General features: G+C 35.5%; 3 protein-coding genes and 1 non-coding gene across 8 annotated transcripts; 2 read left to right on the top strand and 2 right to left on the bottom strand.

Moving 5' to 3' along the window:
- The first annotated feature begins 22,498 nt into the window (after positions 1–22,498).
- On the top strand, positions 22,499–44,514 carry LOC127793978 (coatomer subunit beta'-2). The gene is made up of 26 exons (XM_052324814.1): positions 22,499–22,775; positions 23,035–23,055; positions 23,168–23,229; positions 23,502–23,556; positions 25,283–25,319; positions 25,439–25,764; positions 25,881–26,012; positions 26,108–26,256; positions 29,052–29,120; positions 29,543–29,693; positions 29,793–29,858; positions 37,274–37,462; positions 37,636–37,776; positions 37,859–37,933; positions 38,082–38,258; positions 38,368–38,459; positions 38,545–38,661; positions 38,950–39,064; positions 39,173–39,244; positions 39,651–39,847; positions 39,946–40,039; positions 41,487–41,593; positions 41,871–42,000; positions 42,260–42,456; positions 43,313–43,380; positions 44,296–44,514. Exons 1-24 carry the CDS (start codon positions 22,773–22,775, stop codon positions 42,410–42,412), a joined length of 2,730 nt encoding a protein of 909 aa, XP_052180774.1. The 5' UTR covers positions 22,499–22,772; the 3' UTR covers positions 42,413–42,456; positions 43,313–43,380; positions 44,296–44,514.
- Positions 44,515–46,329: 1,815 nt separating this feature from the next.
- On the top strand, positions 46,330–56,564 carry LOC127794160 (nuclear pore complex protein NUP50A-like). 3 transcript variants are annotated; one of them, XM_052325090.1, is made up of 3 exons: positions 46,337–46,476; positions 47,555–47,648; positions 54,885–56,564. In XM_052325090.1, exon 3 carries the CDS (start codon positions 54,918–54,920, stop codon positions 56,145–56,147), a length of 1,230 nt encoding a protein of 409 aa, XP_052181050.1. In that variant the 5' UTR covers positions 46,337–46,476; positions 47,555–47,648; positions 54,885–54,917; the 3' UTR covers positions 56,148–56,564. The 3 variants fall into 3 exon arrangements, with proteins under 3 accessions (XP_052181048.1, XP_052181050.1, XP_052181049.1); XM_052325088.1 differs by lacking the exon at positions 47,555–47,648 and having other exon boundaries at positions 46,330–46,476; XM_052325089.1 differs by lacking the exons at positions 46,337–46,476; positions 47,555–47,648 and adding an exon at positions 46,507–46,641.
- A 5,832-nt stretch (positions 56,565–62,396) lies between these two features.
- LOC127794531 (uncharacterized) lies at positions 62,397–94,279 on the bottom strand. 3 transcript variants are annotated; one of them, XM_052325704.1, is made up of 6 exons: positions 93,946–94,275; positions 92,532–93,685; positions 91,111–91,555; positions 90,747–90,978; positions 72,128–72,184; positions 62,397–62,881 (listed from the first exon to the last, which is right to left on the bottom strand). In XM_052325704.1, exons 2-6 carry the CDS (start codon positions 93,514–93,516, stop codon positions 62,630–62,632), a joined length of 1,971 nt encoding a protein of 656 aa, XP_052181664.1. In that variant the 5' UTR covers positions 93,517–93,685; positions 93,946–94,275; the 3' UTR covers positions 62,397–62,629. The 3 variants fall into 3 exon arrangements, with proteins under 3 accessions (XP_052181664.1, XP_052181665.1, XP_052181666.1); XM_052325705.1 differs by lacking the exon at positions 72,128–72,184 and having other exon boundaries at positions 93,946–94,277; XM_052325706.1 differs by lacking the exons at positions 62,397–62,881; positions 72,128–72,184 and adding an exon at positions 89,793–90,256 and having other exon boundaries at positions 93,946–94,279.
- Positions 94,280–98,478: 4,199 nt separating this feature from the next.
- On the bottom strand, positions 98,479–98,585 carry LOC127796112 (small nucleolar RNA R71). The gene has a single exon (XR_008021941.1). It is a non-coding gene; the product is annotated as a small nucleolar RNA R71 (small nucleolar RNA).
- Positions 98,586–106,559: the final 7,974 nt, after the last annotated feature.

The raw sequence follows: 106,559 nt of genomic DNA, 5'->3' as shown, positions 1-106,559 counted from the left end.
ACTCTAAGTGTGTATAAACTATGATAATATCTAAATTTACCTGAAAGGCGAATTAAGAGGGAAGGCTACTCTCTCTCAAGACTAGTCAAGAGAAGCTTGGAACATTATTTAAAAAAAAAAAAGTACAAAGTTAGAGACTTAAACTCGGAGCCCTTAACACAATAATATAACATCCATGCAAGATACTATCTAATTATTAAAAATTGTACTATATTGTCTTTTTTATTATATTATTATATAAATGAAAATTCAACACAAAATATGTTTATGTAACACAATAAAATAAATTAATATTATTATTATAAGTATTGTGTTTTAGGTAACAGGATTATAATGCTACAAAACATAATAACAATGGAATAAAAATTGAATTAAAAACTTAAATACATTAAAAAATAATAACAATGAGTCATCATCCAACTATTGTTGGGTACTGATCGCTATTATGGAGGCACCAATTGTGAAAATTGCACTCAAGAGCCCCAATTACACTTTTAGTGGATGTGGGAATCATAAGATGAGATTAAACAACTTATTTGCTCTCCCATTAGCTTCTCAAAAATTATCTCTATTCTATTAAACATGTAAAACATAAAGTCTTGTTAAAATAATTTTTTATTTTTAAAATATTTTTTCTAATATCTTATCTAACAATAAAAAGTAATTATGTTAATAAATTTTTTAAATTTATTACATCTCTAAATTAAAATAAATTTAAAAAATAATTTCATAACTACATCGATACTTATTTTTCCTAAACAAGATAAAAATTAAATTACGAGTCTCAAGCGCCATGAATTTTTATTTAAAATTTTTATTTTATTTTATTTACACGTGTTATGCAGGGTCATTCCCCTGAGTTTTATAATATTTTTATTTCTAAAATACTGTTAAAATTTCTTAAGAATGTGATTTTTTATATACATTAAAAACCCCGCAAGTTATAGTAATTACACTAAGACCGAAAGTAATATTCTTATAATTAAAAGTTTGAACGGACAGGAAGTAGAAAATGTACCTACAATCTGGACCGTCCAAATGATGCTGGCTTTAAGCCAGTCAAAAAGATTCTAAAATTTTTGCTCTAGTGATAAAACTCTCAAATTTTTTTAAAAGTGCCATAATTCAACTTTTAATGGAAATAAAAATATATCATTTGATCGAAATTAACTGCATATCCGCTTAAGAGTGTTTAAGTTTATAACCGTATCTGATTTACCCGAAGGTCGAATCAAGAGAAAAGATTGATCTTTTTTAAGATTAGACAAACAAAACCCGAACACCTAAGTAATTAAAAAAAGAAATTCTAAATTTTAATATTTGCTACTTTATTTAATCTTCTATTTTTCTTCCCCACAGGCGTGGTAACCTCACACCCTCCAGTTTTAGGGCTCTTCAAATTTCACACTCGTACACACAATATATGGACATACATATAGTGTGTATAACATAAAATAATATGTTATTCACATCAAATAATATAATATTTATTTGACAGGAGCAAAATCAGAGAGGAGAAATAGGCCAGGCGTGGGATCAATGGGGGATCTGAGAGTTCTCAAGCTGGCAACAAGTAAATTGCCATTAGCTTTTGGCTTGTCGCACCTTGCCTGCTTATTTGTGGAAAATTGTGTTTAAAATAATTTTTTTATTTATTTACAGAATAAAAATTATTTTTTTTATTTTTTAAAGTTGTACAAAACTTTAGAAAACATCTTAAAATGATCCTTTAAGAAAAATATGTTTTTTTTTTAATTTTGACAACAACAATTTTTTTTCTCCTTTACTTATTTTTTTTTTAATATTTCGTTTGCATCTACTCACCTACTCACCACACACTCTCTTCTTTTTCCTTATCACCCTTTATTATTATGATGGCCAACACAACCGACCTCTTATCTTATCATCCTTGTCGCTGCCACCACAATGACGCTCGATGCCTTCTTTTTTGTCACCCGCTTCCTCTTTTCTTATCGTCTTTATCCATTAACCAATACCACCACGCCTCCTCCTACCACTACGACAATGACAACTCTCATCTTTATCAAATCACACTAACCATTCATCTTTTTTCTTGTTATCGATCTATACATCTCTTTTTCTGTATAATTTTGAACATATTATCTTATTTTCTAAAATTTAAAACTAATTTCATATTTAATAGAAATGAACACATTATCTATTTTTCTTTAATTTTTTTTTTGTAGAAATAGAAACATAAATAAATAACAGAAAACATTCTTAAACATGACCTTAACTTTTGCATATATATGCTATTTTCTCTTTTTCTTACACTTATATTTATATACCAATATATATATATATATATATATATACATTTGACTATTATCTTGGTCAAATAGTACATTATTATCTACTCCAATTTAACTTTACACTTATTCATTAAATTAAATAAATCTAAAAGACCCATTATTTTATGTTCGCTCCTCACAATCGATTAATGATCAAATTATCTCTGTCTCAATTTTTAAAACTTTTTTGAGAAATAATTCTTAGAATTATTTTCCATAAAAAATATGTTTTCTACATTGCACAAGTCCCAAACTTTAAAATAATCACACCAATACCTTAGAATTTTTGAATAATCTTCATTGAAGCTCAATTTTTGACGACTTTTCTTGAGAAATTAATTCTCCAAACATTTCATAAAATTTTGATAACAACCCAATTCAAAAATCATTTTTCACTTACGCCCTCAAATCAAATTGTATACTTTTTTGATAAATTATACTAATGCCTTCTTTTGCTCAACCACGACTCACTAAGGACGTTTACTCAACACGTAATTCACTTTTACCATTTTAAGTCCAATTCAAATGATTTTTTTAGTCTTGAGTTATTTTTTTTTATTTTTTTTCAAAATCAATATTTTCTAAATTTATTTAATTATTTTTAACATAAAAAAATAAAAATATAGGTAATTATATAACTTGAGCCCAAAAATAACTACAAATAACAAACAAACAAAAGTGATCTCTCATAGGGAAAAAGTCACTAAAAGACTAAAAGAGCTTAAAAGCTCAAAATAATTTTTTGCACTAAAATGTGTAATTTTTTTCAATGGGGGATGGTAGGTTCGCACAACATGCAAATTAGATAATTTCGACATCCGAAAATCCCTTCGAAAGTTATTTGAAAATGATAAATATTATTCATAAAGAATTCTAATTCTAATAAGGACTTGAAACATTAAGATAAATGTTATCCATAAAAATCATAATTTTAAAACATTAAAGAACAAAATAAACATTATCCATAAAAAATCTAATTCTAAGGAATTTAGGAAAGTTCTATTCTACTTTATAAATAAAAATACTTTTATTCTAAAAAAGACAAGTCTCTTATTTTGGTTTCAATAAAATCTTCAAGTTTTTATTATTTTCAAAGTATGAGTTAAACATCATAGAGTTTTATGAAAATTTTCATGAACACTTTGATTATTCCTTTTCTTACAAATTTTAGGCAGCTTGATGAAGATGACGTTTTCACTTAATAAATTAATTATTATGATCGAGCCATAATAAAAAAAAAAGACTCAAAACTTTCAATCTATCTCCATACATAATTATATTCTTTGTAAAATGATTATATTATTAGAGCAAGTTAAAATGATTTAAATAATAAAAAAGTAAAAAAAAAAAATAGAAGAGAGATGAAGCAATTGGAAAAAGTAGTAGTATCTAAATTAAGATGGGAAGGGGGGCATCCAAATACGCGGCGAGACGTAGATGATTTTGATGGGTTCTCCGTGACTGTGAATGAAAGTCAAAACAGTATCCACCATTTTGCACGATTCACCCCCCCACCCACAATCAGCGAACCATATTAATTTCTCCTCTCTCCACCCCTAACTTTTTAAATTTTTATTGTATTTAAATTTAAATAATAATGTGACTAAGGTGAAGTATAATTGTGACCAACATATTTTTATTATAAAAAAATAATAGGAATTTACATTCCAGTCCCCCCTCAACTCCTTACATATGGCGCGCCATCACATGGTATGGGTAATGGGGGGCTACTGGCTACTGTGATGAATTTTCGCAGAGTTGTTGATTGGTTATCATACTTGTTCTATTCTATTCCACAATGGGACAGAATCTTATTCCTAATTTGGTTGATGACCAGCTCAAATGTGGGCCCCTTCTAGCTTTTGCCCTTGTTTGGTTTAAAGCGCCTCCCCTTGGTCAAAAAGGCCAAAAATAAATTAATATTCCAATTTAACCTTTGTTAACAAGTGTTTTTGTAGTTTTTTACTAACTTATATGTATATTTTGGGAAATTATACTAACCTCCCTTTATATTATTGATATTGTATAAAATTTATACCAATAAATTTATAAGTCCAAACTCATAACCTAATTTAATTTTCTCTTTATAATTTCTGAGCACTTGAGTTGTTTTACAAGATAGACAAAATAAGATTATTCAGACATTTTCAAAATCTTCTTCTTATACTTAAGACAAATGAATATCAAAGATGAAGAAAAAAAAATTCCTCCAAGTGTTATTTTCTTTAATTATATATATATATATATTTTTAATAAATAAATGACTATTTATGGATCTATCGTTTCAATCTATTTGTATGGAGGTTTAGTTAGTTAAGACGGTGATTTTAGAGTGGACCGCTTGATTACCTTAATCGTCTACTTTTTTTTAAGATTTAATTATATATAAAAATATACGTGGCCATATAATTGCCAACGTTTTATCATAACTGATATCATTTTTGCAGATCTAATGCTACGAAATAATAAATTAATAGTACTTGACAAAATAGTAAATAAATAATACTATCCATAATGCTAATATAAATATTATTATTATGAAAAAATTCAATATCTATCTAAATCAATAAAAGAATTAATAGTTAAAATCAATAAGTAGTCACCCATGACTCAACTTAGTCTGGCCAACAATACTGATCCAATCTACTTAAACGTCTTTAGCGAGAAGTAAATCAATAATTATTATTAAACATCAACACATTAGTAAAACATATACGTAAAATTAAATTAAAAGGTGAAAATAATCCCAAGCTATTTTGTGTATATAAAATGTTGGAAAGTTATGAAAAGAAATAAGTAATTAAGCAAGAAAGGACAGTCAAAGGGTCTTTAAAGTACATAACCTTAATTATGTTCTATTTATTAAGAAGGTATTTTCTTCCTGATTGGCAATCCACCATTCTGCTTCAACTATAGTCGTCTATCGAGATCAAGGCCGTTGCACAGCTTTTGGGTTGATTTTGAACACTTGGTTGAAGTTGTAAGCATATATGTCTCTCTTCGTTGGCTCGATTATCTCTCTCCATCTTCGAATCTATCATCGATCTAGAGAACAATATCAATGGATCTAATACATAAAGCATATGGCATGGCAGGGGAGGCTGGCTGGCTGGCTAGCTAGTAAGCAAGTAGTGCATATTCATATGCATATGGCAGAAAAATTTATTCCACTTCCCCCACTTCTATTGGCAGTAAACCAATCCTTCCTCTTACGGCTCAACATCTTACCCAACAATGCCTACCCATCAATACTCACGGCCTTATTTACCCTAATGTATGATGAATTTTGATTATATTTTAAGTCAACTTTAAGGTCACAATTGCTCGATCCACTCACACTGAGACCAAATAATTTTAAGATTTCAACGCGTGGACGATACAAATATCAAATAATATTAAGTTGACTTATACATCGTAAAAATTACACGAAATCATGTTATCCATCACATACGTCAACTCTTGTACTCTGTCCCCATTGAAGTAAACAATGTAAACTATAATTACAAATCACCATTAAATAAATATTCATCTAAAAGTTTAAGCAATATATATATATATATGTATAAAGTGGAGGAAGTTTATTCTGAGAATATACCATCCCACTGAGAGTTGGTGCTCCTAGCCTTTTAGCCTTTAAAAGCCTTTGTTCCTTCGTGCCTTCATCATGCTTGAATTGACGACTGGGTGTTTCACTGTTTAGTCTTGCGTTGAAGACTCAAGTCAACCTTCTTTCTTCAAGTGCTTGTCCTTCCATCAAAGGTTCGCACGTTTGCGGCGGAACACCAAAGTTAGGTTAATTAGTGCTCGACACACTCAAAACTATAGCACTGTTCCTAGCTAGCACCTATTGAAGTTGTGAGAATAGATTTATTTATTTAAATAGTTTTCTATTTTTTGCAAATAAAATACTTTACTTCAAAATAATTAAGCTTAAAAATAATTTTTTTTATATTTATCAAACTAAAAAAAAAGAAATGCTTTTGTTAAAGAGTAAATTTCACGCCACACAACTGAAATTTAGATAAAACACATCAAGTGTTCGTGTGTTAAAAGACTATTTTACCCCTACCCACGTTTCCTTTTTCCCCTCTCCAACCTTTAATCCATCTCATTCTCATCCACCATTGGTGTGGTCAAACCCACCCCACTCGGTTGGACCATGGCAATGGGCGGGAAATTAATGAGATGGGAGAAAAATTAAAAATTATAAGAAAAATAAATTTAGGCTCATTTATCTTGAATTCAAGATTTAGGTTTATCTTTAACATATCAAAAGGAGAGATAAAAAGAGAGAAGAGAAAGAAGAAAACGAAATTATTATGTAACTTGTATCAAGCAACATAACATTTACCTAATGCAGATAAAATTAGAAGGGGCATGGGCCCCACCTCTCCCACACACAACCCTTTGTATGCCCATGTTAGGTTTGTCCGACACGGGTAGGAGAACATTTCTCAAGAAAAAAAACCCCTTTAACTTAGAGAGATAGAAATATATCCATCGATATCGTAAAGTATAACTAATGTTATAATCTTTCTCTCTTCTTCTCCTAGCGATCGACAATCTTGTCTCCCTATTCGCAATAGGCTTGCTTGTCGGCCATTGTGTCTAAGGAAGAGAGAAAGAGAAAAAAAGTAAGTACTGAGTTTATTTTAAGTATTTACAAAATATTAAAGATAGAAAAAAGTTAAAAGGAAATAAATATTATTTTTAAAAATACAAGAACAATCAATTCAGTTTTACTAAACCTCGCAAGTAGTATTCTAAGAATTGCCTCCAACTAGTTGAACTGAGAATTGGCCAAAAAACCAATTCAATTCATGGCCAAAAATTGCTTATCGAAAAATCGATTAATTTTTCATAGGAACGGCGGTTGGGCTGGTGAACCAGCCAAACTGATCTGGTTGAACTGGTTATATTTTTATTTTTGCATTTTATTTTCAAATGTTAAAAAATATAAAAATAATTTGAGATACTTGAAAGGAGTTAATGTTTATTATTTGGGCTAATCATGAAAATAAATTAATCATTTTTGCGAATTTATAATTTTATCCAATTCTTTTAATTTTGACAATTACGCCTAAATTGATTCAATTAGGTGTAATTTTATTTATCATTATTTAAAAGATGTGTGTTCATACTAACTTGACATACCAAGTGTCACTTAATAACACTATTTGTGGAATCCATATGTACACATGAGTAAAAAAATAAAAAATAAAAAGCAAAGACTGCAACGAGGCAGGGGAAATGGCCAGTGACAAATATAAATGATAGAAGAAAAGGTGTAGGGTAACGATTATGACATAGATGAAGATGATTGTTAGCTATGGCAATGGGCAATTGACAATAAAAAGGCGTCAACCATGGTAGAAGGTGCATGGAGGTCGTCGGCGATAATGGTAAAATGTGCAAAGGCTCTCATTGAAAGTGCAAAGGCCTTCGTTTAGCAATGGTAGAAGATGAAAGAGGCAAACGTGTTGGTGATAAAGGAAGGTGCAAAAGCTATCGATAGGGGAAAACGAGCCAGTCACCTCTCCGTCTTTTGCCATCGTTTGACGCTTTCACCTATTTGCTTGCCGCCATAACCAATGACAGCCTCTTCACCTTCTGCCACTGCTGAGGCCATTTTATCGTCGATTGCCCTTCGTCATAGTTGACAGTTATTTTCATCTTTTGCCATAGTTATCGGCTTACACCTTCTTTTCCATCCTTTGTACTTGTCGCTAACCACTTCTCCTACCTTAGTGTGGCCTCTATTTCTTTTCTTCTTCTTTTTTTTTTTTTCTGTTTTTTACTTATGTAAACATGTGTGTTTCACAAATATTATTATTAAATGACATTTGGCATGCAAAGTCAACATGAACACACTTTCTCTAAATTCATTTTACATATCGGATAAAATTGCACCAAATTGAGTCAATTTAAAACTAATTACCAAAATTAAAATAATTAGATAAAATTACAAATTTGCAAAAAAGATTGGTTTATTTTCATGATTAACCCTTATTATTTAAATACTATCTATGATTTTGATAATATATGGATAATTTTTTTTTTAATTTTGATTCTTAAATTAAATATTTCACCGTGAGTTTTATTTTACTCTTTTCATAAATTTGTATTAACTCTTTTACTGATAAGATAATTAATCTCACTTAATACAGTTTAAATCTATTAAATCTCATGTGATAAATTTTGTTTTATAAAAATAAATCTCAAATTTGATAGCAGTCTAACTACTAATACGGTAAACCTCTCATATTTTAATTTGATACCTAATCCAACTTTCAAAACATTACTCTAAGTGATGCGTGAAATTGATCCTTTTTTATAAATTATAGTTATTGTAATAAAACTTTCGCCTTCTATGGAATTGAGGTCAAAGAGAGCCGACTTAAAACATGTCACTAAGGCCTATACTTAGAGCCTTTAAAAAGGGGCTCATAAAATAATACACTAGGAGAAGGACGAGAGACGTCAGAAAAGATGCTAGAAGAATGAGTCGTCGGCGAGTAAAAGAGACGCTAGAGGAAGGAAACTGTGGATGCTAATGGAAGAAGACGACATACGCTAACGAGAGTTGGGAAATCAAGAGATGTAGTCACCGGTAGAAAGAAGGAGACCAAGAGTAAGAGACAACAGATGCATGATTGTTGGTCAGACAATGATGACGTTATTCAATGCTCGTGTAGGACGACAGAAGAGAAAGAGAGAGAGAGCTACAGTTGATTGTGTTGTTGTTGTCTACCATCAACCGTATAGGGTCTCGCCAACTCTTAAATCGATCCTTAGGTCAAACACAAATACTAATCAGGAACTTAGGAAATCTTAAATTTAGATGAGATGTCAAATTTTAACTGAATTAAATATTAAATATTACCTAGCACATAAATAATAAAATTAAAAACCACTAAATTCCCCATATTTGTCCATCAAATTGACACCATATAAAATGAGACCGGGGGCCTGGCATAGTAGTTGAAGAAGTGACATTGGTGGCGCATTAATTTCCTCTGTACCCTTAAGACATAATGGATACAACTGAATTCAAACACCTTCTTTCTCCTCGTGCGTCCATCTAACTCGTGAAATTCATTGCCTTATCTATCCATTAGGTACATCTTATGACACAGTTCAAGCACCTTCTTTTCCCCCACCCCACGCATTGCCTAAGAAAATAGTAAAATATTCATCTACTGTCAAAAAAAATTTAAGGTTTTGTAATCTACCCAGCGATGGTCCGAGTGCGGATCTTACTTGGAACATGACTTCGAGTATGCTCAAAGGATAGTGTTAAGACTTCGAGTCAACCGATGAGGTCATAATTTTGATGCATGAAAACATCAAAATGATGTAATTTTGACATTTTAAAAACGTTTCCTATCTCGAAATGCTAATAAACATACACAAAAAAAATTGAGTTATTTCTATAATTTTAAAAATGTTTCAAGGTCATTTGATAATATTAAAAACCCATTTTTGATTTGAAAACATATTTTTGTTCTATGACTACGTTTAAGACAAAAATAATTTTGTCTGTACTATCCTAACAACCACATTAGAGATACAAATAACTTATGTTTATATTTACTTGAATAGATAATGAAATTTATGTTTATATTTAATTAATTGATTATTTTTTATAATTTGTATATTAAAAATTATATTTATAAAAAAATTCCTATATTTTTTTATTTACCCTTTTTCTTTTCATTTTCATTTTTTATTTTTTTTAAAAATTATCATTTTTTTCATTTTTATTTCATATCATATTTATTTTTTATCTTTATTTCCGTACAACTTAGAATTATACGACTTAACGACAGAGTCACGAAATCCTGCCGAATAACATAACTGAATGTTTTGCAAATAATCTTTACGACGATCGTCATAATTACGCCATGTGTTGATCTCCCATCGATCAACATGTTCCTTTTAAATTGGTTCTTGTCGTGCTTTAGAATTAATTAATAGGTTGATTAATTACTTACATAAAATTATAACAACAGTGTTTCAATTTTTAATAAAATAAACCCAAAGTATTTCAATTATCAAATAAAAGCACCCTTAAAATGGTTTTTAACTTATTTAATTACAAAATGTCACTTAGTTATAAAAGTTCCTAATTCAAGTTTAATTAAACTAATGGGAAAATATACATTCATGGTGTATAGAATGTCTGTATGTATACACATATCATTAACTCTAAAAAAATCATAAATTTTACACACCATTCAAATTTAATGAAATTACATCGAGTATTTTTGTATTTTTAATAGCCAACCAAGTATGAAGATTGATCATTTCTTTATTCTATTAAACAATATATTCTCTCTTTTTTTATTATCTTTTACTCTTCTTTTTTAATGCCTCAAGTACCTTTTTCATTTCTTTTCGACCAACAAATGATGGGATCGGCCAAAAACTCCATATTAATCAACTATCTTTCTCGTAATAGTCTCACTTATATTGGTGCTAATTGAGACTAAAAATCCATTGCAATGAGGTTGGCAATGGATTAAGTTTGGTTAGCAATCAATTTATATGTCTATTTAATTTCTTTTTATTTTTGTATATAATTACAACGGACAATTTTATGGGTGTATTTTGAGAATTTCAATAAAAATGGTCGATAAGGGATTTAGTGTTATTTTAAAAAATATAAGAGTAGTTTATGCATTTTTACTAAATCTTGTAAGTTGTGTATTGAAATTTGCCCTTACAAAAAATAACAATTTTATATAAAAACATCTCTAAAATATGTTCTATTAAATTCGACCCGCGAAGTCTTTTAATTTTTTTTTAGTCATAAAATACCCTTTAGTATTTTATTTAAAAAGCAAAAAATCAACAGTGTTAACAAAATTTGAATTTATAACCTCCTTAAATTACAATAAATTTTTAAATAATTTTATCACTACACTGAGACTTATTTTATTTAAAATTTTACATAAACAAATAAAAACTAAACTATACAACACCACCCAATTAACCTTCATTTGAATTTTTTTATATTTTTATTTGCATGTTCGTACCATCATCACCCTCTAATAATACAATATTTTATCTTTATCTTTACGACTATAATGATTTTAATGATTAATTTTCTATAGTTAAGTGGGTGCGGTCATGTTTCATGATCACAAAGGGTTGGGAATGGGCATTATGTTCTCCATTCTTTGTCTCAGATGGGATCTTTGAGGGGGCACAAATACAATTACAAACCAAAGTGCAGTTTGCTCCCATTTCTTTTGGAATGTTTTCTCACCTTTATCTTCTAATTATGCGCCAAAGTGCTTCCCACATTCATCTTTCCTCTTGTATTGTCTTCCTTCTTCATCATATAAGATTTGATAGGCTTTGTGCATTTTTCACATATATTTATATATAGAGAGAATGAAAATGAGAGACTTTTGATATCCTAAATAGTGTTATTTAAGCAATATTAACATGTCAACTCAAATATAATAATGTGGAGTCTATCATATTATACTGAAAGAATTAAATAAATGAGTTTTACATAATTATTATATTTAAGTTATCACGTCAACTTAACTTAAAACGTTGTTTAGAAAATAAAAATTATATGTATATATATAATTCATTTTGTAAGATGGTCATAGCTACTTATGCTTTGGATATTTTCATATCTCTTTTATTATATAATTAGCTTTTATTCAGTATAACTTATGGGTTATGGGTGGAGCGTAAGCTTACAAATATTTTTTAATTTTGAAAAGTCTTTAGAATGTTTAGTTTATTAACGTAAAAAGCCAGTTTTTAAAAAGTTTAGAAGTCATAAATTGAATAAAGTGTTATAAAAAATCTAAAACATAAATTGAACTTCTCATAAAAAAAAAAATAAAAAAAAAAACACAACCTTTAATAGTTGGACTAAATACTCGAACTTTTTTTTATGACTACTAGCAATGGAACTAGAAGCAAAATAAAAAGCCCATACCAAACAAAGCCTTAGCAATGTAATTGTTGTAGATAAGGTGAATTTTCTCGAGGAATATACTTGGGTCTCCTTGGAGGGTGAAGTGAGGTAAGTGGTGTGAGTTTGATTATATAGAAATGTCTGATTAATTGATTAAGATGAGCTAGGCTTCACATATAAGTTTATTAATTATTCATGAACAAACTTATTAAATAGGTTTGCTCCATCTCCCACAAACAAGCTTGAATTGGGCTTATTTTAAGTTTAGGATTGAACATCCTATAGGTTCAGTTACTGAATCGATCGTATTACTTAAATCGTGTAGATTAAATATTTTTTAAAAATCGAACAAAACTGATTAAATAGATGTTTAAATCAAAAAAATCAAACTGACAAAAAAAAATAAAAAATAAAAAAAACAAAACCACCAATTTTGATCGACTCGATTTAGTTATTTCAATTTAATTGAAATATTGCTCACCTTTATTTAAGTTAATGGAACAAAACTTAGATATCATAGCATATTAATAAACTAAATTGAACAACCTTTAAAGATCTCAACTCGTGAACAAATTAGCCATTTGAAACACCTTCAAATGTAAATGAGTCAAACTTAGACCCCAACCAATCTTAACCTAGCTCATTTATAACCCTAGCTTAGGCTTAGCCTTGCATGTATAATGCATTGGTAGTGAAACAATATATATATATATATATCAGAATTGATATGTTGCCCACGTGCGCCCCACACTCATTCCTACTACTTGTGTCACCCCACTCTTGCATCGCCCCTCTCTGTGCAACCCCTTCCTTAGGGCTCATGTCAAGAAACATATCAACTCTCATACATATATATATATATATATAAATACATGTGGGGCAAGTGTCTTGTACTCGTCCTTAGTAGATATATTTTCTTTTCATCCACTTTCAGCTTATTGGACTAAACATTATACTCATCAAGAAAGATAAAAATTGACATCTCAATTTGTAAATAAAAAACTCACAAATATCATATGGTGAGTCTAAAGTTATGATTTCAACTCTCAATCTTATTAATACTTGAATGAATGGTTTTACCATTCCCAAATTTAAATAGGAGAATCAATAAATGAGAGTGTGACTAAAGTGCTAGCAAGCAATGTCCAAACTCAAGGGCAAGGCATAACCCCATTTGAAAATGTTATCCAAAGAACAACTTCATAGTCATGGGCCATGGCCCACTCCTCCAAGACCTACTATTCCTAGTTCAATTTTCAAATTGAAATACTCTTGTTATAATTTAATATAAGTAATTACATCAAATTATAACAAGAGTATTTTAATTTTTAATAAAATCGTTAACAAGAATATTTCTGTTTACACATATCATTAACTCCAAGAAAATCATAAATTTTACACACCATTGATATTTAACGAAATTACATTGACTATCTTTATGTTTTTAAAAATGACATATACCCTTTTCTAGCTGACCAAGTATGAAGATTAACCATTCTCATCCTACGCAAGGATTAAAGGCTCAACCTGCAATTTATATTTTTTGGCGTAATAGAGGGCACAAACACCGGGATCAAGCAAGAGCCATCATCCCAAGTATGGAGATTGACAATTTTTCTCTTATATTAAACAATATATTATTTCTCTCTCTATTATCTTTTATTCTTCTTTTTCGGTGACTTAGGTATCTTCTCCATTCTTTCTCTGACCAACAAATGGTACGATTGCCAAAAACTCCATATCAATCAACTATCTTTCTCATAATAGTCTCTCTTATTGGTATTAATTGAGATGAGAAACCCTTTTGCGACGAGGTTGGTGACGGATTGAGTTTGGTCAACAATCGATTTACCTATCTCTTTAATTTTTTCTATTTTTGTGTATAATTACAATGGACAAATTTGTGGGCATATTTTGAGCATTTCAATAAAAAGTAATGGTCTTTATTTAACGGTAAAGAATTTATTGGTAAATGATTTAAAAAGTTATGGGAGATGTCTGTTATTTTTTAAAATATAAGAGTAGTTTATGCATTTTTACTAAATCTTGTTCCCATTTCTGTTATTTTTTAAAATATAATTGTAGTTTATGCATTTTTACTAAATCTTGTAAGTTGTGTATTGAAATTTACCCTTACAAAAAATAAAAATTTTATATAAAAAAATCTCTAAAATATGTTCTATTAAATTCGACGAGCGAAGTCTTTTAATTTTTTTTAGTCATAAAATACCCTTTAATATTTTATTTAAAAAACAAAAAATCAACAATGTTAACAAAATTTGAATTTATAACCTCCTTAAATTACAACAAATTTTTAAATAATTTTATCACTGAGACTTATTTTATTTAAAATTTTACATAAACAAATAAACTATACAACACCACCCAATTAACCTCCATTTGAATTTTTTTATATTTTTTATTTGCATGTTCGTACCATCATCACCCTCTAATAATACAATATTTTATCTTTATCTTTATGACTATAACGATTTTAATGATTATTTTTCTATAGTTAAGTGGGTGCGGTCGTGTTTCATGATCACAAAGGGTTGGGAATGGGCATTATGTTCTCCATTCTTTGTCTCAGTTGGGATCTTTGATAGGGCACAAATACAATTACAAACCAAAGTGCAGTCTGTTCCCATTTCTTTTGGTATGTTTTGTCACCCTTATCTTCTAATTATGCGCCAAAGTGTTTCCCCATTCATCCTTCCTCTTGTATTGTCTTCCTTGTTCATCATAAGATTTGATAGGCTTTGTGTGTTATCCACATATATTTATATACATAGAAAAGAGAAAGTTTTGATCTTTCAAGTAACATTACTTAAGCAATGTTGATGATGTGTCAACTCAAATGTAATAATGTAGAGCTCACCCTATTATGTTGAAAGAATTAAATAGATGAGCTCCACATAATTATTATATTTAAGTTATTACATCAATATAATTAAATAATGTTGTTTAGAATATCAAAACTATATATATATATATATAATTCATTTTGCTAAATGGTCTTAGCTGTTTGTGCTTTCGATATTCCCATATCCCCATTATTATATGATTAGCTTTTGGTCGGTATAATTTATGGTAGAGCGTAAACTTATAAATGTTTTTTATTTTTGAAAAGTCTTTAGAATGTTTGATTTATTAATGTAAAAAGTTATTGTTAGGTTTTGTGTTTTTCAATGAGACCTGAGTTTGTGACGATTTTTTGGGTGGGTTTTATCTTCATAGCCTTCGAGCCAGAATTGAAGAATCCATGTTCATCATTACTTTTAGGTAACCCATTTTAGAAGTCGGGCCACAAGCCCTATCTCCACTTTGGAGGATAAATGAGCTTCGACCTATTTGCTCAAGTAGGGGAAGCCCATTTTTTTTAGCCCATTAACCCTCATATAAAAGGGCACTTTTTGGCCCTCTTTTTGGTGTTTCCTTCTTGTGGCTGAACCCTAGCTTCTCTCTATGTAGTTCATTTTCTTGGTTGATTGCTCACTTTCTCTTTCCTTGTTCATCCGATTGTGATAGGGGTTTTCTTGCCTTCTATAGTTGATCCATCCTTCCATGTGTGCGGCCGTCTTTCCTTGTGTGGAAAGGCGGTCCTTCAATGTCGATTGAAACCTCTACATATCCGAGATTGAGGTCTCATTTTCTGGTAAGTTTTTCTTTTGGTTTTGTGCTTTCTACCCTCGGTCTTTGTGACCGATCTACCTTTTGTGGTAACCTACTGTGTGTGGTTTTGATCATTTGGGCAAGGGAGGGTTTTGTTTGTGTTCGACCGAGAAGTATTGGGGTTTTCTAGGCTTACAATTTGGGGGTTTTGTTGTGGCTTGTGGTTCCTATTCGTTGGAGTTACCAAAAGTGGTGAACAGTTCTTTCAGATCTAAGCCTTGAACGTTCCTTTAACAAGGAGTTTTCTTTCTATTTTTCGTGTTCTTAGTTTTCGGTTAAATCTGTTTCAGTTTGATTGCACTAACCCGTTTGTTTTGTAAGTGATTTTCCGCAACAATTACTTTTTAAAAAGTTTGGAAGTCATAAACTAAATAAAAAGTGTAACGCCCCGTCAATGGCAAATTAATTTAATTTTGGGGTAATTTAAATTAAAAGAAAATTGATTAATTATTTTAGGAATATTCTGGAATAAGAAAAAAATTGAAATAAATTAAATGTGGGATTTTTGGAAGTTCCGGGTGTTAGTGTAATTAATTAAGTGGGTGTTTGTGTGATTTATGAAAGTTTGGGGATGCTGGTGCGAATTGCGGAAAAGGTCCGAAAATCACTTTAAATATAACATAATTTACATATATGTTGAAGAGGCATACAGGCGCGGGCGGCTCGCACGCGAGGCTACCAGATAGCGGGCGAGGGTTCGATTCCGCGGGTGGGCAGGCGCGCGAGGGCTGTTTTTGGGCTGATTGATGAGCCCAAGGACATCGAAACGACGTCGTTTCGAAAGAGGCGGTGGCCTCTCCAGCGCTGCCACGTGGCGCCCCCACTGCTAGTTTTTGGCCGAATTTAAGCCCGATTTCAGGCGTTTCTTTTTCAAATGAACAACAGCAAAAATTTAGGAGAAAACAGCAAGCACACGAGAGAAATTTGAGAGATTTTGGGGCCAAAATTCAGATCAAATCAAGTTTAATTAGCGATTTAATTAGCCAGGTATGTAGCTAAGTTAATAATTAATATTCTGTACGGTCGAAATTTTGTTTATGGTCCAATTTTATTAATTTTAGCAAATAATTGGGATATTGGAGTTTGTATAATTTTACTGTGTTTGGTCAAAACGAGCCTAAGGCTATCTTCGGAAAGGCAAGTTCTTTATACCCTCATCGTCGATTCTTTCGTTGTCAATTTATTTGACCTCCCTTCGTTGGTTTCGGCTGTTAATAAATTATAAAATTTTAAACGGTGTGTTTTAATAATTTAATTTATTAACCTAGTTTCGAGGGTTTTATTCGTTGGTTACCTACGGGGGTTTGTACCACCCCCAAGCCTATGGGAATGATGTCATACTCACTTGGGGCTAGGATCTTAGTTGTTCGGGTATTATTATAGCTTTTGATTGTTTATAGGCCAGATCGGTTGGGTAGTGGGGGCAAGGATTAGTTGTTCGGTGACGGTGTGACTGTTGTACGGTCTATCTTAGGTCGTCGGCTGGTCTCTTCTAGTCACTGACTGTTGATCGGTGCCAGGCACTGCTGACTAGCTCTGCCGTTATGTGATTATAGCATGCCTGGTTATATTTTATTCTTGTTGCATGGTTTGGCATGCACATGGGTACGGACTGCATATTGGAGTTTATTATGATTTGGTTATGCTTGGTCATGAACATTCTAGCTTGATTATGCTGCATCCAGCACGGGCATATGCATCGCGTGTGGTTTACTATATGGGTAGAGCATGGCCTGATGCCTGGATGTATGGGCGTCATGTATCACGTTGATGCTCACTACGCCATTGCATTTTATGTGCATTGCATGGCTACTGGTAGTATATAGTTCTCGGACGGGAGTATCGTTCCGATGGAGCCTATGGCTCAGGTGTCGGGAGTACCGACTCGGGACAGTGCGCACAGGTTTGTTGGAGATCTATGTTGCCTTTCAGGGCAGTGGCAGGTTGGTATGAGACTTGGGTGCCAGGTGTTTTATGTGGGCCCCAAGGACCGATATGTGCTTTTATTACGTGACACTATTGTTTTGTTGCGTCACATGACTTGTATGTACATGTGGGTTTATATTTGGGGTGATCTTCTCTTCTATTCATGTTATATCCTTCCTTATCATATAAACTTGTTGAGTCTTGTGACTCACCTTACTTTCCATCATTCCAAGTAAAAGTAAAGCGAAGGCCGAGGGCGAGGATCGTTCCACCTAGCAGCCATCTATGTCGGTAGGGTGTACATTTCACTTGCCCCCGTTGTCTCTGATGTTTTGTTAGGAGTCTTGACTCTCATTTTTTACTGTGCCAGGTTGTTCCTTGTATCTTTTATTTGTTGGCACAGATGTCTGTATATTTTTATATACTCCTTGACCACTGTTCCAGCGGGGTACTTGTGGGCGTGCATGTATATTGTTTTACTTCCGCTGTTGTATTTTTTGTATGTATGCATGCTAAGGTATTTTTGTCTTATGTCTATTTCTCTTCCCTTATGTAAACGCTTTCGTTCGAATAGACCGGGTGGTTGAGATATCCAGGCGAGGGTGCTTACAAAAAGTGTTACCAAAAATCTAAAAGATAAATTGAACTTCTCATCAAAATAAGCAGCCTTTAAAAGTTGGACTAAATACTCGAACTTTTTTTTTATGACTACTAGCAATGGAACTAGGAGCAAACTAAAAACCCCATGCCAAACAAAGCCTTAGCAATGTAATTGTTGTAGATAAGGTGAATTTTCTCGAGGAATATACTTGGGTCTCGTTGGAGGGTGAAGTGAGGTAAGTGGTGTGAGTTTGATTATATAAAAATGTCTGATTAATTGATTAAGTTGAGCCAGGCTTCACATATAAGTTTATTAATTATTCACAAACTAACTTATTAATTAGGTTTGCTCCATCTCCCACAAACAAGCTTGAATTGGGTTTATTTTAAGTTTAGGATTGAGCATTCTCTAAGTTTAGTTACTGAATCAATTGTGTTACTCAAATTGTATAGATCAATTTCTTTTTAAAAACTGAATCGACGTGATTGAATAGATGTTTGAATTGAACAAATCAAAAAAATTGAAAAAAAAAAACAAACTGACAGGAAAAATTGAAAAAAAAAATAATTAAAAAAATAATATCATTTTTGATATTTCAGTCAGTTCGATTATTTCATTGTTTTTTTAATATAGAGAACGAATCAAATTGAAATAATTGAAACCCTCAAATTTAAAAACTGAACTGAATTGAAATACAGATTGAACCGAACCAAACCACCAATTTCGATCGATTCAATTTAGTTATTTCAATTTAATTGAAATGTTGCCCACTCCTATTTAAGTTAATGGAACTAAACTTAAACATCATAGCAGATTAATAAACTAAGTTAAACAACCTTTAAAGATCTTAACTCATGAACAAGTTAGCCATCAAAACACCTTAAAATGTAAACGAGTCAAACCTAAACCCCGACCAATCTTAACTTAGCTCATTTATAGCCCTAGCTTGGGCTTAGCCTTGCATGTATAATGCATTGGTAGTGAAACAATATATATATATATATATATATCAGAATTGATACATTGCCCCCAACTCCACCCCTCTTACTTGCATTGCCCCACCTCTTCTCTTGAAATCCACGTCGGACAACATATCAACCCTCATGCATATATATATATATATAAATTAATACATGTAGGGTAGGAGTTTTGTACTCGCCCTTACTAGATATATTTTCTTTTCATCCATTTTCACCTTATTGGACTAAACATTATACTTATCAAGGTGGGTAAAAATTGATAATCTCTATTTGTAAATAAAAAATTCACAAATATCATATGGTGAGTCTAAAGTTGTGATTTCAACTCTCAATCTTATTATTAGTTTAATGGTTTTACCATTCCACTATGGATAAAAATTGACATCTCTATTTGTAAACAAAAAATTCACAAATATGGTATGGTGAGTCTAAAGTTGTGATTTCAACTCTCAATTTTATTAATGGTTTTACCATTCCACTATGGATAAAAATTGAAATCTCTATTTGTAATTAAAAAAATTCACAAATATCATATGATGAGTCTAAAGTTGTGATTTCAACTCTTAATCTTAATAATACTTGAATGAATGGTTTTACCATTCCCAAATTTAAATAGGAGAATCAATGAATGACACTGTGACAAAAGTCCTAGCTAGCAAGCAATGTCCAAACTCAAGGGCCAAGGCTTAACCCCATTTGAAAATGTTATCCAAATAACAACTTCGTATCCATGGGCCTCTCCTCCAAGACCTACTATTGGGTTTAATCATGCAGCAAGCCTGCTACCTGAGCCCATGGGCTGCTATAGAAAAAGAAACAAATGCAATTGTTATAACAATTATTGTAGCCCATCTATTTTGCATATACACACACATACATCTATATATATATATATATATGTCGATATGTGTTCATATTAGCCAAAGAATATAAAAGTGAAAAATATAATTTTCATCTGTTTAAAAATGTTTTTTGTATTAGACAATTTACAAAATACGCGTTACCCTACAATTTATTTATGTATGATATATATTAAATTAAATTACTTTTACATTTAATAGTTATAACTGAAGGGTAAATGTGGATTTTTTTTGAGATTTACACTTCACACCTCTACTTCTTCTAGTGAAAATACTAAGACTTTTTTGACATTTGAAAAATAATAAATGTTACTTATAAATTTATAACTCTAATTATTTTTTTTTTATTGTTACTTAGACCATCTCCAACACATCTCTCTATCCTGCTCCTTATTATATTATAAATAAATCACTCTTTATTTTTAACTTGCCTCGAGAAGCGTGTGTGCTCTAATCCATATCCCCTATTATCCTTTCTATTTTATTTATTTATTATAATAAACTTCAATTCTATTTATTTTACTTTATCTATAATTTTTATGCATACACAAAATCAATAATTAAATACATAAATTAATATCCAAATATACAAAATAATCAGATATACACATAAATAAAATTAATAATTAAATATACAAAATAATCAAATATATACCTATACAAAATCAATAATTAAATACACAAATCAATAACTAAATACACAAAAAATTCCCGAATAAGACACTCGTTCTACTTCACCCCTGCCACCAACGCTGCTCGTCATCGACCATTGCTACTACTTGTCGTTGACCATTTTCTCCTTGTTCTAGATCTACAAGTGAGCCATTGGGTGGGGAAAACAACACTGCGGTGAATTTGAAGAGCAATATTTGGATCTCCATCTTTGTGGAGTAATTTGAAGCTCTACAAAAATTTGAAAAGTGACAAGACAAGTAAAGAGCAACGTTGGAGTAGAAATTGCTCTCCAAATTTTGGCTTAGCATTTTATCTCTACATTGGAGATGACGTTATGTATGCTACAATTTTAATATAAAAAAAATATTCATATATTTTTTCTTTTGCTCATTCTCTTTTTCTTTGATGAACTAATTGGAATTCTCTATGATGATAGAATTCCCAACCATGGATAAAGGTTTTTAGCTAGAGTTGTAGTGACAAAATTCTCGTAAAACGTTCTATAATTTATAAATTTCACTTGTTGGGCACGTGGTCTTTTTTAATAATTTGACAGTTAAATTTTTTTTATAATAAATTTAAAAACACTTTCAATTAATATAAAATTATAAGAAGGCGTTTGATACGAGAAAAGTTTTTAAATTTTTGAGATTCATAATTCTTGAGAATATTCTTGGAAATCTTTGATTCCTAAGATATGTGCAATTCTATATTTGGTTAGATTTAAATATTTTTAGAAATGTTGAGTATTATTTTATAGAAATCTTACATTTCTATATTTGGTTTAAATGTAACATTTTTGAAAATTTATGTTTTTTTTTCAAAATTACTCTTATTTGATTTTTTGTTTAAAAATGATTAATTCCTTCTACTATATAAAATATTAGGATCCACAATATCTTTACAAAGTAAAAAAAATGTTACTTTTTATATATTATGTATATATATGCATGTGTGTATATATATAATATATATGTTTGTATTAATATTTACTTTAATATATATAATATTTTATAATAATTAATATAAATATATTATAATATATATGTTTATATTTAATATATAATATGTTTGTATGAAATTATAAAGGGATAAGGGTGTTTTAATATTTTTATTTATTAAAAATATTCCCAAGTTCATAGGAAATTTAGATTTTCAATCCTTCCATGAAAATCTTTTTATGGAAAAATTGCTTAAAAATTATTTTTGAGAATCCTATTTTTTAGAATTCTTTTTTATAAAAAAGTTATATTAAACATGAGAATATAAATTTACAATCTAATATTTTTAAGAATCTTAAAATTTATCCCGTACCAAATGTAGGTAATTATATGTCTTTCTCGTAAAAATAATTCTCATTATAATAAAAAATTCACAATAAACAATGTGAAAATGCAATGGACACAGACGGACGGAGAATCTAAAACTGTAATTTCAGGACAAATCTGATGAAGGAGTGGAATTATCGTAGTAATATCGGGGCAATTTGAAAAAGAAAAAACATATAGCTGATTTTCGCAATTCCGAAGCATTTCTCAATTGCTCCCTACTTCTCTTCTATTCGCATCCTTCGTCTATGGAGGTCGCGCTGCTATAAACCCCCCCTCTCCTTTCAGTCTCTCTCTCTCTCTCTTCAAATTTGTGTCTCTCCGTTTGATCTCGCCGCCCTTCGTTTCTCCTCCGACTTAAGTTGGACATCAATTCGAACAACGGTTCCGTCACTGCGATCTGATCTGGATCTCTAGGGTTCATCAACCGCCGTCCTTCGATTCGGTATCCGGAGATTCCATTTCAGCTCCAAAAATGGTGAGTTTGTCTGTCGTTCTCGTTCTTCAATTTCTCCCTCATTGCGATATCTATTAGATCTAGCGTGAATCTGGTGAAATTTGATCTGTGGATATCTCGCCGGAATCTGGTGAAATGTTCAATCGCGTGAATTCGCGGAATTGTGTTCCATTTTAGTTTATATGTCTAAATGCTAGACTTCGAATCAGTTAAAACTTTGAGTTTATTCGAGATCTAACTTTTGAATGTTTCTTTTGTGTGGGCGATTGGTATGCGGCAGCCTCTCAGACTGGAAATAAAGGTATTATTATTCATTTTGCGTCGAATGATTTTCGCAAATCAGATGTGCATTAGATCTTTTGTTCTTTTATATACAATTTTTGAATTATGTGCTGATAATTGTTGCTGATCAGAGAAAACTAGCTCAAAGATCAGAGAGAGTGAAGTCCGTGGATCTGCACCCAACAGAACCATGGTAATTATAATTTGCCTGTACCTGTATGCTTGATCTCGTTTTGTATTTGAGTCCGTAATGTACCTGTTTTGTTCCTCTCTAATTGCCAGGAGCACAAAATTATGATCCTAATACTCTTGCGTAGGGAAAATACCTTTTCTTAATGAATAGTCGCATTAATTCATTTAAAACTCCCAGTTTGAGCCAGCAAGGTCTTAGGTTATGGCATGTTCATCTTGGTGAACAATGCTTTCTGTTTAACACGTACATGACACAATACTTTTCCCTTGCAGGATATTGGCGAGTTTGTACTCTGGGTCTGTGTGCATCTGGAACTACCAGTCTCAGGTACGTAACAACCATGCTATGCTACTATGGAATCATTAATTACCATCTTATTAGAATCACCTTCTTATGCTTTGCAACGCTCATGCATATTGTGAAAGCCTATTCTTCTTTCTTCTTTTCTCTGCCTTTGGGCGGGGGTGCGTGCGTGGTTGGGTAGGAGTTGTCTTCTGATGTTAGCTCATAGTGGAAACCATGCATGTATGCATTTTTTTTCTTTTCTCATGAACATGAAGTAATAATAAATCTCTCTTTATTGATAGACAAACAGACAAAAGTAAAGACATTTAATTGGATCCTTATCCTTTTAGTTTATTCATCCAGATGATTCAATCTATATGTAGTGTTTGCACCTGTAGGTTCATTGTAAACAGCATCTACATGATCTTATTTTATATGATATCCAAATGTGCTACTATATTCCTGCACTATGATATTTATGCTGTAACATGCAATATATATCTAGAAGGATTTCATTTGTTTTATAGGATTCTAGATAACACAATTCTGGAAAACCTGCTTGGTGTTTCGTTGGAGGAGGATGCATAGAGTAGTTCTTTGGATTCTTTTAAGTTCAACAGCCTATTACTAGCTTTCATGATTACAATTTCCATATTTTATGCCCATGTTTTCAAATTTAATTATAGTTGTGTTAGAAGTTTTGTTCCCCAGCGTGTAGTCATTAAACAATCACCAATCAGAATTCTGTGTGTGTGTGTGTGTGTTTAAGCTAAATTGATGAATGATTATCATGTATATGGTCCTTAGATCAGCTGTGCAGAAGGTCAAAAATTTCTATGAAAGTTAAGATGACACTATCATCTGGAAAGTTCTGGTTCTTGGTGTGTACCCTGACCTCGACTTATGATCTTGATAATAATGTGAATATTGCCACCAAGATAGAAAAACTTCATTAAACTGACTTTTGATATTCTAAACCTTTGTACTTACTGCTACAGTGGCAACGTTGTCCAATTAAACTCAAATCTCTTCTGCCACACAACCTATTCCTTGAGTCGCTGCATGTTATGTTGCCTACAGTAACCACTTATTTCATAATTTTCCTTCTAAAAATAACAGATTATGTGTATCTGCCTATAAATTAAACTTTGCCAACAAATTAACAAGAAAAGGTTAAGAAAAGAGAAAAACCTCCACCTGAATTCAAACAATGTATTTACTAGACTGCAGATCTTCCAAGCTGCAGAAATATGTATCAAGAAGTTGGTAGTGTTTGCCACGGATGCAACAAAATTTCATCAAGAACTTCCTCAAGTTGTCAATAGTCAGTTTATCTTGATATTTAGCCATCCGAACTCTTGCTATGATATTAAGCCAATTGCATTGAAAGTTTGATAACAAATACTTGAAATCAGTTGCATTTTACCGTATTTACATTAGAACAAGTGGACCTACATTATGCAAAGTTAGTTTCTGGTAACATCTTTATTCTTTTCTTTAATAGAACATATAAGAGTTCTTTGCATGTTGAACAGTTTTGAAGTCCCTGATAATTGATGATGACCTGCTTTTATTTGATTCTTCCGAATTACCTGCTATTTCTACCTTTGCCAGATGTCATTGTAAATTTGTAGTATAGAAATATTCTGAAGAATAAGAAATAAAGCTCTTTCAACCCCAAATAAAAAAAATATCATGATTATTTCATTATCCTAATATTATTTCTCAAGCATTTTGCTAACTTAACTTTATTTTCCTAATCTCACAGACTATGGTGAAGTCTTTTGAGGTGACAGAGTTACCAGGTACATAATTGATATTTTACATTTCTATGTGTTAGGCAGTGGGTTGATTTTTCTTGCATTTGTTGTTTACGTTTGGGCTTTGATGTGATCTGATTTTTTTTTTTGGTGTGTCCATGCAGTCAGATCTGCAAAGTTCATTGCACGCAAACAGTGGGTTGTTGCTGGTGCTGATGACATGTTTATTCGAGTATACAACTACAATACAATGGATAAGGTCAAAGTATTTGAGGCACACACAGATTATATTAGGTGTGTGGCTGTTCATCCTACCCTTCCATATGTCCTGTCATCATCTGATGACATGCTTATAAAGCTTTGGGACTGGGAGAAGGGCTGGGTGTGTACTCAGATTTTTGAGGGTCATTCCCATTATGTTATGCAAGTGACATTTAATCCAAAAGACACCAATACGTTTGCTAGTGCATCTCTTGATCGCACAATAAAGGTATGAACTGAGTTATACAATTCTGACCCTATGAGACTCTTATAGATGGATAAGAGTGGCAGTCAAGAACTAGCCATTTGTTGTGATTTTCACTTACCTTTCTTTTGTATTTCCAGATTTGGAATCTTGGCTCGCCTGACCCAAATTTTACATTGGACGCCCATTTGAAGGGGGTAAATTGTGTTGATTATTTCACAGGTGGGGATAAGCCTTATCTGATAACTGGTTCTGATGATCACACTGCAAAGGTTTGCTCCACATTTTACTTAAACGCTGTCCTTGTTGGATAATTGGATTCTTTTAAATGTGTAATATGCAACTATTTTGACTGTATCCTATACAGGTATGGGACTACCAAACCAAAAGTTGTGTGCAGACACTAGAAGGCCATACTCACAATGTTTCAGCTGTTTGTTTTCACCCTGAACTTCCCATCATAATTACTGGTTCTGAGGATGGTACTGTTCGTATATGGCATGCTACAACTTATCGGTAAGTTTTCTGGTAACCATTATATTACTAGTTTTCTAAGATTCCCTGACCTACACTTACCCAAACCTAGTCTCGCACCCACACACAAAAGGAAGAAAGAAAAAATGGAAAACAAAAGAAAAGGAAAGGAAAGGAAATGAAGAGTTGCTGCAACACTTATTTATTGTTTTATAGATGCCCTTGTGAGAAGATTTTTTGGCCATGATGTATTTGGACTCTCCAAACTGTTTGTACTCCATTGTTAGTAAAATTTGAATTTGAATCTCCCTGTGTAATTTTGAAGTTGAAGCACAATTTCAATCTCATGGCATCTGTTTTTCTTAAACGAAAAGGCGGAGGCATTTTCTGGATTTTTTGTGATTGTTCTCTTACTCTTGCCACTTTCTTCATTCTCGATCCTCTACATCATGATCTAGAATGTCGTGGGAGTGTTTTATAACTTTAATTTTCTTTTCTATTAATCTATTTTAAGTTTAAAAACATTGGATATTTTATCCTTGGATGTAGTAATTGACCGTCTCTAACTCACCAAATCTTTGGCAAAACTAGTAAATATTTAACCTGTTACAAATATGAACAATGATTTGTCAACTCAGAAAAGTGGGTTAGTTATTACATCTAAAGATAAATTTTCCAATGTGTTCTGTAACTAAAAAGACAGGTATACACCACATGACAATTCTAGAAGATGAGATAGAGGATTGAGAGTAAAAAAGAGACTTGGAATGGAGAACACAAAAAAATTCCAGAGAATGCCTCCATCATTTTGTTTAAGAAAAATATCATGAGATTATTATTATTCTTCAACCTCAAAATTACATGTTTACATTTTCATTCCATCTAAATTAAAATAGCCAGCAAGTTATTGTTATGGCCCAGTAAGATGAGAGGCAGGGGATGCCATTAACACAGTAACCACCACTTCACTGCAATAGTTCAAATAGGCTAGAAGGAGGGGAGACCATTAACACACTGAACAAAGATGTCTGAGCAGAGAGTGATAAAGAACCACGGCAGAAACAATAAGCACCAGATCCTTATCAAAACTTGTAGAACTTTACATACCTTGTTATAAATGATATGTGATAGTGAGGATTGAGAATAAAAATGAGACTTGCAGTGGAGAACACAAAAAATTTCCAGAGAATGTCTCCGCCATTTCGTTTAAGAAAAATATCATGAGATTAATATTATTCTTCAACCTCAAAATTACATGTGTTCATTTTCATTCCATCTAAATTAAAATAGCCAACAAGTTATTGATATAGTCCAGTAAGGAGAGAGACATTCTCTCACCATTAACGCCATAACCACCACATCATTGTTACATACCATATGTAATAGGATATCTAAAGTGGCCAAATACATATTTTAGCTCCTGTACTTACACGTTTTTTTTCATTTAGACACTCAAACTTTTTGTTGTTTCAAGGACACCCTTGAACTATGCAATTTCGAGTCAATTACATTCCTGAACTTTTTGTTGTTTCAATTATACTCTTGAACTATACAATTTCGAGTTAATTGTAAACAATGAATTCAAAATTCAAATGATAAAAAGTTCAGTGGTACAATTGACTTGAATTTGCAAGTTTAGGGGTGTCTTTGAAACAACAAAAAGTTCGAGTGTCTAAATGAAAAAAAATGTGCTGGTACATGGGTTAAAATATGTATTTTGCTTATCTAAAGTTTTACAAGTTCGGTAAGTTTACATATATAATAAGATATGTAAAGTTTTATAACTTCTGCTAAGGATCTGGTGCTTATTGTTTCTGCCGTGGTTCATTATCATTCTCTGCTCTGACATCCCCTCCTTCTGCCCTATTTGAACTATTGCAGTGACGTAGTGGGGTCCCCTGCCTCTCACTTTACTGGACTATATCAGTAACTTGCTGGCTATTTTAATTTAGTTGGAATGAAAACGTAAACATGTAATTTTGAGGTTGAAGAATAATACTAATCTCTTGATATTTTTCTTAAATGAAAAGGTGGAGGCATTCTCTGGAATTTTTTTATGTTCTTCACTCTAAGTCTTCCTTTAATTCTCAATCCTCTGTCTCATCTTCTAGAATTGTCATGTGGTGTATACTTGTTTTTTGAGTTAAAGAAGGCATTGGAAAATTTGTCTTTGGATGTAATAGTTAACCCACTTTTCTGAGTTGACAAATCATTGTTCATATTTCTAATAGGTTAAATAAATATTTCCTAGTTTTGCCAAGGATTTGATGCTGTTTCTCCTTTTCTGCTTCTTTTTGTGCTCTGACATTCTTATTAAGGCATCCTTCAAGTGATAATGGTCTCCCCTCCCAACTATTGCAGTGACTTGTTGGTTACTTTGTTAATGATCTCCCTCCTTCAGACCTTCTTGGACAATTGCACTGACTTGATGGTTCCTATAATTTAAATCAAATGAAAATGTAAACATTGATAACCAGATCATGCTCAAAACTTGTAAATTTAAAATTCCAAATTCTATTTCAATTTTCAACTTGGTACTGTAATATTTAAAGTTGCTATTTCCTTATCTTTAGAGATGAAAATTGTATAGAAAATTGTCTAATTGGGTTGAATTTTTGGGAGTTAAGCCTTATGATCTGAAAATACATCATAGATTGAGGCAATGCGAACACTTGAACTACTTGTATGTGTACTTTTTTGTTCAGACATTTTCTTTATACCATTTTATTCCACTTGGTGACCTCTAATTTTCATGTTTCACTTTAGTATGCTAGATTGAGTATTTGGAATGTTTGCTGCTGTTTCTAATGTTTCTAAATTGTTTTATTGATTTGCAGCCTTGAGAACACTCTGAATTATGGTCTCGAAAGAGTTTGGGCTATTGGATATATGAGAGGTTCGCGCAGGTGAGCTTCCCTCTCTTTTTCTTTTCCTACCCACATGTGGGGGGGGGGGGGGGGTGGTCATTGTAATTGTGATATGTTGCAAATTTGAAATTTAGTGAAATTGTCTTACTGGTACATCTATGAGCTTGTTTCATTCAGAATCTTCAATTTCCTGTCTTTGGATTTCCCAGTCTGGTATATCAGGCATTAGAGGTCTTGAAGTCATGCTTAAATTATCAGATACTCATTAACTAAACCCTGCAATACCTCTTGGCTCTTAATTGTGTTATTCCTTTTATTGAATAGTATGTTGCAATTTCAAGCAAATAATTAGGATATAAAAGTTTAAGTACTCATACTAAATTTGATGCCCTTATCCTTGAGGGTGTTTAACACTTGTTTGACTGCAGCTTTATTTTCTGTCTGTTGTACTTTCTTGACAGGGTTGTAATTGGCTATGATGAAGGAACCATTATGGTAAAAATTGGTCGAGAAGTACCTGTAGCTAGTATGGACAATAGTGGAAAAATCATATGGGCTAAACATAATGAAATACAAACTGTTAACATTAAGAGTGTTGGAGCAGATTATGAGGTTTGATTCAGTTGCTTCTCATCTATACCTGAATGTAATAAATTACAATAATTTCTGCTTAATGTGACATTGAAATTCATTGTTCCTTTTCCATCACAGGTTACTGATGGAGAGAGATTACCTTTGGCAGTGAAGGAATTGGGGACCTGTGATCTTTACCCACAAGTGAGTTGGTCTTCCCTTGTCCTCTGTGGCAGGGTACTAGATATTATTGTATTTTAATACTAGTGAGCTGGCTATGTTCAAAGAAGTGGAACTGCTACTGTTTTATGGGCTCATGGAGATATATGTGTGTGCGTGCGTGTGTGTAAATGCCATGTAGAGTTTTCTAGTTGTATAACTTTAATAAAGTTCAACATCGAGGTGTCAGAATTTGTGGCACATGCTTTAGGTGTTTGACTGCTTACTTTTCTTCACCTGCATATTTTGGCTCTTGGTGTCTAAATTGTTTAAACTCTAATTCTTAACACTAGAAACATTAGTTATCATCATAAAATTGTTATTCATTATTCATTATTAATTCATAAAGATAAACAAAAAGATTTACGTATGGTATTTACAAGCTTGCAAAAAGATGATGGTAGAGTTTTCAAAGAAGCCTTGTGGAGGGTTTTCGAGAAGAAAAGGCAGTTCATGTTGGTTATTTATAGGTTATTGAGGATATGCATCACAAGGCAAAAATGTGGGCTAGGACTTGTGGAGGAGTTATCAAGATTTTTTCAATTATAATCATATTACATTAAGGATCTGCATCTTTGCTCTGGTGCTCGATGTAGTTGCTAATCACATGAAAAGGTGTATTAGTGTATGCTATTCGCAAATGACATTGTCTTGATGGATAAGACAAGGAAGGTGTGGATACTAAGCTCGCATGATGGAGGGACAACTTAGAACTCAAAATTTTCTAGTTGAGTAGTTTGAAAATCAAATATATGAAATGTAAGTTTGATAAAAATAGATGAAAAGATTATTTGAGTTCAAAAATCATATTGTTCAACTTAGATATTTTCAATTAATTGTTTGAAAAAACAAAAATAATTATTGAGGATGTTACTTGCACAATTAAGGTTGGATATTTAAAGTGGAGAAGTATGTCTATCATTGAGGGAAGGTTTATCAAACAACTTTAAGATCAGGTCTATTATATGGCATGTAATGTTTAGTAGTGAGTCCTAGCATATACAAAATATGTGCCTAGCTTAGTTGAGGATTTTACAATAGATGTATGACCATACAAGAAAAAGCATTATTGGAGGGTGAGCATGGCAGGCTTCGTAGCAATGATAAAGTTGCTCCTATGTGATTGGTGGGACTTGGGTTTGAGTTGTGAAAACAACCTTTTCTAAAGTAAAGCTAAGGTTGCGTATAAAAGTGATCCTCTCTTGACAATTGCAAATAGGGGAGCCTTGTGCATTGGGAAGACCCTTCAAATAAGACATAAAGAACCTAAAACAATGTCCTTAGGATAGTTCTGAAAGGCGCAAGGCGCAGCGAGGTGCAAAAGGTCTTGGAGCCTGAGGCGCGAGGCGCACGAGACGAGGTGCGCCTTTGCGAAGCAAGGCGCACATTTTAGGGAAAAAACTCAAAATCTTGTAAAATCATAAACAACTATCAAATTATCAATAATAACACATTCATATAATTTATTATCTTCAAATTCTATAAACTAACAACATCAAAGTTCAAATTTAAAGTCTCAAACTCAAACAAGTATCAATTATAATGTAAAATTCTAAACAAACACATAAACACTACAAGTCCACAATCAATATAAAGAAGTTTTTTAATCAATCATCATCAAGGAGATTATCAACATCAAGGTCAATATCTTCATCATCCCCTTCAATCACCCCTTCATCTTCTTCTTCATCTCTCAATTCTTCTCCCTCTTCCATGTCTTCATCATCTTCGGTCCCTGCCTCACTTTCCTCCTCTTTAATCTCCTGAGTTACTCGCCGCTTTGAAGTCGAAGCCGAAGTTGATCTCGATTGTGATCGAGTTTGTTTAGTTCTAAATTGATAACTAGGCCCTCCAACTCTTGCAGTCGCATCAACATTACTCCATGTCAACCCATCCCCAACGTCATCTGGAAAAACAGTTTCATCATCTTTATCATTCTTCTCATCAAGTTTTCCAATCAACCATTCATTGCTTTCATCAATGTGGGTCAATATGATAGGGTCAATGGTATCACGTATTTGATACCGACGCCTTAATGCTCTATTGTATTTCACAAACACCAAGTTGTTTAAACGAAGTTGATCAAGCCTGTTTCTTCGTTTAGTATGAAGCTGCAACAATTTATGCAAAAACATACTAAGAATAAGCTACATGAAACAAACCAACTACTAATAAAAATTGTAAGTGTTATATGTACAATGCACTTACATTTTCAAACACACTCCAATTACGTTCACACCCAAATGAACTACAAGTCAAGCTAAGAATTTTAATTGCAAATTTTTGCAACGTAGGTGTTGACATTCCATATGAAGCCCACCATTCAACTGTCCAATAAAATTCATGGGTTAGTTATTATCTATTATCTAGAATGATTATATATATAATGTAATATATATATATGTGTACCTGGTGATTTCTCAGCTTTCTTTCTAATAGCCATATAGTTTCCAAAGAACCCATCTGCATTGTTATACATCAAAAGCTCAGCATCAATTTGGTTTTGAACCTTTACATCTGGATTTAACTTTCTAATGCATTCATATAAGCCAGTCATGATCTCTGGATCTATACGTTCAGCCTTGTAGAAATATTCTGGGTTCAAGTACTAACCAGCTGCGTGCAAGGGGCGATGAAGCTGAACATCCCATCGATTATCAATGATCTGAAAAATGGGTGCATACTTCTTTTCATCCCCATTAAAAGAGTTAGCAATCGCTTCTTTGGCCCTATCCATGGCCTCATATATGTATCCCATAGCAGGCTTCTTCTCACCATCCACTAAGCGCAATACACGCACCAATGGACTAGCCACCTTTAAAGCATATACAACATTGTTCCAAAATGAAGGCATCAAAATCACTTCTACAACCTTTTTAGCCCCCGCTTCTTTTACCCACTTGCTTGTCATCCACTCCTCGGAGGTAAACATCCTTCTAAGGTTGCTTTTTAGACTATGCATCCTGCCCAAAGTGATAAAGGCAGTTGCAAACCGTGTTTTTGCAGGCCTCAACAACTCTTTCTTGTCAGTAAACCTTCTAAGCATGTTTACTAGACTCGAACGAGTATAGATATAGCTATTCACCATAACAGCTCTCTCAAATGTCTTCTTCATATTAGGCAACTTGAAAATATCTTCCAACATTAAATCCAAGCAGTGCGCTGCACATGGTGTCCAAAACAACGTAGAATATTTTGCCTCCAAAAACCTTCCTATTATTATTTAGAGTGAAATTAACAAGATATTAGTAAATAATAAATATCTAATGAATATTCAAACTGTTCTATTTATAAACATAATACAAATTACAAAAATGAATTTCATACCTGCTAAAACATTGTTTGAAGCACTATTGATGACCACTTGCACCACATTTTTTACTTCAATCTTTTCCACACATTTACTTAATAATTGAAAATCTTTTCCCCAGTCTTTGAATAGCTAGAACCATCAACAGACTCCAAAAACATACTTCCTTTAGAAGAATTGACTAAAACGTTAATCAATGTCCTTTCCCTCTTGTCTTTCCAGCCATTTGACAAAATGGAACATCCATATTTGGCCCTCGCCTCTTCATGATCTTTCATCATTTCACGAGTGGCTTCCACCTCTTGTTTGAGAAGGGGAACCCTGACTTCATGGTAAGTAGGCGGCTTCACACCCGGACCATACTGACTAATTGCTTTTATAAATACTTTAAAATTGTCATATGTCACTGCATTGAATGGAATGCCTGCATCATACATCCATCGTGCAAAGCTTCTACAAACTCGAGCTCTTAACTCTTTTTTTTGCAAAATCATGCTCACCCAACCTTGTTTGCTTTCCTTTGCCCTTGCTTTTCAACACATTAACTTCTAGGTCTTTAAGAAAAACATCAAGTGGACCCTTTTGTGTTGGCCCTTTAACACTACCAACACTACCAGTACCGCTTCCACTTCCGGTAGATACATTGGGTCTTTTTCTACTTTGAGGCAGCGGCTCATCATCATCATCATCATCATCATCATCATCATCATCATACCCTTCACCAAATTGAAGATTATCATCTAACAATGCTATATTTCTCTCATCCCTGTTATTTTTTTTCTTTTGCATGTACTCTCCAATCTCTTCTTTTACTGATGGAGGACATTTTGGACAAGCTTTAGTATTCCTAAAACTGCCCACAAGATGTTTCCCCCGAAATATACCACCTTTTGTTATTTTACGACAAAATTTACATGTGGTGGTATTTCTATCATTAGGATTAGCTTCAAAATAATTCCATGTCGAGTCCGTTTTGGAAGTGGTTGATGACATTTATTGGGCTATTGCAACACAGTTCCAACTTCCACAAAATTCTCCTAATGATAGAAATAAACTATAAAGACTTAAAGAGAGATCAGCAACCAGCTGCCAGCAAGAGAAATTAGGCAAGAATGCAAGAAATAAACATATAAAAAACAAGTAAAGAACTTACAAGATAGGAGAAGACCGTGGGCAGCCTTAACAGCTTGAACTTGAAGAGCAGATGAGAAGAGAGGCGAGGAAGAGAGGAGAAGACCGTGGGCAGAGGAGAATAGAGGAAGAGGGCGCAGCTGGAGAGGAAATTAACAAGATAGGAGGTGGGCGTGGCTGGATAGGAGAGGAAGAGAGGAGGCAGGCGCGGCTGGAGAGGAAAGGAAGAGGAAGATCAAGCTGAACTGAAGAGGAGAGGAAGAGAGGAGGGTGTCGCCGCTGGAGAGGAAGAGAGGAGGGGGTCGCGACTGGAGAGGAGAGGAAGAAGAAGATCGGGCCGAGCTGGAGAGGAAGAGAGGAGGGGGTCGCGGTTGGAGAGGAGAGGAAGAAGAAGATCGGGCAAGCTGGAGAGGAGAGGAAGAGATGAGGTAGTCGCGGTTGGGGCTAGAGAGGAAGAGGAAGATCGGGCGAGCAGCGAGTTGGAGAGGAGGCAAGCGCGGCTGGATGCTAGAGTCTGGAGGAGTGAGGAGCGATTGGGCTGCAAGTTTTAATTAAAAGACCTAAGTTTCATTAGGCGTGCCTCACGCCCCAGCGCCTAGGTGCGCAAGGCGAAGGCCTTGCCAAAACCGCCTCGCCTCTGCCCAGGCGAGGCGCCAAACTGGCGCCTTGTGTCTAGGCGCGCCTTTGATAACTATGGTCCTTAGATAAGTCTTTTGGAGAGTTTTAGAAAAGAAAAGAATTTGGATTGCTTATATACAAGTGTTATTAAGGAACAAGAAATTGTATTAGAATTTATGGAGGAGATACTGACACTTCTTCAATTTGATTGGGTGATATCAAAGATATGCGTTAAGCCCTTCCCTGTTCGTTCTTTGTGATGGATGGACTTACAAATCACATAAACAAGTGTTTGATATATATTTTTTGCTGATGATATTGTCTCAATGAGTGAGGCAAAAGAATGCGTGAATAATAAGCTTGAGTTATGGAGGAACATCCTAGAAATACAAAAGTTTCAAGTTGGGCAAGCTGAAAACTGAATATATGAATTGTAAGTTAAGTAAAAATAGAAATGTAGATAATGGCGTGCTGACACTTAATCAAGTGACTCTTAAAAAGGGGAAATTGACCGCACACCTGTTGCACTTAAGAGCTTTTGGCCTAGACATTCTTGAACTTTATATTTCACCAAGTCAATCAATCCCTAAACCTTCTTGAATTAGCCATGCCACCCCTTCCCTTACTAATGGTTTTAAGTAAATTGATTGTACACCTCTTAAACATCAGGTATTTAGCCTAGAGACCCTTAAACTTTATGTTTTTCCAAATTGGTCCCTAAACTTTCCCAAAATGACCGAGACATGTTAATTAAACTAAATAAGTTAAAATTATCCCTAATATCTACTTAATTAAGTTAAATTAAGTCAAATTCAATAAAATAAAAAATAAAATACAAAAATATTTGCTATGGTTTGTTGGAATCTATAGGCGATAGCTGGTCCCCCCAAAGGGGAAAACAATTCCCTTGACGTTTGCGGGAACCCATTCCATGAGTCAGAGATGATGATTGGTTCACTTTATTTTTTGATTTTGTATTAAATTTAACTTAATGAAATAGAGATTAGGGATAATTTTAACTTAAATTAGTTCAATTAATTTTGCTTCTTACATGGGAGGTGTCATGGACTTTTGGGGAAAGTTTAGGGGCTGATTTGACAAAAAATAAAGTTTAGGGGTGTTTGGACATATGCCTAATAAGGCTGTCTCCAACCGCATTCTCTATTATATTATAAACAATTCACTTCATATTATTTTTTTATACACCCTGCTGTGACTAACCGGAAAAAACAAACCACCACCGACTGAAATTGGAAAAAAATTGCAGACACCAAGCAATTCCTCGACGAGGACGTTGCCGTCAGTGACTGTGTGTCTTCTCTAACTGTTTGTCTCCTTGATGAGGACATTGCTGCCACTGCCAACTGTTTGTCTCCTCCTTTGCCGTGATTGTGTCTTCCCTGGCTGTGGACCTCTTCTTCTTTGTCGTGTCCGATCACCTTCAATAGTCGTCTTTGAAGCTGACGGCAAGTCCGTCGCAACATGCTTCATCCTCTTCATCTTCTTCGACGGAGCTTCGTGAATCGACGGTGACAGTTGCAATTGCGGTGACGACGTCTCTGGCGGTGATTGTTGTGGGAAGGGATGGCAAGGGCTGCAGTGGACGACGGGCTCGCCAATAAAGGCGAGGGATTCGGCCTTCGCTATTTGGATGGCGAGTGATTTTGGCGATGGCGAGTTGCGTTGGAGCAGCTTCAATCGACCCCCTCGCAAAAATTTTGGCTTAGCAAAGGGAATTTGGCTGCATTGGAGACAGCCTAACCTCAAAATTCTGTTTAGCTTATCTTAACATATTTTTAATTAATTATCATTGTGTCTTTTAGCATAGCGACCTTTCCTGATTCATGGAGTAATTCGATGTCCAACCACTGCTCCCCAGTAGGGATGCAAAAGAGTCCCCAATGGGTCCCAGTTAACCCCATTTAAAGTGAAGACAAATATAAAAATGAGGTAGAGGTACAAGGCTCATTTGAAATTTTTTTTCAAAACAAGCATGTAAATGTTGTTAATTGGGGGCTCCATTTACATCCCGACTCCCGAGGCATTTATCTGCTCGATCATGCTCTTTATGTGTATTACTATCCATAGTTCTCTTTCATGATACGAGATGAAGATTCTGGAATTTTTGGATGCACCTCTCTGCATAGAATAAGATGAAGGTTGTCCACCTATTATGATAATCTGCTGTTAGTTACCATATAACTTGTTTACATAATATAACATGTGCAGTTGTTTTGTTGGAAATTATTATCAGTAAATGCTAGTTATGATCTATATCAGTGGCAACACATTCTGTTCCTCTTTGTGCTCCCTGGTTATAAGTATTTTTTTTTTCCTCCAGACCTTGAAGCATAATCCAAATGGGAGGTTTGTTGTTGTTTGTGGAGATGGTGAATACATAATATATACAGCTTTGGCATGGAGAAACAGATCATTTGGTTCGGCATTGGAATTTGTTTGGTCATCAGATGGTGAATATGCTGTTCGAGAAAGCACATCAAAGATCAAAATTTTTAGTAAGAACTTTCAGGTTTGTATTCTTAGTTGGGGTTGCTGACATCATTTTAAATTTATGGCTTGCACATCAAAAATCAAGATTATGCACATGCTGGCATCTTTTCACTCAGGATTTTAAACTGCTAGCTTAATCTTATTTCACTTTTGCATAATTGGATGGAGTATAATGAAGGTGGTATCTTCCAGGAAAAAAGGAGCATCCGACCAACATTTTCTGCTGAGCGTATTCATGGTGGAACTTTATTAGCGATGTGCTCAAACGATTTTATTTGTTTTTATGATTGGGGCGAATGCAGGTTGATTAGACGGATTGATGTTAATGTCAAAGTAAGTAGTAAGATGCCTCATACTGCTGTATCCTTCTGGATTTGTATTGTATAATTTATGCCATTTTCTTGTTTTTATTCAGAACCTCTACTGGGCTGACAGTGGTGATTTAGTGGCTATTGCCAGTGATTCATCATTCTACATACTGAAGTACAATGTGAGTATTCTTAGTTGTCTAATTTTCTTATAGATTTAGATCTTCTCTTCAGAATACCAGCTTTACTCTTTTACTTCAGCCAGTTCAGTTGTCAACTTTTTTTTTATTTTTTTCACATTTCAATTGAATTTGATTCTTCACTGTACAGCGGGATGTAGTTTCAGCACACTTAGATAGTGGAAGATCGGTAGATGAACAAGGTGTTGAGGATGCTTTTGAGCTTCTTTATGAAATAAATGAACGGGTCAGGACTGGATTATGGGTGGGGGATTGTTTTATTTACAACAATTCTTCTTGGCGACTGAATTACTGTGTTGGTGGTGAGGTATGATATACAGTTCATACGTGTGTTTATCATATTTCACATATTCATAAATTACATTATTTTCAAGGCAGTGAGAATCCCACTCACACTTTTAGTTTGACTGTTACAGGTAACCACAATGTTTCATTTGGACAGACCTATGTACTTATTGGGATATTTAGCAAACCAAAGTAGGGTGTATCTAATTGACAAAGAGTTCAAGTAAGTGGCTTTGACAATGGATAGAAGGCAGCCTTTGCTATGATCACATCATTAACTTTTAGGTCATCTGTCCTTTTGCTTGTAGTGTCATGGGATATACCTTACTTCTTAGCTTGATTGAATACAAGACTCTCGTGATGCGTGGTGACCTGGATCGAGCCAATGAGATTTTGCCTTCAATTCCTAAGGAGCACCATAATAGGTATATCTTACCTTTGAGTATCTTCAATTAGGGAAATTGAACCTTAAATTTTGTTAAGCACAGTAATTATAAGTTGTATATTCTATCTAAAAAATAATAGCATTAGCTGATGTAATAATTTAAAATGCCAGCCTCTGGTCTTTGCTGCATGTAATTTTTGATTTATAGATGGTAGTTTGATCTTTCATTGCCTTACATACCGTCTTTGCCAATGGCTTTATTACTTTTTTAATGTAGAACTTGGGGTCTGAAACTTTGTATCCTAATGGTACTTTGACCTGTTTCTAGTGTTGCTCGTTTCCTGGAATCCCGTGGAATGGTAGAGGATGCACTGGAAGTAGCCACAGACCCAGACTACAGATTTGAGCTAGCCATACAGCTGGGTAAACTAGAAGTTGCCAAGGTAAGATCTCTTATATATCTTTCTAACTGTATAAGCATTTATCAGAGTGAGTGTTATCTAAAGCATTTGCATTTATTAGTATGTTTTAAAGAATTCATTCCAATACAGGAAATTGCAACAGGAGCACAGAGTGAATCCAAATGGAAGCAGTTGGGTGAACTAGCCATGTCCACTGGAATGGTATTTTTTCATCTTAGATGGACATATATTGCCTGAAATTCCCATATAATGTTGGAAAATCTGTTCTCTCGGTAACTGATGACAAATGAACATCAGTTATGTTATGTTATTTTTCTGTACTGGTCTTCAACTTGTCCTGCTTTATGAACAACAAATTTATTCTTTTGCTTGAGTTAAAACATCTTTTCTTTCATGGTGTATGAAGATGTATAACTGAATTTGTTATAATGATTAAATTGCCCATTACCAAAGAGACATTTCAATGGCACTTACTCTCCTTCTTTACCTTGTTTACATTTTCAATTGTGCCGATAGGGGCAATTATCCTGTCAATGACAGTTTTTAATTCTTTTATTTCACATTTCATTTGTTTGCTTTAATATGCCCTCCATTCAATATATTGCAGTTAGAGATGGCAGAGGACTGTTTAAAGAGCGCAATCGACTTGAGTGGTTTGTTACTACTCTACTCTTCTTTAGGAGATGCGGAAGGGATATCAAAACTTGCATCTCTTGCTAAAGATAATGGGAAAAACAATGTTGCCTTCCTTTGCCTATTTATGTTGGGTAAATTGGAAGAGTGCATACAGCTTTTGATTGACAGGTGTGTTTCTCTTTCTAGAGGTTCTTGTGACATAGAGGAATCCTGAGTCCTGTCCAGTAATTAGTTGAATGCAACTATGATTGCAATCTCTGTTGCAGCAATCGGATACCTGAGGCTGCTTTGATGGCACGATCTTATCTTCCAAGCAAAGTTCCAGAGATAGTTGCAATTTGGAGGAAAGACCTGAATAAGGTTAGTTAATCATTTATTTGTGTGTGTGTTTGTGTTTAATTTTTCATCCCAAATATGTCACTGAATCGTTGAGAAATTGAATAAAGTGGTCAAAGTTATTATGGGCTAGAGATCTGTAGATCTTTCTTTTTAATGCGTTTCCCATTATTTGCAGTTATGAAAAACTATAGATTATGGAATATTGAATGGCTCATTTAACCTTTTGGCTTCATGATTCAAGAAAGAAAGTTTTCTTTGATGGAGAGCCTGTGAAAGAGTATTGGCTTCCTGGTCTTTCACAAAGTTCTCAGCCTCTGGGACATGGCCTGGTTGTCCATTTTGCTTAGGGTCACAAACACTAATGCCAAGTGCAACATTATCCTTTTCACTAGGAAACTTTATTTGAGAGGGAAACTGAGATTCTGAGGAAACGAGTTTCAAATATTTTGGATGCCATTTGGAAATGCTTTAGTACTTCTGGAAAATGTGAAGTAGTTCTCGTAAGAAACTAGGATTATTGAAGAAAAGGAAAGGAAAGAAAAATATTTTTTCTTATATACATGTAAGAATGCTTGTACACAAGTAAGTTATTCCTTTCTATTGAAAAATCCTAGTTCCAAACATTGCCCAAGGGGAAATTGGCAAAAATCTTTTTAGTAATTAATTGGGAACTTAATGGACTTTTTACTGATTCATTTTAATGTATTTCTAGAATATATTGAAATTATTCTAAAAATTATTAAAATTTTTACTTTGGATAATAGTGCAAATTGCTAATATTGATATTTTTCTTTTCCCTTGAGTTCCACTTTGAGCATCCCTTTGTTAAAGTATCAAATGATGTATTACTGAACTGCCTTCAATGTTTCCTTTTCAATAGATTAGACGATCAATTCTTTGGTTCTTATTTCCATTACTTGCACTTTTTTCCTCATTATTATTTCTTCTTCTGCTTTGTGGTTTTGTAATATGTTTCAAGATGTGAGTAAGCCTTATTTTTTATTTCCTTTTTTTTCTGCATTTTTGGTAGCAACAGCAAGGTTGTTCCTTTGTAACTAAAAAGGCAATGGGTTCAAGTTATGTAAGTTATGGAAACAACCTCTTTGCAAATCAAGGTTAAATTCTCCCCTGACCCTCACAAATAGGGAGCCTTGTGCACTAGGGACGCCCTTTTTCTGCATTCTTGGTCTTTATATAGGATGTCCAAGAACCTCCTTGAAAGTTCAGGGGATAAAAAAAATTCAGCAATGCTTGGATAATAGAAAGAGAAAAAAGGTAATAGTTTGCTTTATGATTCATACTTTGACTATCTTCACAGATGGGCATTTCCCAACATGGCCTGTGAGATCCTTAGCACTCCTGAACATGGTGAATACTGTAGTAATGAAAATTGCATCTGCTTTGCAGATTTTAGCTAAGAGGTGTGCAGTATTTGTTTTCTATGTTAATCATTTAGGGCATTCTACAGGTTAATCCTAAAGCTGCAGAGTCTTTGGCCGATCCTGAGGAGTATCCTAATTTGTTTGAGGATTGGCAAGTTGCTCTTGCTGTTGAATCAAAAGTTGCAGAGACAAGGTTCTATTACATGGCTTTCCACTGCATTCTTTTCCTCTTTTATGTATAAATTAGAAGTTATGTTTGAATCTTCCTACATTTTGAAGTTTCCGTCTGTTTTTACCTTTTCCTGCTCATGGGAGCAAATGCTGTGCTTGTGTACCCTTCAGGAAATTTCCACAATATTAGTTTCAGATGCTGCAAAATTTCTGCTGTTAGATAATTAGAAAATTCATTATGTAAAAAATTGCAATTACTTACTGTTTATGTATTTGTCATCTTCCAATTCCTTTTCTAGGGGAGTTTGTCCTCCGGCTGCAGAGTATGTGAAATATGCTGATAGATCACATGCTAACCTTGTGGAGGCATTCAGAAATATAACAATTGATGAAGAAACACCACGTGAAAATGGTGACTTGAATCATGAGGTAACCATCTAAAGGAATTTGTGATTTTATTTTGCTTTGTATATTTCCTTAAGCATTGAGGAAGTTGTGTATTGCAGGTGAAGACCAATGTGCAATTATCTGTTCTTCAGTTTAAACAATGTGATTTCGAGTTTTGCTGTCTTATGTTCTTGATATTGTAGATTTAATCACCGCTTAAAAGTGATTAAACCTCTATTCATAGCAACTTCTCCTGTTGTTTCAATAGTAAACTTTTCCACTTTATCTGGTTGGCCAACAGCATGAAGAAGAAGAGGAAGAAGTGGCACAAGATGAAGGGCCAGAAGAGGCTGTTGTGGTGGATGCTGACTCAACAGATGGTGCAGTGCTCGTTAACGGTAACGAGGCTGATGAAGAGTGGGGTACGAATAATGAAGGAAATCCGTCAGCCTAAAAGGAATTGGTTGGGCCAAGTTGAAAATCCTAATTTTGTTACTGGTGAATAATTGATTTTTGCTAGATTACAATCTTTTGGTTCATAATTTTACATGGAATCTCTGTCTAGTCTCCCTTTTGTTAGTTTATCTTTAAATGTGCGTTTAATGCTCATATTGCTAGAACAAGCTCTATATGGTAAAACCACAGGGGTTATTCTTATGGTTAAACACTTAAACTAGTATATCACTAATCAGCAATTCCTACTGCATATATTTTCCTATGTTTTCTTTTACAGTTAACATGTTTTCTTATTGCTTGTGAATTCTAGGAGTCCTCCATAACCGCTCAACAATCATGCAGCTTTATTTTTCTAGAGGCTACAGTGACTAATTAGGGGCCCTTTTGGGGTAAATCATAGTAGTGAATAAACATGATTTGTTGGTCTGAACTGCAATGACCATGGACCAGGTGGCAGGTATTGGTCATAGGCATTGGAACACTGCTGTGTGATTGTTCTAGCATATTCTGTGTTCTGTTCATTGGCGTAAGGCTAGTAGCTGTTCTGCCTAGATCTTGCTTTTTGTATCCTCAGATCATTAGGAGCCTCTGCAATGCACTTTCCTCTTGTTTTGGCCTGTCTCGAAGATATTCTATTACCTAGCATTACCATTTTGTGGTTTCTAAATTATATCTGGAGCAGCTTGAGATCAAGTGCATTTGTTTTTGTTTTATCTTTTTTTGACCTTTGTATATTTCTTCCCCCCCCCCCCCCCCCCCCCCTTTCTTTTCATTTTCCTTCTTTTTGCTATTCTACATTTTTCTTTTTGTATCAGTTGATTATAATGGCGGTCTGACTTGCTTTGTGTGTGTGTGTGTGTGTGTTTTTTTTTTTTTTGTCTTTTGGGCTGAGGTGCAGTGCTTACGCCAAGCCATGAAGGCCAGTGAAGACTGTTGGTCCCAGCTATATCAATTCCCTTTCTTGAGGTTAGACTATTGCATGAAAGGGATTTTTCTTATTCATTATAACTTGCTAATTCCATTTTTCTATCATCCTATCATATCCAGAGTTGGGTATCATTACAAGTGTACTACAAAGAAATACGTAGTGTCATCTTGATTTTGAGATCTATTTAAGGTTTATGATAGGAATCAAAACAAATAAAATACTAGTTTTATGTGATTAGGAGTTTTGGATTTTATCTAAATGCATTTCAGTTTTATTATGACTTTTAGTGGATTGTGTGATAGAATTTAAGCAGGTATTAGGTTACCATATTAATTAAGAGTAGTTTTGGAAGAGTATTTTTAGTTTTAAGAGTTTTTTCAAGCCTATTTATATGGTTCAACAGTGCAATCCGAAAATATGTATAGATTGAAGAAATTTATTGCCCTCCCCCCCCCCCCCAAATTTTCTCTCTTTCCTATTCAATTTTCTGAAAATCTTTCTACTGCCCGCCATCACTTAACCTTTTGATTTGAGTAGCCGTATTTGGGAAGAAGGGAATTAACATAAGACACTAGCACCCCAACATGGCAATTTGAAGAAATGTTAGGACAGGTACAGGAGGGACATATCAATAAATAAATATATAATTTACATAATTATAAAAAATAATTATTTCTTTGTTTTTACATTACAAATAAATTTATAATTTATCATTATGAAAATATGAAGAAATTACCTTTCACATTCTAACATATTGATAAAGAAGTTTGAATAAAAACTTCTAATATCTCTATTTTGAAAATCTTTTAATCATAAAAAATAAAGTTCAATAAAATTAAAAATCCTAGAGGAGACCTGAGTTCTATTAAGCAAGCATTCGGTATGTGTTAACTGTGTTGATTGCAAATCTCTCTCTCTCTCTCTCTCTCTCATTGAATTAGTAAATCTTGCAGGTTTTCCAAAAGAGAGAGATGGTTGCGGGGCCAGTTGTCTGTTACTGCAGTGATGTAATTTGAGAGCACATGAGATTGAATTTTTTGTAATTTGGGATAAAAAGTTTTTGTGTTTTGAGTTATTTGCTAGTTGGCTTAGCATATTCTTTTGAAATGTTTACTTGTCATTGTGAATGTAGAATGTTTTTATGTTAATTACACGCATATTTTTGCACGGTAGCTGGTTGGCTGGCTGTATGTAAGTTAATGAGCAAACCAAAGACCAGTTTAGAACTTGGACCGACCGATTTGATATTGCCAATTAGAATCCGTGATACATGGAACGTGGTATTACAGATTCCCTTTTCTTGGATCCGTTGTCCTATTCATAATATTACTTTCAGGTCCTTCAATACTCTTTCCAATTCTTTTTATTGTTTAAGAGACTATACCTCAGGTTAGAAATTACTCCAGCCTCATCAGCTACATTATCGCCTTGAATGATATACCCTAAAACTACGAAGAACCCCAACGAACAAATTGACATATCAATGACACTTTGGGACAAGGAAAAATCTTGAGAGCCCGAGAGAATGATCGACGGGCTTATTGAATGGGGTAAAAAGATGAATTTGTCTTCACGTCATGTTCCCTTTTTTTCTCTCCCATGGATTGCCCCGTCCTTGCTCCCTCTTTTCCTCTTCCATGGCCACTGCCATTGCCTCGCTGCAGCCGCGTTTCGTTGCCATTGCCTCGCCTCACCGATAGTCATTGCATCAACTGTTGGTGAGGCGAGGCGAGGCAAGACGATTGCAGCGAGACGCAACGGCGAGATGGCGGCCATGGGAGGGAGAGGAGAGAGTAGGGGGCAGTTGCCCATTTTATGAAGTGGACAGAATAATTTTATCTTTTTATCCTTAATTTGTAAGTTCCTTTGTGACTTTCTCTAGCTCTGTAAAAAGACTCCTGGGACAAAAGTTAATCATGAACTGACTCAATAATGTGGGCCCATCACCTAATTTTAAACAATTTAATATTTGGCTCCTTACAGAGGGAGTGGACAAATCTCGGCAGAAGAATTCATAAATTGGTAAAATTTTTTAGTTTTTTCTAGAGCAGCATTAGCTGTGAACCTTAGTTTCACCATGTAGGCCTTGCCATATTAATAATTTTAGATTTTTAACCAAGTCACCATGTATTACATAACAAAGCGTGTGCAAATACATTTTTGAATAATCATAAAATATGGATTTGAGCTTAATATTCCTTACCAGAGAGATTCATAAGATAAGACATTGTCATACAATAGAACTTTGGTGCTTTTACGCCATGCATGCATGCATGCACGTGACATGCAATGATGATTGGAACGTCGACTAGAGTAGTTGCGGGGTGGATGAGCTACATGACAAGGTGATTCTATCAAGTTTTAGAGTGCTCTGGAATATATTGCAAAGGTCTACAGTATTGTATCCGTGTACGTACTGGCATGTATCAAAGATATTTTATATGCTCTAAAGTATTTTTCTTCATGTATATCTATTGACATTTTAGAATACTTTATTGTAAATATATAGGGGTACTTTTGTCTTTTGCAGGGGAATTCCCATAACAAGACCATATAACACAATGATCTCTTGGTGTATTCTCATCCTATTCTTGAGCTTATTTTTTAAAGTTCTCTCTTTCTTGTTCACTCATTTTATTTTTTGAAAGTCCAATTACAAGTTAAAAGATTAATTTAGTCATCATCAAGAGGGTGATTTAGTGTAAATGTTAATAGATTTAAAGTCAAGAGTTTAGCTCATTCATATTAAAAAAAGTTCTAAACAAGTTCAAGTAAGTTTATTCATAAATTCTAAATATAACCTTGTTCAAAATATCAATTTTATCATCGTTAAAGATTTAACTCAATAACTAGTATTTTGAGAAAAACTCAAAAAAAAATTAAAAAACGTCAAAACACACATTATTTAAATGTTAAAGAATATAAAAAATATTTAATTACAAAAGTGGACATTATTTCAGAACAACGTTATAAAAAAAAAGGGGAGCTTGAATAAGCACAAAGCCGAGCTTGCTTGCTTGCTTGCTGTCCATTTGCAGCGCAACGTCTGAGGAAAGTTAATTGGGTTTGAAAGGCGGTTCGTTTCCTCCGATTTCTCTCCCCTTTCCAGCTCGTCTCTTTCTTCATATTCCTTGGTATGTAATTTGTTTTCTACATTTTCTTTTGTCGTTTTCATATGTTTCCGGATCTTTGGTTTCATATTCTGTCTTAGCAATCTCTCTCCAATTGAAAACAGTGAAGAAATCAACAGTGATTGCTTCAGGGTGATTTCTTTTGGAATTCTGACCCATGAAGTAACAGTAAGGGCTTATCTGTGTAACTACTATTTAAGTGTTGCGTTTTCTACCTACGGTTGTTGGTAGCCCGTGTTCCGGGGTTTTAAGCTTGTGTTTTTCCCTAATATTATATAGATGCTAGAAAATTTGCAGGTCAGTTCATGTTGGAAAGTTTTAAGTTTAGACTTACTTGGGAATAACGTATCAGTGGCTTATATTTAGGTAAAACTTTCATAATTGATTATACTGTCAAGGTTCAAAATTTGGAATTCCGTATTCTATCCCCTGCTGCAGTCTAAAAATGCTGCAATATGAACTTCAAACAGTAGTTACTGAAAAGTTATAGTAAAAACTTCAAACAATCATTATAGAAAGTAAAATTCCGTGTGTACACTTAAGGTGAACTGACTGGTGATTCAACAAGTGCAACAAAATAATGCAACTTATAATTTAAATTTCTCAAACTGCTTGCAGAACATTATAATAAAAACCAAAGACATGCTTATGATGAAATCTATGTATCTGTATGCATTTTAAAATCTGTAAGAAGACGTGACTTGATGCAGACTGCAGTTGATGGCAGTTGAATTTGTTATTGGATACACTGAAATGGAGCACCGCAATCTTGTAATGAATCACCTCCTGGAATTAGGGCCCATTGAGAGAGTTTACTGACACAGGTTTCATTAAATGTCAGAAACACTCCACTTGCATGGCTTCCAAGAAAAATGTAACCAAACCCATCACCACATGCAAACTCTTATATACAATTGCATGTGATAAACTTGACTTGCAACTTGAACATCTTAAAAGAATATACCAACAATAATTATCACACAAATGATGCATAGTCATTTTTACTGTTCTAAAATATTTTATTTGGTATATGTAACACTAACTAAAAACATATATTTTGCATGCACGTGCCCTTATGTAGATGAAACTGAAGAAAGCACTTCCGGCCAGTGCAGGAATCATAAGCAGAAACGACCAATAAGATATGAAAGAGAAGGAATTCTAACTGGTAGAAGGTATAGGTTCTAGCAATCCATAAAATCTCCGCTTGAAGTTTGTGAAAAGTCCTTAAAGTTTGAAATATTAAATTAGTCAACAAATTTCTGAACATGAAATGTTTTTTGAACATGTCAGTTTAGATATTTTGGATCAATTGTTCAAAAAGGTGAGGAGATTATTAAGGATTAAGGATGTTTCTTACATAATTATGTCACGACGGTTGAAAATGAGGAGTATAGTTGGCAAAGTCGGCAATTTATGCTATACTAAAATCCCACTAAAGCTAAAAGAAAAATTTTGTTATATATCTATTAAGATCAATTCTGTTGTATGATACAAAATGTTAGGCAGCAAAGCACCAACATTTGCAAAACACGAGGCTAATGGAGATGAGCATGTGGCTGTGGATGTGGTGTCATACCAAAAGTGGATGAGCATGTGATGGTGGATGTGGTGCCATACAAAAAGTGATATGATTATAAATGAGGTTATATATCACAAGGTCGAAGTTACTCTAATTGAAGGTAAAGTGTGTGAGGCACAATTAAGATGATTTGGTCATGCGAAGAAGACCGATGGATGCTCCTATGAGAAGAGTGTCCAAATCCAAAAGAGTATACATTAATCCAACTGAAAGTGTCTGAAAGAGTATGCATTAATTTGAGGGTAAAATTGTCACAAAAAGTTAATGCTATAACTTCGAAAGTGCAAAGCAGAAAATCTGTGTCTTCCCTTTATACAATGGTATTGATATATTTTGTAGATATTAGGCAACTTAATGCACATTTGTTGATTATTAATAATAGCAAAAAAGTGTTTAAAACTGTTGGAGACCATTCATTGGTAAGCCATTGCCAAGGAAATTTTCTCACTATTTGATTTTTTTTTTTTCCTATTTCCATTTCTGCTGGTTATTTGATTTATCTCTGTAATACTATGGTAACGTGATTCTTCAATTTGGTCATCAATTAATGCATGGTCCATTAACCTGGCCTCTTCTCTTGTTTGCTGAACATTCCATTTTTTAATTGAACACTATATTAGATAAGCCATAGATTTGAGAATTATTTATAATCACATGCTCATTAAATTAATTAGTGAAAATAGGCAGTTGTAGATTTTGCTTTGTCAATTTGTTAGGCATTTGTGGCACCCTTTGGAGATGCAGAAGATACCGTTCTCATTTATAGTTTGCTGTTGACCATTTTATCAAGGATGTTTGCAATCCTAGAGATATTTTGAAATATCACAGATATCTGGGTACTTTATTTAGGAAATAGTTGTTTAGTAATTGGTTTGAAGCATGTTGTGATTTCTTTGACGTTTGATAGGAGTTCATTTACCCTTTTTTTTGTTTATTTGATATGTGATTATTTGTTAGGCAATGTTTGGCATGTGTGAAGGATGTGGTGATTACTTCATAGTTGCTACCATAGTTGTCAAATTGAGATGCTTATTGTGAATCAGAAGGCCTAATCTTCGAATCTTGAATCATATTGTATCGTATCGTGAGATACAATATTAATTCAATAAACAGCTTAAAAAATGTAATCTAAAAGATGTTTATAACCATACCATGAAGAAAATACTCAAAACAGTAATTTTAACACAAGTTTAAAAATATTATTGTTAACGACTTAACAATAATAAAATGCTAACTCAAGTATGAAAATGGAAAAATGTACACAACTCACCTTCAATGCTCGAGTCTCTCAAGTTTTAACCTAGTAATTGAATGTCTCAATTCTCTAATTGCTTTTTGCTTCTTTCTAAATTGTAGATGAATAGGAAAGAGTAGGGAGACTGTTCTTTTGTTGATATTAGGCTCTGATGTTCCTTCCATGAACTCAGGAGTAAGCTTTCTTGTAGAGGAAATACTGCTTCTGGGCAGAGAGACTATTTGTATGGTGAATTGGTAATTCCTATATATTTTTTAAGTACTAATCCAAAAAAATGTATGACTGTTTGCATACATGACCTGAACCTTTTGAACTCTGGCAGTAATTTGACCTGAACAATTAATATGACCATTTGCATGACTGTTCGCATATGACCTGTTTTTTTTTTTTAAAAACTCGACAGTATTCTGAAGACTGTTTGAATTAGGGTTGCGCAGATCTGACTCTCTCTGTCATGACTTGTCTGCAAGAATTCCACTTGAACCACATTTTTTGTATTGCCAGAATCACACAATACACCAAAAATGTATTGTACAATATGATTCATGTTGCAATTCAAAGCAAAATGTGTTACACTCTTTGGTGGGGATGTGTATCGAATCAAATCATACAGTAAGTATCATGTATCATACAATAGTAACAACTATGGTTGTTACTTTTTCTTTTCCCAATAAAAGCTAGTTTTTTGGACCAAAAAAGCACAAAATGCAAATGTTTTGAAAACCAAACTGGGGTATCAAATTGAAAAAAGGAGAGGGTTAAGGGTACATGTTCGGACTAGGGTTGAATCGGGATGTAATTTTATCAAATAAGTAAATATTTAACAACTAAATCTATGATCTAAAAATGAAAAAAAAAAATGTTATATAGTACTCTACAATTTAAAATACATTAAATAATCTATAAGTAAATCTATGATCTCGAAAAATATGGGTATCTATGATAGGATTTGTTTTTTCAAAATAAAAATATTATGAGAATTATTTGATATGAATATTTATAAATTATATATTAATATTTATTCATTTCTTTATCTATTTGTCTTATGTGTGAGACTACAATTATCCTTTTAAGTTAAGACCATCTCTCTCATTTCGTCATTCTCTCTCCAACTCGTCTCTCCCCCTGCCTAAAGTAGATCCATCACTCCCTACTCACCATTCTCTCTCCAACCTTTCCTTTTTTTCTCTCTTCACCTCCCCCCCCTCTTTTAAAGTAGACCCATCAAAACTATATATTAATATTTGTTCATTTATTTATCTAATTTTTTTGTGGGTTAATCAAGAATGTCAATTATCTTAACCTTAAATCAATTTTCCAGGCCCTTTGCATGCTTTGTCTTCTTCAAATACTGATAATAAAGAAACTTAGTTAGAGAATTCAGAATGTTGTGATGATCTAGATAAATTTTCTGGGTTGCTGTAGTAGATTTATTATTAATTTCTACTATAGGTGTACTAGTGTAAGACCCCATTCGCTCAGGAATGTTATTAAACCGAGAATTGGGGGAATTTTTTTTGAAATAAAATAATTAAATAAACTTTGATTGTTAAATTAATTCTTTCTCCCATGACTCGTCTAGTGAATATGTTAACCCATTTTTATTTGGTTTAGCAAGTTTATGTCATTGATTACTAAAGAGTCTCACACTTCATTCATTTGAAAATACAACCATTTATTCTAAAATCATGATTAAAGGTGATAACATATTTAGATCAAACTTGAGTGATATTATCATTTTATACTCTTTTTGAGTCATTTTCACCCATCCTTAGGTTTAAGAGAGAGACTCAAGAGTTTTTCTTTGATATGGTTATTTATTACTCAATATCTCATCAAAGTTAAATATTTAAAATATTTAAATAATCATCAAAATTTATGAAAATTTGACAAACATTAGAACACTCGTAAGCCGATCTTGTGTAAAAATATCAACTTCAAATGATATCATTTGACCATTCGAAAAGTTATATAAAGTTGATGGTTATAGTTTCCCTCCTATTATGACACTTTTATATTTTGGGTATTTGACTAGTCAAATCTCCACCTTTTTTATGAGATCTAGACACCTTTAGAAACCTCTCTTGATGGGATAAAACATATCCAAAACTCATTTTGTGTTATTAAGGTTTGTGAACTTCTCAAATTTGACTAAGTTTACTGATTTGACCAAGCGACTACATTGCACAGTCATTACCAAATTGGGTATATCTTTTTCCACAAAAATCGGACGGATGTGAAACTAAGTTTGCTAGAAACTAGACTTCCTTGACTACGTCTAGAATTTTTCTTGTAATTTAATACATTGTCTATCATTTCCAAGAAACCACCAACACTGACTAGTTTGTAGCAATGTTCTGTTTCAAATTGTTTGGACATGTTTCATGATAAAATTTATAACTAGATGTAGAAAAATGATTTTTGCACCAAAAGTTCAGCAATACATCCTAATTCTTGAGAAAAATATAATTAAAAACAAGCATACACCGGGGTTCCGTTTAAACCAAAACAACAAGCATCAATAACGTAGCATTCTCATTCCAAAATGTTAATGACACCGTTGACTTACAAACCAATATCCATGGAGTTTATATATCAAGCATTGCATAAATATTTTGACATGTATTGCATTTTCAACAAATTTCAAATGCATAAAAAATATCCACATATAACATGCATTTTTCAAAGAATACCGAACAAGTATATGTAGTCATTTTTAACATTTTCCACAAGGTATTCAAAATAGCATTTATGAAGTCAAACCATCATGTCAAATAATGTAAGAAAAGTTTGCTCATACCTATTTCCGTGATAATGTGCTTGAAGAAGACTTGTTTTGCCCTAGACTCCTTCCTTCTTCCTTAACCAATGTCTTCCTTTTCTTTATTCTCTTAACTATGATTCCACACTATATTTTGAGTTGTTAAGTGTGGAAGACCACTCCTTTCTCCTCCTTTTTATAGACTTAAATTTTTGCCTTAATTTTCCCATTGAGAGACCAATTAATTTGAAGATTTTTATTTTATTTTATCTTTTTTGAAACTTTTCTTTATTGTGTATCGACCCCTTTAAATTGAGTTTGAACTATTTAAGGATAGGAGGAAATCATAGAGAAAAAGTAGAATTATAATTACAACCCTTTTTATGAAATTATAGTATAAAGGAAAATTTAAATAAAATAAAATCTTTAAAAATAGCCAGTGGAACCTAGTTCCATTGGCTGCATGGGTGCCACACTATTGGGCTGCAACGCACGATTCACTGCAGCTTGTTATTATATATATGTATATATATTTTATTTTTCTTTTCTTTTTTTCTTCTTATATATCTATATGTATATATATTTCTCTTCTTCTCCATATATATGCACCTTTTTTTTTTATTCCTTCGATCAAGTTCATTATTTTTCAATTTTATTATATATATACATATCCAATCGCTACTTTGGTCAAATATACTACTATATCTAATATTGACTTATTTTCACACGTATTCACTAAATTAAATAAAATTTCAAGTCTCATTATTTCGCAATGTGCACTACTATTCGATTATAAGTTGAATTTATCTTGAGCCCAATTTTTACAAGTTTTACTTAGGAAATAATTCTAAAAAGTATTTGCCACAAGAATTATTTCCTCAAACCACTTAAGTATAAAAAATTTGAATAATTACACTGATACTGTTAAATTTTGAATAATTGTTCATTAAGCTTATTTTTGATGATTTTTCTTCTAAAATCAATTTCCTAAATGTTCTAGAAAATCTTGGTAATTACAAATTGATAAATTGATACTCCAAAATCCTAAGGAGTTTTGGGTTTCCACTAGTATAAGAATTTTTAATTTATTCACTAATCATGTCTATTTTAGTGATTTTTCCTCATAAATTAACATTCCAAAATTTTGTAAAATTTTCAGGTGCTACACTCACAAGTCCTCAAAAGAATTTTGTTCTCAAAATTCATTTTTGTTAATCATTGAGATATTATTAATAATTTTTTCTAAAAAATTAACACTACAAAATTGTTATAAAATTATAGGGTGTTACAATTAGGATTTAAAAGAAATCCTCATCAAGGTTCAATAAGAACATAGAATAGCTTCAACTACTGCAAAAGAAATTCCATCTTTTGCTTCCAGTAGCAAGTTTTGTCCATCAAAGCTAATGAATTCAGGGCCCAAGAAAGCAAGAATTGCAAGAGAAGTTATAGGAGTAGGCATATCTTTAAATTGTTAAAACTGGAACTGTTACTAGTGTTGTTAGAGAGAATCGAAAGTGAAACAAATGTCAAATCTCTGGCTTAGAAGCCTGATGACTCTTCATGAAGATGGTTGAGCCTCCCACTATGCAAGGGATCCAACAACACTATCTCCGAGATTCAACTTAGCTCGGATTTGATCCCGTTCCCTCACATTTTTGCATTAATCGATGGCAACCAAGTACTTCTCAATCTTTAGATGCCCAGTGTATAATAACCTACTCCTATATTTTCATTACAAATGTTTAAGGCCTATTTACTTGTGGAGAATGTTTTCTATTTTTCATCTCTAGTTTTTATTTCTGTTTCCATGTTTCCACTTTTACAGAATATTAGAGAAAAATGAAAACACATTCATTTCTATTAAATATGAAACCAGCTTTAGACTTCAAAAAATAAGAGAATGTGTTCAAAATCACGCAAAAGAAGAGATGTAGAGATCGATGGCAAGGGGAGAGGTGAATGGTCAAAGGCTGCTTGATGAAGACTGGAGTTGTTGTTGTTGTAGTGGTAGAGAGGTACGGTGGTGCTGGTTGAGGGATGAGGACGGCAAGAGGAGAGGAAGGGGGCAGCAGGGAAAAGGGCGCCGGTGGTGCTCGCCATCGTAATGGCAAGGATGAGGATGGCAAGAGAAAATGCCAGTTGTGCTCACCGTTATAGTGGCAACGGGTGGTGAGGAAGAGGAGAGGATGGTGTGGTGAGTGAGTGGATGGGTGTGAATGAAATACTAGGAAAAAGATAAATAAAAGAAAAAAAATTGTTGTTGATAGGATTCAAAGTGGAGCTCAAATTAGAAGCGCGTGTTTTCCCTTAAGAACATTTTGAAAATGTTTTCTAAAGTCTAGTACAATTTTAGAAAGAAAAAAATTGTTTTGAACACAGTTTTCAATTTTCTATCTTTGTAGAGATATTTTCCGTAAAATTACTCTAGTTTTCCACAAATAAACCAACCCTTAATATTTGAAGCCACATCTTCTTGATTACTTGATTTATGTTTTCTGGAATGCTAAGTTAATAAATGTCTTTTGAAGTTCCTAGTTAATGTACAACTCATCTAGTTAATAAATGCCTTAATGTATGTCTTTTGGGTGGCCAAGGCTATTGGGTTTTCAACTCATTAATTTAAATTAATGTACTTAATTTAAATAATTTGTCAACAATCTTCAGAAGGATTTTCCTTTCTTTATATGGAGGGAAACTTGCTTTTTTTTTTTTTTTTTTCAAAGTGCAGCCTATTTGATCATATTGAATGTTTGTCTTGTCAGTTACTGATTTTTGTTCTGGTTACCTTCTTTGTTTTGTGAATGGGACAGTTTTCAGGTACAAATTAGTTTACTTTTATTTTAATGGCGGATACAGAAAATACCCTCCTGGCTTCAAATAAGAGAGCTGCTGGAAGGGAACTATCTCGAGATAATCCCGGTCTTGATGATGAGGAAGAAGCCTCTGAACAGGAGACTGGGACTTTCAAGAGAGCTAGTGATGAGGTCCTGGCTGGTAGAAAAATTGTTAAAGTTTGTCGGCATCAAACAATAACTTCATCAGCCCCTACTTCTAACCCTTTTGCTGCAGTCCGTTTGTTCCCTGCTGAAGCTACTGCAAAAATAGAAGGTGAGAAAACAGTTTCAGAAGACTCAAACCATGATGAAAATTGCAGGGAAAACAATGATGATAGGCAAACAGAGAACAAGGCTGATGAGGCAGTGGAAGAGTCTGTTGCAGATGAAAAGAAACTTAATACCATTTTAGAGGGAAGTAATCCTGAATTAGCAGATGAAGAGGAGACGAAAGAAGACAAAATTGAGAATGAAGATAACGAGGATACCGAGGGTGCCACTGCTGAGGTGGACAAGAAAGATAATGGTAATGAAAACATGACAGAATCTGGATCCTTCAGCTTGCTTGAGAAACTTTCAAGTAGCCAAAATGCATTTGCAGGATTTGTGGGAACTGGGTTTTCGAATTCTGCCTCTTCATTTGGATCCATTCAAAAAGATGAACCCTCAATTGGTTCGGGTTCTCTCTTTGGACTAAAAACCAACCAGCCTTGTTCCTTTGGTTTCAGTTTTTCTAATAACAGAAATTCTTCTGTATTTGGCACCCAAGGGGCTTCCAATGATGCTAAGACCAAGAGTATTGGATTCCCATCGATGCGGGAGGTTCCAGTTGAGACAGGGGAAGAAAATGAGCAGACTAATTTTGCAGCCAAGTCAGTGCTGTTTGAGTTTACTGGAGGAGGTTGGAAGGAGCGAGGGAAGGGTGTACTGAAGTTAAATGTATCCACGACTGACTCAGGGAAAGCGAGACTTGTAATGAGAGCTATACGAAATCATAGGCTGGTTTTAAATGCGAGTATTTACCCTGACATGATGCTGGCAAATACGGACAGGAGAAGCATAACATTTGCTTGCCCGAATAGTGCGGAAGGAGGAAAGGAGGACGGCTTGTCTACGTTTGCATTAAAGTTCAAGGATCATTCAATAGTCGAACTATTCCGAGGACTAGTTGAGGAACATAAACGCAAAACAGCTGCTGCTGTTGTTGCCAAGACACCAGACAGTTCTCCCAAGGAATAAAGCAATCAGAAGTAATTCAAATAAATTACTGGACACAGAGTTCTATTTTCTTGGAGTGCAGCTCTCTGTCGCAAGGGATGGAAATGGACAAAGAGGAGCTTGTCTAGAGTGGGTAATTGTCTACGAACACTGTAATATGTAAGCATCCAACATCACCCGCCCCCCTCACTCTTTATCTTGCTTTGTTCTTGTAAAGCCCTTTATGTCAATAAGTTGAATAACACTCACTCTTCTGCCTTTACTTGTGTTGTCTTTGCGGAGGGGGGTGGTTTGCTTTATGTACATATTTTCTTATCAAAATGTATGTTATCCTTGTAGATTACTGTGTAATAGTAGTGTTTTTAAGAGAGTTATAAATGAGTTGTAAGTATGCATAAAACTCTGTATATATCATTACCCATCAACGATGATGCTATCTATATATATTGTGGCCTAGATCTCTCACCTTACGCCAGCACTTGACATTGTTGAAGAAGAATTGGGCACTCAATTCCCACTTTAAAGCACACTGAATTCAGCCAGTCCCACTTCCACTTATACTACAATTATTAGGTCACAAAAGCAAGATGTCAGAGACTCCACAGGTAGGGATGGATGGGCTCTCAATCTCTGTCATGCTCCAATATGTTTACTCTTTGTGGTATTACAAATGTAACACTCTTGCTTTTTTCGGTGCTTTATTCAACATTCCGTCCAAATCAAATATTTAAAATACTCAAACTATCATCAAAATTTATAAAAATTTCACAACTAGAAAACTCATAAAAGGACTTTATGTAAAAAATCAATTTTAAAGGACATCATTTGATCATTTGAAAAATTATACAAAGTCAATTGTTCATAGTTTTTTTTTGCCATGACACATTTTTGTATCTCAGTTATTTAACCGACCAAATCTTCACATTTTTATGCAATCCATATACCAGTGGAGAACGAACTTGATGCGATACAACATATCCAAAAATCATTTGATTTTATTAAGGTTTGAATTTTCTGAATTTGATTCTAAGTTGATTCATTTGACCTCCCAAGTACATGGCTGAATTGTTACTAAATTAGATATATCTTTTTCATAAAAAGTGAAGAGACATAAAACTAAGTTTGCTAGAAACTAGATTTCGTTGACCATTATTTGAAATTTTATTATAATTTAATAGATTATTTACCATTTTCAAGAAGCCATCAAAATAAACCAGTTTATAGTAGTGTTATGTTTTAAATCTTTCAAATGTGTTTCACAAAAAATTCATAACTAAATGTAGAAAAATTCCTTTTCAATAATTCTTACACCAAAAGTTCAGCCAAACATCTTAATTTTTAGGAAAAGTATGGTTAAGGACATGAGTTCTTCTACAAAGACAAAGAGGGTGATAGAGAGGCTTATAGAATGAAAGTAAAAAGATGAAATCGCCCCTGCCCACTTTATAAATTTGCAAAATGGGTCACTGCCTTGCTCTCTCCTTTCCCCTCCCATGGCCTTCGTCTCGTCGCCACCCGTCATTGCCCTTGCCTCACCTCCGTCGCCTTGCTTGCCATCGCCACCTTGCCTCACCAAGAGCAGCGAAGCGCGGCGGCGAGACAGCAGCCATGGGAGGGGAGATAAGAGAGTAGGGTAGTAGGACACTTTGCAAATTTACAAAGTGGGCAAGGGGCAATTTCGTTTTTTTGCCCCCATTCAGTAACCCGATCGATAAGTTTTCTGGCTCTCAAGACTTTTCCTAACGACATAATCATACATTAAAAACTCCCTTATTACTAAAATATAAACATAAGTTAATTTTTCATTCCAAACATTTATAATAAAGTTACTTTACATATGAACCTTTCAATAGTTAAATATTTCTACATAAAAATTCATAATTTTTCTACTCCCACTAAAATGAAACCTCTGTTTTATACAAACTCCCACCAAAATAAAATTTCTGTAATTTAATAAAAACTCACACGAATATAAACTTACAAAACTAATTAAAATGTTCATTCATGGATTCGTATTCAAAAGTTATATTTATTCTTTTAACAATATTCTCTGACATCGAAAGATCTACTCTTAAAATACATTTGGGGTGAGTTACAGATTGATATATCAAGCATTGCAATTTCAACACACTTCAAATAGATTAAAACATTTACATAATATAAGTACTTTTAAAAAATTGCCTAAAAAGTATATGTATAATCATTTTCAATACTTTTTTTACTAGGTATTCAAAATAATATTTACAAAGTCAAATTATCATGTTAAATAATGCAATATTTACTCATATACCTTAATGTGCTTGAAGAAAACTTATTTTACCCCTAAGTTTCTTGGTTTCCGAGTCTTCTTCTCTTGGCTAAGTTTTCTCTCTTTTCTATTCTTTTCTCTCATACTCAGTGGCAGAGCTAAGGAATAATTTTAGTCCGGGCCAAGGGCTAATTTTAGTCTGACCAATTATAAAAATTATAATTATTCATACTAATATATATAAAAAATTGAAAAAAATAAAAAGCTAGCTGGGGCCAAGCCCCAGCTGGCCAAAACGTGGCTCGCCACTGCTCATACTTGAATATTTTTAAGAATGGTGGAGACTACCATTCTTTCTCCTTTGTGTACACTTCAAAACTTGACTATTTACTCTTCTTCTTGAATTAGTTGCCAATGGGATAATAAATTTAAAAGATTGAATATAAATAACCATTATATTTTAGTGAAATTACTTCTTTAATTTGAATTAAATCTATTTTTAAGGAAAAAAAGGTCACATGGGGGAATGGTTTGGTTAAAACACCCTCTCCTCAAATGAAAAATCCTTGAGAAGGGACATAATGGTCCCTTTTTTACTTGATAACTAAGTTCTTGTTATAATAAAGCGTGTTACAGTAAATTTGATTTAATCAAACCACTTAACTTAATTAAGCTAGACACTTAGTGTCCAAGGCTATTTTATTAATAAGATTGGAAAGAGATTATTTTCTCAACTTGAATTCATAATCTTTTAATTAAAACAAAGAAATTGTGTCATTACTGTTAAGATTTGTTTTTTTTAATTTTTATTTTCTTATGTAAGTAATTTATCAAACTTTAGTAGGGATTTTCTTTTTTTTACTAATATACAATTGTTAAATAACATATCATGTGACAACATCCCACATGAAACTCTATAATTATGATTATTAAAAATATCATGTCATATCATCCCATATGAAACTCTATTGAAGCTATTAGGTAAATTGTATTAATTGAATGTGTTTAGGGCACATAATTGAAATTTTTAATTTAATTAGTATATCTTTACCTAAATTTCTTATGTTATTCACGTCAAACAATATAATAATTGATCGATGCAAGCAATTTGAGAGAGAGGGTGTGGGTTTCATGGGGATTGATAGGGGCCCACACACCACCCCTACTAACCTGTGTCGGGTAATATATCAGCTCCCTATCTTTACCTACTATTTGAGTCCACAGAAATCGAGCATATTTTTGCTAGTTTAATTAATGAAGGAACATAGCATTATATAATAATAGGCTTCACATTGATGAAATGGAAGAATTCACTTCAAAATTCCAACACTAGATGATGATGATGATGAGAAAGGAGTAATAACTCCAAATAACAATGATTCAAAATAAAAATGAAATAAAAACACTCCAAATAGCAATGAGCCTTTCAAGGAGATGAGTAGTAGTAATTGGTGCTGCACATTTCAGAGCAGGATCCCACACAGCTGCCCACTTTTTCTCCACCTTACAGAACCAAATGCAGAGAGAGAGAGAACTGGTTAACACATATAACAACAACAACAACGTAATAAACATGCAAATATAATTAACAATAAATATGCAATCAAATGAGAGAGAGAGAGAGAGAGAGAGAGAGACTTGGATTTTGCTTGGTGCTGATGGTGGTGCACAAGGAAGCTGCACAACCAAGCTTGCAGAAGCGATGGGTTTCAATATTCATAGGAGTGGGTGTGGCTTGCGGAGCATTGGGAGGGATGATGCAATCCCTAAGGCAGGCGAGAGAACAATCAATAGCCGAGGGGGGAGGTTCAATGATGCAAAATATGAAGCATTTGGCGTAGCATTCCTTGAAAGAGGCACCATTGCCACTGCTAGCCACTCCACCACCAACCCTCCTCAGAGCCAGCACCACCACTACCGCAACAATAATAATCACCATTGCCCCCCTCATCTCTCTCTCTCTCTCTCTCTCTCTCTCTCTCAAAAGCATGCAGTTACCCTATGATATATATTCACATGGACTAGCTAGGTAGATATATACATGTTATATAATTTGGAAAGGAAAAATTTACTGCATTTATATTAAGCAAAGTGGATCAGAGAAAAAAACAGAAAAAAGAATTGAACAAGTGACAGTCTCGTGCACTAAAATACCCTTTTTGTATAGTTTTATTTTTGCATTTAGAATCAATTAAAACACCTATTTACTATTTCTACAAACTGGGGTATTTCGAGATCCATGCATCCTGCAAAAAGATTTCAAAAACTCTTCGTCCAATAATGCATTCTATTTAGTTTGTATGGTTTTAAAACAAGAAAACATAATTAAAGCCGTAACCAAATTAGGGTTTAACCAAACTTGTTGTGACCAAATTAGCCTTTGACTTGTTCACGTGCTTTCTTGATCTTTAGCCAAACACCAAGCAGGGACATTAATTAATATTAACATATATATTGAAGCTGATCAGTATTGGGAGATTAATCTGTGAGCTGTTTGGTTCTGGTTGATTCCAATGGATGAGTTTCGACCTTCTGTCAACTGTTGTCTTATTATGCTTCCCATTTCTTTCAGAATATTGCTCATTTCAGTGCATGTAATTAATTAACATCTTCTTATTGGTTTAATTACTGCACTTGTGTCCAATTCCTGATATGATCAGATCTACCTTAGCCTTAATTGCATTCTGGAGATGGCCAGATGGCCTGGATGTTCACGGGTTGGGTTGCTTGCTAGTTGCTGCTACTAACATAAAATTAATCATATTATTAGTTGTGGGTAATGATTTACCATTTAAAATTTTGTATAGAATAAAGGGCATCTGTTATCTTTGTATACAAAAGAACATTCTTATTATTTTTTTAAAAAAAATATTTTCACAATTCAAATGCCTAAGATGTTAAAAAAAAGGACAAATTTACTATTGTTACCGGACAAAACAAAACCTACTTATCTCTTGGACACTTTAGCATACTAGAAAATTATTTACGAGGAAAAGTTGTAATAGTTTTTTGCATTTATTGTTGCTTAGATATAATAATAAATTTGTTTGAGTGAAAGTATTGTTGTCAAACCACTGAGCAAACAAAAATAGTTAGATGGTGCAGGAAGATTTCTGTATAAATACTTTGATGCTTAAGTCAAATACTAAAGATAATGACGATTATATTAAAATCAATATTAAAGACGTACATTTTTAAGAATAAATGTCAACTTATTTATAGAGAGATATAAAATAATTTTAATTAATTTAAAATTAAAATTATTGTAAATAATGATTATTTTGGATTTTTCTGATCTTATTAATTAGAATTAGAGTTCTTATAGATAAAATTTACCCTAATTTTTCCTAATCCAGAAGAAATTAAGATTGTGACATTTTGAAACCCATTAAGATTAGAATTCTTATGGATGGTATCTATCCCAATATTGCAAATTCCTTTTAAAATTAAAATTATTTATGGACAATTGATTGTTCTTTTCTTAAAATATTCAAAAAAAAAAAATAAATATCAGAATTATCTAGTTTTCACGTTTGTGTGAAAACTTAAGAGTATGAGAAAAATATTATTTTAGACTTTCAAACTTTTTTATCTTTTAATAAACTTTTATCCATAACACAGAGGTTACAAATTAAAAAGTGACTTTAGAAACTTAAAAATAATTTATAAAACAGTAACTTGCAAGTCTCAAATTTCATTCGAGAGTTGGTGAGAAAGAATCTAAACCATCGGTAGAGCCCTATATGGTCAAATGCGAGTCAACAGGTTTCTCTCAACTCAAATGATAAAGAAATTTAATGAAAAATATTGAATAGTTAACCACTATTCTGTCTAAAAACTTAAATTACTAAATAAAGACTTAATTTTATCTGTTACATTGTCATTTTTACTCTCAATAAAAATGATATTATGTCTAATTTTAAATACATCTATTTGTAATTATCTCTATATGTATTCAAATGGCCAACGTACGTTTAGCTTGCCATCACTTAAATTTTATGTGGATAACTGAGAACATAAAATGGTTTAAACAAGGCGTCGGTTTTCTTTGCCCTGTAAGCTTTGATGATACTTTCGATGTTCAGAAATGAAAATGGCTAGCAAGAAAGCCTAATACAGATACCATCTCACACAACTGAGTGGTAACAAAAGTATAACTTGCTAATCCATAATAAAAATAAAATGGGTGCATTCGCATAACCTCAACGGCAACCTGACAAGTTCAAATGTCAATAAAAGAATGAAATAAAAATGTTTACTTGATCTTGATTCTCATGCATCTGTATAGAACCTCCGCAAATTTCTTGTACAGGTGGCGTTTCAAGTACATCCTTTTGACCTTTTCTCTTCCCCTAATCCCCATTTCCCGTCTTGCTAAAGGATTTTTAAGCAGGAACCGGAGATTCTTGGAAAGAATTTGAGCTCCTGGGTGCCCGACTGGGTGGAGGAGACCTGTGAAGTTATGCTCAACGATTTCTTTTGTGCCACCAGCATCCGTTCCAAGGACCTGCACATAAATTTGGAGTAATTTTAGGCTTCATCAGATGGTTTGCTCTCTTTGAGCTCCCACTCCAACTATGCGATCTATGGAGTGTTAATGCTCTTGAAAAGATGATTTGGTCGAGATAAAAGTGGTATAAACAGATCTTACAAAAATACATGAGGATACTGTAGGTCTCTAATTCTAACGACCGGAGAAAGAACTCATTGAATGTTTGGTGGCACCCTTCTGGTTGAAGCCACACCAAAGTTAAAACACACTTTTGGATTGTTCAATTCATGAAGCTAGACGAGTGAGTACCATACTTAAAAGGAAAATGATTCTACATTTTTTTTTTTTGTTGAAGTGAGGACAGATATGATATTAATGAAACCAAAAGAGCAATACAGGAATCCTTAGAAAAAACACCAGCCCCACCCACCAACGAACCAGAGAAACAGAAAACCATAAAAACTAACTGCGACACCCCCCCCCCAAACACCAGCCATTAGGGAAGCCTGAACAGCCCAATCTGACTTCTTAACCAACCAGCCTAGAAGAGAGAAAGGAACTTATCGGCCATTAGGGAAGCCTGAACAGCCCAATCTGACTTCTTAACGAACCAGCCTAGAAGAGAGAAAGGAACTTATCGGCCAAGAGTTGAAGCAGACATGATGACCTGGTCCATTGAGTAAGGGAAAGATGGCTCCACCGCCTTAACCCAAGCCCTTAACCTGGCTAGCACCAAGTTAAAGTTATCAACCGCACCAGTCCCCCTGATCCTTGAAGATTAACCTTTCCACTCCAGCCACACTGTCCATAGCGCCGCATACAAAAGAGACTTCCATATCTTCCTCTGCACTTTACCCCGAGCCAAAAAATCCCACTGATCAAATAGACCCCCACCCGAGATTGGACAGACCCACTCATAACCCCACCACCTAAAAATCTGCTGCCACAAGCACAGGACTGTCTCACAGTGTATGAAGAGGTGGTCCACAGACTCTGAAACAGAGTCGCAAAACACACCCCTTGCAGAATCCCTTTCCTACCCAGATTATCTTTGGTGTTAATTTTCCCCCAAATGACCAGCCACACAAACAACTCCAGCTTTGGAGGAGCCAAACTGCCCCAAACATGAGCAGCCACAGAATTGATTGAGGGAACATTGGATCCAAACATTAATGATCAAAGCCTCTCATGAAAAGAAAATGATACTACACTTACAAATTCAACATATTAATTCCCCAAATATCCATTTACATGGTATTGTAAATAGACAGCATGTCTAACTCAATTAAGCCTTTTCACAACTGTTAACCTCAAAGGGTACAATCTATATGCTTTTGATGATAACAAAATATTTTTATGCCAAAATTTATCTCTAGTTAAATTCATTAAAATTTATCAAGCCATCTAAATGTTGTTAATTGCTAGGATGGCCGTCCAAATGTGTCCTTTTGGTCAACCGAACTCTAGATAGCAGGCTTGTGTTTGAATAAGAGATTTAAATCCAACTGAAGTTTGGTTGACCAACTATTTCTGTTAGGTCAACCAAATCTCAACAAAATGCTAAAATGTCAACTTTAGTTGACTAAATAAGTCCAAAATGTTTTGAACCACTCTAGAAGGTTTTAGGAACTGGTTTGGTTGACCAATGTGAAAGATTAGTCAATCAATATTGGATAGTAAGCTATTCATCTTTTCTGATACCAAAATTTAATCGACCAAAGGCTAGTGTCTGGTCAACCAAAGTCTTCCAGTAGCCTAAGTAAGGCTTATCAAAGTCTGTCTAGCCGACCAAATGCCATATGATAGTTGACTAAAATCATCCAAAATGGTTTTTTTGGCTTATCCAAGAAGGTTGTTTAGTCGACCAATATGTGATTTGGTTGACCAAATGCTATCATCTCCAAAGTTTTCCTTCTTCCATTCTTTTGGCTATTTTCTTCTTCTTTTAACCTTCAATGTTTTAGCCATTTTAAAGATTTTTTCTTAACATTTTTCCTGTTTTGACAAAAGACAAATCTGTAGTTTTTTTTCCCTTATCATTAATGCCTTGCACAAAAATATGTTATGACAGTCAACCTCTTATTGTTTTTTCTAAAAGACTACGTTTAAGCCTTCAAAACTATCGTCTTTCCTTTCTAATGTTTCTCTTTGGGCTTCCAAATACTATTTAATGTATAACTGTGAAGAAACAAGAATTAATCTTTTTCATATCCCAAAACTAATGAATACAATCTTACTTATAACACACACTCCTAATCCTTGAAGAATTCTAAGACTATTCAATCTCCTAACAATTCTCCTATTGTATAGGAGTTGATTACTCTCTTATAAATTAGGACCTCTACTAGATTACAACAACTCAAACATTAATGAAATAAATCAACTAATAAAATATTAATGAAATAAATCAATTGATAAAATCCAACTGCCAATACTCCCCCTCAAGCTGGAGAATGGATGTCCCGCATTTCTAACTTGCTTACTAGATCTTCAAATTTTTTTACTGGCAACCCTTTTATCAATATATCAGCAACTTGTTCCTCTGATGGAACATATGGCAGGTGAATGAGTCCAGCTTTCAACATCTCTTTTATGAAGTGTCTGTCTATCTCAACAAGCTTAGTTCGGTCATGTTGGACTGGATTATGTGCTATACTAATTGCTGACTGGTTATCACACTACAACTTAATTGTGTCTTGGACTAAAATTCTTAGATCATCAAGAACAATTCGTAGCCATAGAATTTCACATAAAGCAAGGGCCATAGCCCTAAATTCTACCTTTGCACTTGATCTTGCCACAACACTTTGCTTCTTGCTTCTCCAGGACACCAGATTCCCTCCTAAGAATACACAGTAGCCACTTGTAGATCTTCTATCAGTCATAATAATTTGCATCTGAAAAACCTTGAATGTTCAATTTATTTCCTGCTTTAAATAGGATCCCTTTACCTAGAGTAGCCTTGAGATCACACAAGATTTTTCTAACCACTAGCATATGCTCCTCAGTTGGGCTGTGCATGAATTGACTTACCAAACTGACAAGAAAGACAATATCTGATTTTGTATGAGAGAGATATATCAATCTTCCAACTAGTCGCTGATACCTTTCTTTGTCTATAGACTTGCTAGTAAGGTTGTTCCATAGCTTGCAGTTAGGTTCAATAGGAATTTTTGTCCCTTTTCCTCCAATCAATCCTGTTTTAGTCAATAAATCAAGCACATATTTCCTTTGAGAGAGAAAATACCTGCCTTAGAATAAGCTACTTCAATTCCCAAAAATACTTGAGCACACCCAGGTCTTTGATTTCAAATTCCTTAGCCAACCTTTCTTTAAGCTTTGCCTGTTCTCCTGTTCTCCTTCATCATTGCCAATTACTATCATGTCATCCACATATACCAGTAGCATAGTAACCTTTCCTTCTGTTGAGTGTTTGATGAATAAGGTATGGTCCCCCTTGCTTTGACTATAACCGATAGTATGCATGGCTTTAGATAACTGCCCAAACCAACCCCTAGGAGATTGTTTGAGCCCATATAAGGCCTTATTTAGCCGACATACCTTCCCACTGAGTCCCTCATGAAATCCTGGTGGTAAATCCATAAACACTTCATCTTCTAAATCTCCATGGAGAAACGCATTTTTAACATCTAGTTGTTGTAGATTCCACCCAAATGAGGCTGCCAATGACAAGAGAATACAAACTGTGGTCATCTTTGTCACTAGTGCAAATGTCTCTAGGTAGTCAATCCCATATGATTGGATATAGCCTTTAGCTACCAGCCTTGCCTTATACCTCTCAAGTGTCCCATCGGCCTTATACTTGATATTAAAAACCCATCTACATCCCATTGGATTAACTTCCTTAGGTCTGTCCACAATATCCCATGTATAGTTCCTTTTTAAAGCCCTCATTTCCTCAAGCATAACATGCTTCCAATTCTGATTTTTCAGAGCCTCAGTTACTGATTTTGGAATGATAATTGAGTCTAGAGATGTTAGGAAGCTTTTATGGTTTTGGGAGAGGCGATGATAGGATAGGTAATTGGCCATTGGGTGGGTGTTGGGTGGTGCAGCTTCTAACTCCCTTCCTAAGAGCTATGGGAAGGTCGATATCATCAAGGATTTGGCCGATAGAGGCTGGAGGTATTGTTTGCATGTGATCTCGAAATTGAATGGGAGAGGAGTTTGGAGCTTGCTGGTCTTCTAGGTTTGGTTGTTTTCGTTTATATACATAGGGAGACCCCCTGTATTTTCCTTGCAGCTGCTGGCAGGCTTCTTGCTCATTAAATTTGGCCTAATCACCATGGTTAAGGCTGCTGAGGAGATGGACTGGCTGTAGTGTCAGGATTAAAGGCATGACTAGGTTGATTGGAGACCGAATGAGGATCAGCATTAAGCTGAAGAGTGGACTGGGAAGATAGTAGAGGAAAGAAGATGTCACTCGAGCGACAATAGGAAGTCTCCCCCTGGTGACCAGCTTGGGTAAAGCCAAAGAATGGAGTAGTCTCAACAAATGTGACATCCTTAGAGACATAAAGCTTACGAGTGGAAGGATGATAGCATTTATATCATTTTTGTGTGGGGGAATACCCAAGAAAGGCCCACTTCACAGCTCTTGGATCAAGCTTATCCCGAGAGGATTTGGAAATATGAACGAAGGAAACACACCCAAATACTCGAAGAAGAAGAGGAGTGGTGTGGAAATTAGAGTCAGGTAAATGAGTAGTGAGGCAAGAGAGAGGACTTTGTTGGTTTAGAACTTTGGTAGGCATGTGGTTAATAAGAAATGTGGTTGTAAGGATAGCCTCCCCCCAAAAGATTTTAGGAACGGTATGATGGTGAAGCAATGCTCGAGCTACATTAAGGAGATGTCTCATCTTCCTTTCAGCTACTCCATTTTGTTATGGAGTATTCACACAGGAAGATTCATGGACAATCCCTTCTTGTAGGAAAAAGTGGTTCATATAAGAGTTAAAATAATCTCGAGCATTGTCAGTTCAAAATTTCTTTATGGGAGTTCCAAATTGAGTCGTTATCATTTTACAGAAGCTTGGTAAGACTATTTGAATGGCTACTTTGTCTTTTAGCAAAAAAACTCATGTCATCCGAGTACAATCATCGATAAATGAAATAAACCAACGTGCCCCAGAATAGGTAGGAATTTTGCAAGGACCCCGTACATCAAAATGAATTAATGCAAATGGAATAGAATTGAGTTTATTGCTAATTGGGTAAGACACACGATGTTGTTTGGATATAACACATACATCACAATGAAGAGTACTAGGATCTAAAGAAAGAAATAAAGTAGGAAACATAAATTTTAATAAAGAAAATGGTGGGTGACCCAACCGGTAGTGATGTAGCCATATTTGGTGATAGTTGGCTGTAATTTGAGAGGAGCAAGCCACTGGTTGCTGGTTCTTTGCTGCTTTCCTTGTCAAGCAATATAACCCATTTGTTTCCCTAGTAGCCCCAATCCTCCTCCCAGTTTTCATTGCCTGAAACTCACACACATTAATAGAAAAAACAGCATGGCAGTGTAGGTTTCTTGTGAGTTGAGAAATAGAGAGGGGGTTGGCTGATAATTAGGGCACATGAAGAACATGGTTAAGGGTTATGTTTGGGCTTAGATAAACACTGCCACGCCCGATTATAGGGACTGTTTTTCCATTAGCAATGCAGATTTGTTTCGTGGTCTTAAGGGGTTGATAGGTAGTAAACACATGGGAGTTAGGTGCCATATGGTCTGTAGCTCCGGAATCCAAGATCCAAGTATCATTCCTATCAGTGTTTGATGCTGGAAAAATTACAAAATAAGCAAACTTACTTGAGGGCTTACTGGAAGGGTCTCGATGAGCCAAGGAGCAGGTGCCATCATCTCGTATGGTCTTCAAAAAGGATTTCAGTTTGTATTGTTGAGAAGAGTGAGATCTGAAAAATTTTCCTCCAGCTTTTCCATAGTTCCATCCTCTTCTTGTCCCTTTTGTGATAGATAGGATTGAGTGCTAGGCCGAGTAGCTGTGCTTGGGAATCCTCCCATTGTGCTTAGGATAGCTTCCTTTCCGTGGAGCTTGAAGCAATTATCTCGGGTATGCCGAGGTTTCTTGCAATATGCACACCAAAGTCCCTCTATGTTGTTAGGCCGCCCTTGTGCCCCTGATTTTCTACCCCTCTGTCTTGATCCTTCTCCTTTGTTTGATACTAAAGCTGATCCATCAGTGAATGCCCCCTGTAGCATCATTACCCGCCTATTTTACTCACTTCTTACCATTGCAAATACCTCATTGAGTGAGGGCAATTTCTCTCGACCAAGAATCTGCATCCTTACTTGATCAAAAACCGAGTTAAGGCCAGCCAAAAATTCAACAATTCTATCCCATTCCATGATCTTATTAAGGGTTGCAGCATCAGCACTACACACCATCTTAATTTTTTGGTATTGATCCAATTCTAACCACAAGCCATTCATGCTATTGTAGTACTCCGTAACAGTCATCCCCCCTTGTTTAGTACTACTTATCTTAATTTTAACTTCATATAGAACCGATGCATCTTGCACTTTAGAGTAGGTTTGCTTAGCTACTTCCCAGATTTCCCTAGCAGTACTTAGAAACATATAATTCCTACTTACATCAAGTTGCATGGCATTCTATAGCCACGACAAAATAAGAGAATCCTCTATATCCCATACCTAGAAATTGGGATCAGTTGTTGCCGAAGGAAGAGAAGTAAGATGGCTGAGTTTTCCTCGACCTTTGAGGAAAGTTTGAACCAGCTGCGCCCATTGGAGGTAGTTTTTACCATCCAATCTATAGGGTAGTAGCATTCCAAGAAGCTCACTTACTCCTGCCCCAAAACCGATACTAGCTCTCGAACTAACACTTGTTACATAATTTTCAATGGCTACTTCTCCAGTGTTCCTGCTGGAATCTGAGTTTTCTGCCATTCCTTTGCTAGAGACAACTTGCAGCGATCAAGGCTGAAGATAGGGATGGCAATTAAGGCCGAGTGGATGAACAAGGGAGCAGCGATCAAGGCTGAAGATAGGGGGGGCTGGAGGCAGCAGTTGCTGCTTCCGATCTGGTGGCAGCGAAAGGAACAGCACGACTGCAGCAGAAACAGAAAGAGGAGAAGAAGGCGGCAGGAGACACGACAGCACTGGGCGGCTCGCGGCGGTCGATCTGCTCATAGGAGGTAGGTCCAGCCACGGCGGTAGTGGAGAAGGGAAGACAGGGGCGAGGCGGCTTATGGCTGGGCAGCTGAAGAACCCAGTTGGAGAGTGTTGGCGATGAAGGCTAGAGGGGGAAATACAAACCCTAGAGGCACTACTGAGGATAGCAGCAATGAAGGCTGTAGAACCCTAAACAACTGGCTCTGATACCATGTGAAGAAACAAGAATTAATCTTTTTCATATCCCAAAACTAATGAATACAATCTTACTTATAACACACACTCCTAATCCTTGAAGAATTCTAAGACTATTTAATCTCCTAACAATTCTCCTATTGCATAGGAGTTGATTACTCTTCTATAAATTAGGACCCCTACTAGATTACAACAACTCAAACATTAATGAAATAAATCAACTAATAAAACATTAATGAAATAAATCAATTGATAAAATCCAACTGCCAACAATAACCAATCAGAAAATTATGCAAATCTACATCTTCTTATATCCTGCAGTATTCTCTTTTGTCTAATGCTTGACTTGAATCTACATGTTAGTATTGGAAACATCCACCTACAGATTTGCACCTACTTTATATATGTTGGATCATTAATTACAGCAGAATAGCTATTTGTTGACTAACCCTTTTTGAGCTAATTTCTGATACCTGAAAAGTTGAAGTAAAAAAGACAAAGGACTCCTATTTGCAGTCTGATACATCATGGAGTTGATTTCAAAATCAAAATTGACTGAGGGAGATGTTGCATCCAATGACTGATTTTTCTGTTCTTTAAGTACTTACGGCCCCAACCGCCAGCATTAAAACTCACTTATTGCTCTAAAGTTGCTGAAAAGAAGAAGGTGTTTAAGAAGCTCTCTAGCATTCAAGTGTGGTGTACAACTTGGCTGGTGCTCCTCCATCTTTGTAGTCACAAAAGGGTTGTAAGTCAGAATTGTATTACACTTTGTGTGTAATTTGTATCTCACTTAAGTGAGGGTCTATTTACTTGTCTCAAGTTTATACTTGTTGTACATGGGAATTTGTATTAGGTTTTCTAGCTTATAACAAAGGTTAGGAAAATTTCCTTGATACTTAGTGGAACCTTCAAGCTTTGGCTTGAGGAGAGAGAACATAGGCTTTAGTAAGCCGAACCTCTACAAAAACTTCTTGTGTTGTGGTTGACCTTTGTTTGATCTTGTTTACTTTATTCATCTTGCAATCACATTAAAAAGATTAAACTCTTACTAAAAATATTTTCTATAAAATCTGTTAAAGTTTTCTTAAAAATTTAAAAGCCCAATTCACCCCCTCTTGGGCATTTTCTGGGCAACAACAACTATTTCAGTTTGGCTATATGGATCCTCTTCTCCAGTGCTGCCGTGCCAATATCCACAATCTTTAACTCGGGATAACAAATATTTCTTAATAGTCAATTGAGAGGACAGTTTGGTATAATGCGACTCTCCCTTGCCATCTTTTATGTAAGTATTATGTGAGAAGTTGCATCACTCCATCCCAAAATCCTAAGCAAGATACAATGCAGAGAAGACACAGACAAATATACTAATCAGGATGTATGCTATGAGGTTTACATTAATTAATAATTTACCTTGATAAATGTTCAAAACTAAGCAAAAAATGCACATATCCCAGCAGATATGGCAAATTCAGTACATGAAGCTAAAGTAAATGTGGGCAAACACATTGGGTTCAACTAGATCAATCCATGTGCTTGGTTTTTACAAGGACTTGGACAAGTAACTGAGGTGGGATTCAAACGCTTTTGAGGTATTTTGGATGGGTTCCATTTACCAGTGCAAGGTTGGGGAAGATAGGTCAAAGTTCAAACCCTGGTCACCAACCCAAAACTGACTTCGATTCTCTCTAAAATCCCGTCCATCCCCATTTTGTAGTGTTTCATACCAATCACAATACAGGCAGGCCAATGTGAGGCCCTAAAGTTAAAAGAATAACAGTGACTCTTTTGGGTCATGTTGACCAAACTAGAAGAGAAACATGAAGATCAATATCACGCAAATGCTATGACAACATAAATAGGAAAATCTGAGTTGGTTCTTATACCGGTAGACCAAATGCCATTGCTTCAATTGTCACTCTACCAAATGTTTCTCCTAATCCCTGCACAGTGAAGTGTCAGTGAAGTTTGCACAAATTTAGAGATACTTGGAAGAAGACAGCAAATCAACAGGTCAAATAAAGTCCAATATAGAGAAGTGCTTTTTGGGCAAAGGTAAAATGCATTCATACAAATTTCATAATTTGGTTGGTCAGGAGACACTTTCCTGATGGCAAACATGGAAACAAACACAAAGTAGGTTTGAACTAATGATTAGCACGCTCAATAATAATTTAACTCTATAACTGTGTTTCATAAAATAGTTGAAGTGAGTTCCCAGAACTTAACACGGCTATATTTGCTGTTAATCAATGATTTTTTTTTTGGACAAGTAAAAGAAAAGAAAAAGCAGTATTACATGGCTGTTTTTAAGGTTTGATAAAATAACATTGCTTCAGAATTTTGCTCTCATTCCTGATGAAATTCATCCTCCTCGGTACCTCTACATCTAAGAAGGAGATTACCACCTATGATTCTGTTGAACATCCAAACACATATTCAAATAGAGTAGTATTAATAATATCAAGCTAGGGGAGAACACCGTGAAAACAAATTTGGCAATAACACCTTGAGTTAATATCCATTATACATCATTAAGGACACAACTCATATCTCTTAAGTTTTGATGAGTTGGTGATTGTTCTAAAGTAATAAATCTGTACTTGAACTTTGAAGCCTACCCCCAAGTTAAAATTACTCTGTACATGTTTGGCCTGCTTATGAACAAAAGAGTAGCCACACATGAGGGGTTCGCAGTTTAATCATGATTCACCAGCCTTTGGATTTGAGAACATGTGATTGAGGACGGGTTTGTGGATCTTGTGAGAAGGTGGTACTTTAGTTATGATGTAATTGGCTCTCCTAGTTTTCCTCTTGTAAAAAATATGAAGCTATTGAAAAGGATATTAAGCATTGGTATAGAGAGGTGGTTGGCAATGTGAGATTAAGAATTAACCAGACTTTTAAGGAGATTAAATCTGAAGACAAGAAGCGCTTCCAGGGCCTCTGATAAAGAACTTATCCATAGAGAAGGTCTAAAAGGAGAGGTCAGTAGGCTTCTGATTGCTGAAGAGGTAAGTCACAAGTCCAGGTAGGTTTCTTTTAAGTAATATGACATAAATAAAAAGTCTTTCATAAGATAGCTAATCCAAATAGAAGGGAAAACTTTAGGTCTTTTCCTATTTTGAGTCACTTTCTTATTTCTTAATTTTGTTAGGTCTTTTCCTATTTTGATTAGGAGATTTGCAATTTGTTTCCTATTAAGAGTCTATAAGGTTATGTTATAAATACTCTATTGTAGTTGATTACAAGGTAATAAGAATAATATTTTTTCCAGCATACTGTGTGTGCAAGAGATACAAAAATTCTCTCTAACGAGCCCTAGCTTTCAACATAGGGAGACAAGGAAGGAGGTCTTTGAAGGAGTTAGCTTCTCATCTAGCTAATTGCCCATGGACTCAATCCGTTAACAGGGGTGATAGTGTTAGTGTAGGTGTTCTAGACCCAATCAGATTGGGCATGTTGTACACTGACAATTGTAATCATGTTTATTATTTGAATAAGGAGTTATTCAAATTCACAAGAAGTCATTCTATTAGTTTCTTGTTATTATTGTAATGACCGGATGAAACTGGATAGAAGTCCATATGATGTATACTGTGATTAATTTATAAAGATTTGAGATGATGCATCACAGTTTCTAGACATCATTAAACGTCCTAAGTCGTAGCAATGTCAAGAATGGACATTGACAATTGCAGTAAGACTTGTATGTGCTATGTTTTTGCTATGTGATAGCAATGGGGGTCTCACACCCATAGGCATGGAGATGTCTAGACAAGTACATAGGTGACCAATGTTGGAGAATGTGTCACTGGACATGACTCACCATAAGAATCCATTTTGGTTATATGTTGATGGAATTCTCATACGAGATGGGTGTAACTAATCCTTGGACCTGAGGTTGTCATGGTCATCTCATAAGAAGACCAATGCTTTGACATCGTTTCGATGGGCCTGGACAAAGGCTGCACGTGGGCGATCGTTAGGTATATCGTGAGGCTTATGGAGATGGGTGCATGGCTAAGATGGGACTCGTCTATCCCTTGATAGAGGATGATGTATCTAAGGCGCCTTCGATGGATATTCACTTTAAATCCATGGTCATGGTGAAAGAGATCAATAAGGAGTTATTGATTCACTTTCTATTAAGTGAAGATATCCGGAAGACCGAAGAAAACTCATGTGATCGTTATCAAGCAACACATCGCCATACTTGAGATCACATAGGATACATTGACGAGAGGATTGAATTACACGGTAACCATGCTCGTGAAATGTTATTTGCAGATTATTAATCCTTCTGAATAATTGGGTAGGCATGATGCTTTACTAGAGGTCAATCTTGTCTTATGTGTTCGTACCGACACATTGCCAATATATTCGAAAGTCTAATGAGTCATACGCAACAGGCACGTCCCTGGCTTAAACCAGGAAAATAGACGTATAGTTAAGTGGGACACTTCAGCAAGAAGTTGTGCCGTCGTAGGTTTTCACGGAAAAAGAACAAATAGACGTAATGATGTCGATATGACGAGGAATCGTCATAATGGAAAGAGTTTCCTAAAATGGAAATTGATTAAATTAGGAAAGAGTTTCTAATTTAATAATTTTCTATTTGTTGGAGTGACAAATAGGAAATAAAATATATTTGGGCTTAAGTTAATATTTGGACTAAATTGGATTTGGGCCAAATATTAAATATTATATTTGGACCAAATTAGATTTGGGCTAAATATTAAATAAAATATATTTAGACTCGAATTAGATTTGGGCCACAATATTTTATTTAAACCTATAATTGGATTTGGGCCACTTAATTATATTTCTAGTTGGACTGGGATAAGCCCACTTAAGATTCTAATTGAATTAGAATTAATGGACTAGCCCAATCCATTAAGGTTTGAGAAACCTTAGGATATTTCTCTATAAATATCCCTTTATGGGTTGTCCAAAATAGAAGAGAGTTTTGGTGTAGTTTTTCAAGAATTGAAACACTTATTGCTGTTAACTCTTCCTTGTTTCTTTTTGGCATCGATTTGAAACGTGGGCGTTCTTTTCCGTTCATACACAAGCCGCAAAAAGGAGAAGGAGCTAGCACTCCTATTCCGCTCTCCTTGCCAACGGACGCGTGCCGCGTATCACGAGTTAGAGGCCGGACGCTTGGATGACTCAAATCCTCGAACGACTCGATAATCTAAATGTTAGATTTATTTATTTGTATGTGAATGATTTGATTTCGACGTTGATCCAATCGCCGAGATCGGGGTAAAGTTCAAAATTTTTGAACTACGCTGCTTGCCCCGTAGCGATCTTTCTTTACTTTCAGATAGCAGAGTTAGATTGTAGTTAGAGAGTTGACATGGGCACAAGCCCTTTATGTGAGCTATCCTCTAACCTTATTATCTGGTGGAAAATAAGAAGTAATCTGACTTGAGCTCTTCTCCCTTCTCCATTAGAAGTAGTTTGGCCTCCAAATCCAAATTCACGCACAATTTTCAGGATACCAAATTGATTTATTCAGCATTCTGTTGCTTAAAGGATGTCCCTAATGTAGGCTCCCCACTTAGTGAGTCATTTTTGTATGTAACCTTATCAATGTGTGTGTGTGCATGCATTTTGCAAAGAGGTTGTTTCCACTACTTGAACCCTTAATCTTTTAGTCACAAAAGAACAACCTTACAATTACTAAAATAAACTTTATATCAGCTCTCTGTGGCTTGCTTCATGATTTCGCTCTGTTTGTCATTTGCACACAACATTATTTTGGATAGCTTGTTATGGCAGCCCATATAAGAGGGGGCTTTTCCTTGTTCTTTTTTGAGTTTAATGAAGTCCTTTGTGACAAAAAGATGTCTAACTTTCCTTTAAAAGCAATTTGGAAATCCAATGCTCAGCTTATAGTTATTTTATTTATCTGGTCAACTACCTTGGCATTCTCACTATTGGTAACTAGTGGAAGTGTGGGCACTGGGCACCTGGTTGGTGTTATAGAATTAGGGCTAATGGTCAGGCATGGTTTTCTAGAGAAAATTTTAAAAATAATGCAATTTAAAAAAAAAAAATTAACATACTATTACAATTTCCAAACTAATTAACAAAATACTATATTTCTTTCACCATAGCAGTCCACGCTGTAAGTGGGGCCAGCGTGGAAATTTTAACTGAACAAACTCACTCTTGGGAGAGCAAGTTCCACAGCATCAAGTGCAAGGCAGTGCAAGTGAAACTCGCTCCTGTGAGGAGGGAGTTTCATGCAGCCTTGTGCAAGGCTATGTGGGACTCCCTCCTATAAGGAGCGAAGATGTCCGGTTAAAATTTCCACACTGGCCCCACTTCCAGTGTGGATTCATGGCGGAAGAAATGCAGTAGTTTTCATTAGTTTGGAAACTTCAGTATTTTGTTAATATTTTTTAAAATTATAGTATTTTTAAAATTTTCTTTGGTTTTCTTTTTCACCATCTAACAGCTCATGCTGCTTGGGATTGAGTTTCTGATCTTGGGTGTTCATTAGGTTATGCCTGCTTCTATGGCCGACACAGTGTTCCTATGAGCAGAGTGTTTGCTAATTACCAAAAATCAGAATGCTGACTGTCATTGTGTGTTTTATGATTTATTTGGCAAGTGTTGTGTTATAGGCAAAAGCCCATTAAAAGACAATAAAGTTCAAAAGTCCAAAATAATCCTTTTGGACTAAAAGGCGTAAATTTTCCATACACGGGGTCCCACACAAACATGCAAACTAGATAACTCTAACATTCAAAAATCCCTTCACATATTCCGAGAAAAGAACAAGCAATTATTCATAAAGAATTCTAATTCTAAAAGGATTTCAGAATATTGGGATAGGCATCATCCATAATAATTCTAATCTCAGCCAAATTAGGAAAAATTAGGATAAAATATTATCTGTAAAAATCTTAATTTTAATAAAATTAAGAAAAGTCAAGATAAACGTTATCTACAATAATTCTAATCTCGGATTAATTAAGATTACTCCATATTCCTCTATAAATAGCAAGCACTCAATCCTGAAAAAGAACGTCTCTGATACTTATTTCAATACAGTCTTCATCATCTTCAGTGTCTGACTTAAGCATTGGAGTGTTTGCACGGAGACCTCCCCGTGCCCTCTAATTGTTTTCTTATTTTTGCAGATTTAAGCGGCTTGATGACGATGTTTCTAGTCAAATAAATTCATTGTTGTATATAGGCAACAACAACAAGAAAGGAATCTAACTTTTCATGGTTTAAAGAGTTCAAATTTTTTTCTTAAAGACATTGACTTTTGCCTATTCTTTTGGTTGAGGGGGGCATCCCTTTTGTCTGTCCTCCTAGAAGATGATCTATTCCTTGTACCTGGATTTTTGGGACCTTCGGTTTCCTACAATACTTTTGCACAGTTTTCACTGCCTTAAAACAGCTCTTTCTATATACTTAGTTACTGACAAAAAGATATCAAATAGCAACTTATGAAGTGTGGGAAATTTTGGAATATGGTTTTGCACAATATACCATAGTTACTAATATCACAGTGGACCAGCCAATACATTATGGCACAAAAATGAGTATGTTTTTGTAATTTTTAGGATAACCAAAAAATAAAAATGATAAAAAAAAAAAAAAATTGGTTGTACTGCCCTGTCACTAGATATTAATGAATTTTTTATTTTTAATTATTTTAAAATAAGATTTATAATAGGTCAATTAAATTTTTGGTTCCTCTGAGTCAAAAATTGTTTGAACTCTCTCTCTCTCTCTCTAAATATTTATACATATAATCTCTTTACATACAACAAATCTTTTAAACTTAATCTTTTATTGTTAAAAATATAAAAATTTATCCAGCATATTTGAAAAAGAAGAGAGCAACTTTAGTACTAACAGTAAGGTTGCCCCTTTAGGACTAAAAGGTCACAAGTTCAAGTTTTTTGCAAAACAAGGATAAAGTTGCATACAAAAATGACTCTCTCTCGACCCTTGCAAAGCGAGGAGCCTTATGAGCCGAGGATGCCCATATTAAAAAAAGGACTAAAACTTCAAAAAATAAATGCTCAAAGCACAAGCTAAAATTGGTTCATATTAATTAACATAGCAAGGATTATTGAAAAGATTTATACTTGTACCTTGACGGTAAATAATGAATGAATTTTTTGTCATTTTATATATATGCATATATTTAAATTTAATAGTATTTTTATATCTATTCTATTATACAAGCAAACATAAGATTTCGTATTACCTAATTTTGAACCTGTATAAAGTTCCCTTTATTCCCAAAATACTCCTAAACTATCTATTTTATTTACCAACCACTAAAGCTTTATCAAGATTTTGTTTTCCCAACGCACCCTTTAATTCATTAACCAATCACTTAGTTTCTCCATCAACACACACAAAAATAATAATCACCCAAAACTGTCTTTGCAAAATTGTATGTAACTATTTGTATTACAAAAATAAAACAAAAAACATCCAAACATTTATTAGTATTCATAGAATCATTAACCAATTATTCTGTTTCTCCATTAACACACACATAAAATTTCATGTAACTGCCTACACAGATTTACCTGTAACAATTTGTATTACAAAATTAAAACAAACAAAACAAAAACAAAAGAATCCATACTGATAAAATTCCTACCGCTGCTACTGTTGTTGTGCCGTGCTGTGAAGTTTGTGTCGTGTGTGTGTGTGTGTATTGATTTATCTTCTTTGAATTATCTGCTTACCTTACCTTAGATTTATCTTTTATCTTTTTGTTATGTTTGTTTGTATTTTATTTTATTGTAATCTAGTCCTACAAAGTAGGAATGTAATTCTAAAAACTAGGAACTAAATCTAGGAGAATTCTTAGGATTTGTTGTGTATATATTTTGTGGATTGTCATTCAAGAATAATTAAGGAAATAAGCAACAAGAGGCTATTTTTCTACATGGTATCAGAGTCGTCCTCTTGTTCATTCTAAAACCCTAAAGTACCTTCATTGCACTTCTCCTTTCCGAGGCCTTCAGTGTTGTGTTTCCCACCACTACGATTTTTTTTTCCGTTGATCTTTAAGGGCTGTGACTTTGTTTCTCCTCTGTCACAGCTTGTTCCTTCCATCGATTTTTCAGTGTTGTGTGCCTGTCAAAGCCACAGCAATTTTGGAAGTCATCCTTACACTACCAGCCTTTGTTCTTTCCTAGTCTTACCATGTCAAGAATTTCTGAGACCGATACTCCAATATGCCAATAGGGAGTACTCCCACCAGTGACCTACCAGGAATACATCAGTCCTATAGGCTTGATGGGAGGAATTATTTGCAGTGGGCACAACTTGTGCGGACTTTTTTGAAGGGACGTGGGAAGATGGCTCACCTAATTGAGCCAAGTCCAGATGCCAAAGATTCTGGTTTTTCTGCATGGGAAGTTGAGGGTTCGATGATTATGTCTTGGCTTTGGAACTCAATGCAACCCGAGGTAAGTAGAAATTGTATGTGCCTATCTACTGCTAAGGAGATTTGGGACACTGCAAGGCATACTTACTCTAAGATGCAAGATGCATCTGTAATTTTTGACAAAAGGGTGAAAATAAGTAGTACAAGGCAGGGATCTTTAACTGTTACTGAGTACTACAATAAAATGAATGGATATTGGCTAGAGTTGGATCATTACCAAGATATAAAGATGAAATGGAGTGAAGATGCAGCCACTATAACTGCCATATTTGAAAGAGAGAGTAGTGGAATTCTTGACAGGTTTAAATGCTGATTTTGATCAAGTGAGGGTGCAGATCTTAGGTAGAGAAAAACTTCCTTCTCTCAATGAGGTTTTCTCTATTGTTCAAAGTGAGAATATAGTCGGATAGCTATGCTAAATGAAGTAACCTCTGAAGGATCTGCAATGGTGATTAATAAGAGGGATGGTGCTCAATTCAAGCCACAGCCAGGCAGGTTTGAGTTTAACCCTAGAGTGCAAAATCAAGAGAGTTTATGGCGTACTTTTTCTTTTTGCAAAAAAATCCAGGCATAATTCAAAATGGCAATTGTTCCATGGCCCAGTCAGGTATTTGTTTGAATTCTAAATCTATTAAAGCCTCACATACTATTAGGAATCATTTATGGATTCTAGACTCAGAAGCCACCGACCTTTGATTTGAATGTCTTTGATTCTAATATACCGATGAGTAGTCCCAAGAAGATAACAATAGCTGATGGAGATGCAAGTCCTATAGCTAGCCATGGTCATGTGAACCTCAATTCCTCATTATCCATTCACCATGTTCTTCATGGGCCTAATCTTTCTAACAACTTGATATCTATCTGCCAACGTACCAAAGACCTAAACTGCCATGTTTTTTCACCTAACAAATGTGAATTTTAGGCACTGGATACAGGGAAGAAGATTGGTGTGGCTGAGGAATGGAATGGGTTGTACTACTCGAAGACAACTAGTTCCATCATTAAGAGGGAGAAACCTATCATGGCCTTCTCATTTCATTCTGCATATCAGCCTACATCTGTTACTAATTTTTGGCTTCAGCATTGTCATTTAGGGCATCCTTCCATTAGTTTAATGCAATCCATGTTTCCAGCTTTGTTTAAACATCTTGATATATCTAGTCTTCATTATGATGTGTGTGAGTTTTCTAAACACCATAGAGTATCTTATCATGTTAGTAATAAAATCTCCTCCATTCCATTCAGATGTGTGGGGACCATCTAGAATCCCTAATTGTTCTAGGGCTAGGTGGTTTATTACTTTTATTGATGATTATACAAGAATGACTTGGGTATACCTCTTAAAAGACAAGGCAACTATCAGCTCTATTTTGCCTATATTCTATAAGATGATATCAACCAATTTGGATCCAAGATTAAACAATTCCAGACTGATAATGCAAGAGATTACTTTAATCACCACTTGCATCATTTTTTCCAACAAGAAGGAATTATTCATGAGTCATCAGTCATCATGTGTAGAGACTCCACAATAGAATGGAGTGGCAGAAAGGAAAATGAGACATTTACTTAATGTCACTAGAGCCCTTCTGCTTCATCATTCTATTCCTAAGAATTTTTGGGGGGAAGTAGTGTTAACAATTGCCTACTTGATTAATTGTGTTCCTTTTACTCTTCTAAATCAAAGTCCGGTTCAATGTTTGACTTCACATTTTCTAGAAGTTGGTTTTCATACTCCTCTTCCTTTAAGAGTCTTTGTATGTGTTGCTTTTGTCCATGTGTCCAAACACATGATAGGGATAAGTTGGATCTTCAAACTCTCAAATGCATGTTTCTTGGTTACTCACCCACTCAAAAAGGCTACAAATGCTATCACCCAGCTTCTAGGAAATTCTATGTGTCCAAAGGTGTCACCTTCATTGAAACTCAATCCTTTTTCCTTAGTACTGACAGTAAAGGGAAGGATATCTCTTGTGGTGATATAGGTCTTGATCTACCGTCTTTGGAATTATCCCATCAGTTTTAGAGTCACTACCCATCTAATTTCTCCTTAGATGAGTAGAATCAGCAGGTACCGCAAGAAGAGCAGCCTTCAACAATGTTGTCATCCTCTTCGGTTCGATTCAAAAGGTCCCCCTATGTCTTCAAGAAACGGACACAACCTATTCCAGACTCTCAGATGACACCAAAAACATTCCCAAGTCCAGGTATTAAAACCCCTTGTTCCTCTCCGACTTCACTGCCGCATTCTACTAATGACCTAGACCTACCTATTGCCCTTAGAAAAGGCATCAGAAGCTGTACCCAACATCTATTAGCAAATTACCTATCCTACCACTGCTTGTCTCCTAAACATAAAGGCTTCCTAACTTCCTTGGATACCATTTCTATTCCTAAGATAGTTAGTGAGGCTTTCAAAGATAATAATTGGATTCAAGCAATGCAGGAGAAGATGGAAGCCTTGGGAAAAAATCAGACATGGGATATTGTTTCTAAACCAAAGGGTGTCAAGGCTGTGGGCTGCAAATGGGTTTTCAACCTGAAGTATAATGTAGATGGGACCCTAGAGAGGTATAAGGCTAGGCTGGTTGCTAAAGGTTACACTCAAAACTTATGGGATTGACTACTTAGAAACCTTTGCTCCTGTGACGAAAATGGTAACTGTGAGGATTTTATTAACTCTAGCAGCACATTATGGCTGGAAATTGCAGCAATTCGATGTGAAGAATGCTTTCTTGCATGGGGATTTAGAGGAAGAGGTGTATATGGAGCCACCACCCGGCTTTGATAAAGGTTTCACAAGAAAGGTATGCAAACTAAAGAAAGCTCTTTATAGGCTTAAACAATCACCACGGGCATGGTTCGATAGGTTCTCTAAGGCTATGAGGAGTATGGGCTACCGTCAAAGTAGGGGTGATCACATTCTCTTCTTTAAGCACTCAAGTAAAGGAAAGGTGATAGCAATTTTGGTTTATGTTGATGACATTATAGTCACCGGGGATGGGTAAAGGAAAGGTGACAACATTTTTGGTTTATGTTGATGAAATTAGATGATTTTGTTGAGAAAACACAGCTTAAAGAAAGACTATCCTAGGAATTTGAGATCAAGGATCTTGGAGTCTTAAAGTATTTTTTGGGAATTGAAGTGGCCTATTCGAAAGCTGGGATTTTCTTATTCCAAAGAAAGTATATCTTAGACCTATTGCAAGAAACAAGACTATTGGGAGGCAAAGGAGTAGGTACTCCAATGGACTGCAATGTAAAACTAACTGCCAATTCAACTTGTCAGTTGGTAGATAGATAAAGGGAGATACCAAAAATTGGTTAGGAGACTAATTTACTTGTCTCGTACCAGACTAGATATTACTTTCACAGTAAGCTTGGTTAGTCAGTTCATGCATAGTTCTACTGACGAACATAAGCAAGTTGTGAGAAGGATCTTGTGTTATTTAAAGACTACTCATGGTAAAGGTATCCTCTTTAAATCAGGGACAGAATTGGATGTTACCGGATATAATAATGTGGATTATGGAGGATCTTTGGATGATAGAGGCTCCACAACTAGTTATTATGTGTTTCTTGGGAGAAACCTAGTATCATGGAGAAGTAAAAAGTAGGGAATAGTAGCTAAATCTAGTGCTAAGGTTGAGTTTCGAGCACTAGCACTGGGTCTATGTGAATTGTTGTGGTTGAGGATCATTTTGGGAGACCTAAGGATTTCTAGTCATGGGCTAAACAAATTATGTTGTGACAATAAGTTAGCCATAAGTATAGCACATAATCCTGTACAACATGATCGTACCAAACGTGTGGAGATAGATAGATATTTTATTAAAGAGAAGCTAGAAGCCAGATTGATCTGTATTCCCTATGTGTCCTCAGAAGAATAGCTACCTGATTGTTTGACAAAAGGACTTCCACCCAAACGATTTGAAGACTTAATATGCAAGTTAGAAATGGTTAATATCCATTCACTAGCTTGAGAGGGAGTGATAAAATTCCTACCGCTGCTACTGTTGCTATGTCGTGCTGTGAAGTCTGTGTGTATTGATTTTTATCTTTTGTGAATTATCTGTTTACCTTATCTTAGATTTATCTTTTATCTTTTTGTTATGTTTGTTTGTATTTTATTTTATTGTAATCTAGTCCTACAAAGTAGGAATGTAATCCTAAAAACTAGGAGCTAAAATCTATGAGAATTCTTAGGATTTGTTGTGTATATATTTTGTGGATTGTCATTCAAGAATAATTAAGGAAATAAGCAGCAAGAGGCTCTTTTTCTACACATATATTTATCTGCATTTATATAATCATTTATTTAGCTGCATGTGCATGAGCACAAACCCACCCCCTAGTTACTCCAAAATCTTTCACCATTCAGCAATAGTGAAAATAAATAATATAATATTATTTGGATTAAATTTATAAATAAAAAATACCTTTTATTATCTGTGATGGTTATAATGATAAATTCAAAAGGTACACCCAAATGCACGTTGTACTAATAACAAAAATAGTACTTTGTCAGGTACGAGATTGATAGCTGTGGAATATATCATGTATAGCATATTGAACAGATTTCAGATGCTACATCGGAAATACTCATTCACCTAAAAAGCATAACAAAGAACTGCTGTCGGATATTTTATTTTCCCAGTGCAAGGCGGGGATGCATTCTACTCCTTAGGGTCTGTGCCCTTCATGCTCAGAATTATGTAGTTGCAAAAACTTGTGAGTGGTATTATCAATAAGAAACTTGAAATAGTTAAAGAAGAGGATGCAAAAAAAAAAAAAAAATAAAGATAAAAGAAAAGAATCCTATTCAAAAAGAAAATATATGTATACGGAGGTAGTCTGATGAGTACTTGTGCAACATCAAGCTTGATGATACTGGACCGTTCACCGAGGTCTACCTTGAAGCAAGTACATGCAAGGACGGGGCCTTTAATCCCCCGGGAGAACTCCGACGCTCAAGTCAGTAGAAGAAAATACCCGAAATGGAAAATCACACAGTAGTCAGATGATCCATACCTGTAGAAGTTGACCTCTATTTAAATATGGCGTAGAGCATACTCTGAAAAGATAAGATAACCTCTGAACAAGACGTTGGAGAGAATCTCGGTTGACCGAGTCAACCTCGTTCAAAATCAAATATAGAATGAAGATCTAGATGACACGTGGCGCTTCCTGAGACAGGCATGTGGCGGCACCAGATTAGTAGTCTCCGAGGGTAGTATAGTAATTTTGCCCTTAGTAAAATATCCCCTCACCACTTGCCCCCCAACTCCTTGAGCTGTGAGGGTGAGGAGCTCGGGTAGCTGAAGGAGTAGTCCTTTAAGCTTTTCTGCTTTCCTGTAAAAAAAGAGTTTTGCAAAAAATAAATAGAATTAAATGATCTCAATTATTGGCTCGCTTTCCAACTCTAAGTCTCTTCACCCTTCTCATGGCCCTCCAAAGACTCTATAAAAAGGGATGTGGGTATGGTCCCCCCTTCCTAAGAATTATTGGAATGAAAGCATTCTTGGAGTAGAGTAAAAAAGATAAGAGGTCTCCCATCTCTTCTTCTTCTTTTTTTCATTATTTATTTTATATATATATATATATATTTTTTGGCTTGGCCGAGACCGCTGGTCTCGGCCTCGCTGGTGAAGGCCGCGGCCTGAGGGTCGCGGTGGCCTCAGCCGTGCCCGCTGAGGCCGCAAGGCCAAGGCCCCGCGCCTCAGCCTCGCGCGCCCCCGCTCGAGTGCGCAACTTTGCCTGCAAGGGTTTAACACTCCCCCCCCCCCCCCCTTTTTTTTTTGGAATCACTTGGCCCCTGCTTAGCTCCTGCCTCTACTATACTGCTCTTCTTTTTTTTTTTTATGCAGGCTCCCCGTAGGGTACGTGAGACTTCGAGCAGCGCCTTCAAGTCCAACAGGGGACGGACCGGCTCCCTCCTAAGGGTTCTCCCGTGCATTTCCCTTCCATCTCCGGAATCAGCCGGTCTTCCTTTGCCTCCCTTCTCTTATTTTTTGTGGTTTTTCGTTGTCTCTTTTCCCCATGTCATGCTGTTTTAGTAAGTCGATCCCCATGACCTCCTCTAGTAACTCGGATGGGAATAGCTCAGACTCTTCTAGCTCTCTTCCTAGTCTAATATGCAAATAGGAGACGCTGGGACCTCCCGGCCCCATCCTGATACCTCATCTTTTGATAACGATACTGACCTAGAGTTAGAGCTCCATCATAGTGGTCTCCTTGATGACCTAACCTCTGCTTATTCTACTTTGTCCAAGGACGAGGTCTCCGGACTCGCTTGAAAATATCACCTCTCCATCAAGGGCTACTAGTACACTGCACCTTCCAACCTTAGAGCCCATCAAGCCCCTCCTACTGGTTTAACCATCTATGAAGCCTCTCTTGAAGCCGGGTATCGGTTCCCTTTTGAAGGCACCCTAGCTGAGATCTTTTGCCTCGTAGGGTTATCTCCCTCTCAGCTAGTGCCTAATGGGTGGAGGAACTTAGTCTCTTTCGTTATATGTTGTTAGAGGAGAGGTATCGTCCCTAAATCTGAGCTCTTCTTAAAATTATTTCGCCTTGTATGCGTTGATAAGTCCGAATTTCGCTACTCCTTCATGGCATACCCTGGCTGTAAGTTTCTCGTAGACACCCTGTCCTCTTTGAAAGGTTGGAAAAATCGGTATTTTTTCATGGGATCTCCCTCCGTTACTATGGGTGTGCCCATTGCCTGGCGTCGGCCTCCCTGTACAAATTTTCCACGTGAAATGTCCCATTTAGAGAGGAGGGATGTTGAGCTTTTGATGGGTTTGGAGCACGTCAGTACTGCCAGATTGATTAACGAGCAAACTCTATTTCTCGGGGGTGTGTGTCGATACCCCTGCCCAACAGCCAACATTCCCTTAGGTTGATTTTTCCAATCCTCTCATTCCGCTTCATGTCTTCAATTTAAGTGTGCTTCTTTATCCTGACACTTGATCTTATTTTGTCATGCTTTGTAGCCACGATGATTGACGACGCGGAGCTATGGGGGACCGATAAACAGGTTGCTGAAGAGGCCAAACGGGCCCAGAAGAATGCCAAGCGATACCAAAGACTCTCGGCTCCCACCTCGGCACAAAAAATCGAAGGCCACTAGGTCTCGTTCTTCTTTGCCCCAAGCTAAGGTAGGGGGCTCCCAAGGCACCGAGCCTCTTTCTGACATAATCGAGGGGGAGGCGTCCATTCCCGCCCGGGCTCCTTATCGACCAGACTGGAACGTTCATGAGTCAAACCACAGCAGCGAGGCTTGAGTGGCAACTCAGCTTATTCAGGGTCTACCAACTCAGGCGGACCTGGAAGGGGTCGTGGATCTGACTTCAGAGACCTTGGAGTCGTGCTACTGCCAAGGCTTGGTTCAGGTTAGTCTCTTGGTCCTTTATCATGGAGAACTTTTGGCCCCCCTTATTCTAATTTTTGCTATTTGCATACAAAGTATTGTCGCTCAGAACGAGCTCCAGAGGCGAATGGCGAGGAACTCACAAAAAATGCTTGAGTTAGATAATGCTCTTGCTGAGTGCCATAGGACCCTCGAGCAGCGGGATGAGGATCTGAGGGCTCAACATCAACGAGCCGCGGAGCTGGAGGAACGCCTCCAAAGCCTTGAGATTAGCCGCCATGCAACGGAGGGAGAGTTGGGGCGGTTTAAACAGCGTGTTCGGGAGCTAGAGGAGAGATATGCAGACCCCACCCAGCTCCCCGAACACGCTGTTTAATCCTTTCACCTCGGGGAGCTGGGTGGGGTCTGCATATCTCTCCTCTAGCTCCTGAACACGCTATTTACACCGCCCCAACTCTCCCTCCGTTGCATGACGGCTAATCTCAAGGCTTTGGAGGCATTCCTCCAGCTCCGCGGCTCGTTGATGTTGAGCCCTTAGATCCTCATCCCGCTACTCGAGAGTCCTATGGCACTCGGCAAGGGCATTATCTAACTCAAGCATTTTTCGTGAGTTCCTCGCCATTCGCCTCTGGAGCTCGTTTTGACCGACAATACTCTGTATGCAAATAGCAAAAATTAGAATATGGGGGGCCAAAAGTTCTCCATGATAAAGGACCAAGAGACTAACCTGAACCAAGACCTGGCAGTAACACGACTCCAAGGTCTTTGAAGTTAGATCTGCGACCCCCTCCAGGTCCGCCTGAGTTGGTAGACCCTGAATAAGCTGAGTCGCCACCCAAGCCTCGCTTTTGTGGCTAACTCATGAACGTTCCAATCTGGTCGGTGAAGAGCCCAGGCGGGAATGGACGCCTCCCCCTCGATCATGTCAAAAAGAGGCTCGGTGCCTTGGGAGCCCCCTACCTCAGCTCGGGGCAAAGAAGAACGAGACCGCCTTCGATTTTTTGTGCCGAGGTGGGAGCCGAGAGTCTTTGGTATGTCGCTTGGCATTCTTCCGGGCCCGTTTGGCCTCTTCAGCGGCCTGTTTATCGGTCCCCCATAACTCCACGTCGTCAATCATCGTGGCTACAAAGCATGACAAAATAAGATCAAGTGTCAGGATAAAGAAGCACACTTAAATTGAAGACATGAAACGGAATGAGAGGATTGGAAAAATCAATCTAAGGGAATGTCGGCTGCTGGGCAGGGATATTGACACACACCCCCGAGAAACAGAGTTAGCTCGTTAATCAATCTGGCGGTACTGACGTGCTCCAAACCCATCAAAAGCTCAGCATCCCTTCTCTCTAAAGGGGGACATTTCATGTGAAAAATTTGTACAGGGAGGCCGACGCCAGGCGGTGGGCACACCCATAGTAACAGAGGAAGATCCCATGAAAAAATACTGATTTTTCCAACCTTTCAAATAGGACGGGGTGTCTACGAGAAACTTACAGCCAAGGTATGCCATGAAGAAGTAGCGAAATTCGGACTTATCAACGCATACAAGGCGAAATAATTTTAAGAAGAGCTCAGCTTTAGGGACGATACCTCTCCCCCGACAACATATAACGAAAGAGACTAAGTTCCTCTACCCGTTGGGCACTAGTTGAGAAGGAGATAACCCTACGAGGCGAAAGATCTCAGCTAGGGTGCCTTCGAAAGGGAACCGACATTCGGCTTCAAGAGAGGCTTCATAAATGGTTAAACCCCCAGGAGGGGGTTGATAGGCTCTAAGGTTGGAGGGTGCAGAGTACCAGTAGCCCGTGATGGGGAGATGATATTTTCGGGCGAGTCCGGAGATCTCATCTTCGAACAAGGAAGAATAAGTAGGGGTTAAGTCATCAGGGAGACCACTATGATGGAGCTCTAACTCTAGGTCAGTATCATTATCAAAAGAGGATGCATCAGGATAGGGCCAGGAGGTCCCAGCGTCTCCTATTTGCATACCAGACTGGGAAGAGGAGCTAGAAGAGTCCGAGTTATTCCCATCCGAGTTACTAGAGGAGGTCATGGGGATCGACTTACTAAAACAATGTGACATGGGAAAGAGAGACAATAAAAAACCACAGAAAAATAAGAGAAGGGAGACAAAGAAATACCGGCGGATGAGAAGAATTCCAAAGATGAAAGGGAAATGCACGGGAGAACCCTTATGAGGGAGCCGGTCTGTCCCCTGTTGAACTTGAAAGTGCCGCTCGGAGTCTCTCGTGCCTTGTGGGAAGCCTGCCAAAAAAAAAAAAAATTAAATTAGAAAGGCAGGCAAAAAAAAAAAGGGGCAACAAGACCCCCACATGCAGTGCCAAGCGGGGCGCGCGACCTCGGCCAGCGAGGCCAAGGCGCGCGGCCTCGGCCAGAGTGGCCGAGGCCACTGCGGCCCTCAGGCCGCGGCCTCCACTAGCGAGGCCGAGACCGCTGGTCTCGGCCACGCGCAAATAAAAAAAAATCAAAAAACAAAAAAAAAAAATGAAATAAAAAGAAAAAGAGAGGGGGAGAGGCTTCATACCTTTTTACTCCACTCCAATAATTCTTAGGAGGAGGGGACCATGCCCACATCCCTTTTTATAGAGTCCTTGGAGGGCCATGAGAAGGGTGAGGGGACTTTGAGTTGGGAAGCGAGCCAATAATTGAAATCACTTAATTCTATTTATTTTTACAAAACTCTTTTTTACAGGAAAGTAGAAAAGCTTAAAGGACTACTCCTTCAACTGCCCGAGCTCCTCACCCTCACAACTCAAGGAGTTGGGGAGACAAGTGGTGAGGGGATATTTTACTAAGGGCAAAATTACTATACTACCCTCAGAGACTACCAACCTAGTGTCGTCACATGCCTGTCTCAGGAAGCGCCACGTGTCATCTAGATCTTCATCCCATATTTGATTTTGAACGAGGCTGACTCGGTCAACCGAGATTCTCTCCAACGTCTTGTTCAGAGGTTATCTTATCTCTTCAGAGTATGCTCTACGTTATCTTTAAATAGAGGTCAACTTCTACAGCTATGGATCATCTGACTACTGTGTGACTTTCCATTTCGGGTATTTTCTTCTACTCACTTGAGCGTCGGAATTCTCCCGGGGGATTAAAGGCCCCGCCCTTGCAGGTACTTGCTTCGAGGCAGACCTCGGTGATCGGTCCAGTATCATCAAAGTTTTTTAACATATCCTAAATTTTGTTCAAAGAAGAAATTAAAAATATTGGGCAGTAAAGCACTAACATATGCAAGAAAGAATAGAATTAAAAATAAGGCTATATGTCACAAGGTTGAAGTGGTTCTTATCAAAGATAAGATGTGAGAAACAAGATTAAAATAGATTGGCCATGGGAGAAGAAGATCAATAAATGCTTCTGCAATGAAAGTGGATGTAATAGAAAAAGCGAGGAGTCTCTGGCATGAAATGCCTTAGAATGGCCTTACAAAAGATATTGTCATATATAGAGATGCTTCGCAAGTTAGAAACTATGTAGCAAAACACACCTAGTGGAATTACGGCTTCATATGCTCTTGTAAAAAAATAAATCAAAACAACAGGAAAGTAAAAACAAGAATCTTTAAGTGCAAAACTGATAATGACAAGAAATAGAAGCATAATTGTTATAGGAAAAAACAAAAAGGGAACACGATGCTATATTTTAAAACTAGGAAGCTCGTTACCTGGGAATTTATGACATATACATCTGCTGCAGAGTAAAGTGAAGCAACCCTTGTAGTTGCTGGAGTCCAGAGCACTGACTTTGACATATTTGAATGCTGGGCTAGAAAACTGAGCATTCCTTGGACATAAGGCACCTTATTGCTCTTAGATCCAACTGAACCAATAAGAACTTTAAGAGTCTGCTCCTGCACTCCTTTACTCTTAGGTACTGATTTTCTTCTCTTCACATTGCTGTCAAATGTCACAATATCAGTGTCATCTACAAAGATAGTAACCCTGGATTAACACAAATGTTTCCATTGAATGGATACAGCATGTTTTATTTTTTAATGATATATTGTGTAAAATAAATGAGAATCATACTGAGAAGATTCTTCTTCAACCAGCATCTGTACTGACTCAAGAAGCAAGAGCTGTCCTTTTCCAGCATTTATGCTACTAAGAGACATCACAAGCATATCATTCTCTTTCAACCCCATTTCTTCTCGAACTGCATTTCTCAATAACTTTCTTTTCTCAAGCATCTTTTCAGTGCTGAACAATGGTGTATTTAGGGAGCATGAAATCCCTGCTACAAAAGCCAGTTCATCATTGACTGAAAGTGGAACCACTGCCAGCTGAGAATTCAGCTTGATGTTTTCTTCTGCAGACCAGGCAAGCCACTGTTTAGACTGTGCTTCAGAAAGGAAAAGCAGCATTTTAACTCGGTTGAGGACAAGTTTTGACCGATCAAAGTACTCCCGTCGATTCTCCATGATCCACCAAGCAATACGATTTGAACCAGCAGGAAAATGTGTTGTATATTGCTCTGGAACCATACAAGATCCAAGATTATCAAGAAGCAAGCCATAATACAAATAGATTCACAAAAATATGAAAGCCCAAATTTCAAATAAGACAAAAGTAAAACTAAAGTTCTGGAGTTTTTTTATGGTGTCATGATTAATATCCAGTGGAACTCTGAAAACAATCAATCAACTAAAGGCATAAGAGTTCAACTAGGAGGGGAGGAAACCTAAGTAAAAATGTAGTCAATCAACATAAATCAGATATTGCGCCACTTAATAATATTGACAATAACATTATCATAAGAAAGTAGGGTTTAATATAAAACTACTTATTCTGATCTTAACAGTCACGGCATACTCCATTTTTTCTAGTGCATTACATGAGCAACATGAGGCTCTAGACCGACAACAAGAAAAGCTTTTCAGTTTAAATAATTATATAAAGCAGTAGTAACTGATACAAGAATCAAAATGATTAAGGTTTTGTTTAATAATAATAAAAAAATTGTTTTCCCTGTGGAAAACACAATATCTCTACAGCTCAGACCACTAAGGGAACTTAATGTACAAAAGCATGTCTAGCATTTGATGATCAAGCAGCAGATCTGGTTATGCATTAAGAAATCCACATGCTTGAGCAGACCTTCTAATCACTAATTATGCCTAGCACAGGATGCGCAAATATTTTTTGTTACACTAATGTGCCATGCTTACTCTCCAACTAGTAGAGGGCATCACATGCTTAGCTGGACACATCTTGCAAAACATTGATTGATGATCTGAAATTGCTTCGGCTTACATGAATCCCGCAAGAGAATTTACCAGTACCAAATTCACCTAAAGCTACAAGATATTCAGTTCTCATAATGACTGGATGACATGCAGTTTGTTTAGAGAATATAAGATACAAGTAGAAAAGCATTAAATATTGAGGAACAACTAATCAACAGTAACTTTAATGAGGACTATTAGCAAACTGTTGGCAAAGGTTCTCACCAATCCATGATGCACAGACAGCTGATCCAGCAATGACAAGATCTGCCTTCCAGGCAGTTTTGAAGCTAAGATCTGCCCTGTCATCAAGCACTTTTATCTTTCTCCTAGAAAGCTCTGGCATCAATCCACCCTTTCTGCTGAGAACTACAACGGAAACTGTTGCCCCACAGCTCACAAACTCTGTTGCCAACTCCAACATAGAAAGTGGAGCTCCAGTCATTGACAGCTCATGAAATATCAATAAGAACTTCCTGGACCAAACAAGTCGTGAAAACTCCCCCTTCCTATCACAGGTTCCTGATCGCTTCTCAGGACTCCATTCCAATATTCTATCCTCTGTTGAGCCAAATGGACCGACAAGCAATCCATAAGAGGAATTTCGCTGAGGAATTTCTGGTTCCTGCTCCTCAAGCTCAGTGGCATTAATGACTGCTGTTGTTTTCTGCTTACCGTGTGCCTTACTACGCAAACGGCGTCCTGATCTCTTACTCTTTTTCCTTACATTTTTACGGGATGGAACAACACTCTCCCTTTTTGCCAAAACCACATCCATATTCTTGAAGGTGGTTTGGTTTCTATCATTTCCAATTTTAACTGCCTTGGGATTGGCATCTGCAATTAAGTCCCGTCTGTGATTGTCTTCAAAGTCAGAGTTCTCATCATTTTGTTTACTTCCATAACCAAAAAGACCCTCCTTGTTGTCCCCATGAGCCCACTTGGATTGCACATAGAATCCAGCGTAAGCCCAAAGAGTAATTAACAACAACCAAAGCACTATACGGTTACTTCGAAACCACCGAGCATTAAAACCACTGCTTCTGTCTTCTCGTCGAGGCGTCCTTCCAGAGTTCAACCTCCGGAAAGTAGGAGAACCCCTGGGAGTCGATCTTCCTGACAACGAGGACTTCAAGCCGGCAGCTGACCTTAACGACGATGGTCGCACTACACTTCCTAGGAAATCCCCCTTACTACTGCCTTCATCCATTAGTCACTCCAACTATAGGACACAACAAAAAGCTCATTTGTCATTGTTTGGATATGAAGCATTTCCCCAAGTAAGCCATAGAACTTCAATATCTTGTCCAATTAGCATCAGAAACGCCTAAATGTTTCCCAAGCATATACCTCCGTAGCTCACTCCTTCAGTTTTGGTTCTACAAGAATTAAAGAGCATCAAGTGATGTTTCAGTAATGCATAACAAATGTCAAAGAACAAAACGACGACCCGATCAAGACAACTGAAGGAAAGAAACATGAGAATTCACAGTTCATGTTGATACTCGAACTAATTTTCTCAACTCCTCTCCCCGTTTCTCTCACCAAGCAAACTAAAGTGAACATCAGTAAGAAGCGAGAACCCCGTAATTTATGAATCAAATGCTCATCAAACAAATAAATCAAGCCCTAAACTTACTAGATTTATCTCGAGCTTCAGCTAAAGCAACCGATACTTGTGAAGCAGAGTGTGGAGGAAAGTACAGCCGAAACCGAAACCGAAACCGATCCCAGCGAATCACTTTGAGCTGCCTCTGCTACTTGAAGGTCACAAACTTTAACTTCCAAGAAACAAAGCGAGCAAGCAAGCAACCGAGAGAGAGGAAGCTTGTCTCTGCAATTCGGAGAAATGATTGCACGTGCCTGACCGGAGCACGGAGAACTTATTAAAGAGGGGAGAAGACGACGGGAGACTGCTCCATGCTGTCACCCTCATTGCAATAGCGTGGGATGGAGCGAATCGACATGAAAGTTCGATCGTCGGCACGTTTATCCGACGGTGGGAAATCCAGATTCAAACCCAATCATAATCGTACGGAAGACGATGATTAGGAGTGAATCGTGATCGGACAGCTGTGAAGAATCTAGTTGGATTTTTTTTTTTTTAAATACCGTATTTAATATTGAGAGTAACCACCCCCAAGAAAATATTTTAATCTGTCATAAATAATTCAGTTTCCGAGGCTTTATCAAAATATTTAATTTAAAAGTAATAATAAAGGGCTACAAGACGGGGTCATGTGCTTTTAGAATTAATATAAATATTTTATGACTTTTATTATTATAATTTGTTTTGTTAATAACAAATTATTATTAATTTTTTTATAAATTTTTAAAATTATCTTTTCTTTCTTTCTAATATAATTATATAAAAAAAAAATTACATTAAATAGTGGCCACCCAACCACCACCACCCTACATCAAGAAATCTAGGTTGAGCATTTAAATAGACAAATGAGCTCATAGTTAGCCAATTTTGAGAGCAAGAGTCCTTTTGGTCGGTTGCATCTTCTTCAATTTAAAATTCGAAATTGGCTAACTATGAGTTCATTTGTCATTCTAAAAACATATTTCTCAATTCTTTTTGTCAATCTAAAAACTTGTTTCTCAAAATAAAAATTTAAAATTTGAATTCTTTTTAAAATTTTAAGAATAATTTTTTAATGACATTTTATTTAATAAATTTGATTATTATGTAAATTAAAACTATTTAATGTTATTTAAAAAATATATTATTAAAATATATATATTAAAATTGATAAATCTTATAACATTTTTTTGTTATAAAATATGAATAAATAAATAAATTATCTTGACAAAAAAAATGAAAAACATAAAAATAAAAATTAAAGACCTAAATTGATAAATACAATTGTGAATAATAAGATTACACCAAATAATTCAATAGTAATGAAATTCAAATATTATGCGCACACACATACCCACCTAGCAAGGGGTAGTCAACGCTGGATCTAGAGATGCAAAGGGCAGTTGACGGTGGATCTAGTGATGCAAGGGGCAGTTGATTGACAGTGGATCTGGCGATGCAAAGGGCAATCAACGATGGATATGCCAATGCAAGGGGATAGTGGCTCACAGTGGTGGCAGGGGTAATCGACGGTCGAGAGAAAAGAGAGAAGGAAGAGAAAAGAAGAAAGAAGACAGAAAAGAAGACAGTGGTGGCGGTAGCGATGATCGAGAGAAAGAAGAGAGAAAAGAGAAAGGCGTGATGGCAGTAGTGGGTTCTTGTTTTTCACGTTTTGAAAGAAATGTTTGTTTTGGCTGAAAATAGCCAAAACGAAAATATACATTTTGAGTTTTGTGTGTAAAATTTTTGTGTGTTTTGGAAAATGCATTTTTAAAAACAGCGAAGAAAACATGTTTTCATTATTTTAAAAAACTAAAAATTAAAAATGAACTGAAAACAACAAAAAGAACGCAACCTTATAGTTTCATTTCAAACTATAAAATAAACTTGGCTCACCATGTAACACCAAACACAACACTAAAAAATTATAGGCCAACTAAATGGGTTTACCCTCTACCCTTCAAACAAAAGCTAATTTTTCCAAACCCATATTAGTTCTTATATTTATCTAAGACAACAAGCATAAACCCAATAAAATGAAATAACTCATTAGATGAGCTAAACATGTAGCAATGGTCTTTTACTGTCACAGCTTAGGCAACCACCTTCAAAAGGTCGCTGCTTAGCCCAGACTAATATATCCAGGATTTCTCCTCTGGTGGACCGATATGGGATTCAACATGCTATAGTAACACATGTCATCCCTTCATTTAGGGGTGGAATGTCCCCACTACACGACCCCCACCACCGCCGAACCAACGAGTCTGCTCTGATATCATACTGTCACAACCTAGGCAACCACCTTTATAAAGTTGTTGTCTAGCCTAGACTAATGTACCCAGGACTCCCCATCTAGGGGACTCATGTGAGATTCGACATGCTACAGTACACACACACACACACACACACCGTGTTTTGCTACTAGTTTTGTTCTTCTAAGCATTTACAAATAATGGATATGTAACCATAAACTTTACAAACTTAGTAAGTCAAAGCACACACAACATGCAATGTGATCAACATATTTTGTACTCTTATTTAGTTGTCCAAACTTAGCATTTAAGTATTCAATGAACATGATTGCTACTCATTTTGGGCTTAATATTGTCAATATAGGTACACGTTATATGCAAAGCGGACATGGAGCAAAAAGAGTGATTTTGGTGCATGATGGGAATGAAATAAAGCTTGGAGGCATGGTCGAGTATCGATGCAAAAGAAAGCAAAAGAGTATCAAGAGACAAAAAGTAGAAGATGATAAAGCAAGAGGCCAAAGAAGAAGGCTAGCGGGCTTATAGCGGAATGCATACCGCTATAAGACCGCTATAAGGTTTAGTTTCCGGAGCTCACGGTCCTACAGTGGAATGCATACCGCTGTAAGACCGCTTTAGGAATTGTTATCTGGAGCTCACGGGTCTATAGTAACAAGCATACCGCTGTAGCGTTCTGAACTTCGATTCAAAGCTCGATTTTGGCCCATCTCCATTCAAATCAATGGGAAACAAGAGTTTTCACTATGCACGACTTTAATAACCTAAAAACCACTATATAAAGACTTATTGTTAAGGGTTTTGGGAGTTTTTTTTTTATGGAAGAGAAGCCGACGGAAGATTAAAGACTTTACTATTGGGTTGTATTTTTCTTTCTCAATTCTTTGCTATGGATTCTAACTATTTCCTTTTTCTTTTGATTGCAAGAATGCATTGCTAAGTGTTTATAGCTAGGGTGAATGATGAAACCTCGACTTCTAATGATTTGATTTAAAGTTATTCGGTTTGCTATTTTCTTATCCATTCGGGTTGATTGTTTGTTATGTTCATAATGTTGTTTTGATGCTTGATCACCATTGGAACATATTTGTGATTTGTATTGCTTTTGAGAGATTCAATATGGATTAGATATGGTAGTAAACAACGTAGGGTCCTATAATAGGTAGAGACACCGTTATGCCCTATGAAATCATTTTGTGATGATCTCTGTTATTGAATACATGTTTATATGTTCGAAGGTTAACTAGAGATAGTTAATCTCATATATATACATAGAACTGAATGACCATCGAGAAAGGCTTTTGGTTGTAATTGGATCATCGATTTTCAACCTAAGATAAGGAATAACAAGACCCGAGTAATGAATAATTGAATCATAGAAGACCGATGGTGGATTCACAAACCCTAGTGCCTTAACTTTGAGAGTTTTTGAATCAAAGAAATTGTTTTGTTTGTATCTTTTATTAGTAAATTAGTTTTCATTATAGTTGAAGTCTTTGTTAATGTGTGTGTTAGGTTAAGGTTAAATCAATGAGAGTAAACGTCAAAAGTTAGTCCTCGTGGATACGACACTCTATTCATCACTGTATTACTTGTCACGATCCGTCCACTTACATGATAGAATAGGCAGGACAAGTTTTTGGCGCCGTTGCCGGGGACTAGCTATTTTGATTATTGCTTTGATTGATATTAGCTTTAACTATCAAATTTTGTTTTCATTATTTTTCTAGGCTAAGTTATTTCAATTTGTGTGTGTGTAGGGATTGAGATAGTGCATGAACTGTTCAGAACGTTCGAATATTTGTGAGTTAGATCTTGAGATAGAAAGAATGTTCCATCAAAGGCGTTGTGAACAGAGAGCAAGGAGGGAAGAGTAACTGAGTAATATGGGTGACAACGCGAACCAACTTGTTCAAATGGCGCAGGCCGTTGAAGTAAATGAAAAAGACATTCTGATGGGGGATTTCATGATGCCCCAATGATTGAGAACCGGTCAAGCATAATCTATCCTCCCTATGGGCATGAGAACTTTCAGTTGAGGCCGGACATGATCAATCTCTTCGCGAACAACATACCTTTTTATGGAATGAGCGAGGAAAATCCATACTACCACTTGTCTCGATTTTTAGAGTATTGTGGGAATTTCAAGTACCAAGGAATTAATGAAGAGGCACTCAAGATGCGTCTTTTTCCTCACACTTTGAAAGATAAAGCTCGGGAGTGGTTGGATTCATTACCAGCTGGCAGCATTACTACATGGGTGGATTTGGTTCAGAAGTTTACGTTGAAATATTTTCCACCAGCTAAGATTAACAAGCTCAAGCATGAAATTTCAACCTTCCAACAAGCCGAATTAGAAAATTTTCATGAGGCATGGGTACGGTTCAAAGAGTTGTTGAGGAAGTGTCCAAGTCACAGTTTTTCATTACCAGCCCAAAATCATTATTTTTACACTGGTTTAACTCCTTACAGTCGTTCAATGGTGGACTCTACAGTAGATGGTTCCATTCGAAATGAATCAGTTGGGCAACTTCAAGATCTTTTTGAAACAATGAGTGAGCAGTTTGTAATATGGCCAGATAGGAATTCACATAAAAGAGCAACAAGAGTGCATGAAGTAGATGTGAGTACTTTGGTGCTAGCTAAGATTGATGCTTTGTCAAAACAGATGGAAGCATTCAAATACTCCTCATCCGTTAATATGGTGCAAGGATCTCATCTTATTTGTGTAACTTGTGGGGCAAATCATCTATCGTCCGAATGTCCACTAGTCATCACGGATCCTTCTTTCACAAAGCAGGCCGCATATGCACAGAACTTTCAACGTCAACAAAATTTTTAGTGGTAACAAAATAATCCATTTTCTCATATGTACAATCTTGGCTGGAGAAACCATCCTAACTTCTCATATGGCAACAATCAGAATATTCAAAATCCACCAAAAAGGGGAAGACCACAAGAAGAAAGAGGAAGATGGGAAGAAATAGTCTTAAAGCTTTAAGAATGAAGTGACCGGACCGATGCAACCATTAAGAATATAGAAAATCAAATTGGGCAATTGGCAAAACTTCTCACCAAAAAGCAACCGAGCACATGGCCTAGCAATACAGAAGTTAACCTAAAAAGAGTAAGTAAATGCAATCACAACAAGGAGCGGGGTACAGCTTCTACAAATTCATGTTAAGAGGCCTGGAGTTGCAAAAGAGGCTAAAAAAGTTCAAGGGACACCAGCCAAATCAGATGAGTCTGAAGCTCTAAATAATTAAGAGGAACAAGAAGCTACTGCTAAACAAGAGCTCCAAGAGAAGGTTATGCCACCACTGGTGAAGCCATATATCCTTCCGACTCCATTCCCTCAAAGGTTGCGCAAGCACAAGATGGATAAGCAATTTGAGAAGTTTTTGGAGGTATTCAAGAAACTTCATATTAATATACCGTTTGCGGATGCCTTAGCCCAAATGCCCAGCTATGTGAAATTCATGAAGGAAATCGTATCAAATAAGAGGAAACTAGAGGAGTATGAAACAGTCAACCTAACGGAGGAGTGTTCAGCCATCTTGCAGAAGAAGCTTTCACCAAAACTCAAGGATCCAGGGAGTTTTCCTATTCCTTGCACTATTGGTGAAATTAATTTTGATAAAGTTTTATGTGACCTTGGTGCAAGCATAAACTTGATGCCATTTTCTATTTTTAGGAAGCTTGGATTAAAAGAACCAACACCCACTACTGTTTCTCTTCAATTGGCTGATAGAAGTATCAAATATCCGAGGGGAGTAGTGAAGGACATTTTGGTAAAAGTGGATAAATTTATTTTTCCTGTTGACTTCTTTGTTTTGGACATCAAAGAAGATTATGATATGCCCTTAATTTTAAGGAGACCTTTTCTTGCTACAGGGAGAGCTTTGATTGATGTCCAACAAGGAACACTTAGCTTTAAAATTTATGATGAGACGGTTACGTTTAATGTATTTAAGGCTATGAAACATTCTAATGGCAATGAAAAAAAAGTCTTAATGAGAGATGACATTGTTGATTTGGTAGAGAGATCCAATGACCCTATAGAAAATTGCATTGCTAACTCTTTTGATGAGTTTGAACAAATTTTGAATGCCAAAAACAAGGTCATGGTCGTGGGCTCTTTGGGAGAGAAGCAAAAAGGTTGTCCATCCAAAAGAGACAAATTGTGTTCTTTGAATGTGTCTTCTTCTTCAAAAGCCAAGCCACCAAGTCATGAAAAAGAAAAGTTAGTAAAGGTGTTAAGGGAACAAAAGAAGGGGATTGGATTGAAAGTTGCTAACATTCAAGGAATAAGTCCATTAATTGGAACCCATATAATGTTGATGGAATAAAGATTCAAGCCTCCTTGAAGATGGAGACAAAGTCAAGCTAACGACTTTAAACAAGCACTTATTGGGAGGCAACCCAATTTTCTCACCCTTTTCATTTATTGTCATTGTGCATTTATCTTTTTTTTTTTCTTTCTCGCGTTTGGTTTATTTGATTTTGAGTCAGGTTCGAGTGTCATTTTTTTTTAGAATTTGTTTTGTGCATAAAAACAATAATGTTGAGGTCATCATTTGGAGTTGGTAAAAAAAAAAAAAAAAGAAGGGGGAGTTTTGGGCAATCACTCAACTCTATAATTTTGTATTCCTTATCCATGATTGAGATCTCATATTTAACCTTGTGCAATGTAAGTATAATTCCAAGCCCGAGAATCCCATCAAAGATTTGTAATTTGTATAGCTTTTGCAGCAGTAGGCTCCGCCACCTCCCGAAGACCATTAACTCACTCTAACCATCACTGCACCGATTCTTCTGCCCATGTACCTTCCTTCCTTTTTAATACCTTTCGAGCCCTTGGGACAATGGCTCATTTTAAGTTTGGGGGGCATTGTTCTGATGATCCAATCATGCATGATGTGTTAGCCTACTTGGTTGTAGCCACTTATTCAAAAAAAAAAAAAAAAAATTGGTTAGATATCTCTACCAGCAATGATGAACACTACATGGTATTTTTATGATTCACAGAGTAGTTGATAGTGATGCCCCTCACATTGTTTGAATGACTCATATGTCCATGTGATGACTTCTATTGAGCACGTGTGTTGGGTTACACATTGCATAGGTTGAATACACTTACCTAGATGGCTAGCGGACTCTCCCCTTCGACTTAATATTGTAACATACGTAAAAAAAAAAAAAAGAGAGAAGAAGTCCGGAGAAGGTCAAGCTGTGGTAGTGTCTACTGAGGAATGTGTTGATTCCGTGCATGTTTAAAATTTGTGTGGAATGTGAAGACAAACTAACGGAAGCTAAGGAATGACCAAAGGCTAGAAATCTCATCCCTCTATTATTATGTCATGCACGCTATATCAATCATCTTGTATATATATTCTGCACCTCTCTTCGTAGCCTAGTTGAATCGGGTGATTAAGTTCGTAGGGGTGTCTCAACACCTGGTGCTTTAAGGTCATCTAACTTGAGAGTCATCGGCTAAAAACCCGCTACAAGGTTCTTCTAGAAAGCTTAATGGGGAGAGGCTTTGCTAAAAAAAAAAAAAAAAAAAAGAGGCAAATGATGATTGTGTTGATACTTATATTGTGAGGGATGAAGAAAACTAGTGGGTTTGACTGCTTGGTAGAGGTTGGAATGTCAAACCACTCAAAATTAAGGAGAATCTTCACAAACTGAGGTAGCATTATCTCTAGTTGGACCTAACTAGACTAAAAAAAAAAAAAGAACTAAAAGTAACCATAGGATACTTAGGGATTGAATAAAGGTATTAAGTTTGGGGGTGGAGTGCAAGTCATAAGAGGGAAAGGAAAACATGACCATTGAAGGGTTGGGTAGCAACAACCTAATGCATGATAAAAAAATCCGACTATGCACACACACACGTCAGGCATGAATGAGTCCAAAAACTGTGGTGGAGCATTACTTGATAACTCATTGTGAATTTTAAAAGATACCAAAATCTGAGACTAATGGTAAGGCTATCTAATGTGTGCGTGAGTGATAATCTTGTTCGGGACGACCAAGAGGCTAACTTTGGGGGTATTTGATCAACATATTTTGCACTCTTATTTAGTTATCCAACCTTAGCATTTAAGTATTCAATGAACATGATTGCTACTCATTTTGGGCTTAATATTGTCAATATAGGTACACGTTACATGCAAAGCAGACATGGAGCAAAAAAAGTAATTTTGATGCATGATGGGAGTGAAATAAAGCTTGGAGGCATGGTCGGGTATCGATGCAAAAGAAAGAAAAAGAGTATCAAGAGCCAAAAAGTGGAAGATGATAAAGCAAGAGGCCAAACAAGAAGACTAACAGGCTTATAACGGAATGCATACTGCTGTAGAACCGCTATAAGGTTTAATTTCTGGAGCTCACAGTCCTACAGCGATGCATACTCTTGTAAGAGCGCTTTAGGAATTATTATCTAGAGTTCACAGGTCTGCAGTAACAAGCATACCGCGATAGGACCGCGGTAAAGTTCTAAACTTCGATTCAAAGCTCGATTTCGGCCCATCTCTGTCCAAATCAATGGGAAACAAAAGTTTTCACTATGCACAACTTTAATAACTTAAAAACCACTATATAAAGACTTATTCTTAAGGGTTTTGGGAGTTTTTTTTGGATGGAAGAGAAGCCGATGGAAGATTAAAGACTTTACTATTGGATTGTATTTTTCTTTTCTTTCTCAATTCTTTGCTATGGATTCTAACTCTTTTCTTTTTCTTTTGATTGCAAGAATGTATTGCTAAGTGTTTGTAGTTAGGGTGAATGATGAAACCTCGACTTCTAATGGTTTGATTTAAAGTTATTCAGTTTGCTACTTTCTTATCCATTCGAGTTGATTGTTTGTTATGTTCATAATGCTGTTTTGATGCTTGATCACCATTGGAACATATTTGTGATTTGTATTGCTTTCAAGAGATTCAATATGGATTAGACATGGTAGCAAACAACGTAGGGTCCTATAATAGGTAGAGATACCGTTATGCCCTATGAAATTATTTTGTGATGATCTCTATGATTAAATGCATGTTTATATGTTCGAAGGTTAACTAAAGATAGTTAATCTCATATATATACATAGAACTAAATGTTAGAACATGTAGGTTCTATGGCACACACCAAGAGGGGGGGTGAATTGGTTATTTTAAAAACTTTTTGATACAGATTGAGATTTTAGAGTTTTAAAGCGTAAACCATAAAAATGACAAGTGAACAAAGATAAGTATGAGAACTGAGGAGGAATAATGAAATGCTTGGAAAGATAAATATATCAAAGAACACAAGCATAAGAAAACACAAGGATTTATAGTGGTTTGGCTTAACCAAGCCTAATCCACTACCTTAGCTCCTCACTAAGGATTTTTCAAACCATCCACTAAAACTCCCTACTTAAACCAAGTAGGTCCTCTAGTACAAGACTAGGAATTACAACCTCTTGCTTATACAAGCAAGCCCTCTAGCACCTAGCTAGGAATTACAGCCACTTGCTTTAACGAGCAAGTCTTCTAGCACAAAGCTAGGAAAATAAGAGTGATACAAAAGTAAACAAGATGCTAAGAGTTGGCACTCTTAGTTACAAGTTCTCTCACAATAAAAACAAGCTTGAATAAATTAATACAAGTTAAAATCAAAGCCTTGAAGAGAGAAAAAAATTGAAGCACAATCACTGTAAATACAAACGAGAGTAACAGTAAGCTCAAATTAATTCATTCCCGTCCATTAGCCTTCTCTTGATCTCCTTGATACGTATATATAAGCTTCCCACAAGATTGAAGAGAAATGAAGCCGTTTGTGACCATTAGAGAATGAGAAACTAGCCGTTGGAGATTGAAAAACTAGCCATTGTAAGTTTCTGTGAAACACATAGTCGACAGATCAAATGGGTTAGTCGACTATTTCTTCAAATAAAACTAGCCATAGTCAACAGACAAAAAGGCATAGTCGACTATCTTATAACACAAAAATCTCATATTCGACAGATCCTTTTACATAGTCGACAGATCAAAAATTACAAAGAAAATTTTGAAATTCATGAACAAACATAGTCGACAGATGAAATAGCATAGTCGACTATCCTTTCACAATAGCCGACAGATGCAAAAATAGTTGACAGATGCAAAATATAGTCGACAGACTGAACAAGCATAGTCGACTATCCTTATGCATAGTCGACAGATTGAATCACACAGTCGACAGATGAGGAAGATTTTCAACAGAATGAATTTTGAAAACATTACAACATAATGTCCTCATTTTGTTTAATTTATATTTTACCTTCCATCTACTTTAATACATAAATGTAAATAAGAAAGTACCCCCCATTTGGATTCAATAAAAATATCTAAAAAATCAAAATCCATAAGAATAAAAAAGTAGAATTTGGATTTTAGTAGGAACTTAGGATTTTGCGATTTTATCACCTCCAAGATATACACTTTTCATTTCTTGAAAAATTCGTTAAAAATCATTTTATCACTAATGAATGTTAGTTATTGAATTACAGGGAGTTAGTTTTCTAAAAAGAAAACATTTTCATATATGTCTCCTTATAAGGTGCTAGGCTTCCAGACTTAGAAAAATATTGAAGCGTTATCAAAACGAGTTTCAAGACATGATGCATGAACTAAAGGATTTTTCATACGATTAAGATTCAAGCCAAAACCTTTCATGCACGTTTCAAAATATGAAAGCTTATTTTGAAGTACGAGATTAACATAAATGATTTTTCATACTTAAGATTGGATTTTCATCAAACACATTTATGTTCAAGTTGGTCTTTTGTCTTAGAACAATTTTAGCTCTATGTTGACTAATGACTTTAAAGCTAATTTGAAAATCATTTTAGGAGATTCAAGACTAAAAACTTGACTTTGCAAATCTCCAACTAATATAGACAATGATAAATCTTTTTGGTTTTCATTTTAACAAAGCATTTGAAATTGATTTTTGTTGAAAACCATAGACTTAACTCATGACTTAGGGATAAAACAAGGTATTGTTTTTCATCATCAAAACTAAACACAAGGGTAGAACATCACTAAATGACCATCGAGAGAGGTTTTTTGTAACATCCCGATCGAGCGATAGGAAGGACCGGAACAACTTATCCTGATGGGCCTACGCGAACTTCCCAGGGGGTCACCCATCCCTGGATTACCCTAGGTTAAGCACGCTTAACGTGAGAGTTCTTTGCCAACATTCAGCCCAAAAGGTATCCAGTTGGTGTTGTTTCTTTTCTTACACTATACTCGATATATACTAACTTCTCTGGGCTCTCGGGGTATTACATTCTCCCCCCTTAAGCACATGACGTCCTCGTCATGCGACCTTACAACTGGTCCCAGCTCTCACCCGTCTAGTGTCCCCGGTCCAGTACCCCCAGCCTTGGGCTAGTACACAGTCCCAACACACGGCTCAGGTCGGCTCTGATACCACCTGTAACATCCCGATCGAGTGATAGGAAGGATCGAAACAACTTACCCTGATGGGCCTACGTGAACTTCCCAGGGGGGTCACCCATTCTTAGATTACCCCAGGTTAAGCACGCTTAATATGAGAGTTTTTTGCTAACATTCAGCCCAAAATGTATCTAGCTAGTGTTGTTTCATTTCTTACACTATCCTCAATATATACTAACTTCTCTGGGCTCTCAGGGTATTACATTTTTGGTTGTAATTGGATCATCGATTTTCAACCTAAGATAAGGAATAACAAGACCCGAGTAATGAATAATTGAATCATAGAAAGCCGACGATGGATTCACAAACCCTAGTACCTTAACTTTGAGAGTTTTTGAATCAAAGAAATTGTTTTGTTTGTATCTTTTATTAACAAATTAGTTTTAATTACAGTTGAAGTCTTTGTTAATGTGTGTGTTAGGTTAAGGTTAAATCAATGAGAGTAAACGTCAAAAGTTAGTCCTCGTGGGTACGACACTCTATTCATCATTGTATTACTTATCACGATTTGTCCACTTGCGAGATAGAATAGGCAGGACACAATGCAAACCTTTAATCTACATTTTCATGATCTATTTAACCATGGGGTGCCTGACTTTGAATTAACGGCGACCCTTGACATTAAGTGACAACACTTCGAAGGTCTTTCATACCAATATCTTATTGGCAATAGCTTTTAACCTTGGGTATTCTCATCTTAAGATCCCACTTATCAATCTCTTATTGATAGTAACCCTTAACTTCAGGCATTTTCATCTTGAGATCTCATGTGCACCACCTTAACATGTCCCCATGACATTTATATTAATCATAGAAACCATAATACACTCAATAAGCAACCCAATAATATATCATACCATTAATTTTCTTCATTATGAAAACGAGGTAAAGGACTTACCTAAATAATGAAATG

This window comes from Diospyros lotus, chromosome 2, assembly GCF_014633365.1.
Source record: "Diospyros lotus cultivar Yz01 chromosome 2, ASM1463336v1, whole genome shotgun sequence".
NCBI lineage: Eukaryota > Viridiplantae > Streptophyta > Magnoliopsida > Ericales > Ebenaceae > Diospyros > Diospyros lotus.
This window is presented reverse-complemented; position numbering and strand designations above follow the sequence as displayed.

Bases quoted from the DNA above. Each gene is read 5' to 3' on its own strand.
- LOC127793978 (XM_052324814.1), top strand. The intron at 38,259-38,367 runs GTATGATATACA...TGACTGTTACAG, and splicing joins ATTACTGTGTTGGTGGTGAG to GTAACCACAATGTTTCATTT. The intron at 41,594-41,870 runs GTTCTATTACAT...TTCCTTTTCTAG, and splicing joins TCAAAAGTTGCAGAGACAAG to GGGAGTTTGTCCTCCGGCTG.
- LOC127794531 (XM_052325704.1), bottom strand. From the start codon at position 93,516: ATGGATGAAGGCAGTAGTAAGGGGGATTTCCTAGGAAGTGTAGTGCGA. The intron at 90,979-91,110 runs GTATGATTCTCA...GACATTTGACAG, and splicing joins GTTGAAGAAGAATCTTCTCA to CAATGTGAAGAGAAGAAAAT. The intron at 72,185-90,746 runs GTAACGAGCTTC...TTCACTGTGCAG, and splicing joins TATATGTCATAAATTCCCAG to GGATTAGGAGAAACATTTGG.
- LOC127794160 (XM_052325088.1), top strand. From the start codon at position 54,918: ATGGCGGATACAGAAAATACCCTCCTGGCTTCAAATAAGAGAGCTGCT.